The 103,557-nt window shown below is 39.2% G+C and overlaps 6 protein-coding genes and 1 pseudogene across 7 annotated transcripts; 4 read left to right on the top strand and 3 right to left on the bottom strand.

Moving 5' to 3' along the window:
• The first annotated feature begins 693 nt into the window (after positions 1 to 693).
• Positions 694 to 2,040, top strand: LOC103700022. The gene has a single exon (XM_008782003.2). The coding sequence runs from the start codon at positions 694 to 696 to the stop codon at positions 2,038 to 2,040; it is 1,347 nt and encodes a 448-aa protein (XP_008780225.2).
• A 16,687-nt stretch (positions 2,041 to 18,727) lies between these two features.
• LOC103707963 (LMBR1 domain-containing protein 2 homolog A) lies at positions 18,728 to 41,957 on the bottom strand. The gene is made up of 14 exons (XM_008792703.4): positions 41,466 to 41,957; positions 37,262 to 37,338; positions 32,491 to 32,649; positions 31,547 to 31,760; positions 30,843 to 30,929; positions 30,593 to 30,732; positions 30,194 to 30,274; positions 26,750 to 26,814; positions 26,355 to 26,530; positions 22,176 to 22,306; positions 21,978 to 22,065; positions 20,846 to 21,059; positions 20,166 to 20,272; positions 18,728 to 19,681 (listed from the first exon to the last, which is right to left on the bottom strand). The coding sequence occupies exons 1-14, from the start codon at positions 41,631 to 41,633 to the stop codon at positions 19,169 to 19,171; spliced, it is 2,220 nt and encodes a 739-aa protein (XP_008790925.1). The 5' UTR covers positions 41,634 to 41,957; the 3' UTR covers positions 18,728 to 19,168.
• Positions 41,958 to 53,277: 11,320 nt separating this feature from the next.
• Positions 53,278 to 62,596, top strand: LOC103707961 (annotated as a pseudogene).
• A 5,275-nt stretch (positions 62,597 to 67,871) lies between these two features.
• On the top strand, positions 67,872 to 70,577 carry LOC103707960 (histone H3.3). Of its 2 annotated transcripts, none has more exons than XM_008792698.3 (5): positions 67,872 to 68,098; positions 69,509 to 69,580; positions 69,699 to 69,775; positions 69,898 to 69,988; positions 70,090 to 70,577. In XM_008792698.3, exons 2-5 carry the CDS (start codon positions 69,509 to 69,511, stop codon positions 70,258 to 70,260), a joined length of 411 nt encoding a protein of 136 aa, XP_008790920.1. In that variant the 5' UTR covers positions 67,872 to 68,098; the 3' UTR covers positions 70,261 to 70,577. The 2 variants fall into 2 exon arrangements, with proteins under 2 accessions (XP_008790920.1, XP_008790921.1); XM_008792699.4 differs by having other exon boundaries at positions 68,010 to 68,098; positions 69,506 to 69,580.
• Positions 70,578 to 80,620: 10,043 nt separating this feature from the next.
• On the top strand, positions 80,621 to 86,629 carry LOC103707958 (pentatricopeptide repeat-containing protein At4g02750-like). Its single transcript, XM_008792696.4, has 3 exons — positions 80,621 to 81,671; positions 82,717 to 83,583; positions 86,492 to 86,629. Exons 1-3 carry the CDS (start codon positions 80,891 to 80,893, stop codon positions 86,515 to 86,517), a joined length of 1,674 nt encoding a protein of 557 aa, XP_008790918.1. The 5' UTR covers positions 80,621 to 80,890; the 3' UTR covers positions 86,518 to 86,629.
• LOC103707959 (myosin-10-like) lies at positions 86,202 to 88,668 on the bottom strand. The gene is made up of 4 exons (XM_008792697.4): positions 88,472 to 88,668; positions 88,269 to 88,351; positions 87,968 to 88,136; positions 86,202 to 87,869 (listed from the first exon to the last, which is right to left on the bottom strand). The coding sequence occupies exons 2-4, from the start codon at positions 88,286 to 88,288 to the stop codon at positions 86,418 to 86,420; spliced, it is 1,641 nt and encodes a 546-aa protein (XP_008790919.1). The 5' UTR covers positions 88,289 to 88,351; positions 88,472 to 88,668; the 3' UTR covers positions 86,202 to 86,417.
• A 4,671-nt stretch (positions 88,669 to 93,339) lies between these two features.
• LOC103707957 (14-3-3 protein 6) lies at positions 93,340 to 96,590 on the bottom strand. Its single transcript, XM_008792695.4, has 4 exons — positions 95,979 to 96,590; positions 95,712 to 95,834; positions 93,852 to 93,968; positions 93,340 to 93,749 (listed from the first exon to the last, which is right to left on the bottom strand). The coding sequence occupies exons 1-4, from the start codon at positions 96,477 to 96,479 to the stop codon at positions 93,696 to 93,698; spliced, it is 795 nt and encodes a 264-aa protein (XP_008790917.1). The 5' UTR covers positions 96,480 to 96,590; the 3' UTR covers positions 93,340 to 93,695.
• Positions 96,591 to 103,557: the final 6,967 nt, after the last annotated feature.

Raw genomic sequence — 103,557 nt, forward strand, 5'->3', positions numbered from 1 at the left:
AAGCATGGAGGCACATGCGCACTCCAACTTCTCTGACAAATAATCTATGACATAAAACATAAAGATCTTAAACTACTATCTTGGATACTATAGGCCAAAAAAAATGGAAAGAAAAGGCAAAGAAAAAAATATTTAATTAAATTCCCAAGACAGCACCTTGGGGCTATCAGTTGGAGATCTTAGATTTTAAAATCTTTCATAGCTTCAAAGATGATATAACTAACACTGCAAAAAAGTTAAGAAGTCGGTCATCCTTATAGCATTCTTAGCAACTTGAATCTTCTAGCTAGAATGATAGCCCCATACTGAAATCTTTCTTAAATCACTGACTACACCTGCTTCCTAAGCACTTTCTTACTATGAATGTAAAAATATCCACTTTCCTATACCTACCCTGCAATCTGCCCCATTTTGAAACAATCTTATTTTCAATCTGCACAATCTAGTATTCTCTTGATTCTTTTCTCTAGTAGCAGTCAAGAGTCAGGTAAGATTTTGCCCTTTTTTTTTTTTCTAACCTCCTTCTGTTATTCTGTTTTTCAAGAGAGAGAAGGGTATGGATTGGTGAGAAAGAAGAGGAGGTGAGCCCTAGCTTTTTGCCTTTTTGCTGGCATGGTGTGAGGGAGCTTTGAGATTCGGGTTTTGGGGGGAGATCAGTGGGGAATTTCGTCGAACGGGTGCTGGCTGGGTGACATGGCCGAACCTGGAGCTAGGACGTCGTCGTCGCCGGTGCAGGGGATGGCCGGAGCTCCGAGGAATGATGCCCCGAGGAGTCCGGTCAGGCCCCGGACGTGGGCGGAGGTGGCGAAAGGAGCCCCGGGGCAATCGGCGTGGACCAATCATCGCATTTCTCCCCGGGATTTGGAGGTGTTGCAGGAGAGGTTCTCGAAGGTGGTCGAGATTCCGGAAGAGGAGCTGGAGGAGATGCGGTCGGAGTGGCGTAGTTCCACGGTCCTGGTGAGGAGCATGGGGAGGTACATTCCGGCGGACTGGGTGGCGAAGGAGGTTCGAAGGGCTGGAAAGTTGGACTACGACGTCGGAAGCTTCACGTTGGTAGATGGTGTCATCGCTATCAGATTCGCCAACGAATCTGACCGAGAGGCTGCAATGGCGAACGGCCCATGGATGGTGGCCGGTCAACTGCACGCCATGGAGAGGTGGCGTCCCAACTTTATTCCGGGCACTGAGGGCGTCGGGCGGGTGGTAGTCTGGATCCGGCTACCCGGGCTGCCGCTCGACTATTGGAAGAAGGAGACGATATTTAGGATCGCGGCGCAGGCGGGAAATCCCCTGGCTTTGGATGAATGCACGGAGAAGAGGCGCAGGTTTGGTTTTGCGAGGGTGAAGGTGGTGGTGGATGCGTCGGCCCCGCTCAAGCCGGGGACGATGGTGCTAGGGAGATCCGCGAGCAGAGAGACAAAGTTCTGGCAGGGTTTCGTTTATGAAAACCTGCCAGCTCCATGTCCCAAATGTGGGCGGCTAGGGCACTCTGCGGCGGCATGTGAGTTTTCTTCTCCGGCGGTGGTGGGTGTGGACCCGATGACGGAGGCTTCGGGATCTGACGAGGGTGCAATGGGGAAGCCTTCCGAGGATGTCCCGATTAGTATGAGGGGGGATGGAAAGCGATCTGGGGTGGAAGGCCCCTATGGACCATGGCTAGTGACAAACCGAATTGGTCCGTTCTCGAGGGCTTCTCGGAAGAAGGAGGCGCCCGGCAGCAGTGCGAGGAAGAAGCCGGTTAGCTCCCCTCCGAGCCCCGGTACGACTGGAGATACTCAGGCAACGGCGGCTTCTCCGGTGGACCTTGATGGTTGGCAGAAACCGTCTAAGGTGGCCCGCCGGAGAACGCCGGAGAAGGACGTTTCGGCGGCGAGCGCGGGCGTGACGATGGGGGAAACGAGTCAACTCGGCCCGCGATCCGAGTTGGAATCCGAGTCAGGGGCTGGGTCTGACTCAAGCTGGTCCGCACCTTATCAGGGCCGGAGTGAGGTGAGGCCCAGCTCTAGTGATGGGCTTCGCGCCGAGGTGGGCCGGGCCTGAGCCCGCTGAAGCGGTCCAGGAGCCCGACGAGAATCCAATCCGGGGAGGGCTCGATAGGTGGCCCCTTGAGGCCGAAAGGAGGGAGGATGCCTTCCTTTGCGAAGGGCGGACGTCCGGTGCTCCGTCGGAGGAGCAAGAGCTTGCCACCGCCCCTTGCGCCGGTGCACGGGCGACCTCCTCGGGCAGAGCATCCGGTCGTGCCGGGTGGAGGCGCTTCACGGCATGGGGTGGAGGAACCCCACGGACGACGGTTGTTCCGAGCTCTCTCGGTGGCGACGGGACTGTCGGAGCAAGCCCCGGCGGCGACACTCGGGCCGTGTCCGGTGGAGGCGGCGGCGCGGCGGTTCGATGGGGATGGTGGTTTCGATGCTGGTCAGGAGAAGAAGGTAAGCTCTACATCCCCTGTTTCCATTTCGTGCCATTTGGCACGGTTGAATAGTCCCAGTTCCACTGTTCTAAACAAGGGGAAGGGGAAGTTGGTTGACTCGATGGAAGGGATCAAGCCGGACGACTGTGGGAAGGAGTTTGGGGAGTCTGGGGTTTGTGGCACGGGCTCCATGGGCACTGTGGACCCTATGGCACAAGGGAACAGTGGAGGGCAGCATCTTCAAATTTTTCTCCAAATGATGGCTTCGGCGAAGGGAGTGAATAGGGAATCTCAAGGTATTGAAGAGGGTATGGTAGTGGACACAGGTGGCAGCAACAGCTCGGGGGATGCGGGCTGTGCGGTTTCATCCGGTGATTTATGATGATTTTTTTGTGGAATTGTCGTGGTGCGGGGAAACCATCCTTTGCCCCGGCTTTTCGCAGGATGGTGCAGCAGCACAATCCGGATATTTGTGTACTATTTGAGACCCGGCTTTCGGGAGGCAGTTTACAGAAGGCCAGAAGGGCGATTCCGAGATCTTAGGGGTTCTATGCTGTGGAATCCCAAGGTTTGTCAGGAGGCATTATTGTTACTTGGGGATATGGACGGTGTAGATTGGATTGTTTCAATGTCTGCAATCAGGAGGTGATTATGGTGATTTCAGAGGACAACCGTAGCCCTTGGGTACTGTCAGCGGTATATGCTAGCACTGATTATAGGGTGAGGAGGACACTGTGGGAGGAGGCTTCACAGATGATTAGTCAGGGCTATCCTATGCTGGTGGCAGGTGATTTCAATTGCATTGTTGATCCTCAGGAAAAGATGGGGGGTAAACCTTTCTCCCATGAAAGGAAGATTAAGGAGTTTCAGGACTTTCTTACATCAAATGGTCTGATTGATTTGGGATTTACGGGCCCTAGGTACACATGGTGCAACAATCAGCAGGGACGGGCACGTGTGTGGGAGAGACTAGACAGAGCATGTGCTACAGCTGGGTGGATTCAGAGTTTTCCTGATCATCATGTTAGACATCTGCCGAGGATAGCTTTGGATCATAATCCATTGTTGGTTAGTACTGAGGTACACATCCCAGTTCGATCCCCCTTCAGATTTGAGAAGTTCTGGCTGTGCTACCCACGGTCCTGGGATATGGTGCGGGAGGCATGGAGTACCCCAGTGAGGGGTGATGCTATGTATCGGGTGTCCCGGAGGTTGGAGTTGACCAGGAGGCGGTTGCGAAGGTGGAACCGTGAGGAGGTGGGGAACATTTTCAGGAGAACAGAGGAGGAGGAGGCGGCCATCGACAGATTACAGTCTCAGGAGGTACAGATGGGAGGGTTATCGGAGGAGGAGATGGGGGAGCTCAGATCGCACTTGGCCTTACATGATTCCCTACTCAGGCAGCAGGATACATTATGGAGACAGAAGTCCAGGGTCCAGTGGATCTTGGAGGGAGATCGGAACACTAGATTTTTTCATCAGGCGACAGTGATCAGAAGGCATCAGAACAGGATCAGAGTCATCAGGAGTGAGGATGGGCAGCTGTCGGAGGACCCTGACACGATCCGGAGGATTATGGAGAGTTTCTTTAGAGTGAGGTGGACGGAGTCGTTAGATGGGGGGAGTCGAGTGGAGATGCCGATGCCTACAGTGAGGGTGTCGGAGGAGGAGACAGATGCACTGATTAGACCAGTTTCAGAGGAGGAGATTAGGGCGGCAGTGTGGTCCCTTGAGGGGGAGAAGGCACCAGGGCCAGATGGTTTTCCACCGTTGTTCTTCCGGAGGTACTGGATGGTAGTGGGACAGGATGTGACGGCGGCCATACAGCAGTTCTTTACCACAGCTGTGATGTCACCGGACTGGCAGATGACCTTCATCACCTTGATTCCGAAGCGGCAGGATGCCACTGAGCCGGGTCACTTTCGACCGATCAGCCTATGCACCACTTTGTATAAGGCAACGGCGAAGATTCTTGCTGTCAGGATGAGGGACTTACTCCCGAGGCTGATTAGTTTGGAGCAGGGTGCTTTCATAGGTGGTCGGAGCATCTCCGACAATGTATTGATAGCTCAGGAGTTCATGTTCGATCTGGGGAGGGCCCCGATGAGGAGGAGCTTGATGGGGGTCAAGCTTGATATGGAGAGGGCCTATGATAGGATGCGGTGGGACTTTGTCCATCAGTCTCTGCAGGTGTTTGGCTTCCCGGAGACATGGATTCAGTGGATTATGGGTTGTGTCAGGGCTCCTTCTTTTGCCATCTTGGTGAATGGCACACCCTCCCGCTTCTTTGTGTCGTCAGGAGGTTTGCGGCAGGGATGCCCGCTTTCTCCTCTATTGTTTATTATCTGTGCGGACACTTTATCCAGATTCTTGCATCAGGCTGTATCTTCTCAGGAGCTGGATGCTTACAGACCAGCAGTGGATGCCCCCTCGATCTCTCACCTGCTGTTTGCGGATGATCTTTTGCTATTGGCCCGGTCGACACGGCAGGACGCCCGAGTTCTGGGTAGGGTTCTACGGGACTACTGTGCTATATCAGGTCAACGGGTTAATTTATCGAAATCTGCAGTTTGCTTCAGCCTGTTGACCAGACGAGAGGAGAAGAACCCTATCATGGAGATTTTGGGGGTGGCGGAGCAGGATGGCATGTTGACGTATCTGGGGGTTCCGCTGTCTGGTCGGCGGCTTCGCGGCAGGGATTGTACTTTTCTGGAGGCTAGCATCAGGCAGAGGGTGGAGGGTTGGCAGAGGCACTCACTATCTATGATGGGGAGGATCACGTTGGTTCGGTCAGTCCTTTCCTCGATCCCTACCTATCTACTTTCAACCGCCTTCATCCCGGTGGCGGTTCTGAGGATTATTGAGCAGCTTCTCAGAAGTTTTATCTGGGGGAGGCAGGGTGGTAGAGATGGCATTCATCTGCTGGCATGGGAGGTGGTGTGTCAACCGACAAGAAGGGGTGGTTTAGGGGTACAGTCCTTGTTGGTGAGGCGGGAGGCTTTAGCGGCACGACATGTTGCTAGATTTGTTATGGAGCCCGATTGCATGTGGTCCTCGTTGTTGAGGGCTAAGTATGGAGCTTTGATTCCCGGAGGGAGAGCAGCCCGTCACCACTCTCCAGTGTGGAGGGAGATGTGTGCCAGAGCTGGGGCGGTACTGCCGGAGATCAGATGGGCTGTTGGCGATGGATGCTCGATTGATGTGCTGGAGGACTGTTGGGTGACCACGCAGCCGATCAGCCGCTTGCCCACCATGGTGGACTCCGGACGCTTAGCCGGATGTAGGGTCAGCAATCTGATGTTCCCAGATGAGGGCAGGTGGAGGGTGGGGTTGGTCCGAGAGGTGTTTGGGGAGCAGCTGGCAGAGATGGTCTTGGCTATTCCGGTGCCCACCAGAGGGGAGTCTGATAGGCTGATATGGGTACCATCGGGACGGTCACAGGTGCGGGCTAGGGATCTTATGGCACTCTTCAGTGGGGAGCCAGTCCGGCAGATTGAGGGAGGATGGATTTGGAAGATGTGTATCCATCCGCGGGTGGCACTTTTTATCTGGAAGGTGGCCTGGGGATGCCTACCTACCAGAAGTGTGCTAGTCAGGCGGGGAGTGCGGATCCCCCAGTTTTGCGTGTTGTGCACAGACGCCGTGGAGACCATTGAGCATGTCCTCTTGCAGTGTCCCAGGGCTAGGGAGATATGGAGGAGGTCACCTGTTCCTCTCCCTTGTTCAGTGGAGTCGGCACAGGATTTGTTACATTTGCTGAGGGCTTCCATGCGGAGCCCTAGGTTCGTCCAGGCGGGTATACTTAGAGCATATCTGGCCTACCATATTTGGTTGGATCGGAATGCACGTATGTTTGAGGGCAGGAGGCTCACGACGAGGATGGTGGTGGACAGAGCTGTGCTTCAGGCTGGGGAGGTTTCTTCCGGTCTCGACTTGTGTTCTCTTGGGACGGTCAGGGACATCTGGGGTACTCATTGTGCTGTTCTAGCGCCCAGGTTTGTGTTTGCTTCTTGGGTGCCCCCACCCCCTGGCTATCTCAAGGTGAGTTTTGATGGTAGTGTAGCATTAGAGGGCAGGTCCGGCGGGGTTGGATTTGTCATCAGAGATCATCTTGGACGGCTGGTAGTGGCGGGTGGCTGATATACGCCTGGGTTCACAATAGTGGGAGCTGAGCTACGGGCAACTTGGGAGGGCGTATCCTATGCCAGGCGGGTCCTTGGTGCTAGGCGGGTGCACCTCGAGGGGGATTCCTCTATAGTGATCGACTGGATTCAGGGTGCGGACAGATATGGTGATGGACATCCTCTCATTCGTGAGACCCGCAGGATGGCACTGGAGATGGACGATTTTGAGGCAGTACATGTGTTCCGGGAGGCGAACACTGTGGCAGACTGGGTCGCCTCTTACGTTGCACGACATTCAGGGGACATTTGTTGGACTTCCACGGTAGAGCTCCCGCCCCCACTGTATTTTTTGCTTTCTTCTGATATTACAAGATGTACTCACGTTAAAGTTATATGAAATTGCCGTTTACAACAAAAAAAATAAAATAAAATAAAAATAAATAAACTTTGTGGTTGTCTCAATCTTTTTTTCTTTGTTATGACTGGTGTTCTAATACCTAGAATTTTTTTTCCCTAGTCTGTGGTTGATGGTCTATGGAGTGAATATTCAGGGTTTGTCATATTGCTCGTCATATCGAGTGAATATTCAAGGCTTACAGGGGTTTTCATCATAGTTTATTAGGACAGCAGTGCCTATAAATGTTGTATTCGACTTGTTAAATTTGGTAAGATTACTATTTCCCCTTTTAAATATATAGTGTTTTTTCTTAATATTTGTTTTATTGAAGACTGTTTTGATGCAAGGCCTCCTTAGCCATGTCATTTTCGCACCTGCTTTCCGCTTGCTTGACATTCATGCTTCCACCCAATGTGTTGACTGCTCTTGCCCACTGCTTGATTACGTAGACGCATCTAATTTGATCACAAGTTTTATAGGGGCACTTGATGTAATAATTGCATAGCCAATGTAAGTGTTGCAGTATATCATTATTCCTTATCTATTCTACATCACCTTCAAGGAAAGAACTTGAAAGACTTTCCAGCTACCGTAGAGAAACAACCTGGGTGTAAGACAAACCTGAGGCAGTCCGTACTAACCTAAGACTTGCATTGGGCTAACTCCAAGAACCACACTTCTCACTTAATCACACTTCCTTTCATCTCCCAGAATCCTCTCACTTCTGACCAGATGGATATTCCTTAGAAAGAGGTGCCTGCATCAGAGCCAATGAGGAACCTCACAGGCATAGCCTATTACCAAACAGACTTCTCTGAGCAGCTTTCACCCTTGCAGCAAAGCAAGAAGCAATGCTTATCATACTTTATTCTTAAGATAAGGAAGGGAGGCAGGACATTTATGTATTCTATGTTTACTCATTGGCTTTATCTTCTGATCAATGGGGATCAAAGCGATGTGATCGATCGAGCGACACGTACTTACATACATGTTTGTTCAGACTATTCTACTTTTATATATCCTCTGTTTCTGTTTTGAATATTGATTTTTTCAGTTTAAGCTGATTTAGGATCCTTTCAGCTAGGTTCGCAGCTGGCTAGTGTGGACTATGTAGAGGAGGTTGTTTTCTCATATAGTGAAAAGGTTACCAAAGAACATTAGAATTATCATGCAGGACATTGCATGAATGCAGAAAACTCATTATAGGGTGCACTAACTGGAGGACGTGCACTTTGGCATGCTATAGCCCTCTCATATACCACGAGCATATACCATTGAGTACACAGTGTATATACATATATATATATATATATATATATATATATATATGTGTGTGTGTGTGTATGTGTGTGTGTGTGTGTGTGTGTGTGTGTGTGTGCGCGCTTTTATTAACAGTCATTCTAGATTCATATTGAACAAAAGTGATTTTAACAGCTTCTGCTAGGTTCATGGATGCAGCAGATGATGTGAAATGCGAGCTTATGCAGCAGTTGTTGATTCTTTGTGAAAGTTTTTGACACATCAAATGGGATGAGGGGATATCCTTTGTGTAACTCGTGTCACCTTGGGCATTATCAAGTGTCATACAATGTTACTCGTCCAGATTTCACCTTGAGCTACATTTAGTTACCAAGTGCTCATCCTGTTCTTTCTTTGATTTTTTATCGTGCCTCGTTGAAACTTGGAAGTATTGGGTCTGCTTTCTTAAAGACGTCCGTTGCTTTAACCTTTGAAATTTTGGTGCAGAATCTGATCCTCTTTTACTTTGAGGGCAACGCTACCTTTTGTTAAATGCTTTGGCTTTCTGCAAATTGCCTTGTTTAACCTGTCATCAATATTCTAAGTCTGTTCTTTGGTTCATTAATTTTTGCATTCAGATATCGTCATGACAATTTACGTTGCTCCTTTTATGATTATAAAGAATCAGATTCAAATGATTGTGATTTATGTTATTAATTGCAAATTAATATTAAAAACAAAAAGAATGAGTAAAATGCCTCAATATTGGACAAAATTAAGTAAAACTATGACTCAGATATATTGCAAATCATGAAGTGTTGCTAAAAGGGATTTCCTCATGTTCTCTTATTTTATCCCACTAAGCCGTAAATTATGCTTACGAGAATTTAGGTCATTGCATGCCATATTTTTTTATCCTGTGACGTTTTGTTTTGTAACATTATTTATGAATCCTTGCTCATATAAATTATGCTTAAGGGTATTTTGGTCATTTCATGCTTTATCTTTCTATCTTGTAAATCCTTGGAAAATTTATTAGTTTTCAACCAGCTTAATGAGAGGTTTCTCATATAAACGAGCATAATTAATTAGGAGCCTCATAAATACCTAGGAAATAGGGTTCCCACATTTGCTTGATAGCATCTATATCTTCTAATTTGCATGAGGTTTGGTTCATTTTCTCGATCCAACTTTTGTGTTGAGTCACATCCGTATCCAAATGTCTCATATTTTCATTATTCTTCTCATATATCTCCAATAAGCTTTAAAGGTGGCTAAGTGACAATATTGATATGTTTCTTATTTAATTTCATAAAGTGGCATATTTAGTTTTGTAATTGCATCATTAACAATTATAGGCCTTTTAACCAAATTGTGTAACGCAGCAAAGTCGTTAGCATCCACCAAAAGTATCATATGGTTAACTGGATATAACAATATTATTTGTTTATTGTTTTTGTAACATTATTTTTTGTTTACTAATGAAAGTTGTAGGTTTGTTTGTTAATCTGAGTTAATAAAATACAAAGTGGTATAAAATCCTACTCAAAATTTGTATTTACACTTATTTCTGATATCCATATCTATACTTTTGTTTGTCAAATAAAAAGTTACTAAGAACATATTACTAACAGATAGAAATAAAAGAAAAAGATGGGGGACCTACTTGTACAATAATAACTTAGGTTTAAATCTTTTTCGGAGATGCACGGTCAAGAATTGAATACAGAACCAGTCAGATTTACTTTGGAAGATGTATCGTCTAAAAATTAAGCCTAAACTTCTGACCATTAGGGTTTGTTGATTTGCCCAACTAACAATCCCCACGGGAAGCCATACCAGATAGGCAAACATTACATATTCAATTATTCATTTATAGACTTCTTATTTTTTTAAGAGAAAGATAGGATTTGTAGAAGCTCGGCGATCCTAACCTAAAGACATAGCAATGGATCCTCGACAACTTTAACTTGTAGGAATTTAGTCTTAACTTACAGGATACTCCTGCTACATAGCAGATTTCATAGCCCGAAAAAAAAAAGTAATATACGTGGAATTCTCTCCCTATTTAGAGGAAACTTCCCGCTAAATAAGATGTATGCCATAGTCGTACAGCCAATATAAATTTGCCACGCACCCCAATGATAGAAGTTCCTGCAGGAACTTTTGTTTATGACATGCTGATTTCCAGCCTCCGCAAGAGAAATCCCAAGAACCCAAAGAGACAAACGGGGGGAGAGAGGAGAAAAATGCTTCAGCCGGAGATAGAGGGAGACCGGTGCAAACGGCACCCAATGCACTTGACGTCAATAGGAGTATGCCCCTACTGCCTCCGAGAAGCTCTCTCCCGCCTCTTCTCGGCCGCCCCCTCCGGACGCTGTGCTGCTTCTTCCAGTACCTCTTCATCTCCTTACTTTTCCCTCTCTTTTTTCGATGTGTCACCTTCCTACAATGATCTGAAGAGGTCGAGGCCGTCCTTTCATTTCAAAAGGAGCGTCGAGGACCGAGAGTCAGTCGGTCGGAGCGACGAGCTGACGAAGAGCCACTCGTTGGTCCTGGCGAGGGGCCGGAATGGTGAAAACAAGGAGAAGCAAGAGAAAGGGGAGGAGGAGGAGGAGGAGGAGAGGAAGGAGAAGAAAGGAGGGTTTTGGTCTAAGCTGCTGAGTGCTTCAAGCAAGAGAAGGGAGGAGGGTGTTGCTTCGTTGCACTCCAAGACTTCCAAGCAGAAGCCTTCTACCCGGTGTGTTTAATTAGCTCTCTTAGGCCTTTTTTCTTTTGAAAAACAAGCAAGGGCCGGGTTGGGTTATATGTCTTTGTTGGATATCAGCGGTAACTTTTATTTGTGTTGAATGAATTGAAGATTAGTATCTGTTTTTCTTTGCTCTAATCTTTTCCTTTGAATCCAGATCTGCAAGATTATAAAGAGAAGAGTAGTATATATATATATATATATATATGCACTTGTATGAGACCAGTACACAATGCTCTGGTTAACAGCTTTACTAGGAATGGAGATTTCAAGCAAAGATCGGTCATCATGATAAATCAAGACATGATACCAATGATATAGTGATTGGTGATTATTACATGATATAATGACTGATTATGTATATATTGTCATCTCTTGATTTGATCACAATGGTCATATCTTTGATTTTGGTTTTGCCCTCATTATTAATTAGTAACTTGCCTTTTGGCTAGCATAGTATATTGGTTAGTTGAAGCTTTTGGCTATAATATTTCTTTCTGTATTTCTTGAACAGAATTTCTCATATTCAATTCCCTCCATCTCAATCCCGTATATATGAAATATCCATAGGTTCATAAAAGTGCTCGATTTTTTTTTAGTGAAGCATAGAGCCCAAATTTGAAATTGTTAATAGTAGGCAATATAGGACACAACATAAACGATTTGTATATTAAGTAATGTGGCCTAAAATTTAGAGTCTAATGACCTGACGACACCCCTAAGCAGGTCTTGATACATTATTAAGATAACGAGGTTATTGTTGCCTTTAGGCATTCCTTATTATGAAAAAAAATAGTCCCAATAAATGTGACAAACTTATGTAAAGAACATCATGCTTGATCCAGAAGGCAAAATCACAAAGGTGTAGTTAATTGTTTTTTTTTTTTCATTGATCATGATTGGTAAGTGTTAAATGAGCCACCCATCCATTCAGTATCAAGAGATGTAGCTTCTGATTAAATTCGCCAAACCCAAACCCTGCATAATCTTAACCGTAAAGGCCATTTATTTTTCTGGCAAGGCGCGCAGCTCATCTATCAATGCTGGATTATATGAACCATGCTTAATGTGTCAGCATGTTAGATTTGATTGATGATGAACTCTAAGAACAATGTGAGGCTTGATAGATCTGTCAATCTGTTCCAGTAAAGAGCAGAAAGCCAGCTTGAGGAATTTATATATGTTAGATCATTAATGGCAGCATAATCAGTGTTAAAAAACAAAACTTGACTTTCTCGTATTTTTAATAATCTGAGTGTATCCAGAGTTTGAACAAGGTGAGTCATAAGCAAATACAAAATACTTAAATATACAATAATTGATAAAAATAAGTGATAATTTTAAAATTAAATATATAATATAGATTGATATTATTTTACAAGAACGACTCTAAGAACTTGGCCTAGTTACTGAGTTGGATTATGATCAAGAACCTATGTCAACAACATCAGATTCACCTTTCAAACCCTGTCCCCTTAAGCACAAGAAAACAGAAAATTTTGATCTTGGTTGAACTTGAACTCGCCCATTTGATGAATCCCCAAGATCCCAAGCACATCGATCCACCTTGGAAAACCAAATGCACTTTGTCCTGTCACTAGACATGCACTTGCTTACCATTTCCAAATCCCAATTCGAGTGCCGGCCCTTGGCTGTACAAACCTCACCTAATCCGACACCTGTGCATTCCCCTGCCTTCCTTGGAGGAAACACCAATACACCTAAGTAGATTACGTGAGAATCCAATGTAGAGGTAAAACCTTCATGAACTACAAGTAAAAAGAGGTTTTTTTTTTTTTTACTGATACAAATACATCCAAAAAAAAATAAAAAAAATAACAAAGTTCAAAATGCACCGAATAATTATTTTTTTCTAATCATAAAGTCTTCTCAAAGTAGTTAGCTACGTTTGAAATTACTTAACCTACACAGCAAAAAAGAGCTTCCAATGGTATTAGAGATAGCTAAGAGGGGCACGTAACGCTAAGGTTGGTTCCTTGGTCAGGGCGACTTAGGGGACAACGCACGCGAGCACAATCCTTTTTTTAATAAAAAACGTGAAGTGAGGGGCGTCCGGGTAATGGAGAAAGACGGGATGAGGGTCATCGGCACGCGCGGGGAGACTCTTTTTGGGAAATAATTTTCAAGGACAGAATGGGGTCGTTGGCACACGTGGGATGACTCTTTGGCAGGAAGCGCAGGTTCCACGCGCGTTACTCTCACGCAACTCGCCGATTTTTGTCGGCGGTCTTGTCATGGGTCAACGCACGGGATTAAAAAACGACGTAAATGGGAGATGTGGGAGTCGGCGTTAAATGCACGGAGTAGAAAGATGAAACTTAATCAAACCTATAATATTATTCAAAAGGAAATGCTGGAGAATGTCTCCTCATTTTGCTCTCAAGCTTTTAAAGCTCTTCACCTCTTTCGTTCTTTTTTAATAAATTCCATCCTGTTTGAGCGGTGGAGATTGGCAAAAGTTGTCACGTATGTGAGCCAAATCATGAATCATGTTTTGGGCATACTATTTATACGTCTTGAATTAAGATGCGATGGGCATCTTCCATGATTTGCTAGATTTCATATCATACAAAGGGTTAGCCTAATCACGGGCTTGGAGGCTGTAGGTTTTAGAGATAAAATTATTACTCTTGTTGAGGGTCAAACTCTCTAGAAGATAAACTTATCTTAAAAAATTATCCATGAGGCTACATCGGAAGAGGGGTCCTTGTGCTACGTGCTGTTTTAAACTAAAAAAAAAATAATTCTCAATTTGAGCTGCTCATATTCAATTTAATATTCAGCTCAAATTCAACTTGCACAATTAGTAAACAAGCCAAGCTTATGCTAGACTTGGCTCGCTCAAGCTCGTTTTAAATAAGCTCAAAATTAAAATCATTACATAATTGTAGATGGTGGTTATTTTTCAGAAACAAATTTTATAGCATAATTATTGAACACTAATACAATTTATGAATAAATAAATGTATTTTTAATAATTACTAAGATAGATATATATATATATAACGATAAAATTTAAATGTGAAAGCATCGGGGGACTTTAAATTTTTAATGGATTCTTCAGCAACTCAACCTCAAAATAAAATTAAAAGAGCTAACCTCAGGTTGACTAAATTAAAAATCAAGCCAAGCATCAACTATGCGGCATACAACCCCAGCTAAAAGGAGGGCTAGCAATCAACCTTGGGCCTTTATGAGCTAGCTTAAGCTAGACTCAATGGCAAATCAAGCTGAGCTTCAGGTATGCCTCCTCTTGCTATGGCTGGCTTGAGTTTAATTCTCATACACTCCTAGCTTAAAGAAGGGCTAGCTATCAAGCTTAGGGCGTGAATGGCCAAAATTTATATTTTACCTACCAAAATTATTGCAACAGTTTTTGTGTCTTGTAGCAAGTAATTGCTCTTCTCTAAACCTGTTGTTCACCGTTCTAGAGCATAATCAGAAATTTATAATCTTGAAAGCGTAATTAAAAGTCCATCAAAATCAGATGGGAGTTATTTTTATTAATTATTTGTAGAAAAACATCTTTTTCAGTTACATGCCCTTTCCGTGCTTTTGTATACTTTCCGTAAGTTTTCTGTCGACCATATAACAGATCACAAATCGCGCCGAGCTTTGGCGATTAGTAAGCCAGGTGGGGCCTGAAAGACCTTTCTTGGATATCCTGTGGTTCCGCCAGCCAACCCCAGTCGGTCGAAACCAAAGCCAAAGAAAATACCATACCCTTGGACTTGGAATGAATAAATATCCAAGAAACTCTCCAACCCCTCACCTATATATATTACATTTCCTAGCGCATGGCCCATGCAAGAGAACCGAAAGAACAACTCTGAGATAGATAGATAGAGAGAGAGAGAGAGAGAGAGAGAGAGAGAAGGAGGGAGAGATGGGTAGGCCAAGGATGGAGGAGGCCAGGTGCAAGAGGCACCCAAAGCACCAGCAGTCCAAAGGGGTGTGCCCCTTCTGCCTCCGAGAGAGGCTTTCCAGCCTCCTCTCCGGCTCATCTTCGGGAGCCTATTCTTCGTCATCGTCGGTCTCCTCGTCCCCTTACTCTTCCGAGTCCGACCTCTCCTCGTCGGCCATCACTCCTCCCTACCATGATCTAAAGAGAGCGAGGCTGTCTCTTCTATTCAAGGCAAGAGTTGATGGCGACCGGTTGATCGGTTTCAGCGAGCCGCTGACGAAGAGCCGGTCTTTAGCTTCTGCGTTGTTCCGTAATCGGAGGAAGGAAGATAAGAAGGAGAAGGAGCAAGAAGAGAAGGAGAAAGAAACGGAGGAGAAGAAGAAGAAGAAAAGAAGGTTCTGGTCTAATTTGTTTGGTGGTTTGTGGAGGTCGACTGAGCTTGGTGGTGTTTCATTGCACTCCAGGACCTTCAAGGAGAAGTCCGCCTCATTTGTATAAAAGGCTTTCTTTCCTTGTGCTTTGGTACTTTTCTATGTTGTTTTGCTTTGGGATTCTTTTTTTTTTTAATAACAAAATACAGGTTTCCATTCGTGTACAGATCCAGGAAAGATCAGTGGAATTCAGTCAAGGTTTAAAATTAATAATGGTGTTATAACACTAGAATTGTTTTTGGAGGACAAAGTTCATGTTGTTCTATATTAATATTTGGAAATTGGAATTAAAGAATATATATTGTCTGGAAATTATTATGTCACAACTGTCGTTATGTAACTCGAATAAGAGCCATTTTTTGACATTTTCACAGTTTAATTATCCTCACGAAATATTATTTTTTGTAAATTATCTCTATGCTACCCGGGGGAGAAATAGGTTAGTGAAAATTTAGTAGCGTTATTATGTTTCATTATAATCACAAATTACAATAGCTACAGCAGTAATTGCTTAATTCTTAAATAACTCGGAAAAAGGATAATTAGTCAGCACATTATGACCGTAACTTCCAATGATAGGATAGGTAATATTTTGTAGTTATCGGGAAGCTTTTTTTTTCTTTCAAGATATGGTGGATTCAACTTCTAGCTAGATTTATGGATTGGGCATCCTATTTGAGCATATTCTATATCAACCCAACACCTCCTAGTACGAATCTAACGGAAGGGAAAAGAAACCTCCACAAGACTCCTTTTTCTTTCCGTAGACCAGTAGGCCCACAGGATAGAATTTACGATGGACTTCAGCGGGCCCTTAAAAGGAGTTTAGGTTGCATTTTTCGTGCGAAAGAATGATTGATCTTCTTTCTTGATGCCGTCTGTCGAATCGTGCTCTGCACAGATCTTAGAGTATTTCGAACCTTTCCATTTATCCACTTGCACATGTTTCAAAGCAATCATTGCGCAATTCAGTGGTGGATTTGCAAGAATGAAGGTGAATCCTTCTTTCACGTGAAAGATACAACCCTATTCCCCTTAGCAGATGCAGCTTGGACATGCCAACTCGCTCAATTTTTATAAGAATATCTAAACAAGCCCTTAAAAACCAAACAATCTTTTAGGCTGTGTTTGAATAAGCCAGTAAGATTTCCTCCGGAGTGGGCGACACTGTTCATCTATTTAGCGTGAGATTTGCTCATGCGTGCCCTCAGTGCTTCCGGCAATCAGGTCGATGGTTGGGGATGGAAAGTCCATTGACGTTTTGAAGGATCGATGGCTGGCAGAACTACCGCTCTATAGGCTGCCGACGATGGTCGATTCTACGAGACTAGTCGGTCGCGAAGTTAGGGATCTGATGATCCCTGGCGAGGGCCGGTGGCATGATGTTGTGATCAAGAAGGTTTTTGGGACACATCTTGCGGAGCGGGTGCTGGCCATTCCGATTCCTCAGGAGGGGCTGGATAGGCAGGTGTGGGCGGCCACTGGGTTAGTTAGGGTGAGGACAGCCGATGTACTGGCGTTGTTGGGGAGTGAGCCGGCCAGGCGCTGTGAGGGCAGGTGGATTTGGAGGATGCGAGCTCATCCGCGGATGGCACTTTTTATTTAGAAGGTGGTCTGGGACTGCCTGCCGACCAGGAGGATGCTGGCCAGGAGGGGGATGGAGCCGTCCCCAATGTGCATGGACTGTCTGGAGGCAGTGGAGACTATTAGCCATGTGCTTTTTGAGTGCCCGCGAGCAGCTCAGGTCTGGAGGAAGGCATCCTTCCCAGGGCCTACCTTTGGTGTGGGAGATTTTTTACAACAGCTGAGGATTGCCTTATGATCGTCGAGCACTGCTGGATAGGGTACTGCTGCTATCTACGTGGTGGATCATATCTGGCTGGACAGGAACGCCAGAGTTTTTGAGGGGAGGAGGGCTCCCCTGAGGTCCGTTGTAGAGCGGGCTCTCTGTCAGGCAGTGGAGATCTTAAATGCCACTGAGGTTGATTCATCTGGGATAACTAGGGACATCTGGAACCCCCTCTTCGCTACCACAGCATCCGAGTTTGTCTTTGTCTCTTGGGAGCCCCCACCACCTAGCTACCTAAAAGTGAACTTCGATGGAAGCTTGCCCGGCGGTGGCAATCAGGCAGGAGTAGCTTTTATCATCGGAAATCATGGCGCCAAGCTGATTGCAGCAGGGGGTTGCCGCTCCTTCGAGGCCTCGGCTTTCGGAGCGGAGCTCTGGGCAATCTGGAAGGGGCTTTCTTATACGAGATACGTTTTGTAGGCAGGCTGCATCATTTTGTACGGAGACTCAGCTTTCCTGATAGCGCGCCTCAGGGAGATGGGGCGGGACGAGGTGGAGCACCCGCTTCTGAGTGATATTCACCGGATGCTATGGGAGTGTCGGATTCTTCAGGTTGGCCATGTTTTTCGGAAGGTGAACCAGGCAGCTAACTAGGTCGCCTCTTTCGCTGCATATCACTCTGGAGAGTTTCTTTAGACTCAACAGGCTTTTGTTCCTTTTGCTTTACGTTGTTTGCTTGATGCTGATGTAGCTGGCAGTTCTTATGCTAGGGTAGTGTGAGCTGCCGATTCACTATAAAAATAAAAAAATAAAATAATCCAGTAAGATTTGGTCTGAATTTTCTTCTAGATTCGTGGGCTAGAGAGTTCATCTGAGCATGGCCCATATCAGCCCAGCATTCCCCAACCCAAATGTGGGAAGTAGGATCGGGCTGAATTTATGGATTGGTAGCCTATTGGAGCATGGCTCTTAATTTGCTCCCTACTCTTCCATAATTATAGATCACGTACATATGTGATAATGTAGATGAAGTTGGGAAAAGAGGAAAACCCATCAAGATAATCTATCGTATTTAAAACAGATGAAATATGAACATTAAAAATAAAGATAAGGGATAGAGATACGGAAAAAGATTAGAACAAGTAAGACCTGAAGGTTCCCACCAAATAATAAGGCCTCAAGGGTGCTTCAAGAAGCCTTTAATCATAGCGTCTGCGACCTTGGATAGGTTATATAAAAACATGGAGGGCCTCTTTTGCATCCAATATCCATTGATAAGTAAAATTTCGGCTGAGAGTGGGAGGGATGTTATTAACCAAGACATTCGATTCTGCAAGATGTCAGCAAGCAGTGGTTCCAGGTCTACTCGAGGCCTGGCTCCAGCTCGAGTGGGGCGGGATGGGCAGACTCAAAATATTATTAATCAGTACAATCTGCTGAACGAGCACTTCGTAGATTTCAATGGCATCCAAGATTCTAACCTCCAATTGATATGCTTCTATCCTTAATTCAAATGAATACCGACCCTTTTGATTGGGTCCGGATCTTTCTTCTAACTTGTAGTGATGTTAGGCGTGGATCAGTTATGCATCCACACCAGAACTCTTTTGGTAAAGCCCAAAAAACCTACGTGTGATATCACAAGTCACAGTCACGGACCGGATACTTGCTGGTCAATAGAAAATTGTCGTCATTATTACGAGAGACAACGGAAAAATTCCAAGAAACTAGTTTACAGTGGAATTCAAATATAGGAATCTTCTGAGCAACCCGGAGAAGAAATGAAAGAGAACAAATGTTCTTGTTTCTCTGAAAAATATCTATATTTCATTGAATTCTTTGTTCAAAGATTTGCCTACTTCATCGGCGTACAAATGTTCCACCTGTGTACTCCTCTGACGCTCTACCTGTTCATAGTCCATCCTTACCCGTATACAGCTTCTGGTATGCAGCCCAAATCTCCTGCATGACCTGCAGGAGATCCAGTCAAAAGAAAGGCTCGACACAAACCTGCGATTGAATCTGTACATTGTCTAGAATCCCACAATGTAACAACCTTGCCATGTGACCATTTAACTCTGCTTGCTTAGATGAATTATGTCCTGTACTATCTCCTTAACCCCGAACTCATTGCATCCACATCGTCATCATCAAAATCTAAATCTAAATCTTTGTCTCTCTTTGGACGTTGCTTCAATCTTTGGAAAATTTCATCAAGGGACTCAGAAGAGGAAACATAGGAATGGAGAGAAGTTGGCTGAGCTTGACGCAGTGGAAAAAACTTCTTTGACCCTACGTTGGCTCTGAAATTCTGGAAACCGGTCTTCATTGATGCCCATGTAGAGGCTAATCCTGTCGATGTACCTGCTGTTAAGCCATCAGACTGCTCTGCAGCATTGCCTGAATTAAGCAAAGATACTGAAGCTGGTGATGTGCCATTCTCTTTTGACACTAATGATGGTCTGCCTTGCTGCTTTCTTATCATTGAGTATTTGCTTGCAATGGTTTCACGGTTTGTACTGAGTTTATGGCCCTCTTCTTTTAGAGCTTTTGCTTGGCTCCCTTTTCCATTTTCCATGGATGGAGTAGCCACGGGTTTCATCTCCACTGTGCTTTTATCCTGGACAGCATAATTGAACAAATGGCTTGAAAAAGAAATGGATGAACAGAATTGCAAGTAAAACACAAGGTCTATTTGTATGAAGAAGTCTTTTTTTTTTTCTGAAGGGGAGGAGGGGGGTATGGCACTTTAAGGTTTGTCTTGCTATCCAATTACCAATCTTTCGTTGCACTGCTTTGACTTTACACAGACCCTCCACCCAACCCAGGAAAAACAAAAAGACGCAAAACATTCCTCAACCATCAATCCTAATGTGAAATGAGGGTGAGTCTAAAATATGACCCATTCCAGATTCTCAAAGGTAAAAGGTCAGTGGAATGGAGTTGGCTCATTCTGAACTCAAAATGTTGTTAATATTAATCTTTTTTCTATGAAACTAACATGCTAACTACCTCAATTGTATAACTTCTATGCTTTTTTTTACTGGAATTATATAACTTCTATGTTGTAATATGATTGCAATATAACCAAGGATATGGCATACCAGTGGTACAGCGGCAGATTCAACGTCCATACTCGTACCGTTAAAATTTCTTGCTAAAGGTATTACTTGCTCGCCAACTTTACACCCTTGCTCGAGCCATGACCTCTCTGCAGTGATATAAAAAGACTGCAAATATTAGTTTTCTAACTCTGTAGGTAATATTGAAAATAGCAATGGTCTCCTACAACCATCCTAAGGCCTATGTTTATGCCAATGCCTATGCAGTGATATAAAAGACCATGAATATCAACTATCTATTGAGTAGAAAATAAAAATAATAATAAAAAAAGATAATGGCTTGCAAGAAACATTCTGGTGCCCACAAAATCTGTGTAAGGCTGTCAAGGACCGGTCGCTCATGCTCCAGGAACAGGTATTTAAAATAATTGAAAATAAAACAAACTCTTTGGCAGGACCAAACAAGCTCAATCGTTACGACAGTATAGCTAAACAAAGCTTGCTCAAATTGGCTTGCATAATTCAAAAACATTACAGCCGAAGCCTCTCACTTGATAGCTCCAATTAGGGGCAATAAGCTTAAATGGGATGGCTGAAAGCCCTACTACATCCATGCATGGCATATAGGAGCCAAATGCATAACTAAACAGAAATAAAAGAGTGGCTGAAGTGGCAATTTGAAAAAAGAAATCATATGAAGACATGAAAAATATATTCCTCACCTTTCTGAAGGATAATCATACCAGATGGATCAAACCCATCCATGTCTTCTTGCTCACTTTGGAACTTAAACCATTTCCAGCTTCCAAAATAATCAATTACTCGGCCAAAGAAATTGCTCGCAACCAGCACAGTGTAAATAACCATAATAAGCGGGTAGATTTTGTTAAATCCTCTTCCGAAAAAGGGGACGGCATCATCAATATTCCCCATTCTCTGCATGATGGAATCAGAGGGTTATCACCCTATCATGGAAAAACTTTTAACAGCTTCCTCAAGCAATGTAATCATAGAGGCCAAAAGATAATTTTTTATAGGTACTGTTTCAGTGAGCAACAACATGTGAAGCAGAAACAGATGGAGGTCATAATACTAAAAAAAATTGTATGTAAATTCAACCCTGGATCAAAAGTTTGAGGAAATAAAAATCAACATGGATTCAGAAATGGCCTTTGTCCCCTATTTATGTTGCCACCATTTACTTAAGCAAACATGAGAGACATTGTGACCAAAGCTGTTAAGAGCAGTATAACAGCGCTCAGATATTTAAGCATTTAAATTGTTCGAGTAGGTAAATGGGCTGCTAAGCATCAGAACACCTAAAATGAGCTTCTCCAATTTAACAAATATACCACATTGTTTAAGGTAATAACAAATACTTAATTTAAGATACAAAAAACTTGACTGGTTCGGAGCTAACTTTTACTAAATAAAAGGATGCAAAGTTTTTATCAACCCTAGGACTAAAAGAAGAGAAGACAAGTATGTGCAAGAAGAAGATGAAAGGGAGTTATTATAGAAACAGTTAAAGGTAAAAGAGTGCATATAAGTGAACATGTAAAGCTATATAGTTTTTTTATGCTCAATAGGGGTCAAGAATCTTTTTGAAGTGAAAGAAAGATTTAGATGCTTTGGAGGATCACTCTAAGACATTAATTAGTACATTCCAAGGAATTTTTGGATAAATTTATGTTGATTTGGTATGATAAATGATGCAACCCCAGACTGGTGTCATGTCCTAGTTGCTTTTCGACTCACAAACAAACAATACAGATACAGTCTTAACCAGAATCATTATCAATAAAATAGAAGGGGAAAAAATAACAAGTGCATATATTATGAGAGAGAAATTACCTTTTCAAAAATAGTTTTGGCATTACCACCAAGACGAATGAGATTAAGAAAATTGTAAGAAATGGGAGGTGCATATCGTGCAACCATGCTGGCAAAATTAGATTGAATTTCAACAGTTAAATTTCTGTATAAGTAATTTTCATACAACTCAGCGAACACTAAATAAAAAAAAAAATCAAGCCAGCAAGAAATACTTACGAGCATATCATGAGTAAGCTAACTGAGCTTGTTTGTCTTGGAGTTAATGAATAGAACATTAGCATTCCAATCTTGAACAAGGAATAATATGTGCAAATACACATGTACATCAGTGGAACAAATGCAGCTATCTGCAAAGCATATTTGTAATTCTTAATTTTCTAAAACATAAATAAACTGAGGAAAGTAACAAGATGACAGGAAAATCTCAAATAAATAGAGACAGCAAGACTGTTGGATGCCATGCAGACTTCTTGAACAGAAATATATGGATGGATAAATGAATCATGCATAATGTATATAACAAAATTTAAATAGTTGGATTTTCACGCAACCTGCACATGCATTTATACCTAGAAACAGAGTGATCTTGCCAATGTTATATAGACTGAACTGTAAGCATTGAAAATACATAATATGGTTATTTCCATATTGGATACTGTTACAGATAATGATGTGTGTAGCTCTATTGATGCTCATACACTACATAAAACACCACACACTATCATATGGGGCAATGCTCCCCTTGATAGGATTGTCACTTATAACCTCTGTGACCTTACAAGACCAATCATATAAGAACTAAACAATATCAGTGGATAACCATTATATTCTTTTTCTCATGCCTCTCCTCTGCAATTGTGACTTGATCCACTCCAGATAAAAATTTCAAATCAACAACAGTTAGAAACCAAAAACCCTCAAAGGCTTTTTGTTCCTTGTCTAACAAGGATTCAATGTTGCTGTCAGGTCCATGATCGTCAAACCACAAGCAGCCCCATGTCTTGTTAGTAGTCTATAGAAAAGGTGATTGTCTATGCATCTGGGCATTTACCCAGTTCCCTTAGTTATAACCAAAAAGAAAGAAAGAAATTCATGCACTCATATTTGTTCTTTTACCTTTCTGAGAAACCATTCATCTTTTTAATGGATCTATTTCATTTATATCATTAGAATTCCTATCATTTTTAATAAACCAGCATGTTTAATGCTGGCTCAAGTCATAAGCAAATGTTTGTTTTGTGCCGTTACTCGTCATAGACAATTAGGACAACTTCAAATATATTTTGCAGCATGTAAAATTAATACAGAACATTAGTAAAATATAATAGTAATAACATCTACCATTGTACTTGAAGCTCAATTGTGTAGAGTGCTTATAATTTTGGGTCATCCAACTTGCTGGAGGCTGGAATTCAGTTTATGAAAGACCTTAAATGGGGACATGTTTAGCACTTATATATTTCATGTTCCATTTTTAACAAATGATGCATGGATTCTAACTTGGAAGTGAGATAAGCCAGATGCATCACAAAAAAACCATGGTGCAACATGCGCACATGCATGATATGTACTCACATAAACTTATATCACAATAGACAACCATAAGGTAAATTGCTGCAGCCTAGACATCATCTACTTGCCTATCCAGATGCCCAAAAATCTTGGCCATCACTCACATTGTTCTGGTTTAGGAAGTGGTTGCCTAGCATGGTAATGCCCATCCATCCCAGGTGGTCGGTCAGCCAATTCCCAGGTGACTGCCTATAACAAAAACGATAAGATATGACACCTACCGCAAAATCTAAAGAATTTATTGACATCAAGTTTTGGGGAGTGAGCCGCATCGTTGAGCACTGTTTCACTTGTTTCATTGTCATCAGTCATTGACGATACCATATTCTTGAGAAGTGGCCATACATGTGCTTCCCACCATTCTCCCCCAGAGTCATATAGAGTTAATTACTTCCAACATCACCAAGGCTGGTGAACAGAGTTCATCGCTACAGAACTCCCATGCTGGTGTCCAATGAGACCTGATTTGGCTGGGCTTTTTAATGGGTCATTCTGATCCATGATTATTTTCTTCTTCATTCCATTTTCACTTATTCCTCTGGCATTTTTTTGCCTCTTGTTCCCTTCTCTTGGTTTAGGTACCTCTTCTTGGTCATGATCCTTGCCAAAATTCCTGCAAATGCTCTTATTGCATCTTCTAAACAATTGTTAGTTCCCGCTTGTTCTACACCTTTGCTTTTCTTAGCTGTTAAGGTGTCAGAGTTTGCCCCTTATCATGTTATTCTTTTCTAAATGCCTCATGCTATACTTCAAATTCTCTTCTTCGCCATAAGCATAATAACCATCTTCACCACATTATTGGAAAATTCTCAGATTATTCTCGAATTTTTTTCTTAATCCAGATGATTCTCCATACCATTCTTCATACACAAGTTAATGAAGAATCATTCATTTACTCAGAACTACTTCAAGACAGCTTCATTAGCTACAAATTAATGACAACATACTACTGCCACTCAAGTTGGCTTTGTTGTTTAGAACTCTTGCCACTCCATACTCAATTTCATGTGAAAATATCTCAATAATCTTAAATTCATTTATTTGTATTTCTTATTCTTAGCTATGTGAATTATTTTCATATTTTGGTGAACATTTTTCATTTTCTGAAATGCCAAAACTTTGCATCCAACCGAATTGTTCCCATAAGCCGGACTTGTGAATATGGTAATGAGTCTTGTTAGATCCTTTCTCTTCATCTTCTCATTCTTAAGCTTTCGTGCCATCTGCCTACTTTTCCTTGACTGCCCATCTACTTGTACCTAGAAATCTCATTATGATCACCCTAACATCATGTGTCACATCACTGCATCCCCACCATGGATATAGCACGTGACTGTGAGCAATTGGGTGGAGTGCTATAGCACCATCCGCATTTATCTGAATAGGAATAGATAGTGTGGGAATTTGATGCGTTTGATCCAAAGATCGTATCAATTGCTGCATCTATTCTCTTCTAAGGGGGATTCGCAATCTATGCCTCAACCTCATCCAATTCTATTCAGACCCCAGTACAGGGATTTAAAAAAAGAAGAAGATGGTCCTGGGATAGACTGGAACAACGAGAATGCAGAGGGATTTTTTTAAAAAAAGAAGAAGATGGTGTCCAGGATGCCAAGCCATCTCAAGTGTTGGGACGGGTATGGAGACCTAAGGTCCCAATTGCATCCCAGGACCCAGTCTTTCTGCTCCAATACAGTATGGCTGGGATGGACTGGATCCTTAATCCTTGGTTCAAAAGATTTGAAAGTTCCTTCCTGGCATCATCTATTTAACTATTTCCCACTCTGACATAATGCATACAGTTTATGCGGTTAACAATTTTGTTAAAGCTCTTGCTTCATTCATTACATGAATGAATAGAATGTTGTTCATTATGTCCAAGTACCATAACTAGTTGCCTTTTCTTTAACACTACCTCTGCTAACATTAAGTAGGCTAGTGAGCCTATTGATCAGTCTATTGTAGCATCTGCCTTTCAAAGGCATTCTCCTATCTCCCCTAAGAATATATGATGGCAGCAATAGATGACTATGGAGGTCATTAACATTCATCGATGTCGAATATTTATACACCACTCCTTACCGTAACAATCGAAATCTTATTCAGGATATTAGCAATTTGGCCTTTCATGAATGGTCTACCTAGCAACGCTGAGAATTTCACTAAGAATCAAATTGCCACACTCATTATACATTCTGTTTTCAGCATCTATGGAGCAAACTCTTGGTGTCTAATTTGCCAGAAGGGACAAACTCAGAGAAGTTGATGTTTATTTTACTCAGACTAACAAGAGATGACCCAAACACTCTATGAATATCACATGTAGTGCATCTGCCATATTTATCATTGTGAACATTAAAACATTTCCGATCTTTTTAATTCAGTTTCAAATATTAAATGAAATGTTACCAACTGATTATTTCAACTCATTTTATTATTAAGGATTAATACATGTATAAATATAGGTCTGGAAATCTGGGTAAAAGGCTACTGTATATAATATATATCGAGATCAATGTTAGAACTCTCGCAAACTATAATTAAAATCCATATTGCTTCATCGAGAAACAATCTTAATAATACCTTTGTAATAAAAACAAGATGTATAGAGATACAAGTCATATAGCTCATGATTCATAATGCAGTATACAGATAAATCATAAGAGCTTTTCCAGGAAAATATGTGATAGAAAAAATTTTCTGATTGAAATGGTGCAAATGGACAGCCTACTAAAATATTCCTTGTATTTTCTGTGAAGATCAGTATATAACCTTGGAGCAAAACTACACAAAACCTGTTTCTCGTATGTTCCAAATATTTACCTGGACTAGCACTTCTTGCTTTCGCACAGCATGTATAAGAATGGAGAAAAGAGATAAATCAACTCCACTTGGTAACAAAGTGGCCTCAGCCAATAGAATAGCAGCAGACATGCAACCAAGGATCACAGCCAAGAGTTTCTGGAGTTGCTTTCTTAGTATACAACGCCATAAGAACTCTGCAAGAGCCACAAATGGTTTCAATAATTGTTTTGCAGTCTCGTGGAACTGACATATCTCAAGTCTCTAAAAATGTATCACACAATAAAGATACTTTGATGATCATTCAACATACTGAAAAAATTTACGTATATTTCCATAATCATGCATCTCCACTTGAAGTATCAAGCATCAAGAAAGCAAAGTAGTGAATATCTCTTAAAGGACCAGAAGAATACCCATAATATCAAGAAAGGATCCTAGATTGCCCCTTCGACTTTCTCTAAAACTTGAAACATATTTCCTGCAAAAGTTTGTAGCCAAAAGAATTGCATCAAATATGAGAATAATATCCCAAGTCATCAAACAGAAATTTAGCATCCTGATATTTTTCAACATCGTCATAAAAAATAAAGGTAATTCAGGATCTGTATTTCCGTATCCATTATATTAGCAACATTGCATCATCATTTATTTGCTCGAATGCATGAAAAATGTAGAAGCTTTAAGGCAGGTGATTCCATCATTTGATATCATTCTCCCTTCCAAGTTAAAGAGTGAATAAATCAATGACCATGGTCCAAAGCTTCGTCTGAAACTCCAAGACCAAAACCAGAAGTTTCAGCTTCAGCCCAAACCTGATCTACTCTTTTAGATTTTTGGCATAAACAAACTTAAGGTTCAACTTTATGTATATACAGCATTCTCCTTCTAACTATGTGCATCCTTTTTCAATTATTTGAAAAGCATTTCCTCTTGACTAAAACTAGAATTTTTCAAGTTTTGCGAGTATTTGGAAGCCACTGTTACCTCAAACCCAAAAGGGCATTACAAGAAAAGTAAATCTTTTGACATAGGTTTTGCGATCCTGAAGCTTAAATTTCATAGAAATTTTAAATATCATATTCAGACTATCGATGATATAGTGTATATAAACACAACTTGTTTGAAAATTTTATTTCCAACTTGTTACAATTTTCAATTGAAACAACCAAACTTAGATGAAACCACCAAAAATTGCCGAAATTAAATTCATATGGTTCAACTGAAACTGAAGCCAAGTTTTCAAAAACTTACCATTGACTAGATCTCACTTACGAACAAATAGACCATAGCACATTTATACGAGATGCAAGTCACATTAACAAATGAAAGAGAATAAGGAAGCAAGGTCCACAATTTACTGTACCGGAACCTTATCAGTATGGTATGGTACGGTATATTTCTATACCCAAATAGCTCTCTAACCATTTTTCTCAATTTTAATCTTAGGACGCCTAGGTACGGATTGGTACGCACCTCGGTATGCCTCGATATGGGGCGGTACATATCGGTACAGAGCAGTAAGGGGTTTGTACTGACTTGAAATTAAATTTTGTACCGGTTTTCTCCCGATACGGTACGGCCTAATACAGAGGGATACGGCAGACCATGTAAGGAAGACTTTGTTAACCCCCCACCAAATGCAATTGTGCTCCTAGCACCTTTCCCCTTCCTTAATCTTTTATAGACCTTTTAAATTAAGCCAAATTGGTTTGGTTGTTTATCCAATTTGATGATTTTGGACAAATTTAGACAACTTAAAACTTAAGGAGCAACTACTACAGTACAGGTCAACACGAAGACTAAAGTCAAAATATCATTTATTTGAGGTAATTCTATAAGAAAGCTGAGATAGCACTTAAGGAGCGCATTTTGTCAGAAATAGGTCAATACCTGGCAGGTCAATTGGATGCGGGAGAGAGGAGAGATTATTACCTCTAGATCATAAAATTTTCCCCTAGGAAATACCAAGACAATCCCTACACCATGGCTAGGAGACTATTGGTGACGATCCATAAAACTTAATTTGACGGATCAAACGACTGCTTTAATTTGATGAATAAAATGTACATGCAACATGATATATTTATTTTTTTGTTGTATCCTTGCAATATTTGTATCCTAGTCTTTTAGGATTTAATTGTGTAATCACATCCATATCATGTTGCATCTATATCCCATATCTGCATCCATGCACTACTACTCTCCCCTCTCGACCACCCATTTCCTCCTATCATCCCTTCACTTTCTCACCACCCTCCCCGTTGTTTCTCATCACCTTCTGATATACTTGGAGCATCCCATCTTTACTTCCAACAAGGAAGGGAGAGAAAGAGATAAGGGTAAAAAATACATAGATGGAGGTGGATATAGGTCAACAGACCAACCTTAGATCACGTGCAAATGGTGAACAAAGGGGCAAGCATCCATCAAGGCTAAAGTGAGCATGTAACTTTCCTTGACACTCAATCCACCCATATCTAATGATTGATAGGTTTGTAGAATTTAGAGAAATTTCTCTCAAAAGGAGCCAGCCAATATGATTGTATGCTTTAAAGTTTAAATAGTTGGTGCATAAATCACTAGAATGCTAGAGAAAGGGAACTGATAGGCAACATTACAAAATCAAACAAATTCATTTCCAAATTTGTCCAAGTTCATTCGCAACGAAGTTTCTCAGTTTAGAGCATTAAATGGAACAAAGAGGAAAAGTGATAACATAAGATCCAGAGGTCAAAACAAAAAAGTCAACGACAATGTGAAGATAGAATAGCCAAACAATGTTTATATAGAATACAATACATAAAGTATAGAGTTGCAAGCAAATTTGTACTTGAAGTTTGGATAGGGGCTTATCTTGGTGTCCCATTTTTGCTCTCCAGAGAGTCAAGAGAAATTCATGAGGATGGTATGGAGAGCGGTAGTATCGTTTACCAGGAAATTATATTTCATTTTGAAAAGCATTGAGAACTTCGCAATAAGTCTTGAGATGATTTTCCACACCAAGTACTTCATTGAGGCGGCTTGGTTCAACTATCAGATGTAATTCATCTACTAGGTAAGTCTTTCTTGGAGGTTAACTCATTCAACATTCAAGAAACCTTAGTAGTCGTCAATTGTTGATAAAGAAGATAGAATTACGTTATGCTGAAGTGCATAAGCTAACTATTTTCGTATCAAAGAATAAAGACCCAAAGTGCACCCACTTCCTTTGGCTCAAACAAATTCAAAACCATTTATCAAGGAGTTAGGAGATCCTCAGAGTTCAGTTTCCAGAGGCTTGTGTTCTCTCGACTAATTCTTTTATCACTATCTACTTGAATGGAACAAGAAAACTTATTTCTCAAATCCTCCGGATCAATCAAAAGTAAGGTTTGACGTCTCGTACTGATACTGAACTGGTACGCAATCATATACCAAACCAACTTTCGGTACGCCTCACTGTCTCATACCATACTGCGTACTTACACTGTAATAGGATGGTACCGGTATGGGGTCCGATACCAAAACAGCGAACCTTAATCAAAAAAATAAGATAATTATGACTCTAGAAGCTTGTGTTCTATCAAGTTTGTCAAAGTTCATTCTAAAATGCTGATTGCAAATTTATTAAGAATAGGTAACAGAAAGGATAAACGACAAATTGCAATGAATAATACATGGAGCACAACTATCAAGAAGAGCAAGGAGAAGTAAGATTTCTTTCTTTCTATAAGGATATTAAGATTTCTTTCTTTCTATAAGGATATCCCTTATTTTGAATATAGTATCACCAAAATGCATTTAAGAAGTTTCATGTAACCAACAGGGAAATTATACAGAATTACAGACAATCATAACAAGAACATAAATGAACAAACCATCCATTTGAATCACGACGCTCGTAATTTTTTATCGTATCTTCCAATTTGAGGGCTTCCATGACATAAGTCATATATTCACTGCAGAAAGTAAAGGACAGTCAGGATGAGAAGTGTATAGAAATAAATTTTTCTATGCTAAAATTAAAATGTTAGTTAAAGCCAATTTACAAGCTATCAGGAAGGAGAAATGTCTAAAAGGTCTCATTCTAAGCTTATTCAGCACTTTCATAAATAAAGAAGATCACCTGTAGTCTTGTAAATTCAAGTCCCTGATCCTCTTTATTGGCAATTCTATAGAATTGCAGTAGCCATCCAAATATGAATGAGCAATTTAGAGCCATTTATAGCTAATATGCACCAAAAAGATAGTAACTACACTTAATTGAATAGACCTGCCTTCTATATCTGTAATACTCCTCTCGAGCATTCCTAAGTTGACGTCTGAGTGCAGCCATCGTTTTATCATCGGTATCATAATCCATATCATTTTCTCCCAGTCGACCTCCCGATGGCTTGAAAGATGGATCTTCCCGCAACTAAAAGAAGAAATATTAAGATAAGGTGAGAACTGGTTAAGATGAATAAAAAGTTGACTTTGGCAATTCATGCCCAAAATTTTCAGTGTTTGACCATGGAGCAGGAGTACCATTTGATGCAACATGCTATCAATAACATCCATGTAGGGCCTTAAAGGGTCACGCTTTGACATCTGATTGGATGTGGCTTGTGCAACCTAAAACACAACACAATACTGAATATTTGTTGCAGAGGAAAATAAAAGTTTATAACATTATACTATCAACAGACAATGTGCATATCAATTGGCATATTGCAGCGGACTATTTATTATGGAATTTCTAATGGAAGACCATGGACATGCCAAGAAAGCAAAACCAACTAGTTCAGATTATGTATGGAATGGGGAATATGGTGATGCTCAAATAGTTGATCAGTCAAAAGAACTTATAATCCCATCATCTCAATCAGTTGTTACAACTTTAACATACTTAGTTCCTTCTTACAACGACGACCACACAACCACATCAACAATGTTATCTTAGTGGTTCAAATATGCTTTCACCCTCTTTACCACCTCATATTCTAGCCCACACAACAACAGTGGCCGTTCAAATATGCAGGTGCTTGCATAAGAGTATGCAATAATTTTCAATTAACAGCAGCTAATCACTTCCATGAAATCAAAAGCAAAATCGATTAGGGCATTGGTAACCAAGATATCTTGCAGTATGAAAAGCTTTCGTGTAAACACTGATGCAGCAAAAGGGCTTTTAAATACCCATAGGAAATAGTCATTATTACCACTAGAATTTGACAAGAGAATATACTTACCACAATTGCATTGGAAAATTCTTGATGAGCATCATCTAGCTTTACAGCCATTTTTGCAACCCTATGAGAGAGAACTTTTTGGCGGTTATTCCAATCTGCATTCCTCCAAATGCTCTTAGGAATTTCGCTCAAACCAAAACCAAGAAGAAATGCACCTGTTACCAGCCCAAAGGTATTTGAGCAAGCCATGGCTAAGCCCACAATACCTCCACTCCTGTTGAAAAAGAAATCGAGGTTCTGATCAATTTAGACAAATCATGCATACATTAGGGTGGACAAAGAAACCCACCAAAAACAACACAAAATTAATTAAATAAATTGGTAAAACTATATTGAATAATATAAAATATCACACTAAATAGTGAAAAAACTACAAGTTGATTGCCACTAAGCCAACTTCTCAAAATTAATGAGCATATCTTTTAACACTTAATATTTCATTTGAAGCCACTTTTGCCACGAGCTCAGCGAAAAATGATGATATTATTGACCTTCCTCATACCAGACTTAATTAACAATTGTTCAATTGTATCCCTGTTTCTTCAATTTTATCAAATTATCTTCTTTCTAGCTACATGTTTTTAGGCAGCAAATAAAGAACTGCTGTGCCTGAAACGGTAAAACATTGACTACGATATGCACGCTACCAAAAAAAAAAGTCCTCAGGGATAGGCTGCCCTCAATTATTTTTTTGTACAAAGCAAGCATGTTTCGAAGAACAAAATAAAAATATTTAATCTTTCAAGTAATATGTTAAATTGAATGAGACAATAGACACATGTGATAACATGAAGAAGAAAAGCAACTTCTAAACTCACACATTTGTACCAAGTCTAGCATTAATAAAGAGTGATATAAACCTTGCACTAAACTGGCATAATAGCATGAGCTAAAGTGGTTGATTAAGTGGATAAATAGTAGTTCAATAAGAGTAAGAGACAAACCAATTCCTATGCATGATAACAAGCAGAATGAGACCAAAAAGGCCAATAGATCCCACAATTATATAAAAGAGCAAGTTCACTCGAACACTAGTTTTTAGTCTTTCTTTCACTGTGAAATCTCCAGCATCTTCATAGCCCTGAATAGTAGGAACCACAGCCCTGCTTAGAGAGAGAACATAACTCAAAACCATGAGAATAAATGTATTAATTAGTAATACAAAAATTTATACATATAAATAACTACTAAAGAGACTTATCTACATAGACCAGAAAAATCAAATAAGGGTCTAAAAATTGCAAGTTCTATGCAGCAATGCCACTTAAATATAACTGGTATAACAAATACTGTTCAAATAGAAACTAAGAACTTAATTAGTAAAGGGTTAGAGGCATACTAGCAATAATGCACCGAAACATATTACAAGCCTGTTACAGGTTAATTATATTATTTATAACTACTTTAGTGAAGCCAAAACATAAAATAAATAATTCCAGAATCTGAATCAAGATTATTGCTTTGGCATAATCACCATTATTAGCTATTACAAGGATCATTAGCACCATAGTTTAATAATATCTAGAACCATGAAGTAGTAATAAAAATTAAGTAGTACTCATTATCATAATAAATGTTGACATTGTGGTCTTATTGCATATATAACAGCAATAATGTGCGTGCATGCCCAGCTAGCCAACACTGAAACATACGCATGAGCAACGAGACACCAACCCCTCCCCCCATGCATGCATGCATCCAAACACATATAAGAGAGAGGAGGGTTGTAACACACACATGTATCGCTAAGTCTTGGACATAGTAGTTAAGAAACCTTAAAAATCCTATTTTTATTCCCATGAACTTAAAAAAACCAATAGGGGTTTTTTTGGTCATTTACCCTGTGCATTAAGTGCATCAGACAAAGTCAAGTGATGAGCTAATGATGACACATAAATTAGGGGTGTGGACAGGTCGGATCAGGTCAACTTGGAGATATACCCAAAACCGAACCGATTTAAATTAGTTTCCTAAAATCGAAACCGAAATCAAACCAACCATCTACTAAACCGCTTGAAACCAACCGAAGAAATTCAGTTTAGTTTATCAAATTGATGTTCAATAGGTTGGGCTAAATAGGGTGAGCGATGTCTAAACATACAAATTTCATTTTATATAGGGTTGATGCTTAATGGACTAGATTAAATAGGTTGGGTAAGTCTAAACATAAATTTTGTATTTTATATATAAAAGAAAATATAAAAAAATAAAAAAAGTTGAAATATATACATAGGGTCGGGTTGGATCAGGTTGAATACCTACATACATACATATATATATATATATATATATAGGTTGGGTCGGATTGGTTTGAATACATATATTTATATATATACATATTAGTCGAGTCGAGTCAGGTTGGTTCGAATCGGTTTCTAAAACAAAATCCAAACCAAACCAAATTTAAAAGAAAAAACTGATGTAAGCCAAACTAAAGAGACCGGTTCAGGTCGGGTTCATGGTCCAGCCGATTTTTGCACACCCTTAACATAAATGGGTAATCAAGCACTTTGTGTTGTGTCACAACCTTTATAATACCCGTTTTGTGAACTATAAATCAACGATGTGTGCAAGTTTGCATAAATATTTGCTTATTCATGTATAGGATTAACACCATTTTTAAAAAGGCATGACAAAATCATTTTCATGACAACAATTTTGAATCATAGTTAGAAGGTCCAAAGGGCACTAATTAAAAGTTAACATTATTTCTATAGAGGATTAAAGTCCTATTTTGTATCATTTTGTGCATTCTGTCATATCCTTCTAGAATCAAACTGACGAGGTATCAGGTTCAGAGAGGATTCTAGGATCCTGAAACATGACAAATTGGGTTTGTATCGGCTCATATGAATTAGGACAATGACCAAGATGGTAATACTCGACATACTGAGACTTGGCAAGGCTTGGCATCTTCGAAATTCACTGAGAAGCCAATTTTTTGTTTATGTATTTTCCTTCTTGTTTTTAATGGTTGTGGTTTGTAAGGATTTATTTATGTATTTTCTCTTGTTTTTTTTTAATGGTTGTGGTTTATGTATTTTCTCTTGTTTTTAATGGTTGTGGTTTGTAAGGATTTATTTTATAAAAAAATCATAATTTTGTATTAGATTATGTTTTTGAGATAATAAGGTGCCTTATGGTACCAATGCTAGGTTTTTTCTTGATTTTACCCAAAAATGCAAAAAAAAAAGGTGAAAGAGGAGATTACTGGATTTCAATCCAAAATGGGCTAAGAAAACTGCCTGTCATCTCCCCTTCTTCCTCTTTTTCTTTGTTCTCTCTTTCCTCTCCCCCCCCCAAAAAAAAAAAAAACCACATGAACCAAACAACCAAAGAAAAATGGTGGAAGTATTGCTCCATTAAACCCACATATTACCTCAAAAACTTCCCATATCTCCCATTATCCCTAAAAATCCTCTAAACTAATAATTAAAAAAGAAAACAAAAACCCAAAAAGGTAATAAAAAATTTGACATCCTAGCAAATTACAAGGATGGTGAGTCATCCTAAGTGACATAGTTGGAGATGAAGATCAAATATTCTTGGTGAAGCATAAGCAATTTGGGCAAAAGAAAATCTAAATTCAAGTCTTTGAATGTTTTGTTTTTAGTTAGTAAAAGTGTCATGTTTAAATCATTAGGAGACATCTAGATTTCCTATTTTTTGGGATTTTTGAACTCAATTTTGGGCCTACTGCTGTAATCTGTTTCTAAGTCCTATTTTAAGTAGGCATGCCATCCAAACATCTTACTTACGGTCTTTGTTAGATTACAAAAGTTTTAGACTTTTAGGATTGCGATTTGAAAAGATTTTCATGATCTTTTATGATGGATCCTATGGTACGACAAATTTATTATTTTAAAAAAGTGTTCTGGATTTTCTTCTTTAAGATATCCCCCATGTGTGATTACTTTAAGAAAATAGCGGTGGTGTCCCCTTTGTAGTGGCATCAACATTTCATAAAATAAAGTTTTCCATACCCTAATCCTCAACCATGAAAGGCAATTTATAACAAAGGCTTCCCTCTCTGAAGTCGCAATTCATCTTTGCCTTTTGATACTTCCATGGCTGATGGTACCTCGATGCCATCTCCATAAGTAGTTCTTAAAATAAAGTTTCCAACACCCCAATCCCTAGCCATAGAACATTATTCATGATGTTGGCATCCCTCTCTATAGTTGCAATCCATCTTTACCCCCTAATACTTTTTTATGGCTGATGCTGATGGACCACCCTTGCCACCTCCAGGCAATGCTCTTTAACCTCTCAAATCTTACCTACCACTCTGTCTCCATTTACCTCCTCCACTCCTCCCAACTCTCTAACCCTGACCCTATCCCTCCACTCCACCATCCTCAAACCCCACCCAAAAAATCAGCGCATATGTGGCCTACCAAATGTTGCTCAGCCTACAAACCTTGGGAGACGGACGCAGAAAGAAAGAGAAGAGAATAATCTAGGACATCGCACTATAATATATTATTTCATGGACTACATAACAATATAACTCAGAAAAATATTAATTATTTAGAATCATAAGTTTTTCAAGATTGCTGATGATACAAGCAAAACACGAATTGCAATTATTGATGAATAATTAAGAGAAATATTCGTGAATCTAGATTCCTCTTCTCATAAGCAATTGTAAGTCAAAATATGTGATGTCTCCACATGCAATGTATCTACTTTGCCCATTGAATACCGGAAAGATAGCCATAGGAAGGTCCAACGACACAGTTTATGGTGTTAGTGACTTGGTAAGATTTCTCCTTAAAGTTAAATTAAGTAATGCAACTAGATAACTCGGTTACATTGGATAATTAACCAATATTGGTGAAACACCTCAAACTTTTTCAGAATTACGAGTGGTAGACAATCATGTACTATTAATCAACTATTACTTTTTGAAATTAGTACAAGATCAAAAGTCTCTGCATGTTCATTATGCCGTATGACCTTTGAATCCAAAAACAAAAATAGAAGCAGAAAAGGAATAAGATTTAATAGACATGTTGAGAAGTTTTAAGTTGTTCATAACTCAAAATAGCACAAGAACAAGGGTAAGAGTATCAATATACAAGTTCGAAGCCATGATCTAGTGATCCATGGGATATAATTCAAAATTGTTGAACATGATGATGTTATTTATTCTCTTCTGTGGTATTTCTTTGAGAAAAATGGTTTTGCCAACCTCATCATCCTTTAAATCATTTTTCATAAAATCTACAATTAAATTTTGGATATATAGTTTGGTTTTAACTTCAAAAATAATAAGCAGAAAATCAACAGCCATTTAGGCGAAACTCATTGACTAAGGAGATAGGAGATACTACAGAGTGATTGAGGTATGCTGGAACATTTATTGGTTATTGCAGCTCAACTTATCCATAGAGCACTTGATAGGAAAAGAAGTTGCACAAATATAAGAAAGAATTATGTGCTAACTACAAATATTTAAAATTATTTCCATTGAAATAATGGTTTTACAAGAAAAACATATAAGAAATTCCATTATATAAAAATTACTGCAAATATTTAAGATCATTTCCACAAGAATAATGGTTTTCGTAAAATGAAACATTATATGAAATTCCATTGTACAATAATTGGGTTGATAAACTCTCGGCGTTTTACTCTCTAGACAGCCATTGAACTTTGATTGAAACCTTAGTATGTACAATATGTATCAATATCAGGACTCATTAACATTACCATGTTAGCAGAAATGTACTCCAATATGACCAGCTCCAGAAGAAAGCAATGCCGCCCTGCTGATGTCCTATGATTGTCTGCATGGGACACAAAGATATATTAACTAATTAGAATATAGAGAAGAGAGAGAGAGAGAGAGAGAGAGAGAGAGAGAGACTACTTTTCTTATTTAGGTAATTGTGGAAAATTTCATTGAACAATGTTACAGATCAAAGATGAAAGTGGTAAAAAGAGTTGGAAAACGAAATATACAAGAGAAATCAAAACCTTATCCTCAATCCCACTTCCAGCCCTAACATGGTGATGGATATCCAACTTTAAAAACCTAAATTATATCATCAGGAATCCATTAGCATTGGTGTACCCCAACCGTATTCATTCAAAACACTTCTTTTTCTTAAAAACATGCCTCTTCCTTTCTTCTCTACCAGCTACCAAATCAAAAAAATAAAAAAGCATAATTTCTCCTATCTTCATTTAATAAAATATCATTGCAATTCATCCAAAAGCTGGTAATTTTTCCTTCAACACCCAAGAAGATGCCATAACCTCTGCAACCTTTCAAACACCACCTACTCAACCTTAAATACAGTTTTGTATCCCTTTGCAGATGCCAATAGAGGCATCATTAGTTAATAATCTAAAATGCATGCAGAATATCCTGAAGAAGAAGTGGAGATAGTTGGACAGAAAGACTTTCCGATGAGTGCATAATTTTTTTTCTCCAAATGAGTAGCTAAAGTTGTTAATCTTTAGGTTTCTTATGCTTATTGTCAGATGATGGTTGAGTGAGTGATAGTCCTTTTAAGAATGGCTCTTATATAAATTTATTTGGTAAAAGAAGATCATCATCCAACATATCCCCCTTACCTGAAAATTTATGAGTGTTTTCCAACAACATAAGATATCGTTCAAATATTGCTTGTTCTGTGGATAAATTCAAAACTAACATCGGTTTTGAAAACAAGGGTGCCACAAAATTTATATTTAATGGCACAAGAAGGAAATTTTTGACCATTTGATCCAGACTACGAGCAAAACAATTTCATCATGGATTAGAAAATAGGCATTTGAAAACAAATGGAATAAGGAGAGTTTTCTTTTAATGAGACCATAGATAAAGGCATTAAATTATTCCTTCACCTCAATCAACAAGCCTTCCTGTCTGTATGAGTTTTCCTCTTCAGGTCTTTGAGAAAGTTTTGTGCATTGGTTTCAACCAACATCAACCCTCTAGATTTGCACCCGGTTCTTGTCCAAGGCATTTGTGGGCATGAAAGGAGCATTTTTTCAAGACTTCCAAAATTAAACATCCACCAATAAAATGAACAGCAAATATTCTTCTTCGTTTAGTTAATGAAGCTATAAAACATTTTGTTTTCTATGATATATATATATATATATATATATATATATATATATATATATATATATATCCAGATATGACACTTCAAAATAGCCAATACTATAGGCATAAGGTACGAATCACCAATACGTGGTATAGATGGAGGATCACACGCAAAAATCCCCCTTCCTTTAATTTTATCCTTGCATGACTCTTTACTTTCAAGTTCTTTTATTTATAATATATTCCTCTTAACAAGGCTAAGATCTCATATTTCTCTCCTTTCCTAATATATAGTGAAACTGTTGATGTATGCCCTTGTTGAATTCTCCCAACTACCAATTATTTTGCTATAGGTAAAGTGAAGTGTGAAATCTTCAACCATCAAGTTCACTATTGATTTCAAGGAATTTTTAATAATTTCTATTTTCATGTAAGGCCCAAGAATATTTATTTGATGAACACCATTCACCAAAACAAAATGATCAAGTTTTCACCGTATCTATGTGAAGAATTTCTTCATCCAGAAACTTACATATATCTCACTTACCTGAACTCGCTCATTCCGTAACAAAACAAAGTTCAAACATTAAAAGCATGAGGAAGATAGAACAATTGATTTCATTCATATTAATAAGAAAAATGCAAGTTGCAGCATTGGCACAAGCCTGAATATGAATCTATATTTACATGTAGAAGATCTAACATACATTTGGAGAATCAAGGTGAAGTTATGACAGAAATGGCTGGAACCAAGAGTAATAGAGGTAAGTGGAGCCTTATTCTAATATATAATAGAGAAAAGATGAAAGTGGGACTTCAAATTAAGAGGGAGAACAATTGAGAAGTAGCATTCCTAAGTCACAAGTAATAAGTTAAATCCCTAGGCTTTCAAATTTCTTTCATGGCTAACTTCTGAGTTGCATAAGAAGAAGAGTTATGCATTGCACATCAAGATAACAGTAACCATCGTATTTTTGTAGCATATCAAAAGTAGTATTCAATTCTTTGGTTTCACAAGGTTGATTGTGGACTCGGTTCTACTATGCTGTCCCAGCAAAAGTACACTTTTTAATTGACTTCTCTTGCTTGGTTAACTGATGATAACATTATGAGGCCCAATGCTAAGCTCATATCCTAGGTGATTATTCTAAGAATTATACAGTACCTCAAGAATTACCACTCATGCCGCCTCCCACATTCGCTCAAGCTCAGAGCTGCAGTGATTCTAAATTACATGGGAAATATATGTAAGTGGCATTTAGATTTCTTTTTCTTTTCTCTGGTGGCTGCTTTATATTTTGGGGGAAAAAAAAAGAAGCAAGACATTATCTTGCATCCCAGGATTTGAGCAAAGTAACTACAGTATCAGGCCAAAACAGCCTAGAGTGTAGAGAACATTTGAGTATATCCAGCCAACAGTGACATACTTGCAGATTCCGCATCTATAATTACAAGATGAAAAAGTAGCAGCGTACAATGTGCTGTGTTGCTTTTACAGCTAAGCATTTTGAACAAGTTTAACTCACTGAGCATGTCCTTTCCCCTGGGGGCGATATCAATTCCTTGACTCCATTATTTCTGCTTGTTGGGCCCATCTGAAAATCATATCCAGTTATTTTCATCTAGACCAGGGTTGTTTATGTAGCCATGTATTAACAAATTTCACATCTACAATCATACACCACAACAAAAGGAGTGTCACACATTCAGTTTGCAGGCTATACAGCAAGCACCTTGAGAAAGTCTATCAACTCCTTATGCAAAAGTTTTCCCCATGGGGATTATCATTCAGTTTCTCAACTCCATTAAGTCATCTTGTTGAACTCTTCAAGGAATCTCATACCTTCCATGTTAAGCCACCACTTTCAAGCGAGGAAACACGTTTCTATGGAACAAATGGATTTGCTTCCTTTAGTACATTTGATGGTAAGTGTGTAGCTTTACCTATGTTATACCTATTTCTAGGTCATTTGCTGTAATAATTTGGCAATAATAAGGTACTCAAGCATCTAAGAAAGTTCAGTTCACCAACAGAGTTTCAAAGGCTATAAGTTATATATAATAATATTAATCGTGATTAGTTACTTCAAGCACAGTTCCATGAATTTCACGCTGGCAAGATGCACAAATGTTCAAAAGTTTCGTTCAAACTTCTTGCATTCTCCTTATAAATACTCCAATGACATGACAGAATCCTTAATGTTTCTAGGAAATTTCCACGATACTCCAATGGTATGACAGAATGCTACATGTTTCAAGAAAATTTCCATATCTGACATTGCCTCTCATACTACCATTCAATGACCAGAAAGTTCTACTTCAAGTTTTGAAGGAAATTTTCAGAAACTAACCACCAAAATTTTTTTCTCTCGGGCCCATATATTTTCATTCAATTAGCAAAATTCCACCACTTTTAGCACCAACCGAGTTTCACCATCAATCTCAGACATTCTCATCAATAACCTCGCTGTTCTTCTTCAGCCAAATCTAACAAAATGGAACGCATCAAGAAGAGATCGAATTCAATATTTTATAAATGTATTATAAACGTAAAGCAAGCTCTTCAATAGGTAAAAATGATCCGGAAAATCTTGAAACAAGGATTGCATGAACAACTACCAATTCCAACACGCCACCCACCCACCAGTCTAAGCCTTTTAACATCTTCTTCTCAAAAGAGCCTAAGATTCCAAAATTACAAACAGCAAACGAAGAAATCTCTGCGAAAATCATCCTGATTATCACAATCCCTGGATCGCCCGCCCCATCATATACCAATCAATTCAAAAAAAATCAAGACAAATTCAAGAACAAGATGATGTATCAAAATTGGACAGAGAGGAAGAAAGATCTCACCGTCCAGATGTCTGCGGGGACGAGAATAATGATGGAGAGGGAGCAGAACCAGGCGTATCCGACGGTAAAGAGCACGTATCTCGGCACGTCCGGCCCAGCGAAGTACCGCAGCGTGACCATCACCATCCCAAGGGTGAGGGGAAGCGAGATCAAATAGAAAACCCACATCTCTCCTCCTCCTCCTCCTCCTCCTCTCTCTCTCTCTCGACCTCTCTCTCGGTTCTAATTCTTCCCCTCCTCCTCCTCCTCCTGGCGGCGGAGCAGCGAGGTTGGACCGGTCAAAGAGGAGCGGATCCGGCGATAGAAGATCTTGGCTTCGCCGAGGAAAAGAGCGTGGAAGAGAGACGAGAGCAAGGAAAAGGGGGCACGGTAATAGAAATTAATCGCCCATTTGGGGGTGCGCCAACTCGGGGGGCGACGGTGACGGCAGCTAGTCGGAGCGCGTTTGGTGCGGTCAGAGGTGGATGTCCACCGGGCGACAGATGAAGGACACCTAACAGCTCCGCCAACTGAAGTGCTTGGAATCGGCGTACCTCCTCGTTGGATGGTTGGTGATGCGTATACGGACTGGATGGCAAAATTAGATCACCGCCTTTGATTCTAACTGCCATTTAATGGTTAAGCTCAGTTTATTTTGAAAATTCCTTGGTGAACCAAGTTTATTGGGACAAATTTAGGAGAAAATTGACTTCTTATCAAGTTTTTCATGAGGATGACCTTGGCCTGATCCACGAGTTAATTGTGTCTTAAATTTATCCCTTTTTTTTCCTATTTACTAACGCTTCTTATTTTTATTCAATAATAATTTAATTCTACCATTTTTTTTCAATATAATGATGCTTTGATTTATTTATATCAGGAGACAAACCCTCAATAAGTTGACACTAATTCATGGACCAAAGAGGGAGAGCGAGAGAGGGCCTTACGCAGTTCTTGGCCCATGGCCCATTATTTACCTCCTATTCTAGCTTGCATCAAGATTAGTTGGTCCAAGCTCAGAGCCTCAGAGCAACTGGCATCGTTACACAGAGCAACTCAAGTTGGCACTGACTTGCCTTGCTTTGTGGAGACCTTTAAATGCATGGCCCCCCCTTCCAGGAGAGAAAAAAAAAAGTGAAAAGAAAAGAAAACAAGGTTAGATTGTTTCTTAGAGTTTGCACCAAATTCATGAACCAAAGGAGAGAGGAGAGGGAATTTAAAAGATATACACCAAAGAATAGTCTTGGCTAGCACTCCTCACTGGAGAGGGTTTAAATCCTTAGGGCTCGTTTGGTTCGCGGGAAAAGAAGGGGGGAAAGTGTGGTCAACGGGAAAGTAATGAGATGCCTCTTGTTTGGTTGGAGTTTTCAAAGGAGAGAGAAGGGAAAGTTGTATTCCCATGGGAATGTGATTCCCATATCTCATGGGAAAGTCTTTCCCATGAGGCGGGAATCACTCCATTTTTATTTTTTCCCAAAACGTCCCTTCAGCATTAAAGAAGCATTAAAGAGGCATTAAAAAACTAATTTTTATTAAGGGCATAATAGGAATTATATATAACTTTCCTAGGAAAGTGGATGGCCAACCAAACATAAGCACCTTGGAAATTTGTCACTTTTCCATGGTCAACCAAACATGCCAAAAGTACTTTCCTAGGCATCCTCTTCCTAGGAATCTGATTCCCAAGAATCATATTCCTAGGAGGGAAAATGCTTCCCGCGAACCAAACGAGCCCTAGTGTTGTTTCTGCATCATACTTATAATGGAGGCATGGCTTGTGTCAAGCTCTCTATGTATCAGATTGTGATCAGGCTATCATTAAAGTTCCTTGGGAATTTTAATGCTCATTACTTAATATATAATCAACCATTGTTAAAGTTTATTGGTTAATGTACAACACAAATTTTATTATTAAAGCCTTCTATTTATGATAATTTGTTACTATTATGTTGCATTTCATGGAAAAGAAAGAAAAATTATACCCCGTGCATCATGTGAGGCTCATATTAATGATGCCGAAATTAATGATGGAAGTTTCTCTATGGATGCTCAGCTTGCGCAGAGTTCTTCATTCACCTGATGAAAACGGTATCAATGATGGAAATTTCTACTCGAGCACTTAGTTTGTGCAAAGTTTATATCTAAAGTTGAGGCTTAGCTTGTGCAAAAGCTCTCCATTTGCCATATAGATATATATATATATATATATATATATATATATATATATATGTTAATGATGCTAATATTGATGTGCTAACAATTATTAAAGTTCAATACTTATTATGTAATATAAATTTGGATATTAGTTATAATTTGTTTTATTGTTATATTGCATTTCAAGAATAGATGGAAAATAGGAAAAATAGTACTTGTGCATTGTTTGGATAATAATACAAATATTAATGATGGAAGTTTCTGCATGAAGGTTTAGCTTAAACAAAGTTTTCTATTCGCCATACGGATACCAGTTTAACAATAAAAGTTTCCACTCTCACTTAGATTGTGCACATGTTATTTATTTATGATATGGATGCCGTTGGCATCATTAAAGTTTATTGTTTAATATGTAACAAAAATTTGATTATTGAAGCTTTTTATTTATTATAATTTATAATATTGTTATGTTGCATTATAAATAATGAAACAAACGAGAAAAGACATATCTCACATATCGGTGTTAATAACGTCTATATTAATGACAAAGTTTCTACACAAAAGCTCAATTTGCACATAGTTCTTCATTCACTATATAAATGTAGATATCAATGATGTCAGTATAAATAATGGATTGTTATACTCGACCATCACTAAAGTTTATTTCAACAAAAAATTATCTATTTAAATATTCTTTTTGTTATAATTTGTTACATTGTTTTGTTATATTTTAAAAATAAAAGAGAGAGAGAGAGAAACAAAACTACACCATGTGTATCATGTGGGTTATATGCTAGTTTCTTCTATTATCATGACTTATCATATTTGTTATAAAAAATATACAGTGGTTTAAACTCCTTAGGCAAAAAACATTAATAGTTGATAATCTTTTATATTTTCTGAGACATGACCCTTACCTAAGTTGGGTTAGCCGCCTCCCAATGCTGAAGCTCGGTCCACAAGTGGGCTCCTGGCCTGTTTGAGCTGGCCCGCATCGGAGCCTGCCTCAACCATGTCCACATCCACGGCACACGGCCCACTGGTCCGGCCTGCTCTACCGCTCCACTGGGCCTGGCCCAAATCTCCACTCAACTCGCCCCCAACTCAAAGTTGGAGCTGGGTTGGCTCGCTCCCACCCTAGCCGGCGCCGAGTCTGAAGCCAAAACCCCCCTCTTCGGTGAGCTCTGGCAAGCCACTTTGGAGATCTTCCACCAACCGTTGGAGTCTAGTGGCGAGCCTGACAAACTTGGCCTGGTCCTCGAGAAACTCGATCCATAGTGGGTCGAGCTCGACCCTGATCTTGACTGAGGTGTGGACTTGGTCTTTTTTCTTGGGCGCACCCCGCTCTAGGCAGCCCTCGATTGTCGAATTTTGGCCATGGCCAGCTACTGGCCGAACACCAGCTTCCTCTCTGATCCCATCCCCTCCTTCGTCGGGGCGGCCATCTCGATTTCCACCATCATCAGGGTAGGGGAAACTCTACTATGATCTTCCTCCCCTAGAGCCGGCACCAACGGCGAGTGGCTGCAGTCCTCATCCCGGTGGCCAATCCATCCACAGAGGTAGCAAAATGCGGGGATATTCTCGTATACAAAACTCTGCCAAAACACCCTTTCTCGCCCTGAGACTAAGGACTCAGGTTTGAGTGGATCTAGGGTGTTGATTTCTATCTTCATCCGATTGAATCCGAGCTTCCGGGGCTGCTCGGTGAACTCATCAAGTGCCGGTGGCTAGCCGACCGCCACTATGATCTCCATTATCGAGTTTTTCTCCCAATATTCCAACAAGAGAGAAGGAAGTCGAAACCAAACCATCTTCTTCTTCACTCTATCCATGTTGGGAATGAAGTTCGGCTTCCACAGTTCCATCGCTAGAAGTTGGCCCGCAACCACTCATGGCCCGCCGGATATTGCCGAGTTCCAGTCTTCTTCGCACCAAAATGGGAGAACATGGTGGTCCTCCACTATTGGGAAAGCCTCCACATCATATTCCAGCTTTTTTCGAGATTTAAACTTTCGTGCCTCTTTCCTAGGCTCTGAGCGACGATCGCTATCGTCTCCCACACCTGCCTCACCAACTCCACCCTCTCCGCCGGTAGCTCCACCATCTCTGCGAAGTAACGACAGTGATTTTTGATTTCCTCCTCAGAGATCTGATGATTAGTCCACAGAGGTTGACGTAGAGCACCCTGTACTATCTCGGACAACGTCCAGGAGTCCACACCACGCTCTTAGTTCGGCCAATCCTCACTACCGGAGGAGCCCTTGACCCATTAAAGCCTATCACCACCTGTGTTTTTTTTTTTTTTTTGCTAAGGCGGACGAGTCAGACTACATAAGTACGGACACACCCAATAAAACTATCACCACCTGTTTGCCACACGAATTCTAAAGCCTCGCTCAGAAAGCTCCCCTTTTTTAAGGAATAGGATTTACAAAGCCAGCTCTCCAACCCCTTGCTTGATAACCTTTCCCAATGGAAGCCATTATTTAGGTACATTGAAATTATTAGAACCTCACCGTGGACCCGAGTATGGCCGTTCCCTTACTCGTAGCTATCTGAAAATCAGCACAACATCATAAGATTGATATCTTTAATTGAGAGCAGAGTTCCTTAAGCGGCTTCAACTCGCACTTCCCGCATTTTCATTGTGCTTTTCCCAATTATTTGAATGGCTTTGGCGCTGGTGGGGTGGCCCCTGAACCGTTTGATCATGAGCACCTAAACCAACCATACCTTGCTTTCTTGGCTTTGATGCGATCGTAAGCATTATCAGCAATAATACCACTTGTCTTTCTGCCTTTACCTTTTGGCAGCCCCACATTTTTGACTTCGAAAAAGAACATTGGAAGATCGGAGGCTGCCAAAATGCCATGGAAGCTATCTTTGGTGGCGATGTCCGCTTTTGTTTCTTTACAGACATTCTTTTGGCCTCTTGTTGTGTGTCCACTCAATTATCATCCATTATCTTAACTGAGCTATCAATCCTTCTACAAAGTGAAACTCATGAAAAAGATTCCAAACTTGCATGCATCACTTCAGTTGGCATCCCACTGAACAACCAAGTTCATGTCTTGTACTTGTAGTTATGGGAGGATATCCACGAGGGTTGTCTCGAGAGCTGACCATATTCACATCGAAGACGGTTTGATGATCGTTATTGGATAGATTTCAAGGCAGAGCCCAAACAGTGACATCTTGAGGATAGCTACATGGTGCGAATTGGATGGCTTTTCTATATCTGTTTCTTTTTCATTTCATAATATTTTATTTTTAATTTTGTAAAATATATTTATATTAGAATGGTATAATCTTCTATTCCATCAGGAAAAAAAAAAACAACTAAGTACACCCATAACTCGGTTTAGGTAGCGTTACATGTTTAATTCTTCCAATAAACTAAGTACTTTGCCGCATTTTGATCTTGATTGCAAGATGATTTTGCTGGCAATGGTAAACATTACAGTGTTCCACTATTGGTACATGAAGGCTTTTTCGACAGAGTTAGATAGATGGCCCGGCCTTCGACTATTGCAATAATCCCAAGGACACGACAACGCAAGTCGCGACAAGCCTGCATTAATTTCTTGTAAGATCTCCATGTGTGATTCAGTGGTGAATTACATCACTCGTACCATTTGCATTAAAACGGCTATCATGCGATGTACCTATAGATTTTATAGTACAGCAAATCCCGCACAGAAACGTTATCAGTTGGATCAGAAGGTCCAAGATTAACCGCTGTGATCGCGTATTACTTCGAAATATTTGAACTATAGCAAAAAAAATGAAGAAATCTTTCAAAATAAGCATGCATATCATGAAGTTAATAGGGTTGTAGATTGAGTGGTTGCTTATATAGACAATATTCTATGAGCTGGAGATGGAGAGTTGCCTCTGACACTTCAAAATATTCTATTTTTTGACTTTATTGAATGTATCAATTCTCATCAAGTATGATTCCTCCGTCCTAACAAAAAAAAAGAAAAGAAAACACCGGCACAAATATGTCATGGAGTTGTTTGACGGCTGGTAACTTGGAAAGAAGAGAAAGTGGCAATTTTGAGTGGGAAGTAAGATTGCACATTACATTCCCTAGTGAGAAATTTGAAAGGTGAGATAACATAGCCTGCCAACCATGACCAACCTTTATTCTTTAAGTAGGGATATATAAATCATGTTCAAGTAAATTATATTATTTCTTGAGATAGAGACTAATAAAATACCCATGCAATGTGGGAAAAATATAAAAAAAATGAATTTGAAAATAAATTTATTGTAGAATAAAGATTGAGTTATTCATGTGCGAAAAGTATTTTTAAGTAAAATAAAGAAAAGTAGGCAATAATGATAGGAGTATTTTGAAAATGAACGAGGATGCTATTGCTGTGGAACTTGAGCTGCTGACTCTTAGTTATTTTGTAAAATTTGAAATATTTTACATTATTTATTGGACTTTGTCTTAACTAGTTAGGTACTAATTTTAGAATACAAAGTTTTTATAAAATTGCACAAAATGCGTTTTATGATCTATTTTTAAACCAAACCAAGATTTAATATTGACTTTCTTTACAACTTAAATCTCACTTAAGGCAGCATAATTAGACCCATTTAACCCAACTTGATTGAATTGTATTTGTGCTTAAAAATTTAGATTAACCTTAATTAAATTTAGGTACTAATTTAAGAATACAATTTTTTTTTTTTTTTTTTGTAAAAACTTATCATGCCTCCAATAACATCCAGGAAACCAAAATGCTTTGGTGCCCCAACTTGGTAGTGCAAAAGTCAATACTAGTTGCACCACAAGTCGCAGGAGGATTGGTGTTTATACCAACACCCCTCTGTAAATGGCGCCTACGTCATGAATTGAACCCATCCCATCTGGATTTTTTATAAAGAAATAGTTTCATACATATACTATCATAGTGAGAATGGCTCATGTAGCTAGATCTCCTCTCAACCAATCTCTAGGTCCCAATGGATAACCATAGATCGGACTATTATTTACATAATCATGTACTTTTTTTTACACTCTCATATCTACATAAAGACAGACAGTAATGCAAATTGGATAGCGAACTATGTGGCTAATCATATTAAATTTACAATATAAATTTTTTGTAAAAATCTTCTGCAATTTTTTTAATATTTTTATTTTTCTATTTTTTATAGATGTATTTATACATGTTTTAAATAATTAATTCATCCATTCTACCAAAAAAATTTTTTTTATACATATCTCCATATTACTCCAATCAATATGTACGGATCTGACTTCTTGTATTAAAAAAAAAGCTTTTGAATTTAGACTAGAACAATCATAACCTATGATTTAATTTGTTTAATTATTATTTACAAAGTTGGTTACTGCATCACAATCCTAACACAATACCACGAGACACGGATTATATATGGGGAGGGGCAGTCCCGCATCCCAATAAGGATTATGGAAGAGAAATGACAACCTTTCCATCTCTAAATCAGGTCAAGCAAGAATACCAACTGTAAACATGGTATTTTCGTAATGCTTATTATGAATCATCAGCTGCGTTGTTAGTGTAATGTATAATCCAAAACAAGAATAAAATGCATTCAGCAATTGATAAAAATTGCTTCATATGATAAGTGCAGTGACATGTCATAATTGGTGCTATAATCAATGCCTCCAAAACTGCATTCCACGAGCAAACTGTCACCGTTGGGTCCAAACTTTCATAACAATGTCCAATCCATCACAACCTAGCACGTTGAAAGCAAAATGCAAAGTTTGCCCTCCTTCAACTCGAGATAGTGATGTGGAGACCCTACTCCACCCATGGTGCTCCCGATTTGGTGGTCTCGGTGGACCCATTTGAGCAGGGTTGATTTTCTTTTTTTTTTTTTTTTTTTCCACAACGGTGACTCATATGTAACGGATGTAGATGCAGCCAACAAAAATAGAAAATAAAAAACTACATAAAAGCTCAAAAAATGAAACGTAATTCGCTCAAATAAAATATTCGAAGTGGTAAGCTATAAAAAAAACAATCTAATCTGTATATATGTATGACCTGATAAAAACTATATTTTTTTAATAGTCTGCAAATGTTATGGAATAGTTTTTTTTTTCTAGCAGCATATTTTTAGTTCTGAATTTATTCAACCACGCCACCAAGGTGGTAGCCTGGTGATAAGAGGGTGATAATTCCATCCGAGTTGCCCAGATTCGAAACGCGCGAGGATATGCTTTATTTCCATCTGTACCAAGATAGCGCTAGGATAACGTACTTACACGTAAGGTGGTGAGCCCACGGATCGAGAAAGGAATACGAAAACTTGCAACCTGTATTGAACATTCTTTAGTGAAAGAGGGGCTGAGTGGAGGCTACTACACAGGTGGGTTGGTCCCTCCTTCCCTCCCTTCTATTATTTATAAAAAATATATATATTTGATCACCGTAACAGTCTCAAGATAATACTTTGAGAGCTGTGCAGTGCATGATACAACCCGATCGAGGAGGACAAACTGCGGTGCAGTGCTGGACGTACATGGATGGACTCGTGAACGACGAGATGGCCACGAGACAAACGCTACGGCTTTTGGCACGTAGTTAGGTTCACTAGTATTAAAGATGTCCCTTGTTCCATTCCCCTTGTCGGGGCCGTCCGACCCTAATCGGATGGCAGGGCCAGGACACCGTCCTTCCAGCGTCCGATCAAGGGACTGGAATACACTAGCCGTTACTCATGCTTACCAAAAGCTTTAATCCAGGAGATTCGATCCAGATTGTCCAACCGATGTCTCCCAGCTGGTACAGGCCCAGCTCTGGCTTATTAAAAGTAGGGTACGTGGCTGGTGACGCTGTACATGGGCCACCAGTGAGCTGTCACATGTCTCGGGGTGAGGAGCCTAATGAGGTGAAACCCCTAGCATCTTGTTTTCGAATCAGACACGTGCATGATGCAATTATATTCATACGTCAAAGGATGGCAAATAAAATAGTCACATAAATGAAACCGCTAGTTAATAAAGACTTGCTATTAAATGCAATAATTCCTCTAATAAAATAACTATCTTCGTCACCTAATGCCAATTCTAGGATATTATCTCTCGCCTCTTAGTCGGAATTTGGTCCATATATATATATATATTGGTCCTAGTCGAGGTGAGGATAGGTGGGTCAAGAGATTACGCGGCTTCTTCCTTCTCTATTTTTTAAATAAAATTATTATTTTTAAATGTAATAAAAATAGTTAATTGTCTATATAACTATTAAAAATATTTTTTTCATGAATATTTTTTTTAAAAATTCAAATTTAGATGAATATCCTCTTAAAATTTATATTTATCTATATATCTTCATAAAACACTGTTTTTGTATATATATACTCCTAATATAACAATTCTTCTAACATCATTAATAGAAATCATATTTATTTTAATTAAAAATAAAATAAAATTGTAAAATTATTTTTGTTTGTTATTACGATCATCTTATAAATATTTTTTGCGTATTTATTTATTAAAAATATTTTAGTTATTTTAATTTGAAATCGTTAATTTTTTAATAACGGTGTGGTACATATGTAAAAATAAGAATAAAAAATAAAATTAAGGATATATATTCAAATATTAATTTGAAAAAATATTTATGTAAAATTTGATATTTTGGAGGATATTTATAAAAAACATTTTAAAAAAATAAGCCAAGAAATTGAGATGTTTATTTACGCTGGGCAGCCGCAGGAGCTGCAAAATTTTTTGAGGTCAAAGCAGTTGAATCCACGTCGCATTGAATCGGAACATTCTAGCTCTCCCGAGGCAGTCGACATCACGTCATTTTCTTCAGGAAAATAATTAACACAAAGAGAGAAGAACAGAGAGAGAGAGAGAGAGAGAGAGGGGGAACAAAGTCAAAATAAAAGTCATGCTAAGATCCACCAAAAAGGACAGGCCAACTGCGACCCGCTCCAATGACTGAAAAATTCCAACGCTTCACGAATTCCGATGACTGTCTCCCGCGGCCGACGCATCCTTCCCGTCCATTCGGTGCTCCCTTGCACCGTTCCTGGAATTCGCTTCCCTTCACCGTGCGGTGAATGAACTCCCATTATATAATATAGAATAAAGTCGGAAGTTGTTTAGTGGTTGGTTAACGAATCAATTAGCTTGTGGTGGGCTCCACGGATAAAGCGAGTAAGTTGCATTGAAAAGGCGTGGGGTCTGGCCGAAATTAATTAAGTGATGGACTTTCTTAAAAGGAAGTCCCTCTCATTACCCTCTAACTGCCGGGGATCATTCGTTGGTTTCTAGAATTTCCCATCTTGGTGACATCATTATAGACTTTTGATAAATAATGGTGGGTGGTGAAAGATTAGCACCGGATAGACTTTTTCACTTTCCTTCATCTAACCCCCCATACTTTGTTTCTGTTTAGATTCACTGTAGGACCTTTTCCTTTCAGTTTTCTATTCAAAACATGGGTGGCAAGTTCATGTGCTCTTGACCTTTCTATTCAAAACATGGGTGGCAACTTCATGTGCCCTTGACCCTTCCAATCAACTCTTGTATTTATTTGGGTCTTACATGTTACTTTTATTTAGTTTGACCATTTACAACAAAGATGATGACCTTGACCTTGGAGAAGAGTTATGCTTTTCATAAGAAGATTTACCTTCTCCGAGGAAGATAATAACCTAGAGAAAGAAAAAGAAAGGGAGGAAGTGATTTTTTTTTTTTTATTTTGTGGCAATAGAAAAGATGTTCATTAACTAATCCATAAAAAGACCGATGACTGCAAAGGGAAGACAAATAAGGTAGAAAACTGACTTGCATGATATCCGCTCTGACAATTTGAATGTTGGGCCGAGCTCTTCAAAAGTTCCATTTTTTTTGTGTGTTTACAATGGTGAAGATAATTCTTAGATCAAAGAAACCATGCACATTTGATGATGCTTCCAATCCTAATAATACAAAACAATATATTTAACTAAAAGATAATTTATTTTATACTAAAATCTAAAAATAATGAAAACTATGATCCATTTGATCCTAAGACATCTTCACCAACTCATTTCTTCTCATTAGGTTCTCTTGCCACAAGTATATCTTATCAACAGATAATATATGATCTAGAGTTGAAAAAGGAAATCAGTAAAACAACAATGCAAGCAAATATCACAATAAGATGTAAAATATCAACAAATATATCAATCTAAAAGAAGACATAATTTATTGTATTCTAGTGACCAGAGTCAAACAGTTAGATGCAATACACAGCGTCCGACATTCATTAACAGTGGATAATCTCCACATTGATACCTAGGAGTTCGCAGCTCAGTACATAAAACAGCTATTAAATGAGCTTATTGTACCATAAACTTGAAACTTACGATTCCCCGATCCAGGGGAAAGAATATAAATTATATCCTGACTCCTGAGTTGGGTCCCATGAGTCCAAACCCGCCATCCACCGTCCATCAACAATCAGCAGCCTTTATTTCATAGGAGTTGGTAACTCAAGTGCATGAATAAATTCATAAAAAAGTACATGAATAAATGAATATGATATGAGAAGACCAGAAGGGCTTATCTACAAAAATAGAAATGGATGAGGGCCTTAAAAAAGAGCCAAGCTAAAGACTCTCCGCGGGACACCAGAACACTCCCCTCTTCAAAAGGCCGGAGGACCGCTATACCTTCCTTCCTTCCGCGTGCCGGGAAGGCGCTCCTCGTCCCCCTCCGCTGCTATGGCCGCCCCCGCCTCCTTCTGCATCTTCCGATCGCTGGTGGAGAGGGCGGACCGGAAGTTCGCCCGCGTCCGCGACCTCCCACCCTACGGCCGCGGACCGCAACTCCTCCACTATTACCGCAAGGGTCTTCAAAGCCTACACTCGCCTCTGGCGGTTCCAGCAGGAGCACCGCCGGGAGCTCGTCGGCTCCGGCCTTCGTCGGTGCGAGATAGGAGAGATTGCCTCGCGCATCGGCCAGCTCCACTACACCCAGTATCTGAGGACCAGCGAGGTCCGGTACCTCCTCGAGGCCTACGTCTTCTACGAGGCGATTCTGAGCCGAGGGTATTTCGAGGCCGAGAAGGGGTCGTCGGCCTCGTCCTCGTCGGCGGGGCCTGATCTGGGGCTGAGGTACAAGGAACTCAGGTTCCATGCGAGGTTCTTGATCGTAGCCATGCTGCTAAACCGGACGGATGCGGTGAAGCACCTTGCCGAAAGATTCAGGGCTCTGGTGGAGGAGTCGAAGGCTGCTTACCCGGTATGCCCAAATTGGCTCGTTTATCTTAATTTGCTTTCCGTTCTGTTTAAGTGTGCATGACATACTGGGTGTAGTTTTCTTTTAACTGCGTATATACTTATTTCCTGCAAAAGATCCTCTTTTTCATTGGGTTAAAAAAATGCTTTTGGTTCATAGATTATGTGAAGACCCACGACCTCACCAAAAAATAGCCGGAAAGCTAGCCGGAAGGTATTGTTTATATTTCTTAAATCTGCATAAATAACCAAGATCTATCCGGTGCATTACTTATGTGGGACTAAATACACGCCCATGTTCTCACAGTCTCCCTTAAGACCTATTTTCCTTGCCTGGGTCCAAATCCAGTCAAATCTAATCACAAACACCATGATCAGCTTGTGGTCATTAGAGATTAGAATATGGTTTAATGTGAAAAAAATGTGAAAAAAAATCTTACCAAAGTTTTTATTTTCCTTTTTCCAGTGTAAAGAAACTAGTAGGATATTACACCTGTTGGATAGTGATGGCATGCTGTTGGGAGAACTGAATTGGTCGTCTAACCAGTTGCAGGCATTATCTTATTTTATCTTTTTTTTTTTTTTTTCTGAATTCCAGTACTCTGCAGAAGAAATATGGATATCTTCTGTGTTGAACGCTCAGAAATTATTAGATTTCTTTTTTTTATTATTTTGATTTTATGGTTGGTGATTGCTCGAGCATGCTTCAGAGTCATTTTAACTCATCAAAGATTTCTGCTTGATGAAACTGCTGCATTCATGTCTTCAATGATGATGACAACCCATTAACGGAACAGAATGTTGCTTTTCATACACCAGTGTATTAGTTATTGCTTGAAAGATAATACTGTCTTGGTCATGGAGGTTCTCTGCCCAGATGGAGGGCCTTCACATGCATAACTGAGTCCAAACCAACTTATTATCCAACATGTCCAATTAGACTGAAAAGCTAAGTGGTTCCACTCATTTCAAAGTAATGGTTGAGTTGATGGAATCCCAGCTCTGTTCAATGCAAGAGAGTACCTTTGAAAGACCTAATTTATCTCTATCCACATATTTATCTCATTGCACATGATGAGGTTTACCTCTTCTACTCTTTTTCATCAAGGGACAGATAGTTACATGCTCATAACCTATCGATTACATTTGAATTGGTGGAAGGTGAACATAAAATCCTTCTTGAAGATGGCCTCAGAAATACCTCATGCCTAGCAATCTTTTGGAAATTTACTGTTCTCAGTCCATGATAGATTCCTGCTTATTTAGTTCATTACATGTTGATATCCTCCCTGAATTGTAGATCAGACTACCAACTACATCCTTGTCTTGTTATTCCAAAACTTCTAGTCGTGATTTGATCAAATATCTTGGAGTTCTGCACAAATGGTTCACTAAAGTATTATGTGTCTGCCATGAGAGAGCTTGAAATGAGATTTATTTAAAAGATTCACTAGATTAGGCACCCTTTATTATAAAATCTTTCTTTTCCTTTCCTGTGTTTGTGATGATGCATTATAATGTCTCATCATTATTCTTTTTGATAGTAAATCTTCGTCATTATTAGCATGAAGACATGTTACCGTACTCTTAAATGCTCTGTTTTTTGCGAGTCATGATTCCAGGCAAGTTCTGTAAGTTGCACTATGCCATGTGCAAATTGTGGTGCTTCTGCTTATATGCCTAAGAATTCTTTTCATCGGTATTTCAAGAATTCTTTTCATCGGTATTTCGTCTGTCTTTTGCTGCATGCCTTTTCCTTTGTATTTGCTGATCATATTTGCAGAACTTATCCATGGTCACTGTTCTTAAACTGCTTGTTTATCTCTTTCCAATACATTTTTGTGTCATATATGTGCACATATTATCCATATTATCCTTTATATAGTCTGACGGGGACTTCAACCTCAGAATATTTTTAATTTGAACACTCACCAACCAAATCTTGTTGTTGTTGTTGTTGCCACCCAGGAGACTAATTTCAAAGAATGGAAGCTAGTGCTGCAAGAAATAGTCAGGTTTTTGAAAGCCAATACAGCTTTTACAAAGACCAGGACTTTGAGATACCATGTACTATTTGATTCTCATCCATCTTCTGTTCCATATATTGCACGATTCCATGCAAATAGGATCTTGAGACTGCAAGATGCTTTGCTAACAAGCTATCATCATAATGAGGTTTGTTGATTTACAGCTTCTTCTCTCTTTTTTCTTCTTCAAGATAACTCACTGTTTTAAGGATCTCCAGTTAGATCCGATTGATATTTTGGAATATTTAGATTTACACGTACAACACATTGGTTGACGACCTATAAAACATTTGTGGATCATATCATTAGGCCATCGTAAGGTAATTCTTCCTTAGTCTTCATCATGTTATCCTCAATTTCAGGTCAAGTTCGCAGAGCTTACTTTGGACACTTTCAGAATGCTTCAATGTTTGGAATGGGAACCCGGTGGATCCTTCTACCAGACTCCTGCAAAAGAGCCAACTGATAATGGTGCTTTTCCTGGTCAGAATGGAGCCTCCGGATTGATTGACGTTAACCTAGCATCAGATATAACAGATCCAAGACTGCCTCAAAATCCACGGAAGGCTATTATTTGTCATCCTTCTGTCTCTCATTTGATTGCGGTGAGGACTCAAGCTCCAGTAATTATTTTTGTTCTTTCCCAGTTTCAATTTGTTGGTTTTAATATGACAAATTGCATTTGCTTTGGGCTGCTGTATCGTGGTAAGTGGTACTGGGATTATAAACTTGTCAGACTCAGATTGGATTCATATTGGGTCTGAATCTAAAGCTTTGCTGATCTGGACACTCATGGAAAAAAATGAACCCAGAGGAAACCTGCTAACTGATCAGATGCAGAGCTGATGATGGAATAGGCAAGGTCGACGAAGGTTGTAGCTGTATGGATAGGCATTTGAAGAAAATGAAATGAGTTACGATAATGAATAGTCAGGTGTGAATGTGTGATGTTGTGTTACTCCAAGGTTTTTTGAACCCAATTTCGAAATTATCACATGGATCTGACTTACCAAGACACATCAGTCTACTTGCTGATTTATTTGGTGTTTTGGGATTTCTCATGTATATCTTATGGTGGATGAGTACATGCATATTACAAATAATATGTACTCATGCTGACATGTGCTGATGCTTTCCTTCTTCAGAAGAATCCTTGGAAGAACAAAAAAAAAAGATAAGTAAATAATTAAAGATATCTATATTAGGAGAATAGAGAAGAAAATCATCTCCTAGTGTATGCGCCTTTTTAAGAAAAAAATGCAGTTCTTTCATGATCTCGTTTGAGGCAGTAACGTGACTGAAAGCTAGTAATGGCAGCCTATCTAAGCAGGAGAGTAAACGGGTTGTGATGCTGAAGGTAAATATCAAGACTGCAGAATAGCCTGCATCCTAATCTGTGACTTGATGGTCCAGATAGAGGTTCCCCTTGGATGAGATATCTTGCCATATTATACTGCAAGACATCAAGCCTTTCAGCTTGACTTCCTTGATTTGATGTTCAACCATCCACAGATAAGACTTTCGAGCCGTTAAAACCTCACTGCAGCCTCAGCCAACTGATACTGCTTCATGGAAAATTTGGTACGTTTGCTGTGGTGTGCATAATGGAGAGAATTGGAGGGAGTTGATTGAGGGAGAAAGTGGATTGCTTGGTAATCTGTCTAGAAGGCTTTTAAGTCAATCATGGATGGTGGAAGCTTTTTGTTTGATGCTCTAACATGGTAGTATTTATTGATTGTATTTTATCCATTGCACTATACAAATACATTCATGCGTCCAAGCATATATTGTATCTATGTATGTGTGGATATATATTTGTACAGCTATATTCCTGGTTTAGTTGTGCCTTATTTTAAATTATTACATATTGTAATGTGTTGGGACTCTGATAAGGTCATATGATGTATCTGCAGGTGATTGCAGCAATTTGTGAAGAGTTATCTTCGGATAACATTTTGCTAATATATATATCAGCTTCAGGTTGCCTTTTGCTGTAGTTAGTGCTTTTATCATCTGTCATTACCATCTCTTTTTGTGACTTTAATGCTATCTTTGCAGGGAAGACTGACCAGAATACTGCTTTGCAAAGAGATATATCTGGAAGTTCATTGAACTTCTCAAAACAGAATCGTGTATCCCAGATTTCTCGTAAACATGATAGTTCACTGCCTCAACCTCCTGTTGGCAAAAAGCCAGATTCAAGTGCCTGTTTAGGTAGTTATCTATGTCTAGGTCCTCAAGGAAGTGGAGGTATGCTTCTGTTATGTCTGCATTATATATAAGTTGACTTCTGTTTGAAACTCAACCTTGGTGAGATATAGTAAAAGCCACGAGACAGGCATACATGCCGGATTCTATGGATATTCCTAATCGCATTTCCTTATGCCAGGTTTGAACATCCTTTATCCTGAAGATTTGCTTCCATTTACACGAAGACCACTTTTTCTCATCATTGACAGTGATAGTAGCCATGCATTCAAGGCAGGTTTGTCAAAACTTATTCTGCACTTACTGCTCAATTAATTTGGATCAGTAACAAGTAAAAACTAAGGTTTGCTGTCGTAGTTGATTGATATAACGAACATGGTATAAATATAGTGATCCATGTTTTTATTCAGATGTCTCTCAAAACTAAAATTTATAGGTATTATGAAGGTGACTTTGAGTATCGGTTCTTGGGTAATATTGCCCCTTATTGATTAAATCCTTTTCACATTCCAGACATAAAGATTGATGGTGAAAGTAACCATGTTTTAGTGAGGTCACACCTTGTTTTAGTTGAATCACACCTGAATCCTATTTTCTAACTAAAAACTAGATGTTAAAAAAAAAGGTTTGATAGACACTTGGAAATAATTAAAAGTATTTATGTATGTTATAGGTCCATCCTTAATCCTAGTCATGCTTTCTTTTGATATAATGTTGAAAGCTAGATGCTAAAATGCAAGATCTTGGGTTCATAAATTGGTTGCTTCTTGATATGTGCTAAAAAATAGTATAATAAACATCATAAATAAAATTAATATGACCTTGATGGCATTACTATGACACCAGGTAATACTGTAGCGAGGTGGTATATGCCATTATTGTCCAATTGTTACTAATGTCTCAAATTCAACAGAAGAGCTGGGAATAGCTAGTTTGCTGCATGGCCACGATATACAATGCAAACTGCCCAGGCGGGAGAGGTGAGCTGACTGCATGGAGGCATCTTCATGTGAGCCTATGTGAGATGAAGAGAATTGATAATTATCATTCTCAGGGTGCTGGAAAACAGATAGATAAACCAGTCTCTTTTTTGACTGTTCACAGTTGACACATCAACAATAATGAATAAGACTTTATCGATGTTTATAACTTTCAAGAGATTACAATGTGCAACAACAATCTAGTGCATATATCATAAATTATTTGGTTTATTTGTTCTCCTTGGCGACTCAGGATTTCATTAAATTAATATTTTTTATATCCTTCACACCTATTCTTTCCTTAAACCGCAAGATCATCCCCTCACTTCTCTTATTGTACTTAAACAAACTCTTCGGCAATGCTTGGTTACAAAGGGGAAAGGAGTCTTATCAATCAGAGTTTGAGCCTTTAAGGGAATATTTTCGTCGAATTAAATATGGAAAGAAAGTTGTATTGTTACTCATCAGTGGCAAAAACAATGGAGATGTGGTCTATAGTGGTGATGGTGTCATAAAATGGTGGTGGCAATGATGGTGGCTATGGCAGTTGTGGTAGTGGTACTGTTAGTATGATAATGGTGATGGTGGCAATCATGAGGTTAGTTCATTATGCAATGATGGTAGCATTGGGGTGATGATGGTGGTGTTAGCCTTACAAAAACAATGAAGTCCAAAAAGGGATTTGAAGATAAAAGTTAATTCTCTAGTTTTGCTTTTGCCCAAACTTATATCCTCTTTCTGGCATGCGAGGGATACTAACACCTAACATTTTCACTTTGTTTCCTTTGCCCAAGAATCCTCTTTCCAAGTCAACTTTAGAATATAATGGGAAAAATTAAAAAAATCAAGCATATGAGGAGAAATTTATACAGAACAATCTTCATTAAATTACGCTTCTCTTTCCTTACTCCAAAGCATTATCCTGCCACTTGTTTTTTCTTAACAAAGCCTTTGGGCTTGGCTATGTGTTTGCAGAAAAAAGGGAAAAGGACCCCTTTTTTTCAATTCGAAATTGAAGAAGAAAACTGTGTTTCTTCATTAAATTAGTGATATCATTGGGGATGATGTGGTCTATAATTTTGATGTTGTGATGCCTGTTGGTGATGGTGCAACTGGTGGAGATGGAGGCTGCAGTAATAGCGATGATAATGATGCTGTGTATTGTGGTTTTTGCTATGATGGTGTTTGCGGTTTGAATACCGTTCAAGGCAATAGAAACTTATCTCTTTCTTTACATCATATTTGGCATTCCTACTAATCATCTATGATTCATTAGAGCAAACAGAGTGTCATTAAGCTTTTTTTTTTTTGGTACAATGACATTAAGCTATTTAATTGTAATATTTCATGCTTGTAGAGGATAGAAACTTGTTGCAGCTTCATCTGAAAGAAGACCATTGCACTTATAATTATGTTGAAGTTTAAAACTTCTTGCATCTTTGGCTGGTCTCTTGTTTTTTGTTTTTGGCAGTGATGCTGTCTCCTACCATGATTGTGTTATCAACATTAGAAATTTTAGTTAAGTTCTAAAACATAAACAACCCTTTACTAATCTTATTAATTATTTTTTAATTTGTTTTAAAAAACGAGATCTGTATATGTTATTACACGTTCTTAACTACAGCCTTGTCTAATGCTCATTTCTAAAATTTTCAGGCTATACATGGTGCAGAAAGGGGAGAAGCAGCTGCCCTGCTTCTTTCGCCTGAGAGACCATCATCAGTATCTGCTGCTGATCTAATGTCTAATGGAACCCAATTTACAAATTTCCTAACTGCTCCACTTCACGCCTTTTGCCAATTAGTTGGCCTTTCTTCTGATGTTGAAGCTGTAAGCTGACATGATGCTTCAGACTTCCATAAATAGGTTAGCAATTGCTTGATCTGATGTGTTCATAGGCATTTCCAGGATGTTTATAGCAATGCAGAGGGCATACTCTCCTCTGCCTTAGCTGAATGGGAGGTAATACTCTGCACATGCAGTTGTCTCAATCAGGTCTGGGCGCAGGTTTTACCTGATCCATTTCTACGGCGTCTGATTCTAAGGTATTTGCTTTTCTCATTTTACCTGCTCATGCACAATTTGGTTCTTTGCAATCTTTCCTTGGTCACAACATGAAATATCACTGTCAAAATTTACCTTGATAATAACAGCATGTCATTGCGGGGGCAAAGCATGGATGTCGCTTTACTCCATCACAAACTGGATCTCTCTAACATTTGCTGATGTAAATTTTGGTGAAGGGATACTTTAGGAGAATGCATGTGATAAATATGTGTCCTGTGCACTACTTGAAACTAATGGACGGATCTGAACATTTTTTGACTTAAAGTTTGACTTGTCCTTTTTCAAACGAGGCAAGTACATTCTCTTCCTTGAAAATTTGGGTTGGGATAAATTGGGGGATCTGAATTGCTATCTCATTCTTCTTGAGCTGTGATGACAACAACCATTTGTCTTCGCATCAGCTGAGCTCATTAATATGCCCTTACTGTTTTACATCTAGAGAAGCACTCTTAATGATATTAAGTTAACCTGATCATAGTTCTAGAGGCAGGTAGCTTTGTGAACGGACCATTACCAGGCTGTCAGTGTTATGGAGTGCTTGTACCTAAAAACTCATTATTTTAGCCTCCATCTTTTTCCACCATAGAGTGTTCCTTGTCATTTAATATTGCAGCACTGCAGAATTACACCATGTTAACATTATCATCTTGATTTTATTAAGATTTTTGGATATCTATTAGTTCATGTTTGCATTCATATTTGGATATACACAACGCCATTTATTAGTTTCCTCTGGTTTTCACTCTTTTTTCTCCCTGTATGTTTTATGTTGTGCTTTTGCTAAGGCTTGTAGCTTGCTCATGGTGTTTTGGACCAGGTTTATATTCTGCCGAGCCGTACTTTATCTCTTCCATCCTCTGGAGAAGGGAAGTCCACATCTACCTGATTGCCTCCCTAGCCTTCCTGAGTCTGTCTCTCCAAGTTCTGCAAAAACACAAGTCCATATCCTCCAACTTGCAGAAAACTTTGGGGTTGTCGACCATTTTCACTTTCCATATTCTGTCAGAGACTCGGTGCGGAATAGATAATTACTGCCAGTGTATAACCTTCTCTATATTAAATCATGGTAAAAAAAAAATAATCATGGTAAATAGAATCCAATCATTTTTTGATTGTTTTGCATCGATACACCCCGGATCGTCAACTCTGCAGGTGGTCTGCTGGTCAAGGGGCAAGACACAGGAATTCTGGCAATGTTGCCAGAATGCCAAGGGCTGTACCCCTTCTGCTGGATTTGCGGGTAAGTTATTGTTGTTATCGTAGTGTGTGTTGGCATGTACAACTCCAACGTTTTTACCAGGAAAACAGTGAATAGGGTCAAAATGTTTGAATAATCTTGTACACGGGCTAGTTTCTCCATGTGGAGATGATTTCCAATTTTAGCAGTGAATTCATCTTTGGCTATGGAATGTCAAGTATTAGATCATGCTTTGATTATTGATCATGTATCTAATTCATGCCTAGTTATTAAATTTGTTGCAAGAATGCATGACTTACAGATTATTGCTAATTAGAATAGGCTGTAGGGAACGCTCTTAATCATAGAGCAGAATTCATAGAATGGAACTGTCGCATTACATGGGGTTGAGCACATTCCATTGGTACCTCTCTGTTCTAAGGAGGTTACGGCTTTAAAATCTTGTTTCAGGAATTTTTGAATGTGGAATGATTTTTCGGGCATTTAGATCTCGATGAGTACTATGCCGAGGCTTGTGAAGCCATTTCAAAACAAACTTATCTACTGAAAATATTCCATTGAGTTTGGGACAGGGCATTTTAAAAGATCACTTTGGAGTAAACAAATCACAAAAATTTATTAGAAGTGTTTTCACTGTAATCTTTCTTCCTCGGAGAAAGGCCATTTGGATTTATTTATTTTTCTGGTTGACCAACCATAGACGATGCCCACGCATGATGTTGACCATACGTGGAGCAAATTCAATTTGGAGGTCCAAAAAAAAAAGGTCTTCTCGGTAGATTCCAGAATGTTTTCAAGCCATTAAATCTGTTTACGGGACGCGGTGGTCCAAACATGGTATAACTTGGGATTGTTTAAAAGAAGGTTGGGTAACTAAGCGCTCGTTTAGTTTGCGGAAAACATTTTTTCTTATATTACTTCTGGAAAATAGATTTTTGAAAAGAAGATGCTTGAAAAAGTACTTTTGACATGTTTGGTTGACAATAGAAAACTAACAGATTTTTAGAGTACTTATAGTTAGCTGATCATCCATTTGAAAAAGTTATGTGTAATTTCTATTATATCTTTAATAAAAATTAGGTATTTAATGTCTTTTTAATGTTGAATGGTTTTTTTGAAAAAAATAAAATGGAGTGATTTCCGGTTCATGGGAAAGTAACTTTTTCATGTTTCTCATGGGAAAGACTTCTTCATGAAATGTGGGAATTATATTTTAATGAAAATACAACTTTTCTGTCTCTCTCCTCTGAAAACTCCAACAAAACAAGAAGCATTTTATTACTTTTCTGTTGACCGCATTTTTCTCTCTTCTTTTTCCGCAAACTAAATGAGCCCTAAGGGTCTTGTATAATCAGGTGGGTCCTGACACTAGTGATTAGTCTAAAACCCTAGGTGGTCGAGTTAACTTGATTTATACGTTGCTTTTGTGGTGGCTCGATTGTGATAGTGTTATGCGGAGATATCTTAACTTATGGCATGTATCCCGCTGCTTGTTGCTTGCCTCTCTATTTCTATGTTATACAAATGGCGATGAGCAAGAGGGAGGACAAATTAAAAACACGAAGGAAAGGGGAATGGCACGGACACGTACCATCTTACTGAGATGTGGGCAGGTTTTGAAGTGTGGCTGAGGAGACGCAGCTGCTCTATGATATCTACAATCTATCAAAAGAGCATGTATCCTATCAGGCCATGCACGTATATAGAAAGATGATGGATCAGTCGCTTGACTAGATTGCCTTTTATACAGCTTAGCATTCTAGTGGCTTCATTTGGACGGCCTACGGATCCGTGCCGGAGTTCCGGAGCCACCATTATACCAAAAAAAAAAAAAAGTGGAGAGAAGGACTCCCTTTTAATCATAATCCCCGTCTCGTCGCATGCACGTGCATTGTGCATTTAGTAAATTAATAAAAAATCGCTCTAATAGCGTTCAAGTTATAACATCAATAGAGTGGGCTCCAGCTTTTGAGTAAGCCAAGAAAGGATATTAAATATCTGACAAAAAACGAAAACTAAAATATGAAATAAAGAAATGTAAATTAGAGGATAAGAATTAGAAAATAGAAACCATAAAGTTTAAAAACATAAGCTAGGATAAGAAAATTAATTAAATAAACCATAAAATAAAATGTATAAATTTTTTAAAAAATTAAAAAATAAGAATATGGTTTTTAAATGTAAATTTGAATATATGAAATAAAAATCTAAAATAACTGAAAAATATTTTGTATCATTTATTTTAAAAAAATAATAAGCAAAATATGAAAAAAATATATTCATTTCATAAAAGGGAGAGAGAATGCTTTTACACACATACATACACATATATTTATGTATGTTTGTATGTATGTATGTGGATTTTAAATAAGTATTAAAATGATGAGTAAAAATACTAAAATACTCTAAGAAAAAAAATTTATCTAAAGCAAAACTATTATTGCCGGTTTGTGTTTTTGCACTTTGTAGGCTATTATTGCAAAGCAGAGAAATATATGAGTTTCGCATGAATAATTTTATTTTTGGTTTAAGACCATCAATTTTTTAAATTGTTTTCGGGAGAGAAAGAAGAAAATTTGAAAAAGAAAAGCATGTACTTCTTTCGTTTGTCTTCATCTTCTCCATTACCTATCATTGCACTGCCTTGTGCGTTAAGGAAGGAGAAGAAGAACGGTTGCACTGCCTTGCGTGTTAAGGAAGAGGAGGAAGAAGAAGAAGGGCGAAGAAGGGGAAACTAGCTGGCTGGACGGGCTAAGGACACCATGGCGAGCGGATGGTTTGCGCGTGTTTGCATGGGGGGTTGGCATGGTGGGACATCAGGAGAAGGTCCCAAGAGAGGAGGAAAGTAGAGTGGAAGGAGCGGAGGGCATATAGGAGAGAGGACCACAACCTCTCTCTTCATTGATTAATCTACTAGCTCGCTCCTATTGTTATAATTTAGAAAATTTCTAGAAATCAAAAATATGTAAAAAAATTTGTAGTTCGTAAGGAGAAGTTATTCCATGCAATGTATGCACTATGTGGTTATGCATACCTGGTGTGGTTCAAATCTGGCCCAAGGGTGACCACACTGAAGGAGTCAGGGAGCGGCCGGAGTGCGGAAGAAGCCGGAAAGAGCCACCTTCTGCGACCCACGATGTACCTGCACAAAGCCTCACCGGTGTCTCCGGTGAGGGCCCTCCGACGTTCAAGTTAGAGTAGAGTTTTTTTATATCCAACCAAGCTAGGGTTCCTAAGGCGTTACTTGTTGAGATCCTTTATAATTCTGATAGGAGCACTTAGGTGGCGGAGGTATGGCTCGTTTCCATCATGAGAGGGAGTGGTGCGCAGCCTGAGCTTGCTTGTGGCGCACGGTAGAGTCTGCCTTTGGGAATGGTGAGATGTTAACAACCATAGTAGGGTATGGTCTGTTCTCATCATGAGTAGGAGTGGTGCACAGCTTGAGCTCGCTTATGGCGTGCGGTGGAGTCCGTTCTTGGGAACGGCATAGGCACACACATGGGTGCGGCCGTTGATGAGGCCGAGCTTATTAAGGTTGCATCGGGCATTTGGTGAGGTCGGCTAGACGGGTGCTGAGGCTAGCCTAGCATTCCAGGATTGGAGGTGTATTCGGTGGAGTGCCCCGAGCTTGAGGGGCATGTTACTGGAGAGGATGCCCATGTTTAGTCGGGCGAGTCGGCGAATACAAGAGGACGTATTACTAGAGAGGGCGCCCGAGCTTGGTCGGATAAGTTGGCAAATATAGGAGGGCGTCTCGGGCTTGGCCTGGACACATCAGCGAATACAGAAGGGCGCCCCAGGCTTGGCCGGGGCGCGTTGGCGATTATTCGAGGTCGTAGGAGCTTTCGGTGGAGTCCAAAGACGGGCTGGTTCTGGGCTGGATCGAGAACACGTCCGGTCGGTGTTGGTGTCTGTTGGGCCGAAATTGGGTGGCCCTTTTGAAGTGGGCCGGACGATCCATTTTGCTCCCCATCAATACCATCAATCACTTGCTTATTTCTGTAAGCTTTATTTATCAAATGCGTATCTCAATGCACTGGTATATAAATGAGGGGGTGCGATTGATGGTGTGCAGGCCGCATGGTGCATATGGTATAGGTAATAATTTCTCTTCCGCTAAGAGGAACCCAGAAGAAACAAGAGTAAAAAGTATTGCTCATACTGCATGCGTCATATGGTTGTACGTGCATTCAACAGTAGCTGCCGATTTCCATAGATCTTATTTATCAAATATGTATCCCAACGGGTATCATAAAAATCAGTGGTCCTTGCCGCGTCAATGGCTATGCTGGCGTACAAAGCGCAAGCAATAATTTCTTGAATAAAAGACATCAGCCTCTTCGTCTAGAAAAGCCATGTGTTGCTCACATGGCACAAAGTAAGGAGAGGAAGAAGGGCGTGGATAGGAAAACCAGTTGGTTGGATGCAAGGTGGTCACAAATGTGGAGGGGCCAAGGGAACCATGGCGAGGGGACAAGTTTGTGCGTGTTTGCATGTGGCGGGCATGGTGGGACATAAGGAGAAGGTCCTTGGAGAGGAGGAAAGTAGAGTAGAAGGAGAGGATGAGGGCGGAAAGAGAGGACCACAACCTCTCTCTTCATTGATCAATCTACTAATTGACTTCTATTGTAGTAATGTAGAAAATTTCAAGCAATCAAAAATATGTAAAAAAAAATTTGTGATTTATAAGATAAAGTTAATATGTACACTATATACACTGTGTGGCTATACATACCATCAATCAAAGTTACTTATTTATGTAAGTGCATATCTCAATGCGTCGCTATAGAAATAAAAAGCTGTGCAGGCCATATGGTGCATGTAGTGTAAAGAATAATTTTTCATCTGCAAAAAGAAGCTAAAAGGGATGAGGGTTAAAAGTATTGCTGATGTTGTATGCATCATGCTTGCGCATGCCATCTAATAATAAATATTGATTTCTATTTGTCTTATTTATCCAATATGTATCTCAATGTGTATCATAAAAATTAGCTGTTTTTATTGGCTGCCTCAATGGTCATGCTGGCGCATAAAATGCAAGCAATAATTTTTGCAATAAAAGACAACAGTCTCTTCGTCTGCACAGAGCCGGCTCAATCCTTAGGCAATTAAGGCGGTCGTCTAAGGCTCCGGCCCAAAGAAGGTCCATTGTAGGAAAGGCCTCAAAGATAAAACATAAAGAAAAAATGTCCTTCTTAGTGAGTTTGCCTTAGGCCGGCCCACTGCAAGGACGACTTCAAAGACAAAACAGAAAGAAAAAAAAGATTATTTCCAATGAGTTCGCCTTAGGCCCCCAAATGCCGCTCCTGCGTCTGCAAAAGCCCCGCGTCGCTTGAAGTAGAGTTTAATTCGGATACGATCATACGACTACAGATCATCCCAAATCCTACGGACCGTATGCATCAATCTTGTATTTTCTAGGGGCAATTTGGTCAGATAGCTAATATACTTTGCCCTAGCTTCACGGCATTAACACAACCTCTACTCACCATTGTCCGCAGATTAATTCGCCAACCAATAGGAAAACAGCTTCTTGGTCTAGCTATCCGACTCGCTCCCCAACTTCGGATCTAAGCCGTTGGCTCTGGCACCGAGAAACACAATTGGAGAAGATCTCAGCCGTCCATCCGTTGCCACGCGGAGGGTCCAACCTCGCTAGGAGAGGCCTATAAATAAGGCTCTATTCGCTGACGGTTGGCAGTTTGGTTCTCTTGTCAACGGGATCGGGGCTTTTGGGTTCGAAGCTTTTTCGAGAGGGAGAAGCCGAGAGAGGTAAGTTCTAGCGCTCGTCTTCTATATTTTTTTTCTTAAGTTTGGATTTTGTTTTGGTTCACTTAATTAGGTGTTTTGTTATTGGAATCCTTCGATTAGGATTATAGCTTAAGATTTCTTCCTTTTTTTTTGATTTTATGGTAGGGATTTGAGTTGCTAGGGCTTGATTTAGGTTTGATGGTGCCTGAGAATTTGGGGATGTCGTTTTATTTCTAGAAAGATCGTTCCTTTCTTCTTTGTTTTCATGGTTTGAGATTTTCTTTCATCGATTTGTGGTAATTGTTGATGCGGTGTGGAAAATTGGGACTTTTTATGGTGTCTTGCTATGGATTTGTTTCCAATGTTCGTTCTTTTCCGGTTGTTTCCCTATTGATTGTTCAATGGCTATTCTTTTTATCTGTTTTTGTTTTTGAAGGTTATCCTGCGTTTTTTGAATGATACAGTTTTGAAAAAAATTCTTTGTTAGAATTGCTATGATGTGAAGTGGGGCTTGCGTGCATATATTATAAAATTTTGACACACTTGCGATTCTATGTGTTTTTAGGCGCCAGGGTTTTACATTTTGACTGTGTTTAGAAAATTAAAACTAGAAAGCAAATTACCAAACTTGATTAGGGGATTTCTTTTTGTTGAACTCTTGAAGCCGCTGAGCTATCTAATCTCTTTACCTAACTTTAGCGACTAATTATTATTCTATATTATTCTGTAAGTGAAGTTATATTAGGAGAGTAAATCAATTATTTTAATGAATTATGCTTGGTCGTCGTATTAGTTGTAGTCCTATGAAACTTGGCACAAAACTATGAGGAATTATGGAAATATTCTGATTTGTTCCTTAGATTAATCTATAGTTGATGTAGGTATTAAGCCTGCTAGTTATTTTGCATCTCCTGTTTTTATTATAAATTGAACTATGAGGTTTCTGGCTTCGGTTATGCTAAGAACATAAACTTTCGGATTTTTTTTTTTTTTTTGAGGGAGTTATGCTTTGTGGGGCCCTGTTATAGGGGTTGATGGTTGATGCTGGTAATTGCAGGAGCTTTTGAGAAAGCATGGTAGTATTCTATTGGGATTGTAGAAGGGTTTTATTTATTGGATTTTGTTTTCCTTCTCTTCGTCTGCATTATTGTGTTAGTTCCATGTCTTATTTGTGTGATTATCATCTGTTAAATAAATGAAAATTATTGGTGGGGTGGAGGAGAATCGAGGAGGTCATTTATCTTGGTTTACTAGGCTTTGGAGTTTTGTTGGGGGGAAGACTTTGGAATGTTGATAATGCTGATATGTTTGCAGTGAATCTGTAGATCTTGTTACCTGCTTTTTGGGTATAAGATGGGGGGGGTTTTGTTTTGGACTTCATTCAGTTAATGGTGTTTTTTTCTTTTTTTCTTTTCTTGTTTCTGTCAGCAGATGGCTCGTACCAAGCAAACTGCTCGCAAGTCTACTGGTGGGAAGGCTCCTAGGAAGCAGCTTGCCACCAAGGTTTAGGGATTATTACTTGATGTTGCATTGGGTGTTCTTTCCTAAGTTCACTTTCTCTTGGACACATTTACCATTGCAATCATTTGCCTATGAAACTGTCTTTTGTTGTTGATTGTAGGCTGCTCGCAAGTCTGCCCCCACAACTGGTGGAGTGAAGAAGCCTCACCGTTACAGGCCTGGGACTGTTGCTCTTCGGTATGTGATGCAATCTTGTAGTTCATGAATGTTTCTGTTAGTGGTGTCTTCTTTGTTTAGATTGGTTAGAGTCGTGCACTGGATGTGTTATTTATGTGTTGCATGATGGTGGATCATGACAGTGAGATTCGCAAGTACCAGAAGAGCACAGAGCTTCTGATTAGGAAGTTGCCATTCCAGAGGCTTGTCAGGGAAATTGCCCAGGACTTCAAGGTGAGAAATTAGGCTCGGTAGTCATGGCACTAAATGTTGCATTTCATTCAAGCCTATATTCAATGATTCTGTTCTCATTTGGGCTTCTGGGGTTTTTGCAGACTGATCTGCGGTTCCAGAGCCATGCTGTGCTTGCCCTGCAGGAAGCAGCTGAGGCATACCTTGTCGGTCTGTTTGAGGACACCAATCTGTGTGCCATCCATGCCAAGCGTGTGACCATTATGCCCAAGGACATTCAGCTGGCTCGGAGGATCAGGGGTGAAAGGGCTTAATTAAGATGGCTCCAGTTATGGAATTCAAACATTGTGACATCTGCAATCTATATTTCTAGCTTTTAGTAGTGACTGTGGGACCATTGTATTTGTTTATCTGTTCAGTGTTTCCATGGAACAAAAACAAGCAATTCTAGTTTAAGTAGTATCTAGGACAATGTTGGTTGCTGCTCTGGTCTTTTATGTTGCCTGAAAATGGTGTCCTGTGATTGGTGACCTATAATTTGTCGTTAGATCATCCAATTGACTCATGGATGTGTATCTAAATGTCTTTAATTTATCTGGTCTGTGTTAGTAAAGGATAAGTCTTGGATGCTGCTTTGGTCTTTGTGCTATGCCTCTTGGATCTTGCAGATTGTCATGTCATCTATCGGATTGTTGATCAGCCTATATCTAACTCATTATTTTTTTGCCGTAGATGCGAATATTGATCCTGTCTCATCTGTAAGGTGAGGGTGTCTTTCAATTCTGTTTTCTGGAGTTTGTTAGTAGCACCTTAAATTTTTATCGTAGAACCATCCCCAAGCTGTTGGTTTGTCTGTGTAGCCTGGGTGATGGAACCTCTTATTTTTATGCTATGCTGCTGTTTGTCTACTGTTTTTGGTACTTCGTGGTAATTTGGCTCGAGTGGGTAAACGTTATGCTTCTTGGTGAGATGATTTCAGTGGAAGTTATACGTTGGGCTTTTCATTGTAAATCTGACAGTATTTGTATGTTGATTTTAATATTTCGAAAGTGGGTTATATGTGAATTTTGAATGTAAGTAGGGAGATTTGATGTGTTGGTGAAAATCTTGTTCCATCCCCGTTTGGTGGTGGTCTGGTGGGGTATTTTTTGTTCGAGATTGAATTTTTTGATTTCTGGTTTTCCTTGGTAAAATGATGAGCAAAATTATGTCTAGTCTTTGTATTCGAAAAAGTTAATTTTTAAGTTTTTTAAATGTGAAAAATTATTTTTATGTTTTGTTAGTGATAGTACTGCATGAATTAGGCATGCAGGTATTAAGCAGAGTTGGTCACGGCTTGAATTAGGCAAAAAAAATGTCAAATTTCAAATAGATCCGGCTCCAAGCCTGACTAAGTATTACGGTTGATGTAGACTAAGTATTACGGTTGATGTATTTGTGGATCTAACAGTGGCTGCCGGGGGTGGCACTTACCTGATTCAAAAAAGCAGGTGGTGTTGGCTTTATTATTGGAAGTGAAAGATTGTGCGACACTCACGGTTGAATCCACCTTCAACTCGGCTTGGTAGATGTAGCTTTTTGGGTTCATGGCATGTGTTATGTTTGCAGAAACCATTACAAGAGCAGGTAGGCTGTTACATCAGTATATATTGACAGTAGTTTGACTAAATCTATGCAAAGTTCTTCCTGGACCGCACCAGATCCTGATGAACCTTTCCAGAATCATTTGAATTTTGCCTAGCATCAATAACCTGCCTTTACTTTGAACCAGAATTGCCTTGCCAACCCTTGCTACATTACTCATGTTATACAACCTTAGGAGACCCCTTTCCTTCTCAGGAAAACACAAAACGAGGTCAGTGTCAGCTTTCCACATGCTGCTCTAGTTGTAACTGAATCATTTATTGGAGGTGAAGTTCTATCAATCAATGGAGTTTATAAATTAGATTCTGCCCGGCAGGAACATTATCATGAGGTGGGGGAGCCGTCCTCCTCCTGCCAACAAGAAGCTAGCTGCATGGGTAGGACACAATCACACAATCTAGGCCATGTATTAAGCTAGATATACATTGTTGATCTATGTATTTCTAGAGACTTAAAAAGTTTTTTGAGATCACGTAGTAGTTAATATATGGTGTTAATGCCAAAGTTCGAGCTGGTCATGGGTTGAAATCTTCTCCAGTTTAGTCATCTATTCCCTGAAAGTATAATAGTTGACATTCATTAGTTCAATTTAAGTTAACACAACATGCATGCCAATATTTTTCTACATGAAACTACTTCATGCAATCATGCCATATGTGCACGTTAGGTCTGAAATCATTTAAGACATGTTGCTATCTATAGGTTAGCTAATTGCACCACTTGCATTCGATAAGTCTACGATGTGTGACACATTCTATTAGGATGCCATTCTATTACGATGTCGTTGAATGCCATTCTATTACGATGTCGTTGAATGCCATTCGATAAGTCTCTTCACACAAATCCATGACCATTTTTTTCGCTCCCTGGACCATCTCAACTCTTCTCCTCCACCCAACCATAGCGGGTCTGCTGCCATTCAACGCAAGCGATCCGCGTTTTAAACTCCCAACCGCTCGCAAGACAACGACACCCTCCACAACCTCCTTATAAATCCTCCCCTCCCTCCTCCTCGCTTCTCATCCACAACCACCCTCCTCGCTTCGCTCCCTAGAAACCATTCCGAGTCCCAGAATCAAAGAAAGACACGAAGCCATGGCTCCAAACAAGGCTGTTCTTGCTCTGGCGATCGTGGTGATGGTGCTCACGGCGTCGGCAGCCCCAGCTGCGGCGGACAAGGAAGACTGCTTCTGCCCCTGCATGAGGGATAAGTGCATGGTGATCAGAGGCGCCACACGTGAGGAGTGCGCCAGAGCCTGCACCGAGGGTTGCTACCAACTCCAGCTAGATGGCCAGCCCAATGAGAACGAGTTCTGCGGCTTCTGATTCCAAGCACCACCTCAAGTCCTTGCCTTGCTCCTTTGGCATCCCTATTGATGCCTAAGTTACTGTGATTTATTTCTAATAATATTGTCATGGATGTTTCACTTGGTCCAAGAATGACCGAATGCTTTGGACCGAGCTGTATAAGCAACATGATCTGGCCGAGTTGTGGTCGAAGTTATTCTCTTTGTTGCAACCTAATTATTTCAAGCAAAATATATATACTTTGAATTATGCTTTAACCATTTTGGAATGGAGCTTCTATTGGATGGATATTATTGCTCTTATGCTGCTCGTACCCCAGCATGACGTTAATTACACTGGATTGTGTATTACCCCGACTCCTGATTCTAAAATAAAAATCCTTTCCCATCTCACAAATATACTACTACTACTTCTTCTTATAAGTACATTGGATTGCGTATAACAACGCCATCCCCCCTTAATATTCCCCTTCTTATTTTCCTGAGTTTGTTCTTCGTCTTATTAATTATGTATTTGTTTTTTGGGCAGAGGATCCTTTCTGGTGTAAATTCGTAACTAATAGTTGCATGCTGTAGAACTCTTGAACAATAATAATGACGTTAACAATAAGTTGCTTCCTCATAAATAAATTCCATCTCTTGTTTATGTGTTTGTATCTTGTTTCTTCATATCACTTCCTCACAAATAGGATTTTTTTTTTTGCATATATACCTTTATATATGACTTATTATATGTTTATCCTTTGAAAATCGCTACTTGCACATTCATACATGCATACATACACCATATATACTTGAAATTATCCTATTTTTGCAACAATATTTCTCGTCTTACATTGTAGCTGATGATGTTACATTTTAAATATAAGCAACCTTACTATCCTTTTATGTTAATATCTTTGAAAAATTTATGCAAAAAATAGCTATATATGTATAGTACAAATTGAAGGTCAAATTTTTTAGAAGTATTAATATAAAAGTGTGATAATGTTATTGTACCTTAAAATAAGTTACTTTTTAACATCATACAGGAAGAGTATTGTTGCAAAAATAGGAATGAGATATATACACATAATAATTTTGGAGGATAAATGTATAATGAGCTATATTTGTAAAAGTACGTATGCCAAAATTCTAGCAAAATAAAAGGTATATGTTGACATGGACTATGCCTAAATTGTTTGAATTTTGCAGACTACAAAGACTTTATGAGAGGATTATGGTTTTCATCTCAGTTAAGAAAATGATTTTTAACTTGTACAAGGCATTACTGGAGGCAACACTTATGCAGTATGAGTTCTTATTGTCTTACCTAAAATACATTAACAATATGTTTCTAAGATATTAGCCAATAAAATAACTTTAAGAAGATCATTTTAATATAATATTAACTAAAGTTTAAAGTTTAGCAACTACCAAAAGGGGAAAAAAGACTAGAGTTTGGCATGTGTTATGCATTGAGTGCTACGATGTATGGATGTAATCTCTGAATCCAACAAGCAAGTAAATATTATATATCTAGGTAAATTTATAAACATGTTGTGAACTAGAAGATCGAACCTTCTTACATGATACATAATATGAACTTTGATTAGAGTGGTGACCCTTTTAACCCCATTTTTTCAATTTTTCCAAAGTTTGTGTTAGGGTCTTGTTTTTTTTTTTTAATGAAAGTTAGGGTCTTGTTAATTAGTATTGTTAGGAGTGGATATAGTAGTCATTATGGCAATGTTTGGGATGAATGACCACACTTGGCAGACCTTCAAAAGGGGGCTCTAGAGTTTAGGTTTAATACAAAATTAGACATACCAATTGAGATTTTTAATTAATTATTATCCTATTAGAAGTTTTTAATTCACTAAGGAGCTCCATGACAACTATGTTTAGGGTCCAAGCTTGATTGAACTTGGATATGATATAGCTTGGTTTGAAATTAATTTTGAGCTAGAACCCCACAAGCAAGCCTGATTTGTATACCATTATTTCAAGCATAATTCGAAATTAATTCTGAACTTGATTTGTTTGTTCATTTAACATCAAATCGAGTTGAATTTGAGCTTCTGTCAAGTCAAGCTCGAGCCAAGCTCCAATTGCTTGATTTATTTCATAGTGCATTGATGCAATTTGTGCAAAGCCATATTTACATATTCTCATTCCATGGAGTGATTCGTATAATAGTTGAGATTGTGGCTGTCATTTTAGTTGTTACACCATGGCATTGCGCCGAGCCAGAGTCCAATGGGGCATATGGGATGCATGTAACTTTTTCAAGAACAAGGAGTATTTGATAGATGAGCACGATTCCATTGGTTTTGATTTTTAATTTGAAATAAATTTGACGGATACATTCTACCTCTTAGGTAATATATTTATCTTCTTGAGGCTACATTTTGTTTGGATAAGAAAGAAATGAAATACGAGTATTTGTGTCTATTTGTAGGGTTGTTCCACATGGTATATTTTGTTTGGCTACAATTTTTGAAATACTAGACCCAAAACTCTAAAACCCTAAACCCAAAATCGTAAACTCTAAACCCAAAAAACCTTAAAACTCTAAACCCTAAACCCAAAACCCTAAATCCTAAACCAAATTAGTTGTCCTCATTCCACAAGAACAAAGAGAATTCAGGCACAAATAAAGGTTTCGTGCCCAAATAGATTGCAACAGCCTTAGTTATGCCTGGATTTTTAAGATCTGCTTCTCATGGCAAGTTTTATGCCTCGGTATTCCCCAACTCCTTAGACCTTGAGATATGTTTGACCATGTCCGGGACATAGCCGTTGCCTCCTTAAATTTTTTTGGGTAATTGACTTTCCCATCCCTCTAAAGACTCCACTGTAACAAAAAGTCCTTGTTAATTAAATCTAAAACAACCGGTCCAGAAACTTTCCAAACTGTAATTCCCGGTCCCTGAGCCCCTTTTATTTTGAAATAAGATACCGAAAATGCCCCTTCCCTCATAATCTCCCATCCTTCCGAAGAAGAAGAATTTCAGAGACTTTCCAAACTGTAATCTCCCAGCCGCGGTTGCTGCCGACCGCGGCCTGCCCCCTCCCGCGGCCGTCGCCGGCCCGGCTCGCCTCCTCCCGAGCCCCCTCCCGCGGCCGCGCCGCCGGAAATGCCTCCGCCCCTGCCCCCTTGGTGGGAAGGTGCCGAAGAAGAGGAAGAAAGGCGCCGTCCCGCGTCCTGCGGCTGTCGCCGGCCACGGCCCGCCCTCCTCCAGCGTCCGCCGTGGCCCAGCCCCTTTCCGGCGCCGCCGGCCTCGCGGGAAGAGAAGAAAGAAGAAGAAGGGAAGAAGAGAAGAAAAAAAGAAAAAGAAAAGAAAAAGTTTGAACTGGGGTCGACTCCTGCTCTGCTGGGGTCGACTCGTGAGAATCTTGGGTCGACTCACTCACTTCTACAACAATTTTCTAAGAACACTTAATTGTGTGCACAGTCCTGTTAACTGTGTTCGCAGACAACTTAACTGTGTGCCGCCAGCTCGTGGAAGGAGAAAAAAGAAGAAAGAAGAAGAAGGGAAGAAGAGAAGAAAAAAAAAGAAAAAAAGAAGAAAAAAAGGAAAAAATAAAAATAAAGTTAAATAAGCTTGGAACAATTAAATAAGTTTGGAACACACTTAATCTAACATGACACACGGTTAAATAAGCTTGGAACATATTTAAATCATCCCGGAACACACTTATTCTACCCCAGAACACAGTTATTTCGACTGTGCACACAGTTAAGTGTTATGAGAAAATTATTGTAGACTTATGCTGAGTTAGGGTCGAGCTGGGGTCGACCCCTAAAGAGCTGGGGTCGACCCCTGAAGAGCTGGGGTCGACCCCTGAAATCAGGCAGAAAAACAGCTCTCTGGAAAGTCTGAGAGAGTCGACTCCAGGTGAGCAGGGGTCGACCCCAGGTCTGTAAACACAGTTAAGTTGTCTGTGAACACAGTTAAGTTGTCTAGAAACACAGTTAACTTGTCTAGGAACACAGTTAAGTTGTCTGTGAACACAGTTAAGTTGTCTAGGAACACAGTTGTTTAGGAACACAGTTAAGTTGTTTGGGAACACAGTTAACTTGTCTGGGAACATAGTTAAGTTGTTTAGGAACACAGTTAATTTGTCTAGGAACACAGTTAACTTGTCTAGGAACACAGCTATTTAGGAACACAGTTAAATTGTTTGGGAACACAGTTAACTTGTCTAGGAACACAGTTAACTTGTCTAGGAACACAGTTGTCTAGGAACACAGTTAAGTTGTCTGTGAACACAGTTAAGTTGTTTAGGAACACAGTTATCTAAGAATACAGTTAAGTTGTTTGGGAACACAGTTAACTTGTCTAGGAACACAGTTAATTTGTCTAGGAACACAGTTGTCTAGGAACACAGTTAAGTTGTTTGGGAACACAGTTAACTTGTCTGGGAACACAGTTAAGTTGTCTAGGAACACAGTTAACTTGTCTGGGAACACAGTTAAGTTGTCTGGGAATACAGTTAACTTGTCTAGGAACACAGTTGTTTAGGAACACAGTTAAATTGTTTGGGAACACAGTTAACTTGTCTAGAAACACAGTTAACTTGTCTAGGAACACAGTTAAGTTGTCTGTGAACACAGTTAAGTTGTTTAGGAACACAGTTATCTAAGAATACAGTTAAGTTGTTTGGGAACACAGTTAACTTGTCTAGGAACACAGTTAACTTGTCTGTGAACACGGTTAAGTTGTCTAGGAACACAGTTAACTTGTCTGAGAACACAGTTAAGTTGTCTAGGAACACAGTTAACTTGTCTAAGAACACAGTTAACTTGTCTGGGAATACAGTTAAGTTGTCTAGGAACACAGTTAACTTGTCTAGGAACACAGTTGTTTAGGAACACAGTTAAATTGTTTGGGAACACAGTTAACTTGTCTAGGAACACAGTTAACTTGTCTAGGAACACAGTTGTTTAGGAACACAGTTAAATTGTTTGGGAACACAGTTAACTTGTCTAGGAACACAATTAACTTGTCTAGGAACACAGTTGTCTAGGAACACAGTGAAGTTGTCTGTGAACACAGTTAAGTTGTTTAGGAACACAGTTATCTAAGAATATAGTTAAGTTGTTTGGGAACACTGTTAACTGGTCTAGGAACACAGTTAATTTGTCTAGGAACACAGTTAAGTTGTTTGGGAACACAGTTAACTTGTCTGGGAACACAGTTAAGTTGTCTAGGAACACAGTTAACTTGTCTGGAAACACAGTTAAGTTGTCTGGGAACACAGTTAACTTGTCTAGGAACACAGTTGTTTAGGAACACAGTTAAATTGTTTGGGAACACAGTTAACTTGTCTACGAACACAGTTAACTTGTCTAGGAACACAGTTGTCTAGGAACACAGTTAAGTTGTCTGTGAACACAGTTAAGTTGTTTAGGAACACAGTTATCTAAGAATACAGTTAAGTTGTTTGGGAACACAGTTAACTTGTCTGGGAACACGGTTAAGTTGTCTAGGAACACAGTTAACTTGTCTGAGAACACAGTTAAGTTGTCTAGGAACACAGTTAACTTGTCTAGGAACACAGTTAACTTGTCTGGGAATACAGTTAAGTTGTCTAGGAACACAGTTAACTTGTCTAGGAATACAGTTGTTTAGGAACACAGTTAAATTGTTTGGGAACACAGTTAACTTGTCTCGGAACACAGTTAACTTGTCTAGGAACACAGTTGTTTAGGAACACAGTTAAATTGTTTGGGAACACAGTTAACTTGTCTACGAACACAGTTAACTTGTCTAGGAACACAGTTGTCTAGGAACACAGTTAAGTTGTCTGTGAACACAGTTAAGTTGTTTAGGAACACAGTTATCTAAGAATATAGTTAAGTTGTTTGGGAACACTGTTAACTGGTCTAGGAACACAGTTAATTTGTCTAGGAACACAGTTAAGTTGTTTGGGAACACAGTTAACTTGTCTGGGAACACAGTTAAGTTGTCTAGGAACACAGTTAACTTGTCTGGAAACACAGTTAAGTTGTCTGGGAACACAGTTAACTTGTCTAGGAACACAGTTGTTTAGGAATACAGTTAAATTGTTTGGGAACACAGTTAACTTGTCTAGGAACACAGTTAACTTGTCTAGGAACACAGTTGTCTAGGAACACAGTTAAGTTGTCTGTGAACACAGTTAAGTTGTTTAGAAACACAGTTATCTAAGAATACAGTTAAGTTGTTTGGGAACACAGTTAACTTGTCTAGGAACACAGTTAACTTGTCTGGAAACACAGTTAAGTTGTCTAGGAATACAGTTAACTTGTCTGAGAACACAATTAAGTTGTCTAGGAACACAGTTAACTTGTCTAGGAACACAGTTGTTTAGGAACACAGTTAAATTGTTTGGGAACACAGTTAACTTGTTTAGGAACACAGTTAATTTGTCTAGGAACACAGTTAAGTTGTTTGGGAACACAGTTAACTTGTCTGAGAACACAGTTAAGTTGTCTAGGAACACAGTTAACTTGTCTGGGAACACAGTTAAGTGGTCTAGGAACACAGTTAACTTGTCTAGGAACACAGTTGTTTAGGAACACAGTTAAATTGTTTGGGAACACAGTTAACTTGTTTAGGAACACAGTTAACTTGTCTAGGAACACAGTTGTCTAGGAACACAGTTAAGTTGTCTGTGAACACAGTTAAGTTGTTTAGGAACACAGTTATCTAAGAATACAGTTAAGTTGTTTGGGAACACAGTTAACTTGTCTAGGAACACAGTTAATTTGTCTAGGAACACAGTTAAGTTGTTTGGGAACACAGTTAACTTGTCTGGGAACACAGTTAAGTTGTCTAGGAACACAGTTAAGTTGTATGGGAACACAGTTAAGTTGTCTAGGAACACAGTTAACTTGTCTAGGAACACAGTTGTTTAGGAACACAGTTAAATTGTTTGGGAACACAGTTAACTTGTCTAGGAACACAGTTAACTTGTCTAGAAACACAGTTGTCTTGGAACACAGTTAAGTTATTTGGGAGCACAGTTAACTTGTCTAGGAACACAGTTAACTTGTCTAGGAACACAGTTAATTTGTCTAGGAACACAGTTGTCTAGGAACACAGTTAAGTTGTCTGTGAACACAGTTAACTTGTCTAGGAACATAGCTAAGTTGTTTGGGAACAAAGTTAACTTGTCTAGGAACACAGTTAACTTGTCTAGAAACACAGTTGTCTAGGAACACAGTTCAGTTGTTTGGGAACACAGTTAACTTGTCTAGGAACACAGTACATAGTTAAGTTATCTAGGAACACAGTTAACTTGTTTGTGAACACAGTTAACTTGTCTAGGAAAGCCTGAGAGTCGACTCTAGGTGAGCAGGGGTCGACTCGTGCTGTTAAGGGGTCGACTCCAGGTCTGTGAACACAGTTAAGTTGTCTGTGAACATAGTTAACTTGTCTAGGAACACAGTTAACTTTGTTTTTATTTTTATTTTATTTTATTTTCTTCTTTTTCTTTCATTTTCTTTTTTTTCTTTTCTTTTTCTCTTTTTTTTTCTTCTCTTCTTCCCTTCTCCTTCTTTCTTCTTCCTTCTCCTCTCGCGAGGCCGGCAGCTACGGAAGGGGGTCGGACGGTGGCGGCCGCAGGATGGGGCCACCGGGGGGGGGCAGCGGCTCCTCTTCTTTGGCACGTCCCCACCGTGGGGGCGGAGGTATTTCCGGCGGCGCGGAAGGGGGCAGCGGGTGCGGGAGGGGGCGGGCGGCGGGCGCGGCGGCAGGCGCGGGAGGGGGTGGGCCGTGGCCGGCGGCTGCCTTTTTCTTCTCCTTCTTCGGTGGGAATGGGAGAGGCGGGGGCATTTTTGTCCCATAAAGCAATGTTAAAATATATATGGACCGGTTGTTAACAACCGGTCAACAGGGATTTAATGTTAAAGTTCGGTCAATAAATGGACCGCTGAGCAAGTTCCCCAATTTTTTTTCAAACCCCTCGAGTCAACCGAATCGAAGTAACGAGTCACGGAGCTAAAACTCATGCCATTCTACTGATGCCAACCTTCTCTAAAATCCAGACTCTCCTCCACTCTCTCAAGCCTTTACCTCCTCCCCTGTTTCGCCCACTCCGCGTCCACTCGCTCTCCCCCCGGGAGGTGTTCAACCACAACCTCCGGATCGGAGAGCTGGGCCGTGCCGGCAGGCTTGTAGATGCCCGCCAACTCTTCGACCAAATGCCCAGCCGAGATGTTGTCTCATGGAACGCAATCCTCACTGCATATTGGCAGAACCACGACATGGAGGAGTCGAAGCGGATCTTCGATTCGATGCTGGAGAGGAACATCGTCTCCTGGAATTCTATGATTGCCGGCTGCCTCGAGAATGGGAAGCCCGATGAGGCTTTCGGCTACTTCGTGAAGATGCCTGAGAGGAACGTAGCTTCCTGGAATGCGATGATCTCTGGGTTCGTGAGGTATGATCGGTTCGAGGAAGCTGAGAGGTTGTTTCAGGAGATGCCCGTGAAGAATGTGATATCTTATACCGCAATGCTTGACGGGTTTGCTCGGAATGGGGAGATCGAACAAGCTCGTGATCTGTTTGATAAGATGCCGAAGAGGAATGTAGTTTCCTGGGCTGCGATGATAAGTGGGTATGTGGAGAATGGAATGTTTGAGGAGGCGAGGAGTCTGTTTGACCTGATGCCTGAGAAGAATGTGGTTGCCTTCACAGCGATGATCACAGGGTACTGTAAGGAGGGGAATGTGGAGAAGGCGAGGAGTATTTTTGATGGGATTCAGCATAAGGATCTCATTTCGTGGAATGCCATGATAGCTGGTACACTATAGAAGATTTTTTATTTGATCTTCTGACAATAGTGTTATAGGGTAGACTGAAGAGAAATAACAAATATAAATTAGAAATATTGGCTGAAAAAAGATTTAACCACTGTCAGCCTGACATTTTGCTTGATTTAATCATTCTCATAAGGCTCAGAACACTATATTTTTAACTGCCAACATAATCATTGAAATTTTGAAACTGATTATCCTATACAGATCTAGCACCAATCTTATTTCAAGAGATGGCATTTTATCATGTATTTGTTTTTCTTTGGTCATTAGTCTTTTTAAGAAAATCAAATGTAGCCCTTTCGAATTCTAGGTGGGTTAAAGACTGTCATTTAGGTACTAGCAATTCTGAGATGAACAAGCTGTCAGATGTGTCAATTTCAGTGGAATTGAGAAATGGTTATGACTGAAATATCAGAAATTCAACTAGCGAGCATTATCATAAGTACTTTGAGCTGGCTTTGTAAGTTATTCTTCACATTTATGCGGATATTGTGCTACTACATTTGTTGTGCTTTTTTTGGAATTTTTTCCATAAAAACTTTGTTCGCATTATGCTAGCTCTTACCTTCCGCATGAACTGAACCTCTCTCCAAATAGTAGTTTCCTCAATTTTGGTTGTGCATGTGCACCATCATCTTATTTGATTCTCCAGAACTTTTGTCCTCACTTTAACTTTCATGCTTCCTCTAGAACCCATGTTTTGAACTCCAATTCCTAGCGCACTACTTGCTTGCATCGACATTGTCTTCTCTACCAAGCTGATATGCGAGATTAATTGCCTTTATTACCCAAAATTCCAAGTATACTACATGTTGCGATCTTATATTTTTTCCATTTTGTCTCCAGAGGATGCATAAATTAGTCATCTGCAGTAGTAAACAATAGATCAAAGCATGCAGCATACGCTTTATAGCAGAATTTCCCTTACGCTGTCATGACTCAATAAATCAAGCATTTTGTCTTATTCATTTGACACTATAGCTCATTTAGATTGATTTCCTTTTTTTTTCTGTTTTAATATTCTGCAGGATATGTGCATAATGGGAATAGTGAGGAAGCACTGAAGCTTCACATCACAATGCTGGAATTGGGCATGAAACCAGATCATGCAACCCTTATTGCCATACTAACAGCATGTTCTGCTCTTGCATTGCTACAACGAGGAAGGCAAATTCATGCAGTTGCCATCAAAACCAAGCTGGAATCTAACATATCACTGAGTAATGCTTTGATAACCATGTATAGTAAATGCGGTAGCATTGTGGAATCAGAGTTAGTCTTTCAAAAGTTCCAAAACCGAGACCTGGTCTCCTGGAACACCATGATTGCAGCATATGCACAGCATGGGCATTACCAGAAAGTTGTTTCTTTATTCTGTGACATGGAAGCAAATGGATTTACACCAAATGGCATTTCATTCCTCAGTCTCTTATCTGTGTGTGGGCATGTAGGTAAGGTGGACGAGAGTATAACTTGGTTCAATTTAATGGTTTCCAGATATGGTGTATCTCCAAGGGCTGAACATTATGCTTGCCTTGTGGATATACTAAGTCGAGGAGGACAATTGAAGAAAGCTTGTGATTTCATCAGAGAGATGCCATTTGAAGCAGAGAGTACTGTTTGGGGTGCTTTGCTTGGGGCATGCCAAATGTATTCAAGTATAAAGTTAGGGGAATTGGCTGCTAAGAAGCTTGTCCAGTTGGATTCCCAAAACTCAGGGGCCTATGTGATGTTATCAAACATGTATGCAGCAGCTGGCATGTGGAAGGAAGTTACTAGGGTGAGGATTTTGATGAAGGAACAAGGAGTCAAAAAACAACCAGGGTACAGTTGGACTGAGATTGGTGACAAAGTGCATGTGTTTTTGGTGGGTGATGCATCACATCCAGATATTGGTAAGATTCTTGCTGAGCTTGGAAGGATTTGCTTGCACATGAAATTTCTCGATGATGAAGCTGACGTATATTAGAGTTGATTCATTTATAAGGATATTAGCTTTTCCTCAAGTATAGGCATCATCTGACGCATCTTTGCTCCCAAGAGTTACCTTATAGTACTATAAGTTAAATTCCATACAGTGGTCGCAGAATGATGTTAAGTGATATTTTCATATTTTTTGTGATCTGACAGTGTAGCCAATAAAGTAAAATATTTCTTCAGGGAAAAAGGTGTTTTATATCTTTCTTATTGTTCTGACTGAAATGAGGGCTTTGTTTTCCTGTTTGGACAGACATCTAGCCACCAAAATTTGAGGACTAGTCTAGAAAGAAAGAATAGCTCTTTAAAACTTCAGACAAGGTCATTGAACATCGATTATTGGCTTTATACCATGAAAGAACTTTAAAGCTTAAGAGACGAAGCCAAGAGCTACTTAGTTTTCAATTTTGGAACATCAACTGGGCGGTTCTAAGGATGGTGCCATCGATTGAATGGTAAACTTGTTGAAGTTGCTTTTTAAGCCTAAAGAGCAGTTGTTATAGGAAAGATCAACAAATTGGATGATAGTCCTGTAAGATGGTCACAGGCTTGAGTTCAGCAGAAACAGAGACTCACAGAAATTAGTAAGTTTGGTTGCTGAACTCGATGCAAGAAAAAGGAAAAAAACATGCCCTCAAAATAAACATCAAGGAAAGCAGAAGCACCTTCGGCTTAGCATTATTCTCATGGATTCTTTCTCCAAGTAAAGATTATTATATTGGAGACTGCTGGTTCTGGTTTGGAGCTTGAGAAGAAAAGTGGATGACTAAATTCTGATGGGAAGCCAGATTTCAAAGAAATAGGAAACTATGAGATGTTTCATGATATATTTAAGTTTGAACATACTGAACCTTGAGAGACAAATAATGAAGAACGAGACCTGCAGTCAGCACCAAATAGATGGGATAAAGCTTGTCAGTTAAGTTGACACTATTATATACTAGAGAAAAAGTGACACACAAATAACAAGAATATATCCAAGAGAATATTCTTTCCAGTAGCACTGTAAACTGAAAAGTCTACCATAAGCATGTGAAGCAGAAATTCATATGTAGTTTCACAAACCATATAAATGTTGAAATCTTGGCAATATATTAGGATTATAACCTCAGTTAATTACTTATCCATAATATTTGTTGCAACCGTACCATGATGTTCATGATTCCAGAGTGGGGGAAATTGTAGTATAGTTAAATTCTCCCTTTCTTTGATTCTGTTTTTACAGCTCAGTATCAGATCTAGACTTTGTGTCGTTGACAACAATATAGAATACCTCATCCAGACCAACTCTCTCTTCTCTTTCTAATTGACGATCTGTTACAATTACAGGTTACAATTACATCCAAGGACTTAAATACTCCTGTGAACTGTGCTTATTGATCACAATTACAGTTGTTTTAGCTGATCCGAAACTGATTTCTATAAATAAAAGTGAGTGTCAACAATCTTGAAAACTAAACAAGTAAAATGCTGCTAGAATTCTGGGCTGCACATCGATTTAGCAGAGGCGGGAAACCAATGTAATAGTAGAACTTCAGCCTGGACTTGCACCAGAGAGGTCTCATTAATACTAAACTGATTGCTGAAATATATTTCATGTATCATCATAAACATACTGCTAGCTTAAAATATAAGGAATATCCATAAATTTCAGGTTTACTCAGTGACTGTGTTTGCAATAAGACAGGTAAATCTTTCTTGCTTCTACTTCAGTTGCTGTTGCATGTTAGATCAGGAAGAAATCCAATCAGGAGTATGTAAAGTTATCATTAGGAGTATGTAAAGTTATCTAGTCTTTACACTTTCAAGGTACACCTCTGTGAGGAGACTCTTTACAAAGTCCAGTTCATTCACAGCTTCACTGCGATTTAACCTCGAAGATAAGAAAGCAAAATAACTTATTTGCTTGCTTATTAATTTTCCATCTCTTTCCTTTTGAACTTTGTATCAGGCTTCAATTTGGCATGTGCTTGTACATATCGCAAGCTTCCAAGCCCCCTGAATCTTTTTGAGGTTCATATTGATACATAAATATCATGATGTTGTGCTTCTCCAACTGGATGTGATTTATCTCACAACCTTGAAATCATGGGTTTTGTTGTCAAACAGTAAAAACCTTGTTTTCAATTTAAAATAGTAAAACTTGTTATCAGAACAACAAAGCTATGTAAAAATTATTCTTTCTTGAGAAACAATTCACCCAAATCACAAAGGACAATCAAGGGTTGGTATAACAGTGAAGGTTCAGACCGCATATTAACTAACCAATATTATCCAAATCTTGTAATAATCTTTTTTTTTTTTGGACAACTGCCACTGAAAGACATCCAGATCTGCAGAAACAGCTTCTCCTATTGGACTGCACCTGAAAACTTGTAAGCCAGACAGCACGAGCGATTGCTTTTTTAAGTAATTACACATATAGATAACTGAAAGGCAAAGCAGTACTTTAGGAGAATTAGAAAAAACTAAGGTTATATGTCTTGCATAACATTTAGGCTGATGATTATTAACTATGGATAATGTACAATCAATGTCACAAAGATAATAAATTCACACTGCATATCAAATAAGATCTCTTTACTGATTCTATTCAAACCGTGTATACTACAGCTGTGGTTTCTTGCAAAAATGAAGAAGTTACTGCCGGCTATACTTTTGTCTTATTTTCAAAACTTAATTAAAACAAAGAACTCAGAATGACAAGATACAAAGAAGATAAGTTTATGAAAATACTGTGGAGAAATAAATTCTACTTGTGGGAGGTCTTTCTCCTCAGCATGTCTCCAAATCTTCTAAGGATAGCCTTTTTCTTCTGCTTCACAGGCGGATGCTCCATGCCATCTAATTGAAGCCCATCCAGATAATCAAAATCATCATCCGTGACAATTGAGGAAGCAGCCCTCCTGTCAGAGACATTGCTGAGTGATGCAAACCTCCGATCCTTCTGCTCCGGGGACCCCGCCATATCAAATACAGACCCCTTTAACTTTGCTGGCTCTCCAATTGAATGCCTATGCCTATTTTGAAGTTGTGGACGCTCACCGTTCCATCGACCAGATGGAAATCTGTAAATTCCTGTAGTGCATTTACTATCATTGGTGGATTCCTTCGGCTGTGCTAATGATCCAGTCTCAGACAAAGTGACGGTTTTGCTTGAGTCCCCAGTTGATGTTGCAGCAAGCAAAGTCTTCAGTTCCTTAACACTATCTAGGGCTGCAGCTTCGCTAACCTTAAGGCATTCATATTCTTGCCTTATGCTCTGAAAGGCATTTTCCTTCTCCGACAAGAGGTCCTTAAGCTGGGAATTCTCATTCCTGGCAATCTCTAGTGCTTCTTTGACAACAGTAGCTTCATTAACGGATTGTTTTAGTATATCCCTCAACTTAAAATTTTCTTCTCTTGCAGCCCGTTGTGAATCACTTAATTTACTGTTTTCCTGATGCAATTTACTAATCTCCTCTTCAGACATCTTCATACAACTTATAAACCCGTTCTCTTTCACATTCCAGGCAGCAGTTGACTCCTCCAATTCCAACTTCAACTTTTCAGATTCTTCGGATGCCAGCCGAAACTTCTCTTCCATACTCTCCAACAAAGTTTTCGAGCGTTCAGCTTCTGCTCTCACATTCTCCAACTCAGACTTGGTTTTTGAGAACCTCTCCTTCACCTGATTAGCCTCCGTAGTTACTTCTTTAAGGGCAATTGCTAAATCATCCATGGCCCTCTTGCTCTTGTCTTCTGCTTCCATGGCTAACTTAAGCTCGTTCCTGAGCTTCCTTATTTCCTCTTCAGCACGAACGACATCCGATGGACCATTTTTCTCCAGATGCCTCCCTAAATGCCTACCGCTTCGGCTAGCCGAGACTGCAGAACCCTCCAAGCTTTTCATGCCCTCTTTAAGGGACCTTATCTCAAGGTTGGCTTCCTCGAGCGATATCTTCGTCTGTTCAAGCTGCTTCGTTTGGGACACCAGCGATTCGAGCATCTTCCTTTCCGAATCCTTTGCTTTCTCCACTTCTTTCTCTAACATCTCCACTCTACTCTTACCCAGACCCTCATTTCCATTCATTTGAGACGGCATCCTCTTCTTCATTTCAGCAAGCTCTTGGAGGGCCCGGGACTTCTCCTCCTTCTCCTTCTTCAGTTCCTCCTGTAGCCGACTCAGTTGCTGCGGCGTCTCTGAAACTTTAACGGTTCGTTTCTACATATGATCAAATAAAATCACAAAAGACCAGCATGATCAGTATCCAATCGGTTTCGATAAATGGAGGACAGGCTAGAATCCATAGAAATCTGTACCTCCGGCAAAGATGCGGCCTTCGTCGAGGGCTTTCGATCTAAAACCTTGGACGACTTCGAGTCCGAGGAATCCGATGAAGCAGGCCCTCCTTTGCTTGATTTGGATGGAGAAGTCTTGGAATTGGGGCTAGAAGGGGGGTTCTTTTGCGCCATTCCAGAGGACCCAGATCTTAAACAACCAATAATCAAACAAGAACAGATAACAACGAGCCATAAAACATCCGTAAAAGATCAAAAACCATAAAACCTAGTTCTCGAACACGGTAATTCGATCAACACCAGATCAAAGGTGGTATTTTACCTGGACCTCAAAGCTTGCATCTTGGGAGAAGCCAGATACAGCAACCTCTTAAACCGCTCTCTTTTTTCCAGAAACTCAACAATCTAGAGAGGAAAAAAAGGAAGAAAAATCCGAAAAAAATCAGGTAAACAAATCCCAAACAGCCGTTGCGAAAGAACCGATAGGCCGAAAGAGAGATCGAAGGAGATCTCGTCGTGCGTTACCTGGAATCGGGATTTGCAGGATCATCGATCCATCGCACGAGGTCTTCTATATTAACAAGCGAAGGAGGGGTGCTTTGGAACTTGGAAGTATAAAATGGAAGTTAAAAAAAAAAAAAAGAGGCGTTTTCTTGGTGCTCCGCCCTCTCGGTCTCTGCTTTATCTCTAGTCGTTGGCGAATTCACGAGGAGGAGTTGAAAGGGTCCGCAAATGGCGTTCGAAAAGCCGTCCCGAAGGAGGGAACCGGTTGGGTTCTTCAGTCAACCGTTGATCAGGTGGGGCCCACCCATTTGACGGACACGATATTTTAGAAGCACTAAGCCGCGGCCACATTTAAAGTCAGAGGGTTGAGGATTGGGTGATTTCGTCAACCATTATTCAACCTCCATGGTGTTATCGTTCTACATGTATCGTTTGGTACAGTGGCCTGGGTTGCTACTTGTTGGCTCCAATGATGGTAGAGAAATGATGATGGTGATGAGAAGGAGGAATTTTGATTGGATTGCTTCATATTTAAGTAGATAATTATCTTCAAAGGATCTTTATTGGAAGATTGTTTTTCTAACTTAATGATTTCAGTAAACTAGGGACGGATTAGCTGTAAGAACTCATGTAGCAGTATGATGTTGCCATCCTAGTTAAGCTCCGGCCTGACTTGGTTGCTACTTGGTTGGCTTCAATGATGGTAGAGAAATCATGATGGTGGTGAGAAGGAGGATTTCTGATTGAATTGCTTCATATTTAAGTAGATAGTTATCTTCAAAGGATCTTTATGGGAAGATTTTTCTTCTAACTTAATGATTTAAGTGAACTGGGGATGGATTAGGTGTAAGAACTCATGCAGCAGTATGATGTTGCCATCTTAGTTAAACTCTGGATACTGATAAGCCGTTATGGCAGCACAGGTTTGATCTATTAAGAAATTGTCGTCCTCAGATAATGCCTCTTGACTGCACCCGATGTGCCGAATTCTAGCAGATATAAAACCGGTGGATCGAAGCTGCATCCATTGACTCCTCGAAAGAGAAAAAAGAAAATCAAGAGCAATTAGGGCGATCAACTCCTGTATCCCACTGATCTGGTCTCAGAAAAATTCTGTGGCCCTCCATGAGGATTGGTGATGAAGCTTTATCCCAGGTAATTTACAACATATTTAGGCAGAGCAAGAAAAGTAGCACAACGAGACTGCAAATATTAAAGGCGTAAGCTTAACATATCAAAATGTTTCTGGAACCTAGATTTCCTTTTTCCACATCAGATCAAATGTATCTTCGACCTCTCATTCGCAAATTTTAAATCAAAAAGCGTAGAGTGCAATCTCGTTAGTGTTGTTTCCTGTCGGCCTTTTTGTTTTAAAAAATTTTTTATAAGCCTTGATCTTATCACCTTTTAGTTTTAATCGATCTCCTGAATCAGTTTGTGGATCAGCTTCGGAGTGGCCCCCCTCCTCCCACTGGATGCGATTTATCTTGCAGGACTAATATGGGTTGTGATTTTGTGCTTACACGAATCATGAGAGGGATGAATTGCCATCCGCTGATCTCGCAGGTTTATGCAATTTTGCAAGGTAAATCATATATATTTTTAAAGAACTATGTAGGTAATGAATTACAGAGCAATAGTAGAGCCCTTTCTCAAATTCTCACAATCCCTAAAACTCTAATAAAAGTGAGATTTGAACTCAAATCCTTAATACAATTATTGGATTATCAATAAAATTTTACGGCAAGATAAGCTGCCATATTTATGATTGGATGGAATCTTCAACCTATGGGGAAATGGGGGATGGTAGCCAGATTGGAGACTTGGTTCGAATCTAGCCTAACCCAGCCATCTAGGTTGGAGTGTATGAATGAAGGCTAATGTCAAATATTTACAAAAAATTAAATAGGTCAAGCATGATGATTCAACTTGAAATAAAAATGAAATTAGACTCCCAATCTCTCATTGATCGGTAGTAGAGCTAAAAATAGGTCGAATATTATCCTATCATATCCATGTCCTATTTAATTTAGATAGAAATCTTTGTATACAATTGGATCTGAATATGGATCCGGATATGTACTTATAAATTGGGATATATGGTATAAAAAAAAAAAATCCAAAACCACCTATATCAATTAGACTCCCTAACTTTTTTTGGTTGAGAGAAGGATTGAAAACGAGCTGGATATTATCCAACCATATAATTTCTTATAATTATTGTCCAACGACATCCACTTTCGATCGATTCAGATAGGAATTCTTACGCCTGAATGGATCTATATATGGATCCAGATATATGGTTATAAATTTTGGGATATCTAGTATAAAAAAATCTAAAAACCATTTGTATCCTTCAATCCATTTTGATCTAGATAGGGATCGAAAGTCCCTATGCATAAACGCAAGGGTTCGAACTATTTACCAGCCATAGCCACTTAACTACTGTAACAACATCTGATTTTGTTACATAATCATGATTTATTATATTTTTCCAAAACTTATAGGATTATTATTATATATATATATTTGAAATATATCATGATTTTATATCAAAATTTTAATAATTAAATCTTTTCAAAAAATCAATCCTTTTCCCTTTGATTAAAAAATAAAAATGAATAACTTCATTTTATTCTTTACAATATTTTTGAAATATTTTTCTTCAAAATATTTAAAAGTATCAATAATTCAACATATTCCTATATTTGTATATATTTTTTACAAGTTCTTTAAAAATGGACAATCCATTATTTCCTTTATTTATCCTGCAACTAAAAAGTAACAACAGTATCTAATGTATAAAATTTTTAATATTTTTATATTACATATTTACATAGATAATTTTAATATTTAATATATTTTTAATGAAAATTCAGTTGGATTGGTGACTCAGATCTTGGGCCAAAACAATCTTTATACAAGTTTAAAAACTAGCGTTTGACCATTATCTGGTTACTATGCCTCACACGCAAATTTGACAGTGGATTTCTGTTTTGGGAGAAATCTAGACAGTAAATTTTGTTTTCATTCTTTTATGATTATACGATTTATGTTAATTATTATTATTAAATTGTCTGATTAATATCTTATTTATATTCATATTGAGATAAAAAGTGATGAATGTAATTAATATATGGCTGGTAGAAATATGCATATACTTAATATATAAATATAACTAATATATGAGTTGTATACATATCCGTTTAGAATAAATATAAATACTAATTTTGGCATCCAATTTATATATATATATACACACACACATATATGATATATCTATATTCATATTTATTACAAAAATATAGATACAAATATGAATATCCAATCTGTGTCCTTTGCAACCGAGACCTCATTTCAACAATTACTACTTTTGCAACCAAGTTTATAACCATCTCACCTTGTCCAAACTATTTGAAATTGGTATTACAAACCCTCATTAACCAAGCATTTATATTTAGAAACACCTCTTATGATATTTCAAGTTCTTTTATTTACTTTCTATTAAATTTTTGCAATGTTATCTTGGATATTTTCTTTCTTTTTTTGATATTCTTTAGCACAAACTAAATACCTTACTTATTGGAGCTTTTTTGAATTTTCCTGTACATCAAAATTTTCATATACATGCCCATTAACTTTCTCCATCACTATATTCTTCATTTGTCCAACTTCTACAACTCCAAAAATTCATTTCTCAATTTATCATTCTAAATATGCCCACACAACTAGAGCTAATGATGAGCCAAGCCTCAGACCTAAATTATATTTATTGCCTATTAAAATTTAGTATTTTCTGTGCCAAGCCCGGCACATGATCAGCTAGCTCTACATACAACCTATTTTAACATGCTTGCTCTGTATACAACCTATTTTAACATGCTTAGTTTTCCCGCACTTGACTTAATTCCCGAGCCCACTTTATTACCCAACATTCTAAGTCATATAACTCTGCATCTTATTATTATTCCATAATTCTTCTTTAAGTCCCCATATTAGTACAATTAGAATGTAGAATAAAAATAGCTAGACCCATGTTCAGATTTGAAAGTTACATACTTATCAAAAGACACATACTTAACTACCAAAAAAATAAATAAATTCATGTTTGGTCCAAATAAGAATAAATGTAGGTCAGATATTAGTGGAAAAGAAAAAAAAAGTTATTACCAAAATGATTCACTAAAATCTCTAAATGAGTTCACATATCTATATAGATTTCATTGATTTCTGAAAATTGGATAATTTTTTTTCCAATAAGCTTTATATTTTCTATGTTCTCTTGAGAAGATTAGTCAGGCTCTTCCAGATTAGAATACACTGCTCAAAGCAGACGATTTTTCTAGCCGACTGCCCTTTGCCAAGACTGCCAAATTTGCTGGTTGGCCTTCCTCAGACAAAAAGCCTAGTCGCAATAAACATGAGTGAGAATAGACATGAAAATGTGAGAATAGAACTACTGTGCTCTGAGAAATGCCTCATATTTTCTAGCCACTAGGATTTGCTACTTAATATAATCATATCCATGTCATGAATTCAAATTGTTTACATTTAATCAAGATGTGTAACTTGAATCATGTCTACGAAACATGGACAAAACACAGTAGCTGATTCAATGCATCCAGCTCTCTTTACCTTGCTTGTTCATGCATACCATATATTGATCAGCAACATGCTAGTTCATGAACACTATATTGATAAGATGACACATGAATCTGTATTCAGAGTAAGCATACTAATGGAGCTTTCTTAGACATAACCGAAGGACCCCATCTCATTAACATTTCAAACACACAAATGGGAAGACAACAAATCTTTTGGGCAATTATCATCCTATCCGTTGACATTTCATGAAGAGCATTCACCTCAGTAACAGTAACACAATAATATAGCAAAAGCTGAAAACTGTAGAATTTGCAAGCATCTAAGATAAGGCTCCCCATTTTGTAAGAAATACAACCATTTGATCCCCTACAAGACAGGAACTTTTAACGTCAAACACTCAATAGCATAATTTTAGCATTAAAACATAACTGCAGCAGACCTTCTAATTGGAAGAAGAAAATAAAGAAGAAAAAAGAAAAGGAGAAAAGATGCCAACAAGAAGAGGCACACAAAATAAAGGATTTTCTAGATCACAAGCCAGAAAAAAAACAGACTTGGTACTGAAAATGATAGACAATCGGCAAGCTGAAACACCTAAAAATCACCAAGGGCAGCCGAGAACTAGAATTATTTTTCTCAGCTACTGCTCATCATCATTTTTGGTTGTTTCTTTGATATCGTCTGCCCCATCATCCTGTAGATGATACACAAATAACATTAATCTTGATTCCTCACAAGACAGATTAAGATATGGCAGGTAGAAATTTGAGAATGTCTATCAGCACATGTGAAACACCTGCATATCAGAAGTCCACAAGGTCAGGTTGTCACGGAGAAGCTGCATGATTAGAGTGCTATCCTTGTACGATTCCTCTCCAAGAGTATCCAGCTCAGCAATTGCTTCATCAAAAGCCTGAAAACAGAAATGAGAAACTGAGCTCAATAATTTTCATATATAAAAAAGCAATCAGTATACACTGTAATCATCCCTCTGAATGTTTAGGTTTCTTGGAGCAAGAGTTAGATGAAGTAGAAGAAATGACAGAAACCCTAACAATGGGAAGGTCCTTTCTATCTGAGCCTAATAACAAATAACAGTAAAAAGGAAGACCCTTAGAATGTAGAATTAAAAGAGCAAAACCGGATAAGAGGCCATAGCCTCACAAGGTCATTTGGAACTCAGAACAGTTACATGGGCCAAAAATAAAGCAGAAATGCTACATAACACCTCAATCACATAACAGCAGCTCATCTGTCAAATTTTTGGACAAAATCAAATCTGCAGAAGTATAATGACAGGCGAAGGATACAATCACAGCCAAGAAGATCACATTTAACTTAGCCATTTACCATCCAAAAAGCACATCAAATTAAATAAAATTGTATAGAATGTACATCCTTTAAAACAAAATGAAATCGGTGATAAACCATCATATAGAAATTGTTGCACAAGAGGCATCCCAACAGTTGAGACCTTTGGTGGGTCAGCGACCTAAATTAATGGAGTGATCCTCCATATTGTAATTCAATAGAAACAGACAATTAGATAGATCAAACAACATTGTACTGTCTTCTAACAGAAAACACAGAACAGGACTCAACTGGAAGCTTCATATTTTGTAATAGTTGAAACTGAGAAAACAGCAACCTTTAGGAAATGTAACAAGACTGTGTACACTACAGCACACTTACATATATCTTCAAGGGGTGTCTGGGCATCCGGGAATGGCATGCACATAGAGCACAAAAGTAACTGGTTCCTACACTTTTAGCTAAGATATCGAAAAGCATCAAAAGAGGGAAGAAACATGATAGATTTCGAAAGACTACAGATGAGCAAAAATTAGGATATCGTGACAACATCTCCGAAAAGGATGAGGTTGGAGATGATGAGTATCTCCATCAGCTGATCTTGTGGTAAAAATCTAGTGGTTTGGGCAACCTATCTATGTGCCACATTGGCCCACTCAAACAACCTTGAGAGATAAAAATTTCAGAATGACTTCTAGACAGTTAAATAATCATGGAATGGCTGGTGGCACATTTTAGAAATAAGTAACTCAAGCTAAATTTCCATGAAATTTTGTAAAGCGACAAAACTGAAATAAACATAGCCTTTACATGACGTCCTACTAGATATCCCCACCCAAGTATTATATCGAGTAATGAATTTTAAATGGCCAACTCTATCAACCCCCTAAAAAAGAGAGAAAACAAACAGCACTGCTGACACGCCATGTGGGACTAGGGGGTCAATTCTTTATAGTACAACACCACTGCAAATTGCATCAATTCCCTAGTGCATTCCAATCATGCAGAGGTTTTTTATGGTAATAGTTTGGGCCTCATATCAATTTTCTATATTATCTCCTAAGCATTCATTAATAATGATTCCCCACTAATTGATGCTATATCCTTTAGCTAAATTGAAAAATTTATAATTGAATCAATATCATATATATAAATAAGTTGTAGTCATGGAGCTATGCAAAACAGCTTAGAAGTTTAGAATCGAATGGAGTCTAAACCCAAGAACGAAAACGCTCCCAATTCCGATCAACCGAACAACTAATCAAAGCACAAGGCGAAAAAAGAACCCTAAGATATAATTCATTTCTACGAATCGAAAGCTAAACACCAGGAGCTATCTGCTTACCTGCTTGGCGAGAGTGCAAGCCCTGTCAGGCGAATTCAAGATCTCGTAGTAGAAGACCGAGAAGTTGAGCGCCAGCCCCAGCCGGATCGGATGCGTCGGTGCCAGTTCCGCCGACGCTATATCCTGCCATATCCAACATCCAGATCAACATCCCAAACCCTAATCAAATCCACCATCAATTCCTAAAAGAACCAAAATTTTTCGATCTGTTCTGAAACCCTAACCCTAGCAACATCAGATCTGATCGGATAGAAATGGGATGAGGACCTGAGCGGCCTTGTAGGCGTTGAGGGTGTTCTCGGCGGCGTCCTTGCGCTCGGATCCGGTCTTGAACTCGGCGAGGTAGCGGTAGTAGTCGCCCTTCATCTTGAGGTAGAAGACTTTGGAGTCGGCGACGGCTGCGGAGGGGACGAGGCGAGAATCCAAAAGCTTAAGGATCCCGTCGCATATTTTGGTGAGCTCGGCCTCGATCCGGGCCCGATAATCGTGGATGGCGGCGACGTGGTCCTGGTTGCCGCGGCTCTCCTCCTTCTGCTCGATGGACGATACGATCCGCCACGAGGCCCGGCGGGCGCCGATGACGTTCTTGTACGCGACCGAGAGGAGGTTGCGCTCCTCCACCGTGAGCTCCTCCCCATCCGCCGTCGCCGCCGTGACCTTCTCCATGAACTCCACCATCTCCTCGTATCGCTCCGCCTGCTCCGCCAGTTTCGCCATGTACACGTTCTCCTCCCTCGTCGCCGCTGCCGCCACCTCCACCGCCGCCATCGCCGTCGCACCACCGCCGGAGCTCGATGCCAAGAGAGAGAAGAATTGGCGTAGAAATGGATGAAGGAGCGAAGAAAAAATGGCAGAAAGAGAGCGAGAGAATAGAGGGAAAGCAGCCAAGGAGGTGGCTTTAATTATTAAGAATTAATTAAGGGCGATTATTGGTTTAATTAAATTAATAATTCTTATTCTGATTCTTATTTTTAATTAATATAAATATGAGCGGCGGCGAGTCGTTATCCCAACAGACGGAGATAATCCCAAATTGGCGTACAGAAGAAGTATGCGAACGCACGGATATGTTAATTCAAATGGTTCTACTTAGATATATGGGTACTTCTTTTTTTTTTTTTTTTTCCCAAAATACCGATCTAGTACTGATACACTCAAAAAAAATAGAAAACAACAAATTTCGAAATACCCTTAGCAACTGTGCTGGTCTAAAGAACACCATTAAAGTGATCCATCGCAAAGAAAGCCATTTAGTTTGCAACATCATTCGTCTCCATGTAGATGCGCTTTACATCAGAAAAGACGTATCTTCTCGCCAAACTTCAAATATTCGAAGTAAGAAATGGTATAATCTTACGTGGCCTAATATTAAGCGAGAGTTCAAGCGAGCTAAAAAATAAATCTATGAAAAATTATTAAAGGTTTCATGCTATGTTTACCCAAGAATCCAACTAAAAAGGGGTGTAAACCTAGTTTTAGTGTCACACATAACAGGGAGGTGGTAGATAGGTGCTTGAATGCTAACTCTGCCCCTCATGATTTAGGAAATATCTTGAGTCGAACCTTTTTTTAAAGAGGTCTCGAAGGAGAAGAAATATTTTTTATAGGAGTACTTGTCAAATAAGAAATAAAGGAATGATATGCTTGCATCTGTGGATATATATTTATTATAATTTTTTATAAAATAATTAAACCCTTGTCAACTTGATCAACATTTCAAAAAGAGAAACAAGAAAATCTTGCTATAGTAAGAATAATTGCTTCTATTTTTAATTGTGCATTGAAATAGCGTCCTAATAGGATGATTTTTATTGAAACTTAGAACTTTAACAAAATTTCTAGCAATCTTTATATTTTAGCACTCTTCTTAGCTCTATCAGGTTCCTTCCTATAGACTATGCTACATCAAGAGAGAGAGTGAGAAAAGAAATAGTATCCAACTATATATTATCTTTTTTGCTTCTTTTAAGGAGAAAAGATCTATAATTATATATATCTTCTTGATAATTACTTGATTATAGCTGGGTCTAGTGTGGATTTTAAGTTGGACCAACTCAATATTTCTTGAATGCACTCAATTCTATTGACAAATATTTATTCCCGTCTAGCACTTTTAAATTTAGACAGAGATTGAATTTAACCCTACAAGAGATGGGAATGGATTTATTCTCATGTTGAGCATTTTTGAGACGGATCAAATCTATGCTGAATTTCTATCAAGATACAATTAAAATATAAAAATTCATAAATAAAATACTTCCAATATTGTCAGTGGCACAAACCAAGTTAAGATTAAAGAAGCAAAGAATCCAACATTGCAATATTTAAATGTTTTAAAATTAAAAGAGTTTATGAGCACATAAAAAGTAAAAAGATAGGGCGGGGGGAGATAAATTTATGAATTAGAGTTGTAATTTGAGATTTGAAAGAGAATACACCCAAAAACTAAGTAGGTAATGCTTGGGGCAAAAATTGACTCGGACACACCGATGAAGGTCAACTGTCGGTTGATTTTAGAGCTAAAAATAACCCTTATTAGATTTCTTCAAGCTAGCTCGATGTCGATGCAACATACATTCAATCATACCCAATCAGACTTAAAGGGGCTCGACTTTCACCAACAAAGATTAATTAGAAAGGCTAGCTTCAGTCACTTGTAAACTATACAGGACCCAACTACAAAGCTTGTTTGAATGCTTCACTAGTTAGTGTGGAATTAATTAGGTTGTTACTGGTAAAGGTAAAAAGGAAACACAGAATATAAAAAACTTATATGTATATATATATATATACATCAAAAAAAAGGAAAAAGAAGCCCTAGCATCAAAAATTTAATGAAGTTAGGAGGAAATATAAAAGCTCAACTAAAAAAATAACATTATTATAAATGTAGATAATCTAGGTCAGTTGAGAAGACCTAACTTGACTTGTCTGCACCTCTATTCTCAATGATCAAATGACTAATTGGGCACTTCATGTGAATCTAGATTTCTTTATGGGCAGAGACTCTGAAGAGTCTACTTTATTCTCTTATAGGTAGATTAAACATGGAAGTCAGGGGTTTTTGTGACTCTGTGAGCCGAAACCTCTGTCTAGCGGAAACAAACCACTGCAATTCATCATTCGCACTTTCTACGGAGACTAAGCTGCAGACAAGTTGCGCCACTTTTCATAAAGGAATAACAGCTAGCTTGGCCTGCCATCCCATGGGAAATATGGCCACTTTTTACCACCCTCCTTACCCTTCTTTTTTAAAACTTTGGGCACACCATATGTATGAGGACCTATGCGGACGTGTGTTTAGTCCCACATCGGTTATTCGCCGGGTAGATCTTGGGTATTTATACAGGATCAAGGAACTCAAATAGTACCTTCCGGCTAGCCATTTTGGATGAGATCCTGAGTTGTTACAAATGGTATCAGAGCGGACCCGGCCCATAACCTATGTGGACTAGGGGACACTGCAGCACGGATCTATTGGGGCTGACTATGGGCCAATCGTGGTGTTTGTGATTAGATTTGAATAGATATGAACCCTTAGTCTGACGAGTACATCAGGGCTTGAACGGGGGGAGTATGTGAGGATCCGTGCGGGCGTGTGTTTAGTCCCACATCGGTTATTCGCTGGGTAGATCTTGAGTACTTATACAGGATCAAGGAACCCAAATAATAACTTCCGACTAGCCATTTTGGGTGAGGTCCTGGATTGTTACAATATGTATACGTTGGCCTATCTGAAGTCGGTGTACCTCATGAACTGCCCCTACTTAGGGAACTTGGCCTCCTAAATTTTGTAATGCATGATTGATGGCTTTCTGAAATGTCATGCAATCTTAAAGCTACAACAAATTGGGTTATTATTATTATTATTATTCAAGAAAAAACGTAGGTGTATCATCTGCCACCCATGAATTGAATGCAGAACCTTCCTCCTCCCATGTTAAGAAGAGGTGCAACTACTAGACTATAGCAAGTTTGTCACCATTACCAAGCTTAGTTCTCATTCTTTTCCATAAATGAAGACACATTGTTAACTCAAAAATACCAAGACTCCGATTACCTGAATTCTAACTACAGGTGTGCTTGGAGAAAGGAGAAAGTGTACTTGGAGAGGGCTAAAGCATTTACCAGCTTTTGTTCCATAATGCTGCCAAGCTTGAGGCCTATGATCAAGTTAATGGCAATAAGAATGCTTACTCTCTATTCCAGGGTCTGGCAGGTGTAGCTTGCTTTGGTTTGACTTAATTGTTATTAGAGAGTGCTAGGTTTCCATGATTTGAGCTATGAAATTTTCGATAAGGAGCGTGTTTTGTATATATTTCTCTAATTCCACGTAACTTTGAGTTTGTATCATGAGAATTTGTTAATGGCAACATCTTGGTGAGCTCATGTCCATGGCCGATGGTATGGTTGTCTACGATGACCTATGTGGTTACCGTCTAGTGAGGGGAAAGTAATAATTTATTTCTCGGTTTAATTCCTTTTGCCTTTATATCGCCCATATGATAGGTACAAACAAAAGTTGCATTGGCCCAGCAAATCGAGCAGTGAATCAAGGGGTGATCTTTAGCATTGTCCTATTCAATCTAAATTCAAATCAAATCGATATTTTACTAACCTAATCTTGACCTAGTTGAGTAGCATATAGGTCTAGCCTGATTGATTTTGGGTTAACTTGCCTAAGTTGCACCACCTACTAGGTTGAGCTTATCTAGTAGAAGTTTTGTAACAAATCAGGTACTTGTCCGATTTGAGTTGCACCTTAGCTAACACTCGTACTTAGTTTTTAGGATTATCTGCAAATATTAATATCAATGATATAGCTAACATAAAGTCATTGTCATAATGTCTAAGAGTTTGGTCATGATATTGGAGATCCATTGATGTTTGCATGAGGAAGTCCAAGTGAAGAGCCTAAAGACAGATATTGCTTCTTTTCCTTGTTCATATAAAATTCATAGAGGGTTGGGTTGGGAACAATTGGTCACCAATATCATTCAAAAGGTGTTTCAAGATCTATGACCAATTGCATTCATATATAGGATTTCAACTCAAGACATGTTGCAAGTATCTTCCATTTGCTTTAGTGAGAATTTCTACTTTTAGCCCGTAATATTGTGAATTGTTTCTTCTTGGATTTCATATTATAATTGTAATTCCAATCAACTTCTCCAATTTCCTCAAGGTTTAACTCATGATTTGATTCTCTATTCATGCATAAAACAAAATAATCGAAATGCAAAGCTAAGCTTAAGATCACTTCCTTTGTTCAATTTTAACTGGCTAATTGCTTGGTTACGTCAATTTCACTATATTATAATTACATTTAAGTTCTCTACTTTCTTCCAGACTCCAAGCTAATTATGTTTCTTAAATCATTCTTAGAACAAAATAGTTGCAACGCTAGCTAAGTTTAGGATCACCTCTTGAATTTTTGACTTTGTTTGCTCAATATTAATCAGTTCCAACTAATTAAGCTTATATAATAATATTTTTAGTATTTTTTTTCCAAAATTTAATTTAAAGAGAGTTTTCGAGAAGAGAAAGATCAAACCTTCAAAAATCTAATAAAGACAACTGTATTTATAGAGCAAAGCTCCTGCATCCTTGATTTAGACCGCCCAACTAAAAAATAACTAGCACTCAATGGAATAACAACTAGTAGATTGAACCAACCAAGTTTTCATGCAAATATGGTAATCTAATAAGAGTAAAATAGGTAAAACCAGGTGATAAAACAAAAATCATAAAGTGATAGAATGGGTTAAACAAGCAGGCACATGGTGACTAGCTTATGGCAAGAGTACATGCCTGCATGTGCCATGAGATGGCAATCTCATGGCCACATGTGGCTAACCTCATCAAGTCATACCACATCATGTATCATGCACCATGCTCACACATGATGTCACCATAGAATTTAAAATTTCTAATATATATATATATAGAAACTATAAAATATACCAAGATTAATAATGATTTCTAACAATATCAACTAATAATTACAAGCATAATATGGAATGTGCTTTGCATCTAACGATATATGTGCACAGTATTTATTTCAACCAATACTTTGGCCATGAAAAGAACCATGAATTTCCTTGAGAAATAGAGGTTAGTATATTTATTAGAGTCCCATGAGCGTTACTAACTCATAATAACAATATCAACTCATAATTACATGAAAAATATGGAATGTGATTTGCATATATCATGTCCAGGAGTGCATAATGCTGATTTCAACCAATACTTTGGCCAAGAAGAGAACCATGATCTGGTTGAGAAATAGAGGTTACATTCCTTACAGTCCCATGGATGTTACTATATTTGCTAAGACTTCAAAATATATCCACTAATAATAACAGGGATAAATATGCGTACTCTATCCATTAGTGCATAATTACGATTTCAATTAATGTTTTGGCCAAGAGGAGAGTTGGAGAAGTAGAGGTTAAGTACATTCCTCTCAGTCTCTTGGGTGCACCACTCAATGGCTATCCAAATAGACTAATACCACCATACTTAGCCCCTAGAAAAAAATCACCTTAATCAGGAGCATAAAAAAAATACACTTATGAGCACGTCCACACGTTGTCATGGCCCAATAAAAACCAGAAACACGTAAGAGAAGTATGAGCAGAATCTAAGTGAACTTGACCTTTTTAAGGGCACCTTTCATTAGTCAACTCCGTGATCGATCAAGCAACCAAAACCTCCAAGGCTCCAACATAACTAAATTCTATTACGTACTGTCAAAAAAAGAAAAAAAAAAGAAGCTGCTACCAAGTCAAATGCGTGCTTGTTTAATCAAAACTAGCAGAGTCCCCGGAACCGCACGGTGCATGGATTTTTTTTTTTTTTTAATTAAGACATCCACAGATTGTAAAGTTGGAACCATCGTTTTCCTGACATTTTCTACAAAAAGTCCGACATCTAGTTTTTCCCATTGCGCAACCAAGTCCAGATGCCGAACGCTCCATTTCCCACGTCACCAACCAAGGATTTCAGCCAATGGATCCCCGAGATCCGGCGTAAACCGACACCCAAATCTATGGGTTCCCTATTATTTAATTGGAAACATCTCGGCCATTCAAAACACGAGGCCGGCGTACGTTCCCAAACTAGTGGATCCGGATGAAACCGCCATCGTGGCCGGATCTCGGGGTTAACATTGTTAACGAGATCCATTAAATGGACGGTGGTGATTTGAAGGGGGACGCGGGTCCCACCAAACCGGTGGTCCATGGGGCCGCTGAAATCAGCTAAGCACCTTCGTGGATTCCCGGATGCCGCCGCCGCCGTTTCAACACCCCCCGCCAACCAAACTGGTTTACGGTCACCTATCGTAAGCTTACCCCAATTTTTCTGCCCTACTCCCAAATGGTCCAACTTGTTGGCTGCAAACTGGACAGTCTGGACCCGGGGGTGACCATGGACCGAGGAGGAGAAGCTCCGGCAGGGAATGCGGCGGCGGATAGCTTTCTTCGGAGGACCTGCAAGAAGCCGGTGGCTGGAGGATCCGGCGCCGGCCCTCCGTGCTTAAATCAAAGGAAGGTTTTTTATGGAGCAAGCAGATAGATTACGTAAAACAAAGGATCCCCTTTGAAAAGAAAGAAGTCCCCTTTTTATAAAGGGGGTGTAGGGGTTAATTGTGACCGGACGTGACTGTGCGAATTAATGAGTTATCGTAGTGATTGGACGCGATCGTGTGAATTAATGCGTTACCGTAGACGGGCCGAGATTTTAGGTTGGCTGACGGTCCGTTGAGATTGTGCGCATTTAATCGTTGACAGTTGTTGAGGAGGAGATCGCGGAATTGGACCTTGGATGAGGAGGAAGGGGACTT

This window comes from Phoenix dactylifera, chromosome 15, assembly GCF_009389715.1.
Source record: "Phoenix dactylifera cultivar Barhee BC4 chromosome 15, palm_55x_up_171113_PBpolish2nd_filt_p, whole genome shotgun sequence".
Taxonomy (NCBI): domain Eukaryota; kingdom Viridiplantae; phylum Streptophyta; class Magnoliopsida; order Arecales; family Arecaceae; genus Phoenix; species Phoenix dactylifera.

Bases quoted from the DNA above. Each gene is read 5' to 3' on its own strand.
- LOC103700022 (XM_008782003.2), top strand. From the start codon at position 694: ATGGCCGAACCTGGAGCTAGGACGTCGTCGTCGCCGGTGCAGGGGATG.
- LOC103707963 (XM_008792703.4), bottom strand. From the start codon at position 41,633: ATGTGGGTTTTCTATTTGATCTCGCTTCCCCTCACCCTTGGGATGGTG. The intron at 26,531-26,749 runs GTATTCTTCTGG...TGGCTCTTGCAG, and splicing joins ATCCTTTCTTGATATTATGG to AGTTCTTATGGCGTTGTATA. The intron at 19,682-20,165 runs GTATGCCATATC...TATGCTGTCCAG, and splicing joins AATCTGCCGCTGTACCACTG to GATAAAAGCACAGTGGAGAT.
- LOC103707960 (XM_008792698.3), top strand. From the start codon at position 69,509: ATGGCTCGTACCAAGCAAACTGCTCGCAAGTCTACTGGTGGGAAGGCT. The intron at 69,581-69,698 runs GTTTAGGGATTA...TGTTGATTGTAG, and splicing joins GGAAGCAGCTTGCCACCAAG to GCTGCTCGCAAGTCTGCCCC. The intron at 69,989-70,089 runs GTGAGAAATTAG...GGGTTTTTGCAG, and splicing joins AAATTGCCCAGGACTTCAAG to ACTGATCTGCGGTTCCAGAG.
- LOC103707958 (XM_008792696.4), top strand. From the start codon at position 80,891: ATGCCAACCTTCTCTAAAATCCAGACTCTCCTCCACTCTCTCAAGCCT. The intron at 81,672-82,716 runs GTACACTATAGA...AATATTCTGCAG, and splicing joins GTGGAATGCCATGATAGCTG to GATATGTGCATAATGGGAAT. The intron at 83,584-86,491 runs GTAAGATTCTTG...TCTGCTTCACAG, and splicing joins TGCATCACATCCAGATATTG to GCGGATGCTCCATGCCATCT.
- LOC103707959 (XM_008792697.4), bottom strand. From the start codon at position 88,288: ATGCAAGCTTTGAGGTCCAG. The intron at 88,137-88,268 runs GTAAAATACCAC...TGGTTGTTTAAG, and splicing joins ATGCAAGCTTTGAGGTCCAG to ATCTGGGTCCTCTGGAATGG. The intron at 87,870-87,967 runs GTACAGATTTCT...GATCATATGTAG, and splicing joins AGGCCGCATCTTTGCCGGAG to AAACGAACCGTTAAAGTTTC.
- LOC103707957 (XM_008792695.4), bottom strand. From the start codon at position 96,479: ATGGCGGCGGTGGAGGTGGCGGCAGCGGCGACGAGGGAGGAGAACGTG. The intron at 95,835-95,978 runs GTCCTCATCCCA...TGGATATGGCAG, and splicing joins ACGCCTACAAGGCCGCTCAG to GATATAGCGTCGGCGGAACT. The intron at 93,750-93,851 runs GTGTTTCACATG...TATCATCTACAG, and splicing joins TGTGGACTTCTGATATGCAG to GATGATGGGGCAGACGATAT.